The 144,179-nt window shown below is 44.0% G+C and overlaps 3 protein-coding genes across 16 annotated transcripts; all 3 read right to left on the reverse strand.

The window, feature by feature from the left end:
* Positions 1–7,550: 7,550 nt before the first annotated feature.
* TVP23C (trans-golgi network vesicle protein 23 homolog C) lies at positions 7,551–33,389 on the reverse strand. Of its 2 annotated transcripts, XM_005582948.4 has the most exons (7): positions 33,352–33,389; positions 25,549–25,625; positions 23,966–24,110; positions 17,148–17,237; positions 15,864–15,995; positions 11,306–11,434; positions 7,551–8,732 (listed from the first exon to the last, which is right to left on the reverse strand). In XM_005582948.4, exons 1-7 carry the CDS (start codon positions 33,361–33,363, stop codon positions 8,706–8,708), a joined length of 612 nt encoding a protein of 203 aa, XP_005583005.2. In that variant the 5' UTR covers positions 33,364–33,389; the 3' UTR covers positions 7,551–8,705. The 2 variants fall into 2 exon arrangements, with proteins under 2 accessions (XP_005583005.2, XP_065388880.1); XM_065532808.2 differs by lacking the exons at positions 25,549–25,625; positions 33,352–33,389 and adding an exon at positions 20,145–20,220 and having other exon boundaries at positions 23,966–24,043.
* A 1,965-nt stretch (positions 33,390–35,354) lies between these two features.
* Positions 35,355–78,557, reverse strand: FBXW10B (F-box and WD repeat domain containing 10B). 8 transcript variants are annotated; one of them, XM_065532796.2, is made up of 13 exons: positions 77,862–78,557; positions 74,192–74,356; positions 73,005–73,205; positions 72,785–72,912; positions 71,867–71,989; positions 66,773–66,882; positions 64,085–64,285; positions 58,053–58,174; positions 56,045–56,193; positions 54,276–54,418; positions 44,298–44,456; positions 41,701–41,972; positions 35,355–36,228 (listed from the first exon to the last, which is right to left on the reverse strand). In XM_065532796.2, exons 1-13 carry the CDS (start codon positions 78,364–78,366, stop codon positions 35,408–35,410), a joined length of 3,099 nt encoding a protein of 1,032 aa, XP_065388868.1. In that variant the 5' UTR covers positions 78,367–78,557; the 3' UTR covers positions 35,355–35,407. The 8 variants fall into 8 exon arrangements, with proteins under 8 accessions (XP_065388868.1, XP_065388870.1, XP_073874728.1 ...); XM_065532798.2 differs by lacking the exon at positions 73,005–73,205; XM_074018627.1 differs by lacking the exon at positions 73,005–73,205 and having other exon boundaries at positions 71,756–71,989.
* Positions 78,558–86,500: 7,943 nt separating this feature from the next.
* TRIM16 (tripartite motif containing 16) lies at positions 86,501–142,576 on the reverse strand. 6 transcript variants are annotated; one of them, XM_045375314.3, is made up of 8 exons: positions 142,476–142,576; positions 141,331–141,609; positions 138,878–138,966; positions 100,214–100,309; positions 94,888–95,121; positions 91,668–91,833; positions 90,754–90,849; positions 86,501–88,368 (listed from the first exon to the last, which is right to left on the reverse strand). In XM_045375314.3, the coding sequence occupies exons 2-8, from the start codon at positions 141,416–141,418 to the stop codon at positions 87,785–87,787; spliced, it is 1,353 nt and encodes a 450-aa protein (XP_045231249.2). In that variant the 5' UTR covers positions 141,419–141,609; positions 142,476–142,576; the 3' UTR covers positions 86,501–87,784. The 6 variants fall into 6 exon arrangements, with proteins under 6 accessions (XP_045231249.2, XP_045231250.2, XP_065388874.1 ...); XM_045375315.3 differs by having other exon boundaries at positions 141,331–141,454; positions 142,220–142,576; XM_065532802.2 differs by adding an exon at positions 141,149–141,246 and having other exon boundaries at positions 141,331–142,576.
* Positions 142,577–144,179: the final 1,603 nt, after the last annotated feature.

Genomic DNA, 144,179 nt, shown 5'->3' on the forward strand with positions numbered 1-144,179 from the left:
TTCCTGTGTGGGATTTTTTAAGTGCATATTTGTTTTTAAGTGTTATGTCTTTCTGATGGATTGGTCCTTTTATCAGTATGTGATGCCCTTCTTTGTCCCTTGAAACAATTTTTGCCTTAAAATCTACTTTGTTTGATATTAGCATAGTCACTCCAGCTATCTTTTCATTACTGTTTGCATGGTATATCTGTTTCTATACTTTTACTTTCTACCTGTTTGTGTCTTTGAATCTAAAGTGTGCCTCTTGTAGACAGCATATAGTTGGATCATGTTTTTTGCCAATCTGTTTTTTTGTGGGTTTTTTTTTTGGTTTTTTGGGTTTTTTTGTTTTTTTGTGTTTTTTTTTGGTTTTGTTTTGTTTTGTTTTGTTTTTTTGAGATGGAGTCTCACTGTCACCCACGCTGGAGTGTTGTGGCATGATATCAGCTCACTGCAACCTCCACCTCCCGGGTTCAAGCGATTCTCATCCCTCAGCCTCCAGAGTAGTTGGGATTACAGGCACCCGCCACCATATCCAGATAAATTGTAATTTTAGTAGAGATGGGGTTTCACCATGTTGGCCAGGCTGGTCTTGAACTCGGGACCTCAAGTGATCCACCCACCTCGGCCCACCTGGGCCTCCCAAAGTTCTGGGATTACAGGCATGAGCCACTGTGCCCAGCCACCTATCTGTCTTTTGATTGAAATATTTAACTGGTTTTCTTCTAATATAATTACTGATAAGGTGGGAGTTATTTGTGGGATATCTGCTCTTTTCCTTTCATGCATCTTATGTCTTTTGATTTCATTTCTCCACTACTTCCTTTTGTATTAAATAGGTATTTTCTAGTATATCATTTTAATTTCCTTCTTGTTCCTCTTATTGTATTTTTTGAGTTTTTTTCTTAGTGGTTGTCCTAGGGACTATGATTAATATCTTAACATAATCTAAGTTCAGATTAATGCCAAGCTAATTTCAGTAATACTCGAAAACTTTAGTATAGCTCTATTCCCTCCCTCCTCCTTTGTGCTATTATCATCGTACAAATTGCATCTTTATAAGTTATAACCCTATCAACATTATTTCATAAGAATTGCTCTATGTAGTTTTTTGGGTCAGACAGGAAAAGAATTACAAACAAAAATACATTTATACTGTATTTCATATTTACCTATGTAGTTACCTTTAATGATGCTTTTTATTTCCTCATGTGGATTGGAGTTATTGTCTAGTGTTCTTTCATTTCAGCCTGAAGGACTTCTTTTAGCATTTCTTGTAAGGCAGGTCTGCTAGCAGTGAATTCTCTTAGTTTTTATCTGGGTGTATTTTAATTTCTACTTTTTTTTTTTTTTTTTTTTTTTTTTTTTTGAGAGGGGGTCTCACTCTGTCACCCAAGTAGGAGTGCAGTGACACAATCAGGCCTCAACCTGCCAGACTCAAGTGATCCTCCCACCTCAGCCTCCTGAGTAGCTGGGACCACAAGCACACGCCACCACACCCAGTTGTTTGTTATATTTTTTGTAAAGATGGCTTTTTGCCATGTTGCCCAGGCTGGTCTCAAATTCCTGGGCTGAAGCAATCCTCCTGCCTCAGCCTCCTAAAGTACTGGGATTACAAGTGTGAGCCACCATGCTCATCCTTTCTTATAGTTTTGAAGGATAGTTTTGCTAGATCTAAAATTCTCTGTTTTCTTTTAGCACTTTGAATATGTCATTCTACAGCCTTCTGACCTCTGTAGTTTCTGATGAGTGGCAGGCATTTAATCTTATTGAGGATCCCTTATATGTAATAAGTTGTTTTCCTCCTGCTACTTTAACAATTCCTTTTGTCTCTGGCTTTTGACAGCTTGATTGTAATGTGCTTAGTAATAGATCTCTGAGTTTATCCTACTTATAATTTGTTGAGCTTCTTGAATGTGTAGCTCATGTATTTCATTGAATTTGGGAAGTCTCAGTCATTATTTCTTCAAATATTATTTCTGCTTTTTTCTCTCCGTTTTCTGGAACCCCTATAATGCATATGTTAGTAACTTGATAGCATGCCACAGATCCCTCAGGCTCTGTTCATTCTTCACTCTTTTTTCTTCCTGTTCCTCAGACTGGATAATTCCTATTTGTCTTATTCTCAAGTTTGCTGATTCTTCTGCCTGTTTATATCTGTAAACCCCTCTAGGAAATTTTTCAATTATAATTTTTTAGCTCCAGAATTTCTTTCATGATTTCTGTTTACTGATATTTTCACTTTGTTTACACATTATTTTCCTTTCTCATGTTCTTTGTCCATGGTTTCCTTTAGTTTTTTAAGCATATTTAAAGGTTGACAAACTTTTTGTTTAGTAGATCTAATGTCTGGGTTTTCTCAGGGATGGTTTGTTTTCTGGGTTTTTTTCCCCCATATATAGGCAGACATAATTGCTGTTTCTTCACATCTTTTGTTGTTGTTGAAAACTGGAAAATTTAAATAATATGAGGTGGCAACTTTGCAAATCAGATTTGTCCCACACCCCCCACCCTTGTAGGGTTTGTTACTATTTGTTGTTATTTTTATTGCAATGGTGGTATGTCTAGTACCTTTCCAGGACTAATTCTGTTTACTCTGTATTCTTTGTCATGTTGGAGTCACCAAAATCTCTGCCTGGTTACTTTAGTCTTGAGCATGTGATTAGACAGGGATTTCCTTAAGTGATTGAAGCAGTAAGTCTCTCACCTTTACCTGACTTTCTAGCTCCCGAGAATATTTTGGCACTTTTCAAAGCCTCTATAGACATCACACTCCCCTTATTTTTAAGTTTTCTGGCCAGTCTCTCATTTGTCCCAGCTAGTATAGCCATGTCAGGCAACTGTGCTGTTTAAATAATTGCCACCAATTGTTTCTGACAAACAACCTGAGGATACTTTCCTCACTGAGTGACCTGAGTTGGGTTAAATGAAGACAAGCCCTGTGATTGGGACTATTCCAGGGAGCTGCCAGGCAGGTCAAGGAGTGACAAATCTCCGGGGATGGGGCTTCTTGGATAACTCCAAATCTATCTTAGAGGGACTCTAAATTCATTCAGTGGCTTCTAGGCTACTGGTTTTCACTGCTACTGTGGTCTCAAGGTTGCTGATTTTCAAGGCTACTGTGGAGGTGAAGAGAAGAAGATGGGGACAGGACAAGTTAAAACACCACAAAGCTTACTGATCATACAGAGATTCAGCCTTTTTCTCAAACATATTTTCTTTGGGTTGTTGCAATCCTTTGGTTAATTTCCAGAGTTTCAAAAAGTTTATTTTGATCACTTCTGCCAGTGTACTCGTTGATTTTATGCAGAATCAGATATTCAAAGATCCATACTCCACCATTCTGGAAATGTTTCTCTAGGAATTTTTTTTTTTTAATGAGATGTATAGGATTTCTCTTAAATTAATATAAGCAGCATCTACTACATTCACTTAGAACACTAGACATTACCACCCATGATAGACCATCTAAATGAGAAAATTGCTTCTCTTATTTCACAGAATGTCCATGCTGATTTCCAAAGCACATGGCATCTACCTTCAGTAAACAACACAGAATATTAGAACACCAGAGTTCAAGTTCATGTCTATCCACTCTCCAGCTCCAACTAAAAGGGCCTAAGGGACAGACTGTTCATCAATGACTGTAGACTAATGGTTTTCACCCCTTCAGGCTCACAGCCACTTTTTATCAGAAATATTTTAAAACATGTTTTATTATTCTAAAACACAAACAATATAACTTAACCTCAGGCATATTTTTAATCATCTATCATGATTAAAGGTATCTTTAATATCTAACTGTAATGTAACAGAGAAATAAAAGAAAGCAACTTGTGATAGTATGTAATTCAATCTGGAAATGGCCAAAACTCCTGATGACACAATAATTAGGTGCTTGCATATGTACATATAATTACCATTAATGTGCCCACTACAAATGCAGACTACTGCAGTACTTTTGACCTGGAACTCAAATGCCACAAGCAATGTTGCCACTAGTGAGTTTTTAAAATGATAGAAAACTCTTGGTTACGTACTGAACAAAGACTACAACCTTCCCTCACGTAACTGGTAATTGCATTTTTGGGCAAATCAAGTATTGCAGATCTGCAACAACAAAAATATGAAATGGAATTATAATATACGCTCAAAAAATTATTGTCAATGTCCACCAGTCAGAGATTGTGAGTAACAGATCTGATTGAATCGAGTTGGGTTTATCAGCATGCTTTTGCACAAGAGAGATCACATACCATGGGGAACCATGGGGTGCCTCAGTATGGGAGTGCTGGGAAGGGCCTTTTATAGGATTTGGGGTTGTGTTGGGTGATTTCAAGAAGGGCTCCATGAATCCTAGTTTTACTCTGGATTGAGTACTTTCAGAAAGCAAGGGCAATTCTAAATGAGTGTAAATATTAAAATTTTTAATCTAGGAGGAAGAAGGAACAGAGTGATCCAATGGGTAATGAACCAACTATCACACATGTAAGCCAAGAGACAGGAATGTTTGGTCGCTCTATGATTTGCACAGAATCTTGTTTCTAAGTTTAACATGACTATGGAGTGTCTTAATTTTTGTCTTCCTCCACCACATTCAGAGTGGCCTTGTCAGATGTTGGTGTTCTATAAAATTGTTTATATTCAACAGAATAGCCTAGCCATTAGAGCCAGGTCAGCTTCCAACTGACAGCTGTAAGGGTTGCTTTTCTTTTCTCATTATAAACAGGATTTCCATGTACATAATTATTCAGCGAGGTACAAAGAAGTCATGAGATACAGGATAATTCTTTGCTGTCTAAAACTGTCCTATGCTATTCAGGCACCCAGCATCTCTATTCACTTTCATTCACATTTCATTGGCCATTGTTCACTCACATTTCATGGCCTCAAACGAATTAAGGAAGCTGGGAAATGTAGAACAAATGAAACATTTAGTGAGCATTACTATCTCTACTATATGCAACCTTCAATAAATTATTTTACTTCTCTCAGTATTAGTTACCTACCTGTAACATGAGGTTACATGGTACATAATTGTCATTTTTCCCTCTTGGGGAGAATCATACGAGATAATACATAAAATAACTTTAATAAGCTCTAAGAGTTACACAGATTTAAAAAGGCCCATAGTACCTATATGTTGGAATTAATGTGCCATCACCTCTGCGTGCACACACACACATCTTTGCCTATCTATTTAGAGGTCTGGGTCAAAGAATACTCTGGGAGATGTGGAATTAGAATGTGATTTTACTAGGGCTAGGCGTGGTGGCTCACACCTGTAATCCCAGCACTCTGGGAGGCTGAGACAGGCGGATCACCTGAGGTCGGGAGTTCAAGACTAGCCTGACCAACATAGAGAAACTCCATCTCTACTAAAAATACAAAATTAGCCGTGGTGGCGGACACCTGTAGTCTCAGCTACTTGGGATGCTGAGGCAGGAGAATCGCTTGAACCCGACAGGTGGAGGTTGCAGTGAGCCACGATCGTGCCACTGCACTCCAGTCTGGGCAACGAGAGCAAAACTCTATGTCAAAAAAAAAAAAAAGTGATTCTACTTTCATTTTACTAGCACCATTCAGTCAATTCACCTGTATCCAAGGCTGACCAGGGACAATAGAGAGGAAAACCACTTATCCTCAGTCTCTCCTAATTTCTTCAGTCTTGATGAAATGATTAAAGTGTCAGATTTTATTTTCCAAAGAGTATCTCCCATCCCACATACTCTTATTATAATGTAATCTTAACACTCCTCTCATCAAGTACTGGGCTCTATGTACCCTTCTATTGAAGCTGGATGGACCTTGGTTATTGCTTCATCCAATGAAGTATGACAGAAGAGACATAATGTGAATTCCAAGACTAGTCATTAAAATGCCATGCACTTCTCTTGCTCTCTTGGAAGACTCATTGTTAGAACCCAGTGCCAGGTTGTGAAGAAGTCAAATGTGCCCTCAGGGAGAAACTACACAGTGTAGGTGTTCCAACCAACAGCCTAGCTGACGCCACAGCTGACAGCCAATGTCAACCTCCAGGTCAGTGGCTGAAAAGCTGCATGCCACTTCCTGGCTCCTTCCCCAGCCATCACCGTGCTCCATCCAAATTCCTGTCCTACATAATTTGTGAGCTTAATAAAATGACTTGTTTTTCACCAGTACCAGTAATTCTGGGGGTGGAGTTTTATGTAGCAACAGCATCTGGGACAGTGCAACTCAGTGGCAACTATAATATTCACTTAAGTACTACATAAAGATCAACTATGTATTTACTAAATTATTACATCTCTAATACTGTACTAACAACTGGAGTGTACTGTACTAACAACTCCAGTTAGTACAATATGGAAAGTTAGTACAAATGGAAATAATCATGGATAATGCTCAAAAGTGCACTGTATTGACAAGAATCCAGTTAGGCTATGAGCAACAGAGAAGTCAGAACAATAATACTTGAAGAAGATAGTTCCCTTCACTTTTATTAAAAGTTCAGACAGCTGGCCAGGCATGGTGGCTCACGCCTGTAATCCCAGTACTTCGCGAGGCCGAGGCAGGTGGATCACGAGGTCAGGAGACAGAAACCATCCTGGCTAACACGGTGAAACCCCATCTCTACTAAAAATACAAAAATTAGCCAGGCGTGGTGGCAGGGTGGTAATCCCAGCTAGTAGGGAGGCTGAGGCAAGAGAATCGCTTGAACCCAGGAGGCAGAGGTTGCAATGAGCCGAGATCACACCACTGCACTCCAGCCAGGGCGACAAGAGCAAAAGCTCTGTCTCAAAAAAAAATTCAGACAAGCAGTTCAGGGATGCTATACACAAGATGGGATTCAGACAGTATCTACCTCATTTATCTGCCATTCACAAAACGAAGCCTTTACCACATAGTCCAAGATGGCTGCTCTAGTTCCTGCACTGTGTCTACCTTTCAGGAAAAAGGGGGAAGGGATGGGCATGCCTCCTCCTTTTAAGGATACTTCCTGGAAATGTATCCATTGGCCCAAACTCGGTCATGTGGCCACACCAAGATACAGCGATAAAATTTGGGAAAGGTTATCTTTATTCCAGGATGCCATGCCCTAGCTAATTAGGTGGTAAATCTATAAAAGGGGAAAAATGAATATTAGGGAATACATGGTAGCTCCTGCCACATGCATATTCTAAAATTCAGTTGTTACTTGGTTTAGGATTACAGTTCAAATAACACAGTTATCTAAAAGAACTATATCAATGTATCCTCTGTTAGACTCTCAACCCTAAAGATTTAGGTTAGATCTTTCAGATTAAATTTTAAAATGTCTTCAGTGCAGTATCAATTCTTCTCACCAGACAGAACAGCTGAGTATAAGTAAAATAAACAAGCTCTTAACAAATTATTAATTTTTAAGAAAGGAAAAGGCATTTAGAGCAAATATTTTCTCTAAAAATACTAATATATCGTGTTTTATATCCTACAGATATTCCTGTAATCTGTTTTCCTTAGGAAAGTCACTCAATAACCGGAAGTTCTGTTACATCATCTAAAGTATTACATATTTGTCATGAAGATTAAATGAGATTACACATGTCAAATGCCTTGTAAACAGTAGAATTTTATACAAATATAAAGTTTTGCACCTTCAAAGCTATCACTCCAATAAGACACTTATTCAATTAAACAAATAATCTTAAAAACTATTTTAACAATGTACAAATATATTCACAACATAATCTGCTGATTAAGACTTCAACAAAGTTTATAATACCTACAACAGAATTTACAAATGCCTACAATAGTTTGTAGATTGGTTTACAGTTACACAGAATGCTTTAAGAAATACCATTAATACAAATGCATAATTTACAATATCCCCATTATAGCAAGAAAAAAAATAGATTCAGAAAATAAAATGTCTTTTAGGCATTTATTATGCCAAGTATGTAAATGATTATTCTCATTATGACATGAGAATAATGCTCTTTTAGTGGTAAAAGATCTATTAGCTCAAGGTCCACTGAAGAGCTTTCTTCAATCTAGCTATCCTTTCTGTAAAATAAATAGAACAGCAGCAATCTCTGGGTATTCCTTAAACAAACGATGATGATTCCACTTATATTAATTGGGCCTTAAGTAAATGACTTCTTACAAATAAAAATAAGATTTTAGAAAGTAGTTAATACCACTGGCCCTAATTGTTTTCACTTGCTTGTATATGTCTAAGAAATTTCCCCATGAAGTACATATTAAAAACTAACAATAATTTCTAACTTATACATAAGCCAAAGTGCTCACTCTTACCATGGAAGCAAAATTTACTCCTGAAAATCATCTACAGAAATAATATGTAAACACATAGAGCTTTGAGACAGACTAAGAACATCCTCCCATGTTTTATGGATCAAAATGCAAAGGTCTCCATTACCTATGTAAATGAACACTTTCATTAACTTGGGATATACTGATACTACATGGCTGTGTGCATACCTATGGAACATGTGCATACCTACACCACAGAATAAATCTTGACAATGTTTCTAGTGCCAACATATACTTTCTAGCCCCAAATGCTGGAAAGGAAATAAAAACTTAACATGAAAACTACTTTTCCTTTTTATAAATAAAGTTTTTAAGTGGAAAAACAAAGCCAACACTCCTCGTTGCAACATGGACTAAGCTCTAAAAGGTTCAGAGTCAAGAATCTCTTCAGTTGTTCCCCAATGTAACAAAGCACATTAAGTTTTCTCTATTCAGGAAGTCTGATCATCTCCAGTGTTCTGCAAAAGACAAAAAAAAAAAAACTCCGTAATATCAAAGTTATTTCACTTCACACACCATGGACTTCAAGGCCTATGCCTAGGAAAACATTCTATATTTCTAAGCAGAGCATTACCTTACATACAATGGCCCAATCACATTAAAAAGTAGACATGCCAGGACAGGAGCGGTGGCTCACGCACTGTAATACCACCACTTTGGGAGGCTGAGGTGGGTGGATCACAAGGTCAGGAGATAGAGACTATCCTGGCTCTAACACGGTGAAACCCCGTCTCTACTAAAAATACAAAAAATTAGCTGGGCATGGTGGCGGGCGCCTGCAGTCCCAGCTACTCGGGAGGCTGAGGCAGGAGGATGGCGTGAGCCCAGGAGGCAGAGCTTGCAGTAGGCCAAGATCACGTCACTGCATTCCAGCCTGGGTAGAAAGAGTGAGATTCCGTCTCCAAAAAAAAAAGTAGACACGTGCTACTGAAGTAAACCCATGGATACCATCATCCACCCAGCTGTCCGGTTTGTCCCATTTGAGCAGATGCCAGTACCATGTAAGACACTAACCCTATCCATGTTATGCCAGGTTTAAGGTTTAATTTCACCTGTATTCCATGTCCCACCCCAGACCTTCAGAAACACTGAAAATTCTAAGGATAAAAACCTAATAAGTACATACATGAAAGTTACCCTAAGGTGGACCACAGTAAAGGTATACTGGGACCATGCAAATATCCTTCAGAATGAGATGATCATGTCCCTACGTGAATATTCACTTTCTCTACTTTTCATCTTCCGGAAGAGAAACTGTACAGTAGCATAAAAAGAACAATAAATTTTGAGTACGAAGGGCTGGGTTTAAGATCTAGCTTTGTACCACTTATTAGCTGTATAATCTTAAGTAAATAATTTAATTTCTCAGGGCTTTAGTTATCTAAAATGTAATCCCTGGACCAGCACCCTCAGTACCACCCAGAAACTTGGGAGAAATGCAAATTATGAGACCCTACCCCTAGATCTACTGAATAAGGAGTCTGGAGGTGGAACTCAGCAATCTTGTGCCCTCTAGGTGATTCTCATGTATGTTTGAGTTTGAGAATCCCTGTCCTATATAACATCACTTGCCCAACCTACTGTACTAACCAAATGCAAGGTATTACCCATATAAAGACCTTGTCACTTTTCTTTTCTTTTTTTTTTTTTTTTTTGAGACGGAGTTTCGCTCTTGTTGGAATAAGAGCAAACTCCCAGGCTGGAGTGCAATGGCGCAACCGCAGCTCACCACAACCTCCGCCTCCCGTGTTCAAGAGATTCTCCTGCCTCAGCCTCCCTAGTAGTTGGGATTACAGGCATGTGCCACCACACCTGGCTAATTTTATATTTTTAGTAGAGATGGGGTTTCTCCATATTGATCAGGCTGGTCTCAAACTCCCAACCTCAGGTGATCTGCCCACCCCGGCCTCCCAAAGTGCTGGGATTATAGGCATGAGCCACCGCACCCGGCTGACCTTGTCACTTTTCCCAAGAGATTTAACCAATAATTATTTACCTACGACGACTACTCATCCTCCTGAAAACCCTGATGTTGGGGTATTATAGTAAAATCCTTATGTTCTAGGGGGAAAAAAACATCTGAGTACAAATGTTATGGTCCTATTGTGATTCAACTGTTCTCCCTAAAACCATACAACATACAGGCTGGGCGCGGTGGCTCACACCTGTAATCCCAGCACTTTGGGAGGCCGAGGCGGGCAGATCACGAGGTCAGGAGATCGAGACCATCCTGGCAACACAGTGAAACCCCATCTCTACTAAAAATACAAAAAAATTAGCCAGGTATGGTGGCTGGTGCCTGTAGTCCTAGCTACTGGGGAAGCTGAGGCAGGAGAATGAGGCGGGGCTTGCAGTGAGCCAAGATCATGCCACTACATTCCAGGCTGGGTGACAGAGCAAGACTCCGTCTCAAAAAAACCATACAACATACATTCTTCAAGGATATTCACTTAAAGCTCCCATAATTAATGAAAAACAACTGAACTTAAAAGTAATTTTTAAAAAATAAGTTATTATCAATGGTAGTTTATCCTTCCTGGCTTTAAAATAATTTTAGGATACTGATAATACACTTCCAGAATGTCTTGAACACCCCCAAAGAGCAATTAAAACATCTTTATCTTTATATTTAAATAACTAAATGCCTTTTAAAAACTTCTGTTCAGGAGCATTTCATAAAAATTAAACTATGGGCCGGGTGCGGTGGTTCACGCCTGTAATCCCAGCACTTTGGGAGGCCACGGCGGGAGGATCATGAAGTCAGGAGATCAAGACCATCCTGGCTAACAAGGCGAAACCCCGTCTCCAGTAAAAATACAAAAAAATTAGCCGGGCGTGGTGGCGTGCGCCTGTGGTCCCAGCTACTCGGGGGACTGAGGCAGGAGAATGGTGTGAATCCGGGAGGCAGAGCTTACAGTGAGCCGAGATTGCGCCACTGCACTCCAGCCTGGGCAACAGAGCAAGACTCCGTCTAAAAAAAAAGATTAGAAATAATTGCATCAGTTACTGATCACATCCAGAAAACACTTACTTGTCGTAAGAACTGCTTTCCAAAATATGAAGTAGCCATGCTGGTTAAATTCTTTCTGCTGCCCACCTTACACCTGATGTAACCATACAGGTTGGCACCTTGTAGCACCACACCCATGATAACCACCGCCTGGGACAAGGGAAAAAATAATCAGTGGTTACTGGCCTGAAATCGACCTTTCTCTGTGCCATAAATGAGACAAGGCAGATTGTCATGAGAAAGAGAGGGAAGAGGAAGCTCTGCAAAGCCATGATTGTGCCAGTGAGACTTTTCCAGAGACAGCTGCCAGAATAGACCCAACTGATAGACGCTCTGCACAAGGCACGAGTCATTCACCCAGCAGGTATTTACTGAACACAACCGCTCTATGTGCCAGGCACATACTAGCTGCTGGGCATGCAGTGAAGGGGGAGCCTTCTTACTCTCTGTTTCCCACTGGTCTGTGAGTAAAGTTAGGAAAAGTAAATGAGACTCAGGAAAGGCTCAAATGTTAATTATTCCTGTAAGAATTACAAAAGAACAGTCAAGAGGTAGATCAAGTCCAATAAACTGAGAGCAGGCAGGGGTGAATCTCTGCTCTATGTGACAACTGGCTTCTAGTAGAGGGGATGCAATGCCCTAAGGGAGCAATCAACAGAAGCCTGCCTTAACTGAGAAGGGAGACAGCTCCAAGGGGAACTGTAGTTTTGCAGAGCTGTTTGTTCCTTTGAGTTTCTTTTTCTCACCTATGGTGATCCCACTAGGATCAATGAGAAGTGAGAAAAAGAAACTCAAAACCCATTCTTTAAAAATTTCTAATTAATCTCAATTAGAAAAATTAAGACAATGTGAGGAATTCCCAGGGTTAAAGATTCTAATACAGTGATCAGCAAAGTTCTTCTGTAAAGGGCCAAATCATAAATATTTTAGATCATACGGTCTCTGTTACAATTACTCAACTCTAATGTTCTAATCCAAAGGCAGCCATAGATGATATATAAATGCGCAAGGCTGTTTTTCAATAAAAACTTACAAAAACAGGTGTCAGGCTGAATGTGGTCTGCAGGCCATAGTTTGCCAACCCTTGTTCTGGAATAAACAGCTCATCGACCATTCTACTCTTTTATATCTGTGACAAGCAAAGGAGCTCAATGAAATGTCTTTTTCCAATCTAGATTTATTCTCCTTACCCTTAACAAGATGTATGGCTGATTTTAATGTTTAATTAATAGATTTAAATGTTTGATTAATGAACAGGTTCACATTCCTAGTAAAAGACGAGGAGGTGGTACTTTCTGTTCTAAACTTATGTTTCATGGAATTAAACGTGTTAGTGTAATAAGAGGTTGCTAGTTACCTACATAAACATAAAACTGTGTCTTTATTTGAATAAATGTCCTTTTAACTTCCCATGCTTCTCAAATAGTGGCGCTGCTGGGTATGTATATCATGCCAGGGTACACCTGAATTCACAGACCAATCACAGGTCCTGCTAAGGCATCAATTTACTCAATGGCAACAAATGTTAAAATCTGTAAGTTAAACTTCTGGTTTAAGATGGTGCAGTAAAGTCAGGCATGAAGATCTTCCTCCCCTTAAGGTATAAACAGCAAACAGCGTTTTTAAAAACGCAAATAAACTAATACCAACAAACATAAAAAAGGGCTGGTGGCCGAAGAGCCAGCCTGGAGCAGCTCTACACAGCTCCACACTCTCCAAAGAAGCTCTAAGGAAGATTTCACTAATAATTGCCATCCCCAGCAACTTACAGAAAAGCAAAAGACCCGAGAAAAAAAATGCAGAAATAGCCATGACAACAGAAACTCCTCCCAACTAACAACGGCCCAAAAAGGCAGGAAAATCCCTGCAGCTGGCCATAGTGGTGCCACCAAGTGGGAAGAAGGCAGGAGAGGAAGCACAGAAGCATCAATAATCATGAGAGCTGATCATCTTAAGAGAAGTGAGAAGGTGGGAGACTCATGGAGAGCCTGGGTGAAGCCCCTTCCTGTCCTGTGGTCTTAACCCATTTATTTTTATTATTTTTAATTAATTATTTCTTTTGAGATGGAGTCTCGCTCTATCGCCCAGAATGGAGTGCAGTGGCACGATCTCTCCCTGCAAACTCCGCCTCCTGGGTTCACACCATTCTCCTGCCTCAGCCTCCCGAGTAGCCGGGACTACACGTGCCTGCCACCATGCTAATTTTTTGTATTTTTAGTAGAGACAGGGTTTCACTATGTCAGCCAGGATGGTCTCGATCTCCTGACCTAGTGATCTGCCCGCCTCGGCCCTCCCAAAGTGCTGGGATTACAGGCATGAGCCACTATACCCAGCAGTCTTAACCCATTTATGCTGTAGGTTGCAATTTTGTAAATTTTTGCATGAGTGAAAAATCAGACCTTGCTGATGACCTTGAGCAGTAGGATATAAATAACTCCTATATGCTTAGCGTTCCAATAATGGAACACTAGGCATAAGTAGGTTAACACAGGATCAAACTGGCTTTCACATAACGTCTCCCTGTTTTGTTTTAAGAAGTAGAAACACTGCTAGAAAAAGACTGGGCTGACTCTCCTGGATGGATGCTAAAACTCCAAGGTCTCATAAACAATCCAAAGCAGAAGGGAAAAACCAGAGAGTGCACAGCCAACCAGGAGACAAGAGCTCCACTAAGGAAGAGAACGCAAAACCAGGCAGCCCAGCCAAGACAGCCAGAGCCTGGCGAGGTCTCCACCTCGCACCTCACACCTGTGTCTTAATGCCACCAAACCCAGCACCGCAATTCCAGCTCAGAGCAGCAGCCACATGCCTCAGACATCAGGGGAAGGTGGTCAAGGAAGATTCACCCTCACTAAACCAGCAGAAAGAGAAGGGCTGGACAGGGCTGTCACTGTAAGGATAAGCAAAATGGATAAGGACAAAGGGAAGTGCATTTATGCAAAACTATAGCAAAAAAAGAAAAAAGAAGCACAGTATACAGAAGATAGGTGAAGAATCTACTCAGAAAGAAAAAAAAAACCATCAAAATAAAAGCATTCCTGGGAATATTTCACCCTATAGAAAAATCTAAAGATAAGAACTCAAAAAGCATGAGGATGAGATAACAGGAGATGAAAACGGAGCTGACAAAGCTAAGGAAATACAGAGAGAAGCCTTAGCTGAGCACCTAAAATAGTTACTGTTCTCTCCTCTGCCCTCTCTACCCCATTACTTTGTATCATTAAGTAACATACCCTACTGTATTTTTTACTGTCTGTCTACCTTCCACTAGAACACAAGCTCTACTGGAACAGTCATCTTGTTTACCTGTCCCCTAACTTATGCCCCTGTGTCCCCAGGCCGCTCTGACATAACAGTGAACTCTTAAAATTGCTGAATAAATAAGGAAATGAATAATTACAGCAACAAGAAAATAGTAGACGAGAACAAATAAAAATGATCCAACATAGACATAACTAATACTTCAAAATTAAAGGTCAAAACATAGAACATAAATAAATGCAAAGATTTAACAAAAAAAAAATTTTCCTGATTCCAAGTAAAACTTTAGTCTGCTTGTCTCAGAAAGGCACACAGGCTCCAGAAAATTGATATGGAAAGATAAATACAGATACATCCGGGTTACACGAACTAAAAAAAACAAAACAAAACCTTATGGGGAGAGATTACAAAGGTTAAGTAAGCCTGGCCTCAGACCTCTCCAAAATATTCAATATAAGAAAATGATGGAATAGCATCTTCCAAACGGAAACAAACTGTGACCCAAGAATATTAATCCAGCCAGGTCATCATTCAAGAATGGTCAATAGGCTCATATGTTTAAACATGAGTCAAAAGAAAATTTAACCAACCAATAAGTAAAAGGAAAAGCTGCAGTAAGACTGGTGAATCGATTTTTTTAAAAAACAGATCAAAGACTGAACACCCACTAAGAAATATGTTTTCAAAAGATAACTATTATAATACTTGGTAACACAAAAATAACACTGGAACAAACAAGAAAGAAAGGAGGAGACTCATAGGAAGGAATATGAGTGTTTATTTTCTTCCCTTTCTAAACAGAGTCTATTAAGTCAATAAACAGGTTTAAAGTACATTAATTAATGTTACAAAGAAAACCACTACAAGGACTAAAATAAGACCACAATAAGCAAAACTCTAGAGGTAGGAGCAGGGAGAAGTTAAAGAAATCATATGAGTGTAAACTTTCCCATTTTCCAGAGCAGGAAATCTACAAATATTGAATAAATTTCCTAATTCATGAAAGAGGGTAATGACATAAAGTAATTAAAGGTAACTACTAGAAGAACTGAAAAAGATAGTAAGTTTCCAAATCCAAAGAAGTATGAATGTATGAGCACACACAAAGAAAAAAAGAACCTGTATCACAAAACAGAACTAAAAAAAATACTACAAATTAGGAGGAAAAACATAATTAAGGTCAAAATATACCTGATATCAGTAAATATTGTGTGAAAAAATTTCACACATCCCTAATGATAAGGACTCGGTTGTTGCTTCCTATGATTACCATCAGACATCTTAATGGATTATTTGAAAGTTCTACATTGATACTCACCAACCATTTTACTCTGAAGGAGAAGAGTGCACTAAAGGCAAATATCACCCACAGCACTGGACAGGCAATAAGTCCCAACCAAAAGATTCTTGATTCAGCCTCTGACACAGTTTTATTCTCTTGAGAGGACTCCTATAAAAGAACATAAATTCAATTATCATGTTGTGAGATTTATCAATAAAAAGTTCAACATGTTTAATAAAAAACATATTACTCACAAGTTCAAATATTAATACAGACAGCCCAAGTCCTAAGTCAGAAGCCAAAAAAACATGACTTCCACTCTTGTAATTTTAGGAACTGATCTATATTAACTCAAGAATTTTGCATTTTGCATTTTCAGGACAGGATGGATGGTTTACCACAACACATGACAGTAAAGAGTGGTCTCTGATAGGCTTCTATTCAATTCTTCTTGCACTTGTACTACTTATTCATAAGGAAGCTCTAAATGATACCTTTCTGACTAAGAATCAAGGAAATCACAGTTATAATCATTCTGGAGACTAAAAGGTCAAATTAGCATCCAGAGGGGGGAAAAAAATGGAATTAAGGGATTCAAGACAATTATCAAAATGTCTTAGCAATACCCAGGAATTTACAAGGGTAGTAAGTTGTGTCCAAGGTAGATTCCATAATATAAAAGAATACAGGCTCATTGAACACAGTGCCACTTTCTTAAAATAACTTGTCAATACCCTTGATGTACTGTCGCCAAGAATTTGGTCCTCTGCTTCCAAAACTTATTTCCATGAGGAAAGTGAATATTCACTATACTGTAGCAGGCTAACCCAAAACAGACCGGGACCCCCAGGGCTCCTGAAGGCAGAAGTTTGAAGAATAGAGTGCTCTGATCAGCTTTTCTATCCAGTTGCACTCCTCCTCCTCCTTTTTCCTGCCCAGAAAGGAAAGACGACCACAGGAGCAAAGACAGAACAAGATGTTGAAAGCAGTTATCTGCTGGGCATAGAGGGATTCATGGAGATACTAACGAAGGCAACACAGAGGTATTTTATCAGCAGTCCCTGGCAGGCAGCTTAGCACACTGTATAAACGCTGACCCAGCGTCTTTCCTCAAAGGATTCTGTTCTGTGTATTGCTTGTTTCTGGTCTGAACTAGACAGAAAAATGCATTAAATTCTAGAAGGCCATCTCCTTTAGTACTGACATGCCAAGTGATTTGCTAAGTGTTTTCAATTCTGAATACTTCATCTTCTAATATTTAAATATAATCTACAAATAATTTAGCTGATAACACTATTTAAAACAAAAAAGGCACTTTACCTTTCTAGATTCAAATACCCAGTGGCTCTTTCCATCTTCATCAATGTGATTCCACCAACGTAGGCCAACCATTAGTCTACCTGTGACATTCTGGTGAAGGTTAATGTAAACAGGCACATTTTAAAAGCATTATTTAAAGATCTATCATCAGCTCATATCTTAGTGTAACATTTCACACACAAAAACCTTCAGCTTTACCTTCATAATATCCAGTTAGCAAAGACTACTATATATCAGGCCTGGCTAAATGATTAAGTAAAATGATAATGGCAGTACTAGTAAAGGTAGAGGTAACAGAGCAAGCCACAAGTCTACCCATAAACATTACCCCTTCTCTTTTCCCTCATGAACAATTTGCCCTTTCTCCCGTTCCCTAATTTTCCCTAAACTCCTTGCTATTTGGTTACTGTGACCTACCTTACATCCTGACTATAGCTACATATATTTTACAACTACATATCCCCAAAAATGGTTATATACACTAGCCTTCAGTCAGTCTCTCAAGTGTACCAAGCTCTTTTCCTACTTACTAAGGTAACAAATTCCTTTGATAGCTTTCCTAATGTTTATTTACTCAACAAATATTTACTGAGCATCTACTATGTGCTGGTAATACAACAGTGACTAACAGATCCATCTCTTTTCTCAGAGAAAGAGGTGAAGAGGAAGCAGACAACCAATGTACAAATGTACCATTATCAACTGAGGTAAAGTCCTGCAAGGGAAAAGTGTGGGATGATTGAAGAGTATAACAGCGAAATTTGATCTAGTCTGGGTATCAGAAAATGACTCTCTGAGGAATCAACATTTGGAATGAAATTTAAAGAATAAATAAGAATCAATAGTACCGGGGATGTTTAATTAATGATGTCCACTAATAGATTCAGTGGTTCTGTGAACTTCGATGGGTAAAAAAAATGTTATCTTCATTTCCATTAACCTCTGGCTGAAATTTAACGTATCTTTAAATTATGAATGTAGACAACAAACTACGAATGTAGGTAAAATTAAAAACACCCTGACAAAACAGAAATCACAGACATTTTTTTATTTTGTACTATACCTGCTACAGTTATCTCAAAATATTGTAGGTTTTTTTTGTTTTGTTTTGTTTTTTGTTTTTGAGATGGAGTTTTGCTCTTGTTGCCCAGGCTGGAGTACAATAGGGCGATCTCAGCTCACTGCAACCTCTGCCTCCCAGGTTCAAGTGATTCTCCTGCCTCAGCCTCCCAAGTAGCAGGGATTACAGGCATGCGCCCCACGCCCAGCTAATTTTGTATTTTTAGTAGAGACGGGGTTTATCCATGTTGGTCAGGCTGGTCTTGAACTCCTAATCTCAGGTGATTCACCGGCCTCAGCCTCCCAAAGTGCTGGGAATACAGGAGTGAGCCACCGCGCCCAGCCTCAAAATACTGTTTAGGCTCACCACTGCTTTGAAAGTAGTTAGCATATCTTTAAATTATTAATGGAGACAACAAACTACGAATATAGATAAAATTAAAAACAGCCTGACACAATAGAAACCACAGACATTTTTCATTTCATACTATACTTGCTGCAGTTATCTCAAAATATTGTTTATGCTCACTACTGCTGTGAAAGTAGTTATTAGACCTGCCACTAGATCTTACCATTAATAAATGTATAAAGTATCGTAGTCCTCCCTTATCTGCAGGGTATACAATCCAAAACCCCCAGAAGATGCCTGAAATTGTGGATAATACCAAACCCTATATATGCTATATTTTTTCCTATATATACATACCTATGATAATGTTTAATTTATAAGGCACAGTAAGAGATTAATAAGAAATAAAAATAGAACAATTATAACAACATAATCTAATAAAATTTATGTGAATGTGGTTCTCCTCATGCAATATCTTACTGTTTAGTATAGCGTACTACAGTAACTGAAACCACAGAAAGTGAAACCTCAGATAATGGGGGGACTACTACACATATCACTCAATCAAAAATTTACTTTTTTAATATTTTTAAATTATATTTCAATATAAGTGACTTCCTTTGTAATCTTATGTACCTTATATACGTGAAAACATTATCATGGTCTATGAAAGGGGCCCATGGCATAAAAAGATTAGGAATCCCTGTCTTAAGGTGATGTGGGAGCAAGAAGAGCATTCCAGATAGAGTAGTAGGCACTGACGCCCTAATGAATAAAGTATAATCTATGGATTTATGGGACTTGGTCATTAATAAGATATGGAGTAGGAAGGAGGCAACTGATACATTTCTGGTTTGCTCAAGTAAAAAAAGTAGTGATTCCAGACCCCGTGAAAGGGAACACTTAAAGAAGAAGAGTTTTTGGGGAGTGGAAGATGACAAGTAGTATTTTACACATGTTAAGATATGAGATGCCTGGCCAGTCATGGTGGCTCACTTGGGTTCAAGACCAGCTAACATAGCGAAACCCTGTCTCTACTAAAAATACAAAAATTAGCCAGGCATGGTGGCACATGCCTGTAGTCTCAGCTACCAAGGAGGCTGAGTCAGGAGAATCGCCTGAACCCGGGAGGCGGAGGTTGCAGTGAGCCGAGATCGCACCACTGCATTCCAGCTTGGGCAACAAAGCGAGATTTCACCTCAAAAAAAAAGATCTGAGCCGGGCGCGGTGGCTCACGCCTGTAATCCCAGCACTTTGGGAGGCTGAGGCGGGCGGATCACAAGGTCAGGAGATCGAGACCACGGTGAAACCCCGTCTCTACTAAAAATACAAAAAATTAGCCGGGCGCGGTTGTGGGCGCCTGTAGTCCCAGCTACTCGGGAGGCTGAGGCAGGAGAATGGCGTGAACCCGGGAGGCGGAGCTTGCAGTGAGCCGAGATCGCGCCACTGCACTCCAGCCTGGGTGACAGAGCGAGACTCCGTCTCAAAAAAAAAAAAAAAAAAAAAAAAAAGATCTGAGATGCCTTCAAGACAGCCACATAAAAACGTGAAGAAGACACATGGAGAGGCCTTGAGTTGTGAAGACAAACCTGAATGGAGATACAGATCTGGGAGGCAACACAGCTTACAGATCAGCAATCAAAACCAGAAGCACAGATGGCACTCCTTAGGAAAGGAATACAGAAGAAAAGGGAGAGTCTTATGAAACCAAAATTTCTACGGGAGAGATGTTAAGTGGAAAAAAAAAAAAAAAAAAAGGGCTGGCAAGGGAGATCTAAACCAGAGGTATTTTCAAAGAATGCTCTCAGAATACTTTCAAACTCTTCCACGTTCCCATTTTCCAACCCTTTCCTGCTTTTATCTTTATTAGCTTATTTTCCTAATTTCTCAGGCCTATTGCTTATTTTTGAAACTGGATTCAAGCAGTCCATTATTTTCCCTCTTTCTATTATTTTCCCTCTGAATTCAGTTTTTGACATATTCAGAAAGCTTGACTGTAAATGATCACCATTAAGGTATAAATAACCTATATTTACAGTTTTTTGATTCCTTTTAAACCCAATTACATAACAGTTGGTTTTTTACAAAGAATTCCAATTTTGACAACCACTTTCTATTAATTTCTAGTTCTGTTTCATTGGACTAGAAAATGTAGGTGCTCTGGGCAATTTTATTTCGATTTTCTTCACAGTGATATTTAGTCAATCTTTGTAAATGCTCCACAGGCACTTTACAAGAAAGTATTCTGTCATACAAAGTCCCAAAAACTGCTATTAAATTGATGTTGCTAATTATTTCATTCAGATCCTTCAGACCTTAGTTATTTTTGGCACTTTGGTTTGTTAAAGATTGTAGTTTGTTAGACTTATCGTAATGCTTTCTATCTTCTAATATTTCTAATTTTTTTAATACATAGTGTGATATAATTTTACTCTGAATGATCTTCACTGTGATTCATAAAATGACATTTTTTTGTTCCTCTTTGTGCTTATTCTGATTCATATCTCATCTGATAATCATACAATGCCAAGTTTCTTTTGGTTTGAGTTGATCTGATGTTATCTTTGCCTTCTTTTATTTTTTCTAATGTCATTAATTTGGTTAGATCTTTTGTTTGGACTTTGATTTCTGACCCGATCTTAATATTCTTGTCTTTAAATGGGTATATTAATCAAATTACATTCACTATAATAATGAATTTGCATTACTTACATCACCTTATACATGTGCTTTCTGATTTAAGCTTCCTTGACACTTGCTTTGTTTTCCTTCTTTTGCTCTATGAACTGTTTTACTTGTTCCATCTTCTCTTATGTTTCAGAAGATACATGACTTGTTTTAAATTTTACTAATAGTTGTCATTAAATTTTTAAAACCATTATTTAACCTTTTTTACTCAATTTGTCAGAGTGAAGAATAAAATAAAAACCAATATAAGCTTTAGCATTTAAACATGCGTTTAAATTATTTTCCGTTCTCTACCTCTTCTTTATCTTCATTAACATCACCTAGGGCAAGCCTATCCAACCCTCTGCCCACAGGCCTCATGCTGCCCAGGACAGCTTTGAATGTGGCCCAAGAGAAATTCATAAACTTTCTTTTTTTTTTGAGACAGAGTCTCACTCTGTTGCCCAGGCTGGAGTGCAGTGGCGCAATCTCAGCTCACTGCAAGATCTGCCTACCGCGTTCACGCCATTCTCCTGCCTCAGCCTCCAGGTTAGCTGGAACTACAGGCGCCCGCCACCATGCCCGGCTAATTTTTTTTGTATTTTTAGTAGAGACGGGGTTTCACCATGTTAGAATGGTCTCGATCTCCTGACCTCGTGATCCGCCCGCCTTGGCCTCCCAAAGTGCTGAGATTACAGACATGAGCCACCGCCTGGCCGAGAAAATCGTAAACTTTCTTAAAACATTATGAGATTTTTTTGTGTGTGATTTTTTTTTTTTTAAGCTCATCAGCTAATGTTAGTGTATTTTATGTGTGGCCCAAGACAATTCTTTCTTCCACTGTGGCCCAGGGAAACCAAAAGATTGGACACCTGGGGGTTTAGATAAAGATTGCTTTTTTGTTTTTTTAGTAAGTACATTGAGATTTATAACAATTATGACACATCTCTATTTTAACTGTTTCAGAACCCTGCTTATCCGAAGTCCACTTAATAACCTACCTATTCTTGACTTCTTAATTTTGCTTCATATCTCCATTGTTTGGCTATCTACAATTTTGCCAAGGATAAAAGGGTGCCATTTTTTAAGCCCTTGTTTAAAAACAAAAAAACAAAAACAAACAAAACAAAACCTTATCAGAAAATAAACTATTTTGATCACATTTTTTAAAACTCTAAACCCAGAAAAATTTTAAGAGTTTGGAAATTACCAGGAAGATCTGACTGGAAAGCATATTCTATTTGGCTGAATAGAAATTTTATGAACAACAAAAAGAAACGCATATCAAAACTGTGAGTAGGTATGTACTAAATACTTTAGAGCATAAAGTAACAGAAGATATTCAAATAAATGCAAGCCAAAGAAGAGTGAACAAAAGAAAAACCTAAAGAAAACAGACCTTTGAAATCTTCCTTCTCGGCATTATGTGGCCTATGGAAACTGGCCATCACCAAGCCAACCACTTCTGATATCTGTAAGAATTAAAAGATGGCCAGGCGCGGTGTTTCACGCCTGTAATCCCAGCACTTTGGGAGGCCGAGGCGGGCAGATCCACTGAGGTCAGAAGTTCGAGACCAGCCTGACCAACATGGAGAAACCCACTCTCTATTAAAAATACAAAAAAATTAGCCAGGCATGGTGGTGCATGCCTGTAATCCCAGCTACTCGGGAGTCTGAGGCAAGAGAATCACTTGAACCCAGGAGGCAGAGGTTGCTGTGAGTGAGCCAAGATCATGCCATTGCAGCCTGGGCAACAAGAGTGAAACTCCATCTCAAAAAAAAAAAAAACAAGAATTAAAAGATCTAAAAATGGATACATTGGTGGGTATGAATAGGGTTGTAACATCTTACTGGTCTTTGAATCAGTATATGTCTCTGAAACTCCAAAATTAGCCTTTGATTTTTTTTCTCCACTATTTTACTATGAATATTTTCAAACATACAGAGTTAAATTTTACAGCGAATACCCAAATATCATCTAGAGTCCATATTTAATATTTTATTATGCTTACTTGATTATCTATTTATCCATGTACCTATCTATCCATCCATCCATCTCTCTAATCATTGTTCTTGAGTTTAAAACCATTTCTTACACTCCTTTCTATCCCCTACAGCAGAGTGTCTCGACCTTGGCACAACTGACATTTTGGGTAATTCTTTGTTGCAGGGGGCTGTCCTGTGTGTTAGGATATTTAGCAGCATATCTGCCCTCTATCCACTAGATGTCAATAGCACACTCCTCCCACCTCCAATATTTGGACACCGACAAATATTCAGTGGGTGGCAAGCTTGAGAAACACTGCCCTAAAGCATCCATAGGAGCTTCTGCAAAAGGTAGGTATTTTTTAAGTATTTGTGGACAACCTACACTGGGGCCTTATCTAGAAATTATATACAGCACACCTACAGGTAAGCCTGAAGCAAAACCCATGGTATGGATTAGAAGCAACATTGTAGGGTCTATGATTGCTAGTCACATTTGTTTATTTGACTTTGAAGCTGATGTAGGTTAGAATATGGCACAGAAAAATCAGCAGCACAGTAACCTACATGTCTCATCTTGTATTGTCAAAGGGAAAAAATGAAAAAAAAAATCTACATGCAATTTGATATATCTAGCACTTTAACACAGACAAGGTTTGAAGTAACAAAAGATTAATACTAATGCAAAATGCTCTCATTATTTTATATATCATTTTCATATTAAATATAATTTTCAAATAAAAACAATCAAAATTACCTTCACTGCCCAAAAGTCACACGACAACAACAAGATAATTGTCACCATACAGGTAATAAAGCTGCTGCTGAGCAACTCACAGAGAAGATAGACGACGATTGCACTGACTCGAAAGAATAAGTGGAAAAATGATGCTACTGGATGTCTGAAAACCAAAACACAATATGCAATTACATTTTACTACAGGTACTAGCAAATGTAGAGAAAAAATGTTTTAGCCGTGGTGTAAATGTGAAGAGTTTTGTCAAAATAAGAGATGACTTTAGGAGAAAGCAAACGTCCTACCTCGCTTTTTCTTAAGTCCCACTATTTGACTAGGCCCTGTTGTCACAGAAAATACACTATGCACAGATGACTTTAACACTTCATTGAATATAAACTTTCACAAAATATATAATAAAGAACTTTACCTCGCTTGGAGAAATAAGGAAACTATATCTTAGAATCTGAATCATATTTTCAAATCATGCCAAAAGAATTCCTTAGCCCTCAGAAATCACTTCAGAAATTACGACAAAGTTATCAGGTAGTTTCTTGTTTTGCTTCTTTCTTTTCTTTTTTTTTTTTTTTTTGAGATGGAGTCTCGCTCTGTCGCCCAGGATGGAGTGTGGTGGCATGATCTCGGCTCACTGCACTCTGCCTCCCAGGTTCACACCATTCTCCTGCCTCAGCCTCCTGAGTAGCTGGGACTACAGGCGCCCACCACCACGCCCAGCTAATTTTTTGTATTTTTTTTTAGTGTAGGGGGGTTTCACCGTGTTAGTCAGGATAGTCTCAAAGTTCTGACCTCGTGATTCACCCACGTCGGCCTCCCAAAGCGCTGGGATTATAGGCGTGAGCCACTGCACCCAGCCTGTTTCTTGTTTTTTAACACCTTTTTTGAGACATAATTCACATATCATACAATTTACTTACTTAAGGTAAACAATCTCATGGTTTGTAGTACATTCACAGAGTTGTACAACCATCACTCCAATCAATTTTACAACTTTTCATTACCCCAGACAGAATCTTTGTACCCACTGGCAGTCATTCCCCATTTACCTTCAAACCCCTCAGTATCTAGCAACAGCTAATCTATCTTGTCTCTACAGATTTGCCTATTCTGGACTTTTCATACAAATGAAATCACACAATATGTGGTCTTTTGTGACTGGCATGAAAGATGAAAGAAAAGTGAAAAACAGCATTTTAGCAGGGTTCAGGTAGAATCTGCTTTCAGTAAGTGAATTTAGAGAGAATTAAATTTAGAATAGAAATGTCACGTGATTTTGAAATGTGCACAATAAATCAAAATGTATCTATAGAAACTATATGAAGAAATGGTACATTCTTGGAAAACAGCACAGAATTAAAACACAGGTGTTCAAATAATTGGATTTGCTAATTTTAAAACTCAGTATTAAGTAAAATTCCATATGCCAATTATTCGCAAGAAAATCTGAAATGTCATCTTGGTCTTACACTAAATACTGCATGTTGTCAAACTAGCAACAGGCAGTATTCACAAGCACAGCGAAACGACGACATACATACAGAACAGCACTGGACACTAACACAGTTCATGCAACTTCTCCTCCTACCTGATTTTTCTTGGTCTATTAGTCGTCTCCTCTTCTGCATCAAACAGGGAAACATCTTCAGTGTCATCATTACTATCCTAGTAGGAAAAATAAATGGTCAAGAAGCAAAAGGATATTCAGTGTTTACACAGTCACTGCATGCAAAACTGCATACTCATCAAAATAGAAGATAAAATAATGTGGTTACAGCATCAGGAATTCAAAACCTAGGAAAAGGACACATGCAGATCCTCCATCCCATCCTCCTCAAATCATCTGGCAAAAACCCCAGGTAATAATCCAAGTCTCAGCTGCTCCATTCCTGCCCCTAGGCTGCACTTTCTGAGAAAACTCTGGGGTGCAGATGATGCTACTACAAACTTAACACCTATCCTCACCTGTTCTCTCCCAAGTCACAGAGCAAGCCGAGGCTACTAGGGATAATCTCAAGGTTTCTGGCTCCTTCACAAAATCATCCGACTGCATCCTTAGTTCCATGATCCCTTCTCACAACTCCTTCTCTTCTTATCCAAGGCTAAACCAATTATTTGTGCTCAGAATAACTTCTTTTCATGCCTCCTCTGGGACTTGTTTCATCATTTTCCCCTTTATTTACATTTTCTTCTACCTTCAAGTCTATCTATTGGATCTTTCTTTTTTGTTGTTGTTGTTGAAATGGAGTTTTGCTCATCACCCAGGCTGGAGTGCAATGGCATGATCTTGGCTCACTGCAACCTCCATCTCCTGGGTTCAAACGATTCTCCAGACTCAGCCTCCCAAATTGCTAGGATTACAGGTGAGTGCCATCACGCCCAGCTAATTTTTGTATTTTTAGTTAAGACGGGATTTAGCGATGTTGGCCAGGCTGGTCTTGAACTCCTGAACTCAGGTGATCTGCCTGCCTCGGCCTCCCAAAGTGCTGGGATTACAGGCATGAGCCACCAAGCCCCCTCTACTGAATCTTTCTAATCAGCATATGCATATAAACTTCTTCAAGGCCACTTATTAGGCAAAAAAGATTTTAAGAACCCTGATCTTGAATCTCCCCTTCAATCCTCTACCTTCCCAAAGCATTGCTTCCTTTTACAACCTTAGCCTGTTTTTTTGTTGTTGTTGTTGTTGTTGTTTTTGAGATGGAGTCTTGCTCTGTCGCTCAGGCTGGAGTGCAATGGCACAGCCTCAGCTCACTGCAACCTCTGCCTCCTCAGTTCAAGCGAGTCTCCTGCCTCACCCTCCCAAGTAGCTGGGACTACAGGCGTGTGCCACCAAGCCCGGCTAATTTTTTGCATGTTTTTAGTGGAGACAGGGTTTCACTGTGTTAACCAGGATGGTCTCGATTTCATGACCTTGTGATCCACCCGCCTTGACCTCCCAAAGTCCTGGGATTACAGGCGTGAGCCACCATGTCCGGCCCCATAACCTTAGGCTTCTAAGAGTGGTTCACACCTCAATTCACTGCAATGCCCCTCAACGACAACGAACCTGCTCCTGTTCCTCTCCTAGTGCCACTCAACAGCCTCCCTGCCTTTATCCCTCTCTATTCCAGCCTCTCCTCTACATTACCCAGAGCAATCCTCCCAATATGGAAATCATACCATGTCACTCTACTGCTCAAATTTTTCAATGGCATCCCTACAAGTATAGGATAAAATTTAACTCCTTCACATAAAGCATAGAAGATCACAGAATCTAATGCCCCATACTTGCTTCTGACACTGTCTTCATTGAGCACTGTTGAGCACTGAAGCAATACTGTTAACTACATGGTCTCTAAGAAACACTGCAATCTCTCTCCCATCCCCTGCCTTTCACATGTTGTCTCAGAAAACTCTTCCCTTCCCCATGCCCTGCTCACCACCAGGCAAATACCAAATCATCCTTCAAGTTTTTTAGCTCAAATACTGAAATAGCTGAAAACCTGCCTCTGAAAACCCCATGTTCCTACAGCACTTGGACAAATCTCCATTTGAACAATTATCTCGGAGTATTCTTATTGCAAGTCTACCCACTCCTACCTCCATATATAAACTGCTGGAAGACCTGGAGGACAAGGTCTTTTGTGTGTGTGTGTGTGTGAAACAGTCTTGCTCTGTCGCCCAGGCTGGAGTACAGTGGTATGGTCTCGGCTCACTGCAACCTCCACCTCCTGGGTTCAAGTGATTCTAGTGCCTCAGCCTCCTCAGTAGTTGGGATTACAGGAGTGCATCTCAGCTAATTAGCCTGGCTAATTTTTGTATTTTTAGTAAACAGAGTCTCACCACGTTAGCCAGGCTGGTTTCCAACTCCTGACCTCAAGCGATCCGCCCACCTCACCCTCCCAAAGTGCTGGGATTACAGGTGTGAGCCACCACGCCCAACCAGGACTGTCTTTGCATTGTAATAAATCCTGGTGTCTAGCAGAGCATTTAGCCAAGTGATACAATATTTGTTGAAGGCATGAGTAAATAAGCAAAGGAGGCTATAATATACAGCTGACTGTGATCAGGGCTGAGAAATCTAAGTACAAATGGGAGCTGGGGAAGGAAGCAAATCATTCCTACTACAGGGCACTGGAGAAGTTTTCTGGAGGTGAGTTTAGCAGCTGGGCCCTGATAGTCCGCATAGGCCTCCCTAGACTAGGTATATTTTGAAAGGCACAGGTGGGAATACAGGAAGTTTGTCTAAGAAATGGCCAAGTAGCCCATGCAGTAAGTGACGGATGGGAGAAGCTCCTATTGAGCTAAGGCTGAAAAAGTAAAATGGATTCAGATCTATGAGACTAGTGGTTCTTAACCTTCGCTACAATTAGAATGCTCTATTTAAAAAAAAAAAAAAAAAAAAAAAAAAAAAAAGCTGATAATTGGGTCCAGCCCTGTGTTTCAGATATAACTGCTTTGAGGTGTGATCACAATGTAGAGCCAAGATTGAGATCCACCATATGATGTTATGAATAAAAAGCTGAGGCCTTCTGCTCTTGATCCCAACAGTCTAATAATCGCCATCCAGCAGCCGGGGAGACTTTTTCACATCAAATCATATCATTCCCCTACTGACACCCTTCAGCACTATGACTGAAAAACAGACTCCCTATCATGATCTATCATGATCTGGTACCTGCCAATATCTAAGACCTTATCTCCGGCCACTCATCCTTCATGAACTGTGGCAGGCTGAATACCTCCTCACCCCTGCCAAAGATGTTTAGGTTCTAATCCCTGGAACCTGTGAATATGTGAATTTACTTGGCAAAAAGAGTTTCACAGATGGGATTAAGTTAAGGATCTTGAGGTCAAGAGATTACCCTGGATTACCCAGGCTGGCCAGATGATGTGATCACAAAGGTCCTTACAAGAGAAACAAAGGAAGGTCGTTCAGAGAAGGTGATGAAACAAGCAAAGTAGGGATCAGAGACAGAGATTCGAATACGCTGCGCTGATGGCATTAAGATGGGGAAGGGATCCCAGGTGTTTAGAAGCTGAAACAGGTAAGGAAACTCATTCTCCAGAACCCCTACCCACACCTTGATGTTTAACCCCTGGAGCCTGATTCTGGACTTCTGACCACCAGAACTTTACAACAGTACATAGGAATTTGCTGCTGTAGTAGCAACAGGAAATTTATACAGTACCTAAGCTCCTGCCAGACTGGCTTTTTTTTTTTTTTTTTTTTTGAGACAGGGTCTGGCTCTCGCCCAGGCTGGAGTGCAGTGGAGCAATCAGGGGTCACCACTGCAGGCTCTACATCTCAGCCTCCTGAGTACTGCAAGCCACCATACCTAATATTTTAATTTCTTGCAGAAATGGGGTCTCGCTGTGTTGCCCAGGCTAGTCTCAAACTCCCAGGCTCAAGCAATTCTCCTGCCTTGGCCTCTCAAAGTTCTAGGATTAGAGGCATGAGCCACCATGTCCAGGCTGGCCCTCTTTTCAGTTCCTTAAACATGCCAAATTTAGGCCCCATCAGGTTCTTTTGCACTTATGGTTCATACTACTTAGAACACTTCTCTTACCCTGCTCTTTGAAAGACTGATTTCTTCTCATTTATTCAGTAAATACTGAGTGCCTACCAAGTGCCAGGTACCGCTGTAAGTGGTACAGATTAAAAAAAAAAAAAAAAGACAAATAGCTTTGCACTCCTGGAGTTACATTTACTAATGTACATTTACTAAGATGGGGAAGACACAAAAGATTTCGGGGCAAAATCAGCAGTTTGATTTTGGACATTTTAAGATGCTAGTATTTTTAAAACCAAAAAGCATTGAGAGGGAGATCCACTGGAGTGTTCTAACTGTAAGACTGCATGTTCTGACTCATCTGTTAAATACAGAATTCTGGCTACTGTAGTAAAAATCTGGAGGGGTAGGGAAGAGGAAGGAGGGACAAAGGCACGAAGCTAGGAGACTGGTTAGAAAACTACTTCAATCACGAGGCCAAGAAGTAATGGCTTGGTCTAGGATGGATGCAGTGGAGGTGATGAAAAATAGATCCCAAATACATTTTAAGGTAGAGCTGACAGGATTTGCTGATGGGTTGACTGGGGAGGTGGAGGAAGGGTAAATAAAAGGAATCAAGGAAGATTCCAAAGTTTTTGTCCTGAACAACTAAAAAGATAAAGATGGCTAAGACAGATTCTTGGCATTCCAATAATTAGAGATCACAAAGATAAGAAGGAATACACAGTGGGGACTGAAAAAGAAGTACCAAGGAACATGAGGTGAGCCAGGAGGGGGTAGTGTCCTGGAAACCAAATGAAGTGCCTCCAGGAGGAGGATCCATCATCTGTGTCAAATGCTGCTCACAAGTAAGATGAAAACCAAAAAGTGACCACTGTATTTTTTCTTCTTCTTCTCTTTTTGAGACGGAGTCTCGCTCTGTCGCCAGGCTGGAGTGCAGTGGCGTGATCTTGGCTCACTGCAACCTCCGCCTCCCAGGTTCAAGCAATTCTCCTGCCTCAGCCTCCCGAGTAGCTGAGACTACAGGCAAGGGCCACCACACCCAGCTAATTTTTGTATTTTTAGTAGAGACAGGGTTTCACCATGTTGGCCAGGATGGTCTCAATCTCTTGACCTCATGATCCGCCCACCCCGGCCTCCCAAAGTGCTGGGATTACAGGCATGAGCCACCGCGGCCAGCCACTGTATTTTTAACAGGTCATCGGGGACCTCAGTTCCAGTATGGTTGGGAGAGGAGAAGAAAGGCTGACTAGAATGAATACAAGAGAGAATGGAAGAATTAAAAGACAAGTATATATGATACAAGTCTTTAAAGGAAAAAGAATGGGGTGACAAGTCAAAGAGCATATGGTGTCAAGTTTTCATTTTTTAAGGTAAGAGAAATTAAAACATGTTTATATGTCGATGTGAACAAATGTTTAAAAGGATCAAAAAATTGACGACGGAAGAAAGAGAATTACTGGAACAATGCCTTCCAGTAGGCAAGAGGAGATGGGAACCAGGACACAGCAGACAGGAAGACCTAAGAATGGAGCACGGACACTCCAATTATCATACAAGAATATGAGACAATGAGTAAACATGCAAATAAATAGGCAGCTAGTGTGAAAATTGTCTTCCGATGGCTTCCATTTTCAGTGAAACAAGAAGCAACATTACCAGCTGAGAGAGGATAAGAGAAGAAATGTTGAAGATTTGAATTTTAATAGTTGCCTAAAGTGAGAGGGTGAAGGGGCTATAGAAATGGAGAATGACCCCCTGGCAGCACTAAGGGCTCAACTGAGGTTCGCATCACAAACTTACCAAGTGGGAACAGTCGGCTGGGCCTTGCTCTCGCCTGTAATCTCAGCACTTTGGAAGGCCAAGGTGGGTGGATCACCTGAGGTCAGGAGTTCAAGACCAGCCTGGTTAACATGGTGAAACCCCATCTCCACTAAAAATACAAAAATTAGCCGGACATGGTGGTGGGCGCCTGTAATCCCAGCTACTCTGGAGGGTGGGACAGAAGAATCACTTGAAGGCGGGAGGCGGAGGTTGCAGTGAGCCGAGATCGCGCCATTGCACTCCAGCCTGGGCAACAAGAGTGAAACTCTGTCTCATAAATGAATAAATAAATAAATACATAAATAGTGGGAACAGTCGGCATGGTTGTGTTTCTCCAGCCTCATCCGGCCTGGGTGCCAGGTTCAGATGTCAGAAGCATGCGAACCTGAACAACTCCATCTTCAATAGCAGCTGGGTAAAATGAGGCTGAAACCTACTGGGCTGCATTCCCAGACAGGGCATTCTAAGTCAAAGGATGAGATATGAGGTTGGCACAACATACAGGCCATAAAGACCTTGCTGAAAAAACAGGTTGCAATAAAGAAGCCAGCCAAAACCCACCAAGACCAAGACGGCCACGAGAGTGACCACTGGTCGGCCTCACTACTATACTCCCACCAGCGCCATGCCAGTTTACAAATGCCACGGCAACATCAGGAAGTTACTATGTTCTAAAAAGGGGAGGAATGAATAATCCACCCCTTGTTAACCATATCACTAAGAAATAACCATAAAAATGGGCCACCAGCAGCCCTCCAGGCTGCTCTATGGAGTAGCCATTCCTTTACTTTCCTAATAAACTTGCTTTCACTTTGCCACTTTGCACTGCAGACTCACCCTGAATTCCTTCTCGCCTGATCCAAGAACGTTTTTGGGACAGAGGAAGTCTCCCTCTGTCGCCAAGCTGGAATGCAGTGGAGGTTGACTGCAACCTCCGTCTCCCCAGTTCAAGCGATTCTCCTGCCTCAGCCTCCGAGTAGCTGGGACTACAGGCATGCACCACCACGCCCAACTAATTTTTGTATTTTTAGTACAGACAGGGTTTCACCAAGTTGGCCAGGATGGTCTCAATCTCTTGACCTCATGATCCACCCACCTCGTCCTCCCAAAGTGCTGGGATTACAAGCGTGAGTCACCGCGCCCAGCCAAGGACCCTCTTTTGGGGTCTGAATCAGGACGCCTTTCCTGTAACATAGCTGAATTTAACCATTATTAGATTTTCTCCACTCAAGGAATCTCCTCATAAGCAGTCTTTTCTGACCACAAATCTTCGTTGTCCTATCCTCAGACACTTGCTATTTCATCACCCTGCCTTTGCAATTATCTGAAAATATCTTTGGTTATATAATTTATCGTGTCTCCCCACCCCACTCCCATCTCCTAGAACCCACTTCTCTAACCCGAAAATAAGGGGCAAAAAACTTGTCTGTACTGGTCACAGCCCTATCCCTGGGCCTACAACCATGTCTGAGTCATAGTAACCCCTCAATAAATTATGTGTGAGCCGAAACAAAAAACACGTAAGACAATCTAAGTGACTATAAATACTCGTTTTTTTCTAAGAAGAAGAGATTATTAAATTAATCTTACTAGTCTCCGGTTGCCAACATGTGCACTACAATTTAAGAGCACACAAGAGAGAATCATCAACAACATTAGTTTGGGAACAGCAACTTGAAAGCGAGGCTCTGGCGGTGTCGCCGATTCCTACAAGATCGCATCGCAGCTCTGGGGGTCAGGGATCTAAGAGGCCCGCAGGCCGCTACTCCACACCTCCACCCCCGCACTAAGGGCTGAGGAAAAAGAGACCCCCGCTCGGGCTGGTCAACAACGGGCGTCTCCACAGCCGCAAGCAGTACCTGCTCGGCGCCGCACCAGTCACGCCTCCTCCAGAGGCCTCAGAACCCCCAGCTACCCTCCTCAGACAACTACCCACAGCCTTCCACTCCCGGCCGCCCCGCTCCTCCTCGAGTTCGAGTAGTGGGCGCAGGGAAGGCGGACTCCAGTCCCCAGGAAGCTGCAGAGCCCATCCCACGAGCCGCCATCCTCCCTGCGCGCCCTCAGCCCCTCACCTGCTGCAACATGGCGGCCCTACGCCAGCCCTACTTCCGGGAGCCACGTCAGCGCAGCAGCGTACGGGTCCGGGTCGGAACTGACGCGACTCGTCACCAAAGGCCAGGAGGGACCACTGTAGGAGCCTCAGTCCGGCTTCACTTCCGCTTTGAGGGAGCAACGCCGGAGGAGTAACTCCGGGGGCGGAGCGAGCGGGGGCGGAGCTGCTGTGTGGGGCGGGGCGAGAAGCGCGGACACGGCGGAGGCGGAGCCTGGAGCAGGAGCGAAAACCGGCTGGGAAAAGCATTGGGATCACAGTGGGCTCTCAAGTGGAAAGCTTCATGGTCTGTTTTGAGGAAATGTTTGCTGTCCATCCAGTGCAAATTCTGAAGTCATTCCCGCCAGCGTCGCTGCCCGGAATGCAGGAGGTCGGGGTTTTATTCTATAATTTAATTTTCTTTGAATATTTTACAAAGACGTACTCCTGTACAGTATTACTTTTGTACTTTAAATTGTAGAAACAACTTTTTAAAATATGTGCTTGCGAAGAAGTAAAACGTTAAGAAAAACAAGGCAGGAGGACTCTAGAGTAAGTAATGGACGGCATTATTATGGGAGGTATAACCTTAGACGCCAGGAAACTAAGGAATAGGAGTTGAGACCTTGCACCCTGGAGCTTGGACGCCTGGGTCCTCTATTGCCAATCATATCACCAACCTTTATGTACTTCTTTCGTCAGTCGTAAAGTGGGGATGATAATGGTTTCCTTACTAGTAAATGGGAGTCGTTATTCTTATTACTGTTTTAAGTCCAGCAGCTCATGTGTGATCTTGCCTGAACAAAGGATGTGAAATTGAGGGGCGTTAAGTCATTTTTGAAACGGTAATGATGACAGTATCCTATCTGTCCTAGTCAGACTGCTGTTGTTGGCATAGTGATATTTGCACGTTTCCTTGATTGAAGGGATTTTCTCTATTAAAATAACAAATTTTACGTGGCTGTTTGCCAGTGCCATTTAAAACCTAATATTCTAATAATGAATGAAAGGGGAAAAAACACACACGCGTTTCTCAAAGGCGAGAAAGTTCGGCAGCACAATCGCATTCGTGCCCTTGGAGATGAAAACCTGACAAATTTGGGGCCTGTACATCCAGTCTGCCCATGGCAGGTTTTCAGTGGTCCACTCAGTGCTGTGGAGTTTTGTGGTGTTTTTGTTTTTTAAGGCATTCTGTTTTAATTCATTACCGTCTTTTAATTTTTAATAGCTAGTTGTTAAAGCTCATTTTGTATTTTTAGTAGAAACGAGGTTTCACCACGATGGTCAGGCTAGTCTCGAACTCCTGACCACAGGTGATCCACCCGCCTCAGACTCCCCAAGTGCTGGGATTCCAGGCATAAGCCACCGCGCCTGGCCAAGGCTTGAACTTTCTGATGAGCCATAGCTCTTGTAGTGGGCTGCAGTCTTCTAAATTACCTGGTCCCTGACACCATAGTCCAAAGGTTTAAGCAGAAACCTCAATGCACTTGATGATACTGGCCCTCTTTGTACAGAGGATATTATGCTAATTCTCTTCCTTAGGAGTTAGCCCTGAGAAGGAAAAGCTCAATGTCGTCAAATGCAACAGGTCAACCCCATTAAGGGCTTCCCCTTTTAAATTCTTAATGGGTTTCATCAGGCTTCTATGCAAAAATACCAGAAAACTCCAATGCATTACCCTGATATAATCCCATAACTTCATTTGCCGGAAGAACTAATAGCACTAAATTGATAGTGATGAATGGTATCTAATTTCCAGTGATCGTCTCCCCATCCCCCATCAACGAAACTGGGCTTTCCTAATGCTCACTAAATTTTTTTCAGTGGGAGTACAGATGCTAATCTCACCCAACCTCCTTCTGTTTTCTTATTTTGATGATATCAGATATTTGGCTCAGAGGAAGATAATTGGGAGTTCCCACATTAATTACCAGGAAAAAAAACAGTAAAAAAAAAAAAAAAGAAAAAAAAGAAAAAGGCCAAATAGCAACATCCACTTGGCTGTTTATTGTAAAACATTGTAATTTCCCAAGGCTGGTTCAGATAAATACATTTTGTCCAAGTTCAGGGGCCGCTGTTTTCCCTTGCTTCATGAAATTATCAATAGGCAGGCCTTTGATTTTCCTGATCCATGCAGCTTTGCTGGCTTTTCCTGGATCAACCACTCCAGTGGACTCCCTGGCCTGATATTCCTTCATCTTGGCTTCCTGATGCTCTTTCTCCTCCTTCACGGTCAACAGCACGAACTCAGTGTTCACTCTAAGGGGATCAAGGGCTGTGTAGATGCGAGGCCGTTCTTTGTTAAGAGACAGGGTGGCTGTGCCCACTTTTGGAGCTAGCATGCGGTTTGGTTTAATGACCTGCATACTGGTCAGGGGACTGCACACTGCCCTTTCAATTGAACTGGTCACTTGGTCTCCACCCTTTAAGCTGCCAGAGAACCTGGAGCGGATAATCATGGGCTGCGGCAAAGTGGACTGGACTCTGGGACTGTGCAAAGAGATCTTCAAGTTGGGCTGCAGTTTCTGGATTTCAAGGGGAATACTGGTTTGTTTCACATCTATAGGAGGATTGCTCAATCTCAACTGATCAACTGCATGTTGGATGGATTTTCCTTTGAAATTCAAGACCTTCCTTGGGTATGAAATTGAAGGTCCCCAGACATCAATAATTTCTGTTCGGGGCCTACAGGGATAGGCGAATTTCCCGGAATTATGGGCTTGCTGCAGGGCGCTGACAGTCAGGAGGAATTGGTCAGGTGACATAGGAATTTTCCAAGACTTTTTCTTTGGGTGATTGAGCAGTTTTTCAGGAGTTTCCAATTGTCCTTGTTTTGGTGCTTTCTCCACATCATCTGCTTCTTCAAAAAAGAAAATGAAAAAAAATCGGCATTCTGTGAAAAATATTAAGTACGTATGCATTAAGTACTTGGGCATTCAGACTTCAAAGCACATTGAGGTCTTTGTTGTCCAACAGGTATGCCATCATACAGGCAGGCATCCTCAGTCGTATTAGAAATTGCTGATACTAGAAACGATTTAATAAAACTAGTTTTAAATAAAATGCTAGTATTCAGTAAAGTGTATATTAGCCTCTAAGTGTGCATATTTTGAAGGCAACATGTGATTTCGATACTCTACTTATTTTTGAAAATGTGAAGTTGGGGCCGGGAGCAGTGGCTCACGCCTGTAATCCCAGCACTTTGGGAGGCCAAGGCAGGCGGATCACGAGGTCAGGAGATCCAGACCATCCTGGCTAACACGGTGAAACCCCCTCTCTACTAAAAATACAAAAAATTAGCCAGGCGTGGCGGCGTGCGCCTGTAGTCCCAACTACTCAGGAGGCTGAGGCAGGAGAATGGCGTGAACCTGGGAGGTGGAGCTTGCAGTAAGCTGAGATCGTGCCACTGCACTCCAGCCTGGGCGACAGAGCAAGACTCCGTCTCAAAAAAAAAAAAGAAAATGTGAAGTTGGGAATGACCTTCACATCTCATTTATGATTCACACAAAGCAGATCTTAATAAATTTATAGTAGCATAACTGTATTTTTCAACAATAATTATATTGCAAAATTTGATCTTTACCTTATTAATCAAATTTGACTCCAAATAATCTTGAATGTTGCCCAAAATAAAACCTGTCTTCAGGCCAGGTGCGATGGCTCACGCCTGTAATCCCAGCACTTTGGGAGGCCTAGGTGGGTAGATCACCTGAGGTCAGGAGTTCGAGACTAGCCTGACCAACATGGAAAAACCCTGTCTGTACTAAAAATACAAAAACATTAGCCGGGTGTGGTGGCACACACCTGTAATCCCAGCTACTCAGGAGGCTGAGGCAGGAGAATTGCTTGAACTCAGGAGGCAGAGGTTGCAGTAAGCCAAGATGATGCCACTCCACTGCAGCCTGAGCAACAGAGTAAGACTCCATCTCAAAAAAAAAAAAAGTGAAATCAAGATGTCAAAATCTTCCCTATTCTCCTTGCAAACTCAAAAATTTTTCTCCTTTTATAAAAAAAGGAATTATGGTGAGCTCATTGTTTATTAATTTGTCTTTTTTCAAATGATAATGTATTGTGGATCTCTTTCCAAGTTAGTATATACAAATCCTCATCATATAACTTTTAGCCATATATAATATTCCATACAATAGATTTTTTTATGACTTAGCCATTGCCTGTTGGTGGACATTTAGTTTGTTAATGATCAACCTAGAAGAAAATGCAGGCACCATTTTTATTTATACAAGGAAGTACAAAATGCCAGCTAACTCCCAGAGTTGGCACAGATGCAGTGGCGTCTCCCATGCATTGCTTGTGGGAGTGTAAATTAATATAATATTTTTCAGGACAACCTTGGCAATATCTTTCTAGTTTTTGAATGCACTTATCCTTTGGCTTAGCAATTTCACTCATAGGACTTTACCCTTCAGGTATACCTGTGCCTGTACACTGACATAGGTTTATACAAGGATGCCCATTGTTAGCACAGCCCTCATAAAACAATTGTTTTCCCCTCACCTTGAAACCAATCTCTGCACAGAGTTTGTTCCAAAGAAACACTATTATACTAGTCAAAAATGTTTGAAAGACATTTTAAATTTTTATCTATGTCCTTAAAAAATAACAAAGGGACATCCCAGTCATGAGTCATGATGTCCAGAAACTTTTTTTTTTTTTTAGATGGAGTCTTGGTCTGTCACCCAGACCGGAGTTGCAGTGGCACGATCTCGGCTCACTGCAACCCCCAGCCGTCTCTGGTTCAAGCAATTCCCCTGCCCCAGCCTCCCAGGTAGCTGGGATTACAGGCACATGCTACCACGCCAGGCTACTTTTTTTATACTTTTAGTAGAGATGGGGTTTCACCATGTTGGCCAGACTGGTCTCGACCTCCTCACCTCAGGCAATCCACCCACCTCAGCCTCCTAAAGTGCTGGGATTACAGGCATGAGCCACCACGCCTGGCCACTTTTTTTTTTTTGTAAGAGACTAGGTGTCACTATCACCCAGTGGTGCAATCATAGCTCACTGTAACGTCAAACTCCTGGGCTCAAAGGATCCTCCTGCCTTAGCTTCCTGAGTAGCTAGGAGGTGTGTGCTACCATATCTGGCCAATTTTTAAAATTGTTTGTAGAGATAAGGATCTCACTAAGTGGCCCAGGCTGGTCTCCAACTCCTGGCCTCAAGGAATCCTCCCACTTTGGCCTCCCAAAGCACTGGAATTACACGCATGAGCCACTATGCCCATCCCAGCAACACTTCTTAAAAGGCACATCCCCATCTCTCTCTCTCTCTCTCCCTTATCTCCTTATCTCACATATATAGCACCTGCCCCCAATCTCTCTCGTTCCTAATAAAGTCTCTTAAAATGCTCCCTGAAACCAGCCTCAACTGCCTGTTCTCTCTTTTATTGTGCCCATTTCTCAGCTTGATGACATAACAGTCCAAGAAGTGAGGAAGCTAGCAGGGAACACAGGCGGGCTGTCAGCCAAAAACCGGAAAATAGTTCTCCCTCTGTGGCCTCAAGTCAGAAAAGGGACAATTAAGGAAAACCAGTCACTCTTGGGAGAAGCCAGGCATTGTATTCATTCCAGATTCTCAAAGATAAGCAAAGGTAGTGGCCTGCTGGAAAACAATAGGAAACTAGAGAGAGAGAGAGAGTCTGGATCTTGCCACTAATTCAGAATTAAGTATCACTGTTTGTCTTATCTCCTGCTATGGATTTTGCTTCCAAATTCTCCTGCCCACCATCCATGCCACTTGTTCCCTTATGAACAGAATAAACTCTCTTTTTACCATCTCTTCGGGGTGATTTTGACTTCCCTTGACTTTGAAGTTCCTCTATTAACACTGCTAAATTGAGATTGAGGAAGAAGCTGTAGTCATTATATACTTCAATTAGGGCATAAAATAATATAATCAATCATAATTGGGGCTGATAATTGGACTGATTTTTATACAAAATATCACCATCTTGTTTTTTATGGGTACATTATTATACATAATTATGGAGTACATGTGATATTTTGAGACATGCATAAAATGTGTAATGATCAGATCAAGATAATTAGGGTATCTGTCATCTTAAACATTTATCATCTCTTTGTGTTGGGAACATTCCAAATCTTCTCCTCTAGCTATTTTGAAATATACAATACATGATTGGTTTTTTGTTTGTTTGTTTTTAAGATGCAGTTTTGCTCCTGTTGCCCAGGTTGGAGGGCAGTGGCGCGATCTCGGTCACTGCAACCTCCACTTCCCGGTTCACGCGATTCTCCTGCCTCCACTTCCCGAGTAAGGCTGGAATTACAGGCATGCGCCACCACGCCCGGCTAATTTTTTTGTATTTTTAGTAGAGACGGGGTTTCTCCATGTTTATCAGGCTGGTCTCAAACTCCCGACCTCAGGTGATCCACCTGCCTCAGCCTCCCAAAGTGCTGGGATTACAGGCGTGAGTCACTGCACCCGGCTATACATTATTGTTAATTGTAGTCATCCTACTGTGCAACCAAACACTGGAACTTATATCTCTTCCGTCTAACTGTATTTTTCTACCAAACACCATATTGTTTATTGTCGTATGAAACCAAGTAGTTACCTGGAGTCCGTGAAAAGTAAAGAGAGTGTAACAACCTTCTAAATTGACTATGTGACAGGGAAAAGTGAAGCCCTGGAAACTGAGTCACATAGCACAGCTGTTTTCCTGCTCCAGACCTCTGTGCTGAGGTCTTTTCCATTAACCAGACTCCCTATTCTTCATTGAAACCGAGACTAAATGATGTGGAGATAGACACTCTTGTGATTGTCACCTCTTTACAGCAGAATGTTAAGCAACTCCCCTTGTGATTGTCACCTCTTTACAGCAGAATGCTAAGCAACCATTAGAGGTCATCAATAGTAGCCAATCTAGTCTTACATCTGTATGTTAGCCTTTGTATGGAAAATTGAATTCTGTTCAGCAGCTCTGTTTTTGTCTGTTTAAAGGATGTTCACTTTTCCCCACTCCAGGAGCACTGGTCACTAGTCTTTGGTGTCCCTGGATGCTGCCCTCAAACTTTGCACTTGGATAAACTCTTTTAGCTAGATCCTGAATCTTTTGATTATTTTAGGGTGGCAAGTCTAAGGCCTAGATCGCATCCTGACTCCCCCTCCGACCCACTTTTCCTACTGTTAAGCATTAGCTAACACTCTCAGTTCCCTCCTCTCAAGAGATAGCTGACTATTTGTAGTGTGATATGCTTGGGGGTGATTTATAGTTTTCTCTATAGATCTGTGGATCCAATTTCACCTGCCAAATATAGGGCTGGTATAAGGAAGGAGTCTTGCTACTCTAACCCACACATAATTTATTCTTTGGATGTCTTACAAATGGCATTGGCCATGCCTGCACCCCCACCTACATACACACACACAAACGCACACACACCTGCTTTATACGTAAGATTTTTCCAGCTACAAACATTATCTCTCAGATCTAAAAACAATACATTCTGCATAGATCATTTTTCTGCTTATAACAAATTCTGTCTCTGTCTTGAAGAAATAGTTATGTAATATATGTTTTAAATTTGGGGGGTTGGGGGTATTAGTTGCTTGCTTTTTGTTTCAGTGGTAAGTATTAAAGCTAGTCTTATCTACTGTGCAAAGATTCTTATAAGTTTGAAAATCTTGCTCTTGCAGGCTGGGCGCAGTGGCCCACACCTGTAATCCCAGCACTTTGGGAGGCTGAGGCGGGAGGATCACCTGAGGTCGGGAGTTTGAGACCAGCCTGATCAACATGGAGAAACCCCGTCTCTACTAAAAAAAAATACAAAATTAGCCAGTCGTGGTGGCTCATGCCTGTAATCCCAGCTACCCGGGAGGCTGATGCAGGAGAATCGCTTGAACCTCGGAGGCGGAGGTTGCAATGAGCCGAGATTACACCGTTGCACTCCAGCCTGGGCAACAGGAGCAAAACTCTGTCAAAAAAAAAAAAAAAAAGAAAAGAAGGAAAGGAAGGAAAGGAAGGGAGGAAGGGAGGAAGGGAGGGAGGGAGGGAGGGAGGAAGGAAGGAAGGAAGGAAGGAAGGAAGGAAGGAAGGAAGGAAGGAAGGAAGGAAGGAAGATAGATAGATCTAGATCTTGCAAACCAGAAGGTTCCCATTAACTGGGTGATAAATTGTTTGGAGGGTCAGAGAGAATGGCTCCTACCTTCCTGGAGGGTTAGCATATATATCCTCAGGAAACCACTGGCCAAAATATTCCATAAAGGAACCAGTCCTCCCCGCTCCCACCACCCTGATCAAACCCAGTCTGCTCTGTGGGTTATCACTGAACTTGCTGGTATTTCCGTCCTTTACCTGAAGAGAACTTGGCTGGCTTCAGGAGTACTCGGGACTTGGGAGGTTTGCTCGGTAGAAGCTCTTGGATCACAGTTTGTTTACTGGATACAGATTCTCTCGGGCTGTGAACCTGCATATTAGACTTAGAGAGAATTTCCATGAGGCTGTTTTCTTCTTTTTCCTCCTCTTTCTCCTTCTTATTCTTTTGTTTCGTTTTTTCCATGGCATACTGCCACTTTATGTGTTCGAACTGGAACACGAGAACATTGCTCTCTGTGTTGACCACCATCCTGGAACCGAAACAACAAGGTTGTCCACAAAAGGAGTGTGGAGGCCACCGAAAGATGCACTGCAGTTACCATCCCACCTGGTCTTTAGACCAAGGGAACAGTGCCCAGGTAGTGACCAAACAGACTAGTAGTGTAGGCGGCTGGAGGGTGGAGAGTGGTGAAAGTTACCAGGCCATGCAGCAGGAGTCGTTAGCTTTGTCACTCTTTTCTTTAAAAAATAAACATGATTGGGGCACATATGTTCCGATTGTTTCACTTCTCAAGTTAAAATGCTTTTTTATTTTTTTCTATTTTTTTTTTTTATTGTGAGAGGGAGTCTCGCTTTGTCGCCCAGGCTGGAGTGCAGTGGCATGATCTCGGCTCACTGCAACCTCCGCCTCCTGGGTTCAAGTGATTCTCGTGCCTCAACTCCCGAGTAGCTGGGACTACAGGCGCCCGCCACCATGCCCAGCTCATTTTGTGTTCTCAGTAGAGACAGGGTTTCACCATGTTGCCCAGGCTGGTCTCAAACTCCAGGACTCAATGATCCACCCGCCTCGGCCTCCCAAAGTGCTGGAATTACAGGCATGAGCCACTGCGCCTGGCCTCAAGTTAAAATGCTTTTAAATGAATTTCCATTCCTGGAGTGAGTGCCAAGTACCTAGGGTGCCAAGAAGGTACTCTGCACACAGATGTCTTGAAATTCACTGTTTTTGTTTGTTTGTTTGTTTCAAGCACAGCTTCCAAACCCAATATTACTATTGCTGCTGGGAATGAGGAAAGCTCTCTCATGGGGAGGACTCCTCTGCTTCACAGACCCTCCACACAGACACCACACACTCCATGCCGTCACTCCAGGATCTCTGCACACACTCTAGATGTAGACAGAACATCTGTACTTTATAAAGTGAGATGATTTCTAACTTCTCTACTCCCCACTTGTATGCTCCGTAGACAAAGAGCTCCAGAGCTTGCCCTCCCTGTCCCCTGCCTGTGCCCCCGCAGCACTGCCTTCCCAACCCACCAGTTTTACAAGCGAGCAGCTCTCGCCTCTCTGTGCTCTTCCCTTAACTGTAAACAAGAAATGAAAACACTCTGGCAGATTTCTTTCTGCTCCAAAGGCTGCAATGTTAAGACCTTAACCAACAGCATAAACTCTCTCGAAAAGTAACTTGTTTTGGCTGGCACTGCTGGAACGGAATGCGGGGTGTCATGCCAATAAGAAATCCCTTTTAGACTCAAGCCGAAAGGAAAACACCTTTCTTTGGATGCTGTGAGTGCAAACCGGTCAGAGCTTTTTTTTTTTTTTTTTTTTTTTTTTTTTTTTTTTAAACAGCGTGACTGAAAAGTGTTCATTAATTGAGGCTTATCACCAGGCTGCCCTCTTTAAGATGGTAAATAATACTAATGAAGTTTCACTAAAAGGAAGGCAATATGGTTCAGGGACATTAAGTGATGTCTCAAGTGAGCTTGAAGTAGAATTTACAGGTTAGTTCTATTTGGTTTTTTTCATATAATAGCACCCTGAATCTACGCATATATAAAGCACAGTACTGTATACAATGCAGTCAGTCATGGTACTGGTTTTGTAAGCTCACCAGCTCAGCTCCCCCGCACTGTACCCCCTGCTGCTGCCACCCCCCACCCTCCTATATGTCTCTTTGCATTAGAAGTGAGGCATCAAAGATAGCTAGCTGATAGAGCTCTCAGGCAGCCAAAGGCATGATCAAAGAGCAAGCAGGGGCTGCACGTTGGTAGAACTATGGTCCTTACAGAAGCGTTATGTTGCACCCACTGCAATTCCCACAAATACCCAGGATGAATTAAGAGTCAAAACAGGCTGGGCATGGTGGCTCACACCTGTAATCCCAGAGCTTTGGGAGGCTGTGGCGGGTGGATCACGAGGTCGGGAGTTCAAGATCAGCCTGGCCAAGATGGTGAAACCCTGTCTCTACTAACAATACTAAAAATTAGCTGGGCATGTTGGTGGGCGCCTGTAATCCCAGCTACTTGGCCGACGGAGGCAGAGAATTGCTTGAACCTGGAAGGCGGAGGTTGCAGTGAGCCGAGATCGAGATCGCACCACTGCGCTCCAGCCTGTGCAACAGAGTGAAACTATGTCTCAAAAAAAAAAAGTCAAAATGAACCATGATTGCTTCCCAATTACTAAGTTTTGTGCAAAGCCCTGTTAGTCCCCACAACAAGACTGTTGCCCCACCCAGCCAAAATTGTAGAGAGTCACTGCACACTGTCTTCTCCTGACAGCAGATCCAGGGCTGGTATCCCAAGGGAGGAAAAAATCAAACAGAATCGCTCACAGTTCTGACCTCCGCACCTACCACCCACCTGTTGCCCTGAATAAAGAAGGACAGCACAGGATCGCCTCTGCCATTGGCTTTTATCACCTTCATACAGTTCCCGTTGAGGAAATTGTAAATTCTGATCTTGCCATCTGCGCAGGCGCTGATGACCCGGAGGAAGAGAAGGGACACGTGGAGCACCTCCCTGGAAGGGAACAGAGCAGCAGGCAATACCCATCCTCTCGTAAAATGCCTGGGTTTGTTAGTAGGTTGGGGGTATTTTGTGTGTGATTGAGAGGCAGTGGTCATAACTGGCCTTGAAAAGGTGTTTGTTGTGATTTTTATGTTTTTTGTTTTTTGTTTTTTGAGATGGAGTTTCGCTCTTGTTGCCCAGGCTGGAGTGCAATGGTGCAATCTTGGCTCACTGCAACCTCCGCCTACCAGGTACAAGCGATTCTCCTGTCTCAGCCTCCCAAGTAGCTCAGATTACAGGCATGCACCACCACACCTGGCTAATTTTTTTGTATTTAGTAGAGACAGGGTTTCTCCATGTTAGGCTGGTCACGAAATGCTGACCTCAGGTGATCTACCCACCTTGGCCTCCCAAAGTGCTGGGATTACAGGTGTGCACCACCACGCCCAGCCTGCTGTCATTTTATAATTGTGGAACTAAACCATGAGCTACTCTCAAGACATACCTCTTTCCATTCTGCAGCTACTGTCCCTGCAATTAGGTCACAGGGTCACAGATGACAAAAGAAAAGAGCTGACGTCACTATCTTTTTTTTTTAATCTAACATATAGATGATCATGTTTGTCTCTTGCAATTTGATTCCTAGCTTTTACTTATACAATAGTCATGCTGAGAATTATTTAATGTTTTGATTCCTTTTAAAATAGTATTATCGGCTGGGTGCGGTGGCTCACGCCTGTAATCCCAGCAATTTGGGAGGCCAAGGCAGGTGAATCACGAGGTCAGGAGATCAAGACCATCCTGGCTAACACGGTGAAACCCCGTCTCTACTAAAAATACAAAAAATTAGCCAGACGTGGTGGTGGGCGCCTGTAGCCCCAGCTACTCAGGAGGCTGAGGCAGGAGAATGGCGTGAACCCAGGAGGCGGAGCTTGCAGTGAGCTGAGATCAAGCCACTGCACTCCAGCCTGGATGACAGAACAAGACTCTGTCTCAAAAAAAAAATAATAATAATATAATATTAAAAAAGAAAAAACAGGAAGGAAAATGATTATCATTATATTAAGCAAATACTTTACATTTGAGCAGTTTCTTTTTTATCTTAAATTGGTGACTTTTATTCTTTCAGTGAAATATCCTTAAGGAAAATTGTATCCAGGGATGAAATCTAGGAATGTCCTTTTTTGATGGCCAATAGGAAAAGGGAGGGGGGACCAGGAGAAGATCTAGACAGATTCCTCCAACAAAATCCTTTCTAGAACCTTTCTGGGTTCCAATTAGACTCCAGATATGTGGAGTATTCAATTCTAAGAAGTATAATTTCCCTATTCCTGTTAATGACACCGAAAAGTTGAATTTGATACCACCAATTTGTTAGATTCTATATGCAAAGCAAGTCTATCAATTCCTGCCAGCTCTACCCATCCAAGGCCATTCATGGCCTAGTTCATGTGCTACCTTCTCCAAAAAGCCATCTCTTATCTTAATTCCGTCCTACATCTCCCCCATCACACATGTACACAAATTTTAAGTATACTTTCAGATTCTCTTGGGCACAACTCATATCATTGCATACTTATCACCTAGCACAGCACTCAGCCCATAGTAGGTCCTTAATATATATTTGTTGAAAAAGTGACTGTCTGCTCATGTTTTCGGAGTATGGTCATTGCTACAATGTGTTAAAAGAATGACGTCCGCCCTGTGCCATTTGGCCTCAGACTTGGTCAGATCCCAGGATCAGATGAAGACTTTCCAAGGCCCCAACCATTAACCAAACAGAAATAACAAAGACCTCAAAAGGCAGGAGCATGATCAGCATACTCAAAGGACAGCAAGGAGGCAAATATGATGTGAACCCCTGATTATGTGATATAGATAGATAGATAGATAGATAGATAGATAGATAGATAGATAGATACATAGATAGATAGATAGACAGACAGATAGATAGACAGATAGAACTCAGCTGTAAAATAAGTATTAAAAACTCTAACAAGGCCAAGCATAGAAGCTTATGTCTATAATCACAGCACTTTGGGAGACTGAGGTGGAAGGACTGCTTGAGACCAAGAGTTTGAGACCTTGGCTCTAAAAAACATTTAAAAATTAGCCAGGAGCATGGTGGTGTGTGCCTGTAGTCCCAGCTACTTGGGAAGCTAAGGTGATAGGCTAACTTGAGCACAAAAGTTTTACATTATGAGGTCATAGTGAGCCATGATTGCACCAGTGCACTACAGCCTGGGCAAAAGAGTAAGACCCTAGGGGAAAAAAAAAAGAACTAAAGAATGAAAGAGAAAGAACAAAAGAAAGAAAAAAGAGAGAGAGAAAGAAAGGAAAGAAAGAGAAAGGAAGGAAGGAAACAAAGGAAACGAAGGGAAGGAAGGAAGAAAGGAAGGAAGAAAGGAAGGAAGGAAGGAAGGGTGAGTGGGAAAGGGAAAGAAAGAAAGACCTAACAAATTTCTAAATTTTTTCAAGGTGGAAATATAATAACTTTGATGGTATCCTAAGCACAGCACAGTCTGCCAGTCATGTACTCCAGCACTGGGAGAGATGCCATGTGATAGAAAAGTTTGCCTCTTCATGTATCTCATTTGATTTTGCTGAGCTGAATCCATACTTCTTTTCCCATAGATCCCTGGGATATTTGGTAGTTCAGTCTATATCATCGTAGCCTAGTAATTAAAACCATAAGCTTTGGGATCAGAAAATCTGGGATCAAAACCTGACTCTACCACTTAATGGGCTGCATAACCTTCAGAAAGTAATTTAATCTCTCAGTCTTCAGTTTTCTTTTTTCTTTTTTTTTTTTTTTTATTTTGAGACGTAGTCTCGCTCTGTCACCCAGGCTGGAATGCAGTGACGCGATCTCACCAAAATTAACTTATCCAGAACTCTGGAAAATAATCAAAGGTTTACAGCAACCCAGGGAGGACTTACACAAGTAAAATGGCATAGTGTCAATAAGAATAATGAGACTTAGAGGTCAGGAGTTCGAAACCAGCCTGACCAACATGGTGAAACCCCATATCTACTAAAAATACAAAAAAATTAGCCAGGCCTGGTGGTGCGCACCTGTAATCCCAGCTACTCAGGAGGCTGAGGCAGGAGAATCACTTGAACCCTGGAAGCGGAGGTTGCAGTGAGCCGAAATTGTGCCACTGCACTCCAACCTAGGTGACAGAGCAAGACTATGTCTTAAAAAAAAAACAAAAAGGATAAAGAATAGTGAGACTTGTGACATGTTAACTTAGTCCCACTTCCCACCTCCCCCTGCCCAGTGGTAGCCATGAAAGTAACAGCCTCCAGTCCTGGTGGCAGAGGGAACAGAATGGACCTCGTTCTGACAACTACAACTACAGGGGGAAAAAAAAAAAACTCACTAGAGGGGCTCAACAGCATATTTAAGCAAGTAGAAGAAGCGAAGTACTTGAAACAAGGTCAATTGAAGTTATGCAGTGTGTGGAACCGAAAGAAAAAAAGAATAAAGAAAAATTAATAGAGCCCCAGAAATCCGTAAAACATCATCAAACAAATCATAATAGGAGATCCAGGAAGAAAGTAGAGAAAGGGGCCAAAAGAATATTTGAAGAGATGATTGCTGAAAACCTCCCAAATATGATGAAAAACATTAATTTACAGGTCTAAGAAGCTCAACAAACTCTAACTGGGATAAACTACAAGAGGTCCACACTTAGATGCATCATAATCAAATTTTCTTTTTTTTTTTTTTTTTTTTTTTTTTTTTTGAGACGGAGTCTCGCTGTGTCTCCCAGGCTGGAGTGCAGTGGCATGATCTTGGCTCACTGCAAGCTCCGCCTCCCGGGTTCACACCATTCTCCGGCCTCAGCCTCCCAAGTAGCTGAGACTACAGGCGCCCGCCACCACGCCCGGCTAGTTTTTTGTATTTTTAGTAGAGACGGGGTTTCACCATGTTAGCCAGGATAGTCTCGATCTCCTGACCTCGTGATCCACCTGCCTCGGCCTCCCAAAGTGCTGGGATTACAGGTTTGAGCCACCGCGCCCGGCCCATAATCAAATTTTCAAACACCAAGGGTGAAGAGTATAATGAAAGCAACAAGAGAGAAGTAGGTCCTCACGTAAAAAGGATCCTCAGTAAGATTAATAGACGATTTATCATTAGAAAAGTGTCTTAGTTGGCTTGGCATGGTGGCTCACGCCTGTAATCCCACCACTTCGGGAGGCCGAGGTGGGCGGATCACAAGGTCAGGAGATCAAGACCATCCTGGCTAACACGGTGAAACCCCGTCTCCATTAAAAATACAAAAAATTAGCCAGGCATGGTGGCGGGCGCCTGTAGTCCCAGCTACTCAGGAAGCTGAGGCAGGAGAATGGCGTGAACCCGGGAGGCGGAGCTTGCAGGGAGTCGAGATCGCGCCACTGCACTCTAGCCTGGGTGACAGAGCGAGACTCCATCTCAAAAAAAAAAAAAAAAGAAAAGTGTCTTAGTCCATTTTGTGGTGTTATAACAAGATACCATACACTGGGTAATTTCTAATCAACAGAAGCTTATTAGTTATGGATCTAGAGGCTGGGAAGTCCAAGGCCAAAGGACTGGCATCTTGTGAGAACCTTGCTGTGCCAAAGGCAAAGAGGGGGCAAAAGAGAGGAAGAGAAGGCTGAAATCATCCTTTGATAAGGAACCCACTCCCACAATAATGAACCCATTCCCACTGTAGCATTAGTCCAGTCCTGAAAGGAGAGCCCTAGTGACCTAATACCTCCCATTAGGCTCCACCTCCTAACACTGTTGCATTAAGGATTAAGTTTCTAACTCATACTTCTTGGGGACACATTCAAATTATAGAAAAGAGAAATGACAAGGATATTAAAATGACACACTAAAAATATCCATTTAACGCAAAGAAAGGCAACAATGAAATAATTCAGGAACAAAAATACATAAGACTATGGAAAACAGCATAATAACAGAAGTCTTCTTTTTTTTTTTTTCTTTGGGGTCAGGGTCTCACTCCATACCTAGGCTGGAGTGCAGTGGTGAGATCATAGCTTACTGGAGCCTCAAATTCCTGGGCTCAAGCGATCTTCCCACCTTAGCCTCCTCCTGAATAGCTGGGACTGGATAGGACAACTAGTTAGAAGATCCACAAGGAAACAGAAGACACGAACAACATCATAAACTATCTAGAGCTGACATACATATACAGAACACTCCACCAAACAACAGCAGAGCACACATTTATCTCAGATGCACATGGAACATTCTCCAGGATAGACCATATGTTAGGCTACGAAACAAATCTCAATATATTTTGAAAGACTGAAATCATACAAAGTATGCTCTCCAACTACAATGAAATTAAATTAGAAATGAAGGACATTTAGAAAATTCTTAATTATGTGGAAATTAAACAACCTTGTCTTAACCACTGAGTCAAAGAATAAATCAGAAAGGCAATGAGAAAGTAGTTTTGAGATAAATGAAAATGAAAACACAACCTATCAAAACTTATGGAATGAAGCTAAGCAGTGCTCAGAGGGAAATTTACAGCAGTAGATGCCTACCTTTCTCCAATCAATAATCTTTCACCTTAAAAAACTTGAAAAAGATCAAATGAAACTCAAACCAGGAAGCAGAAGGAAAATAATAAAGATTTTAGCAGAAATTAGAAATAGACAATTTAAAAATACAGAAAATCAAATGAAACCAAAAGTTGGTTCTCTGTTTATTAATTTTTTATTTGCTTATTTATTTACTTATTTTTGAGACGGAGTTCTGCTCTTGTTGCCCAGGCTGGAGTACAATGGCGTGATCTCAGCTCACTGCAACCTCAGCCTCCTGGGTTCAAACGATTCTCCAGCCTCAGACTCCCTAGTAGCTGGGATTACAGGTGCCCGGCTAATTTTTGTATTTTTAGTAGAGACGGGGTTTTGCCATGTTGGCCAGGCTGCTCTCAAACTCCTGACCTCCGGTGATCCACCCGCCTCGGCCTCCCAAAGTGCTGGGATTACAGGCATGAGCCACCGCACCCAGCGGTTCTCTTTTTAAAAAGTCAACAAACGGCTAGGTGTGGTGGCTCACGCCTGTAATCCCAGCACTTTGGGAGGCTGAGGTGGTTGGATCACCTGAGGTCAGGAGTTCGAGACCAGCCTGGCCAAGATGGCAAAACCCCGTCTCTCCTAAAAAATACAAAAATTAGCCGGGTGCAGTGGTGGGCACCTGTGATCCCAGTTACTCAGGAGTCTGAGGCAGGCTAATCACTTGAACCGGGGAGGCAGAGGTTGCAGTGAGCTGAGATTGCACCACTGCACTCCAGCCTGGGAGAAAAAGCAAGATTCTGTCTCAAAAAAAAAAAAAAAAAAAAAAGTCAACAAACTATTAACTAGACAATTGACAAATCTTTGACCAAGAAAATAAGAGAGAAGACTCAGATTACTAATATAAAGAATAAAGCAGGGGACATTTCTACTGACTGATGGAAATGTTTGTAATTAGATAGTGGTAATGGTTGCACATTATGACTATACTTTTAAAAAATACTTTAAAAATTGAATTGCACACAAAAGTGGTACATTTTATGTTATGTGAATCATATCCTAATTAAAAATTGCAGCGAAAAGCAAATTACAATGTGAGCTATGGAAAATACATTAAGGAATAAAGTTTTTTGTTTTGTTTTTTGAAACAAGGTCTCACTTCGTTGCCCAGGCTGGAGTGCGGTGGCACAATCACAGCTCTTTGCAGCCTCAACCTCCCCAGGCTCAGGTGATCTTCCCACCTCAGGCTCCCAAGTAGCTGGGACTGCAGGTGTGTGCCACCATGCCAGGCTAATTTTTGTATTTTTTGTAGAGACAGGGTTTTGTCATGTTGGCCAGGCTTATATTTAAAAAAAAAAAAAAAGCACTACAGGCAGGGCACTGTGGCTCACGTCTGTATTCCCAGCACTTTGGGAGTCTGGGATACTATATACTAATATAAAGGTGGGTGGATCACTTGAGGTCAGGAGTTTGAGACCAGCCTGCACAACTTGGTGAAACCCTGTCTTTACTAAAAATACAAAAATTAGCCAGGCATGGTGGCGCATGCTTGTAGTCCCAGCTACTCAGAAGACTGAGGCAGGAGGATTGCTGGAACCTGGAAGACAGAGGTTGCAGTGAGCCGAGATCACGTCACTGCACTCCAGTCTGGGCAACAGAGCAACACACCATTAAAAATAATAATAATAAAAATATAAATAAAAATAAAGTTATAAAAAGACACTACAAGTACAGAAGCTTTTCCAAAGATCATCATTCCTGTCAGTCCTATTTTGCATCCTCAAATTTCCTCCCTCATTTCCATTCTGTCCCACGCTATGTGCAAAATCTTAATTTTGGTTGAAAAAATATTACATCAGGAATGGAAAGACCACTTTCTCCAGCCCTTCTTCCATCAAAGGACAGATAGCAACTATATCTGCTTTCTCACCTATGTCACATTCAAAAGATAAGTTATCAGTCCAATTGTTAGAACTTTCCAGAAAGGCAAGCTGTCAAATTATTCCTTGTTACCCATCAGTTAGATAAATTTATTGAGCACAGAGCTCCTACAGACAAGTTGGGAGAAAGAGACCTACAAATGAGAGTATTGACCCTGTCTTCCAAATGTCTATGGTTTTTCTGTTACTATGCAGGGTAGCAGGAGCTAATATGAATGGTATGTTAGGGACTGTCATTCGGTAGGAGTGGGAATTGTCTGAGAAGGTCTCATAGCAGAGGTGGAGGGAGAGGCTAATGGTATGATGGAACCGTGACGAAATTGCTGGGCTTGCTGGGAACAAATTATTTTCCGCTCACTAACTAATCCTACTGAATCCTGCTTAGAAGCTTTTAAAACATATAGTTGACATTTTCAGGTGATTTCATAAAGCTTGACTTCCTCTCGGAGATCAAGGCTTGATAATCCAGAAGGTTTACTAAGCTGGCTGGATGGAGTTATAGTCTTGTGGTGGGGACTAAGAGGGCTTCGCACAAAACTCAGCAATCAGGAAGCAATCATGGTTCATTTTGACTCTTAATATCTAAGGGTAAGATAAGTCACTGTAGGCCAGAAAAAAAGATCAATTTACTAAAAATAAGTTTCCCCTGATGGATCCCCTAGAAAGCCCACTTATTATTTTTATTTTTTTTTCTTTTTGAGATGGAGTCTCGCTCTGTCACCCAGGCTGGAGTGCAGTGGCGCCATCTCGGTTCACTGCAAGCTCCGCCTCCAGGGTTCATGCCATTCTCCTACCTCAGCCTCCCGAGTAGCTGGGACTACAGGCGCCCGCCACCACTCCCGGCTAATGTTTTGTATTTTTAATAGAGACAGGGTTTCACGGTGTTAGCCAGGATGGTCTCCATCTCCTGACCTCATGATCTGGCCGCCTTGGCTTCCTGAAGTGCTGGGATTACAGGCACTTCCCGAAGTGCTGGGATTACACGCCCGGCCAAAAGCCCACTTATTCTTTTAATCAATTAAGGTAGCATTTAGTTTCCTGGAAATTTTTATAATGCATTCAGGGAAAGAAGCTATATTCATGTAGTATAAGAGTAGCATAGAGTAGCATATAAAACTGATGACCATGGCAGAATTGACCACAATACTCTTTCCAAACAAGCACAGATGTGACCTCAGAATGCTTATTACTTGATTCCAAGCAGCCACCACCACTAAATTTGAATTGGCATGTAAAATGAAATCCATTTGCTACCCTGGAATAGGATCCAGCCTGTAGACTTGTAGTTGTAAGTGCCTCTTTTTAAGCTCTCAGCTCTTTTATTTTTTTTTTATTTTTTTTTTTTTTTTGAGACGGAGTCTCACGCTGTTGCCCAGGCTGGAGTGCAGTGGCGCGATCTCGGCTCACTGCAAGCTCCGCCTCCCGGGTTCCCGCCATTCTCCTGCCTCAGCCTCCTGAGTAGCTGGGACTACAGGCGCCCGCCACCGCGCCCGGCTAATTTTTTGTATTTTTTTTTAGTAGAGACGGGGTTTCACTGTGGTCTCGATCTCCTGACCTTGTGATCCGCCCGCCTCGGCCTCCCAAAGTGCTGGGATTACAGGCTTGAGCCACCGCGCCCGGCCCTCTCAGCTCTTTTAAAGTCTTTGGATCATTTTTAAGCTTTTGTGAGCACAAGCATCCTGGGATAAAGATCAATTCCTAGAATTTTAAGTTTACTAGAATTGGCATTATTTGGGATGGTTCTGCCAGTATTCATATGTCTGATAGCTATCAGGTATGAATTTATCATGAGGGTCATAAATATAAAATTTCAGGCTGGGCGTGGTGCCTCACGTCTGTAATCCTAGCACTTTGGGAGGCCGAAGCGGGCGGATCACGAGGTCAGGAGATCGAGACCATCCTGGCTAACACGGTGAAACCCTGTCTCTACTAAAAATACAAAACATTAACCGGGCACGGTGGTGGGTGTCTGTAGTCCCAGCTGCTCGGGAGGCTGAGACAGGAGAATAGCGTGAACCGGGGAGGTGGAGCTTGCAGTGAGCCGAGATTGTGCCAGTGCACTCCAGCCTGGTGACAGAGTGAGACTCCATCTCAAAAAAAAAAAAAAAGAATTCAATAACTTCTCAAAACCCCCAGTTCCTATGGTTACTTCGCAAGAGAAACAAAGAAGAGTGGAAGAGGTTAATAGCCAAACAGAGAAGATGGTGGGGAAAAATGGGTCCCAGGTGGAAGAGGAAGGAAGCAGAGAGGGTGAAGTGCAGAGAACACGATGTCCACAGGGAGCAGAAGGTCTGCCAATGATTGCAGTCTAGGCTATGACGGGGAAGGGAAGGATACCAGGTTCACGGCTCCAGGCTTCACAGGCACCTACTTGGGATGCTTGAAGGCCATCAGGCAGCGCTCATACTTCCCCACCATGCTCCAGGCCATGACCAGGCCATCAGTGCTTCCCGAGAGGAGATGCCACTGGTCGAAGAACAGGCACTTCACGGCTCCCTCGTGGCCATTGAGAGTCTGCAAGAAAAGATTCCACTGTCTTCAACTCAGACTGTGACTCCTCTAAGAACCAAAGCTGAGGCTTCTTCAGATGAATGCCAAAGCCACCCCCCATCAATCTGTGATTGCCATTCACTTGGTAGGTACCTGAGCTAACCTTGCTTTTGCTGTAAGAAGGCCAATGGAGGCCGGGCATGGTGACTTATGCCTGTAATCCCAGCACTTTGGGAGGCCGAGGTGGGCGGATCACGAGGTCAGGAGTTCGAGACCATCCTGGCCAACATGGTGAAACCCCGTCTCTACTAAAAATATAAAAATTAGCTGGGCGTGGTGGCGCACACCTGTAATCCCAGCTACTTCGGAGGCTGAGGCAGGAGAATCGCTTGAACCAGGGAGGTGGAGGTTGCAGTGAGCCAAGATTTCGCCACTGTGCTCCAGCCTGGTGACAGAGCAAGACTCTGTCTCCAAAAAAAAAAGAAAAAGAAAAAGAAAAGAAAAAGAAAAGAAAAAAAGAAGGCCAATGGAGTCCATTCCACATAGAGCTCGCTCTCTGGTTACAGAGGAATGGGATCAGGCAGGGGCCACGTTCCTGGTGGGTCTGTGTCTGGGGCAGACACTACCTTCTTGGAGCACCAGAAAGGGCCAGAAATCACTGTCCTTTGCTGTCAGAAGGACGAAGGCAACGTGTGCCATCCCAGCTCCTTGCCAGAACCCAGAGTGCACATGGGCCATCCTTGTGCCTGAAACTGCTGGATTGGCCATAGTGACAGGATTGGTGGGAAAATTCCACAGGCCAAGCCAGCCACTTTTCACTGTGATCCTGTGTTCCTGCTGCAAATCATATATATCCACCACCTGCTAAGGCCAGGGGTTCAGATCCAGCAAGAATAGGTTTCATGACCATCCAATCACTTTCAAGACCATCCATGTTCTCTCTTCATTAGAGAGCAATGAGGAAAAAAATTCTCTGTTCATCCCCCAGTATTTTCTTCTTAGGAAAAAAATGCTTTGTTCATCCCCTCACCCCATGCCAGAATGCAACACATTTTTTTTTTCTTTTTTTTTGGAGACGTGTGATCTCAGCTCACTGCAACCTCCGCCTCCTGGGTTCAAGTGATTTTCCTGCTTCAACCTCCCAAGTAGCTGAGGTTACAGGCGCCCGCCACCATGCCTGGCTAATTTTTTGTATTTTTTTTTTTAGTAGAGATGGGGTTTCACTCTATTGGTCAGGCTGGTCTCGAACTCCTGACCTCATGAGCCACCCGCCTTGGCCTCCCAAAATGCTGGGATTACAGGTGTGAGCCACTGCGTCTGGCCCTACAGAGTGCAATACTCTTGAGGAGAAAAAGGTACTTCACCTCCACTGCTGTTAGAAGGCCCTGAGCCCATAACTCATGCTGAGTCAGAATGCAGCCTTCCTCCACCAACCCCATGATACCATGGGTCATGATGTGGGCAGTGGAGCCCCTACCCTCCATGGACTCTGAATGCCCCATTTTGGGGCCCTCCCCTTTGGAGCTTCAGGACTGTCCTTCTTGACGGCCATACTCAGTTGCTCTAGGATGACCTGAGGAGCTAGGTAGGGGGAGCCCACCCATCTCCTCCCCATGCCCTTTCCCCCAAGGCAGCCCACTGCCCACTCACCTTTACCAACTGGGCCATGACAATGTGCCACACTTTCACCACCCCTCGCTCACAGCTGCTCACAATGTAGGTATCATTGATCCTGGTGGCCAAGATGGGGTCTTTGTGTCTAAACGTCTTCAGGCACTTCCCTGTGTCTACATCCCATACTGAACAGGAGGGAGAGAGAGGAAGAGATGGGAGTGGGGAAAAAGGGGGAAGAGGAAAGTTGACAGTGGAGTTCTGCTCCCCATCACAGAAGCAAAAGACTCATCGAGCCCATCAAGTCAGACTCTAGAAGGACTTCCCCTGGCCTAGCACCTCCACAGGACAGGCTCACCAACAGCTCATGTACCCACAGCACAGATGTGCCCTGAATACAGGTGGTTGGGGGAGCCACCTGTTGGCTATGGCCCTAGAACTTAGCCTTGAGGCCCAAGTGCTAGACAGCTCGTCTCTAATCAGCTGATTCATCAAGCCTGAAACATGCTTGCTATCAAGCAGATTTCATAAAAATCATGGTATTCAGCTTGAGTAGGGGCAGGTAAAATTAAAAAAAAAAAAAAATCACGGCATACATGTAGTGTTGTCATTTTTCCCATACGCTGTCTTCCTGACCCACACCTTCTATCCCCAAGATAAAAGAAGGTCGTCTACCCTCACTTACATTTTTAAATACTTCTGAATCTGACTTTTGGATTTTATGGAGAAATGGTCGCAGCTAGGGGTGGGTTTACTGCTGCTTCAACACAGACTGTGTTACAGCAACTGCCTGGCATCTTGTAGTGGGGATGAGAGTGGGTGGGTGGGTGGCAGAACAGGGTTTCCTAAAAGGAAGAAGTTGATGCCGGGCCCAGTGACTCACGCCTGTAATCCCAGCACTTTGGGAGGCCGAGATGGGTGGATCACAAGGTCAGGAAATCGAGACCAGCCTAGCCAACATGGTGAAACCCTGTCTCTACTAAAAAAAACAAAAATTAGCTGGGTGTGGTGGCACGTGCCTGTAGTCCCAGCTACTCAGGAGGCTGAGGCAGGAGAATCGCTTGAACCTGGGAGGTGGAGGTTGCAGTAAGCCAAGATCGTGCCACTGCACTCCAGCCTGGCCACAGAGCAAGACTCCGTCTCAAAAAAAAAAAAAAAAGAAGTTAAAAGTGAACTCTATGAATTCAGGAATGAAAACATTAAAGTCTCCTTCAAAGGTGCTTCCCAAAAGCACCTTCTTCCTCAGGCAACAGGACAAGTGGCCTGAGATAAAATATAACAACAACCAGAGTTGATACTTACGTGGCGCTAACAGTAAGCCGGCGACCACTCAAGGTGTGTGACATGCATGAGCTCATCTTCACAAGAAAAGTACTATTATTATTCCCCACTACACAGATGAGGAAACTGAGGCATAGAGAAGTTAGGTTGCCTGCTCAAGTCATGTAGGTGGTGAGTGGCAGAGCCGGGATTTGAACCTAGGGAGTCTGGATCCAGAAGCCATGTGCTTAACCATTTATGCTAGGTTAGCCCTAACTATGTAAGTGTGCTTTCCTTCGCTTATATTTTATGTATATATCTTGGCCCATTTATAAAATTACCAATGGGACTCTCGTGAGGATTAAATAATGTATGTTAAGCATCTGTCACAAAATTGGTACTCAGTAAATGGCAGCTGTTGTTGTTCATGGATTTATTATATTCCCCACTATATATTTATGTATCTGCTTCCATTAGGAGACTATGAGCCCTTTGAAGAAATAAAAAGTTGTATCTAAAGGGCCGTATCCTATTCCTTTTTTTTTCTCCTCAGCACCTAGCTCAGTGTGTAGCTTGTTGTAGGTATTCTACAGATAGTTGTTGAATGGATGGATTGATGGATGGATGGAAGGAAGGAAGGAAGGAAGGAAGGAAGGAAGGAAGGAAGGAAGGAAGGAAGGAAGGAAATAAATGACTGCCGGCCTATAGAAATGAACAAAACAAAGCATTTTGGTAACCCATAAGTTGCAGGAAACTTCTTAGAAAATTTAAGGCACTTCTTTCTCACCTTTTACCTGGCAATCTTTTCCTCCCGACACGAGCCTGTTCTTACACAAATCTATGCAAGTGATAGTCCCCTGGTGACCACCGAAGATTCGTGTGCAAGCCCCACTTTTCAGATCCCAGTATCTGCAGGAATCAGGCCAAAAGAATGTTTGTGAGAGCTCCTGAGGGCTCAGAGGATCATACTGCGTAGAATCCCTGTAGATAAGTAGGTAGTTGGGAGGCAGCAGAGCCTCATGGTTCAGCTTAAGAGTCAGGGGCCTGGATTTGAATCCCAGCTACAGCACCTATTTGGTGTAACTTTGAGGAAGTTAATTTCTGTGTAAGTTTCCTTTCCTCACTGATAAAATGGAAATAATAATGAGTAGTTACATCATAGGGTTTTTGTGAAGAATTAAATGGACTAATACAGTGATTGTCAACCCTGGGTAACTTATACCCCCAGGGGCCATTTGGAAATAGCTGGAGATATTTTTGGTGGTCACAAGCAGGGAAGGAAGAGACACTGGTATCTAGTGCATCGAATCCAGAGATGCTGCTAAACATTCTACATTGCACAGGGCAGGCCCCACAGTAAAGAATTTCCCAGCCCCAGATGGCAATAGCGCCAAGGTTGAGAAACCCTGCACCAGTGGAGGTAACACTGGAATAGTGACTAACTTGTACAAAATGCTTGATCAATGTCAGGTGGTTTTCAGGTAGAAGCATCCTGAATGACCACCAGCCTTATAATCCATGGCACTGATTCAGTGGTACAGCAGATCTTCAAACAAGAGCAACAGAATCCTTTACCAGTCACTTAGATCCAAAATATGTATGTACATATAGAGCATATCTAAGAGATAGATGGGAGCAAAGATGAATTATCCTGTTTTTTGTTAAGAACACGTGCCCAAGGTCTCTCAACTGCACTTCCGCTTCAGCTGGGCTGCTTTTGAGACAGGACAAAGCAGAATGCTGAGATAATGGTTCTGGAGCAGGCTTCCTGAAGTCCATTCCCAGGGCCATCGCTTACCAGCTGTGTGATCCTGGGCAAGTTACTGAACCACCACGTACCTCAGTTTCTTCATCTGTAAACTGAGGATAATAACTGTACTAATGGCCACGCGGGGGGGGCTCACGCCTGTAATCCCAGCACTTTGAGAGGCCAAGGCGAGCAGATCACGAGGTCAGGAGATTGAGACCATCCTGGCTAACATGGAGAAACCCCGTCTCTACTAAAAATACAAAACATTAGCCTGGCGTGGTGGCGGCACCTGTAGTCCCACCCAGGAGAATGGCGTACACCCGGGAGGTGGAGCTTGCAGTGAGCCGAGATAGGGCCACTGCACTCCAGCCTGGGCGACAGAGCGAGCCTCCGTCTAAAAAGATATTAATAATAAAAATAAAATTTAAAATAAAGCCAGGCATAGTGGCTCACGCCTGTAATCTCAGCACTTTGGGAGGCCGAGGCAGGTGGATCACGAGGTCAGGAGATCGAGACCATCCTGGCTAACACGGTGAAACCCCGTCTCTACTGAAAATACAAAAGTTAGCCAGGCGTGGTGGTGGGTGCCTGTAGTCCCAGCTACTCGGGAGGCTGAGGCAGGAGAATGGCATGAACCCGGGAGGTGGAGCTTGCAATAAGTCGAGATCACGCCACTGCACTCCAGCCTGGGTGACAGAGCGACACTCCGTCTCAAAAAAAAAAAAAATTTGCACTTACTTCATAGAGTTATTATGAGGTTTTGCATATAAAAACGATTAATATGTCTTTGGGGTTTTTTGACTATGTTCAGCTTTTTCTTCTAATATTCCCAAGGGTCTTGCAGCCTTACCAATGCCTTACCAGTTTCTCAGAGCCTCCAATGCAGCCACAGTGCATTGAATGATGGCACAGTGCTCTGAAAGAAAGCATGTTTTGAATTTCTGTTTCTAGCAGTATGGTGGTTTATGTCTTCAGGTTGGTTTTCTAAATTTATGCAAGAAAAGGTATTTGATAAATACTTTTAGAAAAATAGGAATAGAAAGAACTTTCTGGATTTAGTAAAAGATATAAGCCAAAGTCATAACAGTAAATATTATGCTCAGTGGAGAAATTGTAGATGTATTCCCTTCCAGAAGGGGAACAAGATGAAGATGCGCACTCTCACTGCTACTGCCTGCCACAGCACTGGAAGGCCTAGGCAAAGTTAGAAGGAAAGAAAAACAAAAGGTGGTATAGGCGTTAGAAAAGAAGATAACATATTGTTGACTGGGCGCGGTGGCTCATGCCTGTAATTCCAGCACTTTGGTAGGCTGAGGTGGGCAGATCATGAGGTCAGGAGATCGAGACCATCCTGGCCAACATAGTGAAACCCCCGTCTCTACTAAAATACAAAAAAAAAATTAGCCAAGCATGGTGGCATGTGCCTGTAGTCCCAGATACTCGGGAGGCTGAGGCAGGAGAATTGTTTGAATCAGGGAGTTGGAGGTTGCAGTGAGCCGAGATCTCGCGCCACAGCACTCCAGTCTGGTAACAGAGTGAGACTTTATCTCAAAAAACAACAACAACAACAACAAAATATATACATATAGTCATTTGCAGTTGATAAGATTGTCTACATAGAAAAACCAATTATTAAACATACATGCTTTTAGAACTAATAAGACAGTTTGGCAAGGATGCCACACACAAGATCAATTTACAAAAATCAATTGCATTTCTCTATGCCAGCAATAACTAATTTGAAAATATAAGCAAAATTAAGATACCGTTCACAACAGTAACAAAATTATAACGTTTACAGGCATTAAGTAAAAATACACAGGACTTTTATGAAAAAAACTTTAAGGCTCTAAGAACACAGATTATTTAATTGAGTGTGTTTACCAAACTAATCTATAAATTCAATGCAATCCCAATAAAAAGTCGTTAGGTTTTATTGAAGGTTGATCAACTTACTCCAAAAACTCAAAACTTACATACTATAGCTGTTACATAAAAAAGAAAAGTGAGACCGGGTGCAGTGGCTCACGCCTGTAATCCCAGCACTCTGGGAGGCCAAGGCAGGCAAATCACGAGGTCAGGAGATTGAGCCATCCTGGCTAGCACGGTGAAACCCTGTCTCTACTAAAAATACAAGAAATCAGCCGGGCGTGGTGGTGGGTGCCTGTAGTCGCAGCTACTCAGGAGGCTGAGGCAGGAGAATGGCGTGAACCCGGGAGGCGGAGCTTGCAGTGAGCCGAGATGGCGCCACTGCACTCCAGCCTGGGCGACACAGCTAGACTCCATCTCAAAAAAAAAAAAAAAAAAAAAAGAAAGAAAAGTGAAAAGTAGAATTTCCCTCCCCATCACATTTTAAAACATTCTCTAAATGCATACCTAAAAATAAAACAAACAATTTTCAAGAAGGGGGATTTTGATTAAAAACAGAAAAACAGACAATGGACTAGATCAGAGAGCTCCGGGACATTCTCATGCACATACGGGAAATTTCCATGTGATAAAGCGCGGTGGCTCAAGCCTGTAATCCCAGCACTCTGGGAGGCCGAGAAGGGCGGATCACGAGGTCAGGAGATCGAGACCATCCTGGGTAACACAGTGAAACCCCGTCTCTACTAAAAATACAAAAATTTAGCCGGGCGAGGTGGCAGGCGCCTGTAGTCCCAGCTACTCGGGAGGCTGAGGCAGGAGAATGGCGTGAACCCGGGAGGCGGAGCTTGCAGTGAGCTGAGATCCGGCCACTGCACTCCAGCCTGGGTGACAGAGCGAGACTCCGTCTCAAAAAAAAAAAAAAAAAAAAAAAAAAAAAAAAAAAATCAGTGGAGGAAGTGGCAGGTTATATAGTAGTTGCTGTCGGGGAGAGACTGCTGACTTTATTTAAATACAAATAAATGAAATGGAAACCCTACCTAACGCCACATATAAGGTTGAATTGCAAATAGATTAAAAAACTGAATGCAAAAGATAAAACCGTAATGTTGGTAAAAGAAAATATTAGAAAATATCTCTGTGACCCGGAAGAGGGAAGAATCACAAAAATGAAGGGGAAAAAACCTGATAAACTGATGTTTTATTACATTCATATTGTTTTTTGTTTTTTGTTTTTTTTTTGAGACCGAGTTTCGCTCTTGTTGCCCAGGTTGGAGTGCAGTGGCACCTCCCAGGTTCAAGCAATTCTCCTGCCTCAGACTTCCTGAGTAGCTGGGATTACAGACATGTGCCACCATGCCCGGCTAATTTTGTATTTTTAGAAGAGATGGGGTTTCTCCATGTTGGTCAAGCTGGTCTCAAACTCCCGACCTCAGATGATCCGCCCGCCTGGGCCTCCCAAAGTGCTGGGATTACAGGCGTGAGCTATCGCGCCCGGCCCATATTGAGAATTTTTGTTCAACAAAATTCATGTAGATACTGTGAACAAAGTTAATAGATAGTCCTGGTGAGAGGGAATTCTCTGGCAGACAGCCTTTGGGCTTCATCTGCACTGTTGGCTCTGCTGGGTCTCCAGCCCCCAGATTTTGGACTTGCCAGCCGCCTTTATCACACAAGTCAATACTTTATAATAAATCTCGTATGTATATATACATTCTATTGGTTCTGTTTCTCTGGAGACCCTAATACACATATGAAAAGGTGCTCAACTTCATTAATAATCAGAAAAGTTAAAATTTAAACCCCAATAAAACACAGTGGGTTTTATTTAATATCCATCAGATTGACAAAACTGTTAGACTGACAATATTAAGTGTTTGTGAGAATACATAAGAGATATTCTCATATGCTGCCAATGGGAATGTAAATTAATACAACCACATTGGAAAGCAGTTTAGTACTCCTTCCTAGAAATTCCCATGCTAAGAATATACCTTTAAAACACTCGTGCACATGGGCATCAGGGGACACATCCAAGACCCGTCTCTGGCAGCATTCTGTGAAATAATGAAAAACTAGAAACAAGAGCCGGGCATGGTGGCTCACGCCTGTAATCCCAGCACTTTGAGAGGCCGAGGCAGGTGGATCACGAGGTCAGGAGATCGAGACCATCCTGGTTAACATGGTGAAACCCCGTCTCTACTAAAAAATACAAAAAAAATTAGCCGTGCGTGGTGGCAGGTGCCTGTAGTCCCAGCTACTTGGGAGGCTGAGGCAGGAGAATGGCATGAACCCGGGAGGCGGAGCTTGCAGTGAGCCTAGATCGTGCCACTGCACTCCAGCCTGGGCGACCAGGGCGAGATTCCGTCTCAAAAAACAAACAAACAAAAAACTAGAAAGAATGCAAATGTCCACCAACAGAAAAACAAACACATGAGTTATGATACAATCATAAAATGTAATACTGTATCTCAGTGAAATAAGTTAATTACTGCCACCTACATCATATAGGTGAATCTCAAAAATATAGTTCCATGTAAGAATGAAGTACCAACAAATTTTAAAAATATGATTCCTTTTATGTTGAGTTCAAAAACAGGCAAAAGTAATTAATACTTTTGGAGATATACAAGAAGGAAGCAAAAATGACAAAGAAATGCAAGGGAATAATTAGTATAAAATTAGGATAACATTACCTCTGGTTGGCAGGAAGAAGCAAGAAGAGAAAGGCACAGTGAGAGGGTTAGGAAATGGTGATATCTGATTTCTTGGCCTGAGTAATGGATGCATGAGTGTTTGTTATACTATTTAAAAATATACATACATATGCATTTTTAAAACACTATTTTGCCTCTATAGTCTGTCTCATACCCATAAAAAGCCATGGTCCCTGAAAGAATCTGTAAGAACAAAGGTAAATTATTTCTTCATCTAAGAATGCTAATAAAGAAAATTTTTCTGACTTGCACTCATCAATTAGAAAATATATCTGATAACTGTTATAAATCTATCATTCAAATTTTAAGCATTATATACATTCCTGACTTTTTCCTTGCCAAAATAATAAGCTGAAGCTATTCTAGAAGTCAGTATCTTCTAGGATAACTGTTAAATATAAAAAGAAAAAAGCATGCCCACTTCTTCCATGAGCTGCCTCTAGGCCTTAGGTGGGATGGGGATCATGATGCCTTTGGACTCCTCACCTGATACTTAGGTCATAGCTCCCGCTTAGGAGAAAATTTTCCTCCTCACATAGGAAGAGGGCCCGGACACTCCCAGCATGGCCTCGGAATTCAACGGGTATCACTTTTCCTTGTATGATGTCCAGAAGATGGATCTTTCGATTAGATGACACAGCTATCAGATCTCCCCCGGAATAGTGGATGACTCTTTTTTGATCCCACCTGAGTGCCAGGGGAAAAGGATTATCCATGAAAGAAGAGTCTGTGTCCTTCCTGGGACTGACTTAGCCCCCTGACTTTCGCCTACAGCAGTGGTGTAAAGAAAAAATCAGGGCCTTTCAACAAGGGAGGCAGCAGAAGGCAAGGTCGAGAATTAACAGGCCCTGAGGGATCCCCACTCTCATACATGACAAAAATCCATTTCTGTCAAATTTAAAAACTAAAGACAAAAGGCAATTTTTAAAAAAATTCTGTAAATGTATGCTAAATCCCCGAGAGAGAGAATGGAGTATGTGGCATTGCCCAAATTTAACTGATCATGGAAACCTTTTTTCTTGGAAAACATCAGAGGAACACAGTTGGGAAGTCCTCTGCACACTATATTTCTTTTCTTTTATTTTTTCCCTTAGTCAATATCCAGTGAGCATACGTTAGGTTCAAAGTCCTGTGCTAGCAGATATCACAGGAAATATAAAGAATTATCAGATAAGGACCTTACTTATAATGAGCTTATTGTCCCATAAAACTAGGTGAGTTGAAATAATGTTTCAATCACAGGATTATTAGCAAATAGGTAAAGTATGAACAGGATGACCAAATAATGTATTGTCCAAACTGAGAGATTTTTATTGTGAAAGGGGACACTATTTATTTATTTTTAGAGACAAGGTCTTGCTCTGTCACCCAGGCTGGAGTACAGGGGCGCAATAATAACTCCCTGTAAACTCCAACTCTTGGCCTCAAGCAATTCTCCTACTTCAGCCTCCCAAAGTTCTGGGATTACAGGCATGATCCACCACACCCAAACTGGGGACACTATTATTAATGACACTAGGACTGCAGAGTAGAGAAGGATCATTCCAACAAACAGGGATGTATACGAGGAGCTTTGAGGCCAACCTAACCAGAGAATGAAACCCCATCTCTACAAAAAAATTCAGAAATTAGCCAGGCGTGGTGGCATGTGCCTATAGTCCTAGCTACTTGGGAGACTAAGGCAGGAGAATCGCTTGAGCCCAGGAGGTGGAGGTTAAAATGAACCAAGATTGCACCACTGCACGCCAGCCTGGACGACAGAATGAGGTTCACTCTGAAAAAAGAAATACAGATAGTATGGTGATAACTGTTCTTTAAAATATATATGTGTGTGTGTGTGTATATATACTTTTTTTATATATATACATGTACATATGTGTATGTGTGTGTATATATACTTTTTAATATACATACATGTACATATGTGTATATGTGTGTATATATATGTATATGTACACACATATATTATAAGGAGCAATTCTTGATATTTTTGCCCTTATTCATAACTAGAGTTCAACGAGTCACCATCTCTTCTTTTTTTTTTTTTTTTTTTTTTTTTTTTTTGAGACGGAGTCTCGCTCTGCCGCCCAGGCTGGAGTGCAGTGGCCGGATCTCAGCTCACTGCAAGCTCCGCCTCCCGGGTTCACACCATTCTCCTGCCTCAGCCTCCCGAGTAGTTGGGACTGCAGGCGCCCGCCACCGCGCCCGGCTAGTTTTTTGTATTTTTTAGTAGAGACGGGGTTTCACCGTGTTAGCCAGGATGGTCTCGATCTCCTGAGCTCGTGATCCGCCCGTCTCGGCCTCCCAAAGTGCTGGGATTACAGGCTTGAGCCACCGCGCCCGGCCTCCATCTCTTCTAAAGAACAGTTATCACCATACTATCCATAAAAACTTGACTTTGCCTTTCCCCTATCTTATCTTCTCTGTCTTCCTCATACTGACTGTTCTGTTGTCAAGATGCAATTTGTTAATAAGATTCATGGCCAAAAATAAAGTAGAGGTGGACTCTGCAAAACCTTGTGAATATAAAGTGAAGTCCTAGGCCCAAATATGGCAGAAAGTTGATTATTAAAGAACCTTCTTCTCTCGGCATATTGAAATGATGTCAGAGTATGCAATTATAAATACGACTGTCATATTTACCATGGGAAGATATCTATAGTACTTTGCTAGGCTGGGTTACAGAAATATGTGTAATATAACACCACCGCTATTTAAATTTGTGCTAAGTATGCAAAGAAAAGAATTCTAGAAGGCTAGACATCAATATTAATGGTGGTTATTGCTAGGTGATAGACTACAGGAAAACTTTGCCTTTCTCTATACATTTTCTGGCATTTAGAAGACTTTTTCCAATAACTGTATATTGTTTCTAAAATTAATATAACAAAATAAAGAGATTTCAAAAAATAAAGATTTTATGTGTGACTTGTGCAAAAGGTTGTTGGTCAGCATACCCAAAATTTATAAAGGGAAAATATCCTTTACCCACTGCCAAGAATGGTGCAAAATGAAGCAGCTATTGTCTTCATGAGATCACGTGCAAGTTTAGGGCTGGAGCTTGAGGTGAGGAGAGCTTGCCTTTCCATGTACACAAAGGTCAGGGAAATCCCAAGTGTCAGTATGGATAACTCAAGCGTCCCTAGAGACCCAGATTCTGAACCCAGTACCTACGTGTCAGAGAGAATGCGAACATTGTAGGTTCCACAGAAAATATTTCTCTCCTCCATTAGGACCTGCTGCGTTTCCTGGTTCTGGTATGCAGTCCACAGGTTGTACTCATTCTAACAAGGGAATATTTGAAGTTAAATCTCAGTGGTAACTTCAAATACCCACAGTCCCAGAGCCCCTAGGGTCTCCCTGGCAAGGGCACAGGGCTCACAGATTCTTCCTCTGAAGGCTGAGGCTGCTTCTCTGCAGAGAAGGGAGCAGCCGGTGAGCAAGCACCAAAGGAAACCGTGAGTTAAAAAGTGTTGGGTCAAGGTTCTTAATTTTTGTTTCACCTCTTTGATTTTCCATGTGCCCTGATTCCATGAACTTTCAAGGCTAAATTCCAAATGTCACCAATAACACAACTTTTTCAAAAATGAGCTCACAAAGGGTATCCTCACAACGTAAAGTCACAGGTGCCCTTTGACTGACCATTTCACAGAAGTCGGAATGTCATGTGTATATTACATCTACCTGATAGTACAAAGCACACTCAGGGATTTTAAGCCACATGTGAAATTACTGCTATACATGCTATGCATGTGCTTTTTTTTTTTTTTTTTTTTTAGACGGAGTCTCGCTGTGTCGCCAGGCTGGAATGCAGTGGTGCGATCTCAGCTCACTGCAACCTCCACCTCCTGGATTCAAGCGATTCTCCTGCCTGAGCCTCCAGAGTAGCTGGGACTACAAGCATGCGCCACCATGCCCAGCTAATTTTTGTATTTTCAGTAGAGACAGGGTTTCACCATGTTGGCCAGGATGGTCTCGATCTCTTGACCTTGTGATCTGCCCGCCTCGGCCTCCCAAAGTGCTGGGATTACAGGCGTGAGCCACCACGCCTGGCCGCATTTTTTTTTTTAAGACAGTTTTGCTTTTCTCACCCAGGCTGGAGTGCAATGGCGCGATCTTGGCTCACTGCAACGTCTGCCTCCCGGGTTCAAGCAATTCTCCTGCCTCAACCTGCTAAGGAGGGGGGATTACAGGCATGCGCCATCACGCCTGGCTAGTTTTTGTATTTTTAGTAGAGACGGGGTTTCACCATGTTGGCCAGGCTGGTCTCGAACTCCTGACCTCAGGTGGTCTGCCTGCCTCGGCCTCCCAAAGTGCGAGGATTACAGGCTTGAGCCACCACGCCCCACCTGCATTTGCATTTCAAAGTTTTCATACATCTGCAACCTTAATTTGTCCTTGCAGCTGCCTTACAAGGTAGATCACTTGCCCCACAAAATGTTCTCATTATTTTACAGATAAGGTATCTGGGACTCAGGGAAAGGAAATCAATTTTATCAAGTCTTGACAGGGGTGCTTTTGTTTGCTTCCCAGTCTTTCTTTTATTTCCTTCCTGCCTGCCTTCATTCTTGCTCCCTCCTTTCTTCCTCTATCACATACCTTCTGAGCAGGTATGGCATTCCAGACATGCTAAATTCTGGCATAGATGACTGAACTAGATTCTCAGTTCCATTTATATTCCCTGCCATATTCTATCCTCAAATATCCAGAAATTACAGTCCCATTAGACTAGCAGGAAAGAAAAAGCAGAATATATTTATCTTGAAGGCAAAGAAGAACACAGCATCATGTTTCCACCTGAGAGTCCTCTTGGGGACATCTCTGAAGTCTCCTTCCAAACCTTAGCCTTCTGCTCCATGCCTTTAGACTCTTTTTCAGATGCCCTCTTTCCTCTGCTCCCTCTCCTTAATCTTTAACCATGTAGCAATGTCCACCAAGAAGTTTCTGCCCGGAAGAATCTGCCAACCTGCCTCCCCTCCAGGGTCCAGGGAGCTTTCCATATCCCAGCCTGAATTAAATGATGCTGCCCTGGATTCTCCCAACCCAGGGGGAATTCATTGGCCTTTGCTCATCTCCTAAGTTTTGTGAGCCCAAGAAGCCACATGGTGGAGTCATTGGGAGGGAAAAGACCTGAGTTTAAATTCCAGCTCTGCTACTGCCCAGCTATGAGACCTTGGGCACTTTCTCACAGCATATCCTTCATTTCCACATCCATAAGCTGGGAACAACGACATCTCCTCGATCTATGGTAAAGTCAAGTAAATGCTGCATGCAGAGCTACAAGCATTGTGCCTGGCACACAGTTTACACTCATGCTATTACTCACCACCCTGAGAAGCACTCACCTCCACTTTTCCTAGAAGACTCTATAACTGCTTAGTCTTGCTATTAATGTGTTCTCCATGCTGCTTCACCTGCTTCTCTCCCTTTTCTCTCTCTCTCTGTTTTTGTTTTTTTTGTTTTTTTTTTTTTTTTTGAGATGGAGTCTCGCTGTCTTGCCCAGGCTGGGGTACAGTGGCGCAATCTCAGTTCACTGCAACCTCCGTCTCCTGAGTACAAGCGATTCTCCTGTCTCAGCCTCCCAAGTGGCTGGGATTACAGGCATGTACCACCATGCCTGGCTAATTTTTTATATTTTTAGTAGAGACAGGGTTTCATCATGTTGGCCAGGCTGGTCTTGAACTCCTGACCTCAGGTGATCGGCCTGTCTCAGCCTCCCAAAGTGCTGGGATTACAGGCATGAGTCACTGCACCTGGCCCCTTTTCTTAAACTATACATGTAAGAATTAAAGAAAGAGGAGAGAAACACGAAGGGTGGCTTGACAGTCAGCAGGTTTATTTCAAATCTGGGAGGGAATTCTGAGCGAGTTAGGTCAGAAGCCACACTCTCTTAGAGACTAAGAGTTTCTAAGGATTCAGGGTGGGAGAGTTTATCAGATGTTCGGACTGCTTTTGTGTCTCTTTGTTGTGCTTATCTGGGAGGGAGAGTTGTGTGTCTGTCCCCATACATCTTTCTGCAGCTGCGGACATACCCCCCGAGTCTGATTTAGCTTCCCTATCTTAGTGCACTTGAAGGGAAAGGAATGTGCTTATTATGGCCCACTGTTTTACTGGGGCCCATTGTATGAGGGTGAAGTCCGGCAGTTACCCAAGAGACTTTCCCCCCACCTCCCTCTGTGCCCGAGATGTCTTATCTGTGTTTTACTGTCTGCTCTTTCTGGCTGCTTGTAGTTAGAAGAGAAGTGATTTCCTTGAAACGCATGAGACTAGAAAGGGACCTGGAACTTAAAGTGACGGTGTTCATCTGAGATGACGGTGCTCCAATTCTGTCAATACATTCCTAGAATGTCAAACACTGGCTGGGTAGTCTTTCTGTTGGGCCATTACTGACTGCATCACCCAAGGAAGAAGGGTGTTGTTTGTGTTATACATAAAAGAGCAACAGACTTGAAAACAAAAGCAGGTCCATGTTCAAATTAATGCCTCTTTGACTCAGCTGGCTGGGAGAGCTTGACTTCTCTGCGCCTCAGTTTCTTTATCTACAAAATGGGTGAAGAGACCAGCTCAGAAATGAATAACTGCAGGTCAAATGAAATCCAGAAATGTGTTTTCCTTTTTTTTTGAGACAGAATCTCACTCTGTCATCCAGGCTGGAGTGCAGTGGCGCGATCTCAGCTCACTGCAAGCTCCACCTCCCTCGTTCATGCCATTCTCCTGCCTCAGTCTCCCAAGTAGCTGGGACTACAGGCGCCTGCCACCAAGCCCGGCTAATGTTTTGTAATTTTTAGTAGAGACGGGGTTTCACTATGTTGGCCAGGCTGGTCTCAAACTCTTGACCTTGTGATCCGCCCACCTCGGCCTCCCAAAGTGCTGGGATTACAAGCGTGAGCCACAGCACCCGGCCCAGAAATGTGTTTTCTTTGGCACATGTAGTTTTTAAAACTGCTTTTAACTGGTTGCCAGCATTTAATAAAAGCAAGAGATTTCACATAATATGTCAGATTTCTATCTTCTAAGGCTTAGATGGTCTAACAGGTCAGGGGCCTCAAGACAATAATTAGCCAGAACTGAGCAGCAGCTGGCCCTTCAGATGCAGGTGAACTGTCCAGCCCATGACAGCCACACCGTCTGCTACTGCCCACACCACCCGCCTCCTCCTTTGTGTCACCTGCCTGGTCCCTCCAGGTCATATGAACTAGATGCTCTCTCTGGATGCTTCTGTTTCTCAAATTCTAATTTAACATAGCTTCCTTCTGGGAAGCGGCAGTCAAACCATCCCTTATTAACTATCCTTTTGGGGCCAATCGAATAGACTTCAAAATGGACTTTAAGCAGGGAAGAGGGGGCAGAAATCTAATGGTTTTAGGAATATCAACCATGCCTTGATAGGCAAAGCAAAGAGCTCGAAGAGTCTTCCGTTCACTCTTCATTGTTGCCCACGAACTAGTGGAGAGGGCTACATTTAATTAACTCTCTCCTTCCATCCTAGAGCCAGAATGAACCTGGAAGTGAGAGATGAGGGAGCCGAATTCATCTAGGCCCCAGGCATTCTGGAACCAGCCCTGGCCCTCCCCTCGGGTCCTCCTCGAATTCCTGAGCAGCAGATGCTGGAGCCTCCAGAGGCATGGGCTCATGGAGTTGCTCCTGGCCTCTGAACCGGCCACCAAATGACCTGGTGCCATGGACACAGAACACGGCCATGGGCTTTGAAGTAAGGAAGAACCCTGAGAGGACAACCAGATCAATCCACCCATCCAACAGATGAGTAAAACAAGGCTTAAGAAGAGGAAGTGTCAGCTGCGCGTGGTGGCTCACACCTGTAATCCCAGCACTTTGGGAGGCTGAGGCGGGTTGATCACGAGGTCAGGATATCGAGACCATCCTGGTTAACACGGTGAAACCCCGTCTCTACTAAGAATACAAAAAAATTAGCCACGGGTGGTGATGGGCACCTGTAGTCCCAGCTACATGGGAGGCTGAGGCAGGAGAATGGCGCAAACCCAGGAGGCGGAGCTTGCAGTGAGTCGAGATCACGCCACTGCACTCCAGCCTGGGCAACAGAGTGAAACTGTCTCAAGAAAAAAAAAAAAAAAGAAGAGGAAGTATCTTGTAAGTCAGTAGCAACACAGAACTCTGGTCTTCCTTAAGGAGTGTTACCTGCCATGATCCTCTGTCCTCACTCCAGGGCTGAGTCTGGACTTCAGCCTTCAATGGCCAATTAGAATGAGACGTTCACAGTTACTTGCCCCAGATGCCGTTGGAACCCACCTTCGTCCTCAGCTTCCACTTCGGATGTTTCACACGCATGCGCTTCCCGTCATCTACCATTTTAGGAACTGGGATAGAAACCTTATTGGCATAATTAGGATCAATTCCTCTTGTGTAGGACCCCTGGAAAAAGACAAAAAAATAAAAATAAAAATAAAATAAAAACAGAAAATGGCTACTCTTGGCTCCGACTCTGCAAGAAGAAGGGAAAAACTAGTTCTTGGCAAAATCTGAAGGATGCGTAAGCCCTGGCGGCGGCAGGCGGGCCCAGTTCTGGCTAGTTCCCCTGGCAGTGTGTGCAGATCGAATGGAGGAGAAAAATAAACACCAAATGCCACAGGGGGACCAGCAAAGATGGTCAGACTGTCGCCAGCCTCACCATAGCTGCTGCTTCTCATCCTCTGTCCTCTCTGCTGGGAAAAAAAATCAAGTTACCAAAATCCATGGTTTAGGGTGAGACTTCTGGCAAGAAACGGAGAAGTAAAAATGCTGGAGAAGATTACCATTGGGGAAAATTGCGTTTTAACTTAAAAAAAATACTTTGCGGCCTCATAAACATCTGTGTTCCATATGAGGCTGATGCAGAAACACATTTATGGCTTTCTTGCTGCGTAAGCTGCGATATTACTCCCTGGGGACTGGGGGTTCTCTGCTTTGTGAGGTGTTGGAAAGGCTCTGCCTCTCTGCTCCTGAGTGGTCTCTATCCTTATGGTCCTTGTGAGATGCACTGACCACGAGAGAGTACTCAGTCGTCAACAGGAGTTTGGACCAAAAAGAAAAGACCCATGAAGCCTAAAAGGCCACAAATGTAGAGCAGGAGGCCAGCTAAGGGTTTACAAAAGGTCCACAGTCAGATCAGCCTCAACACAAAAATGAAGCTGGTCTCAGACATTCCCCTTTCAGACTTGCAGGAAGTACCTGCATGAAGACAATCTGGTTCTGAATGAAGCTGTGCGCTGACAAGTCCATCTTGACCTGTTGAGCCATGGCGGCCCAGTGCTGGCTCACAGAGGCACACTTGTTCAGGGTGTGTCTATCCAGCATTCCTGGAAAAAAAAAAAAAAGATGGACCCAGAAACCCCAGAACTGGGCCAAGATGGGAGGTGTCTGGGAAATCCCCTCAAACACCCCAGCATACTTAGAATGTACTTGGAGAGGTGGATGGGCAGGTAACGGATGAAGTCTCGGTATTTGCTGAACCCAGAAGACAGGTCTCTGAGGTCATCCAGGTCAACCAATAGATTGCAGGGATCGTACCCTGGCTTGGTTATGCCTCCTTTTTCAGAAAACAGCCTATTCATTTCAGAAATACACTGGAGTGAATTCCTCCATGGTTCCTCTAGAGTGAAGCCAGAGAAAGGTATATGGTTGAGTTGGCTCTGTAGAAACTCCAGGCCAAGAAGAAGTCCTCACCAAAAGCTCTCCCACAAAATAAACCTCCTCAGAGTCTACCCTTAGGCCACTAGATTTTTGTCATCTCTTCTGCCACATGAGAATAGAACCTTTTGACCCAAATATACATGTACTTTTCAAGTTTTTCAGCCCAAGGAGAAGTCTAGAGTATCAGAGTCTGAAATGACATTGTGCCTGGAATTTTCTTAAAAATACTCCAACAAGAAAAAATTTTAAACAATTTAAGAAAGGGGGGGAAATGAATGGATAAAATTGGTAAAATGTTGATAATTGTTGAAGCCAGTGCTATGTGGGTGGGTGGTTATCATACTGTTCTATATACTTTTGAAATTTGAAATTCTCCATATAAGTGTTTTAGAATCTATGCCTTGTATTTCCTACGATATTGTGTTTCCTATGATATTTCATGTATATGTCTTGCTTCAAAACCCAACTTAGGAGTGCCTTGAGGTGGGGAACCAAATTCCCCATTAATTTTATTCCCTCCTCAAGATCGAATCCAATACTGCAAAAATAGCCATTGGTGGGTTTAATTCTAGAGCCGGCCACCGTGCCAGAGCCCAGGGACTAGATGATGGAGTGTGGCCCGGAGCAGAGAAAGACTCCAAAGGAAACCATTGATAGTCTCCTTTCTGATTTCTATTTTCAGATGTGTCTTGTGGACACCGCAGTGGAGAGGTGAAAATATGGGTTTGGGGGCCATACTTATCAATTTCAATCCTTGCTCCTCCCCTTACCAGCTGTGAGAATTAGATGGGGAAGTAAATGTCAAAGAGCCCCGCACATTGTAGATGCTAAATGAATGTGAGTTCCTCAAATCTGCCATCCCCAGATGCCATCACCCTGCCAGCCCCTCCAGTTCCCAATCTCACATTGGTTTCATATTGGCTTTCTTGTTGAAAGTTGACTTACCAGGGTTAGAAGCTGCCCCAAGTAAGTGTTCATTTTCTGGGGCTTTGGACAAAGGAAGGGATGTGTGCTGAGTTTTGGCTGTCCAATAGACTTGTGAGGTCACAGACTTGGAGCTGTCATCTTTCTCGGGGGAAAAACACACATCTGTGATGTCTTGATTGAGCCCTGAAAAACAAAAGACCAAGACAAGGTTGCTCTTGAAGCAGGTGTGTTGAGGAAAATGAGGTGGAGAGAAACTTTTTCATTTTTTCTTGCTTCCTTTTTTTTTTTTTTTTTTGAGATGGAGTCTCACTCTGTCGCCCAGGCAGGAGTGCAGTGGCACGAATGCAGCTCACTTCAAGCTCCACCTCCTGGGTTACACCATTCTCCTGCCTCAGCCTCCCGAGTAGCTGGGACTACAGGCGCCCGCCACCACGCCTGGCTAATTTTTTGTATTTTTAGTAGAGACGGAGTTTCACTGTGTTAGCCAGGATGGTCTTAATCTCCTGACCTCGTGATCTGCCTGCCTTGGCCTCCCAAAGTGCTAGGATTACAGGCGTGATTCTCCCTTCTTTTAAAGATGTACAGAACGGACCAGAGCAGTTATGTCTGTTTTTATTTGGGGCCTGCAAACTTCTATGCAAAAATCTCAGAAAGCTTCCTGTTAGTGTTTCAGCGTACTTCCAATGTAAACTATCTTGAGCTGTTTACACAAGGAGAGAGAGAGTCGAGGTCCGGAATTGCAACAGGGAATGTTCTTTGGAAGCTCAAGATGAATTTTCTTCCATGATAGAAATAACCACCCTCGAGTCAAATTAGAACATTTAATCTTTTTTTTTGGTTTGTTTTTGTTTTTTGAGACGGAGTTTTGCTCTTATTGCCCAGGGTGGAGTGCAATGGCATGGTCTTGGATCACTGTAACCTCCACCTCCCGGGTTCAAGTGATTCTCCTGCCTCAGCCTCCCAAGTAGCTGGGATTACAAGCGCATGACAACTGGCTATTTTTTGCATTTTTAGTAGAGATGGGGTTTTGCCATGTTGGCCAGGCTGGTCTTGAACTCCTGATCTCAGGTGATCCGCCCACCTTGGCCTCCCAAAGTGCTGGGATTGCAAGGGTAAGCCACCATGCCCGGCCAGAACATTTAATTTTTTAAGAGAGAATCTGCTCTAAGAAAAGAGAAGGTTGTTGGCCAGGCGCGGTGGCTCACGCTTGTAATCCCAGCATGCTGGGAGGCTGAGGTGGGCGGATCACGAGGTCAGGCGATCGAGACCATCCTGGCTAACACGGTGAAACCCCGTCTCTACTAAAAATACAAAAAAAATTAGCCGGGCATGGTGGCGGGCGCCTGTAGTCCCAGCTACTTGGGAGGCTGAGGCAGGAGAATGGCGTGAACCCGGGCGGTGGAGCTTGCAGCAGTGAGCCAAGATCAGGCCAGCCTGGGCGACAGAGTGAGACTACATCTCAAAAAAACAAACAAACAAAAACAAAAAAGAAGGTTGCCACAACCTGTAATAGGACTTACACAACTCCAATGTAAATAGCCCATTTCTATGGTGCGTGATGAAACTTTTGGAAGAGCACCGCAGAGCATTGCATCTGTGCATACAAGCCAGGCCCTCTGCTGCTGGCAGCACTGCAGAGTGGAAAAGGCTCAGGAGGGGATCCTGGTTTTCAGTCCACATGGTGGGTGACCTAAGTGAAGTCATTCAGATGACCTGGACTTTGGTCTTCTTATGTAACTATTAAGGATCAACCAGTCGGTTGATCTCCAATCTAACTTACTGTTTTTGATACCCTGGGATTCACTGTGTCTTCATTCTATATTATCATTCTTTTATACCCCTGACAAGCCAAATAAATCAAGTGACATATTTTGTGATCTAACTGCGTCCTAGGCCATCCAGCTTTAAAATTCTTTTGGATTCCACTAGTCTACAAATATGACCACCTCTCAGGTCTCATTGGTGACAGGAATTACACACCTTCAAGAGCTAAAACTCCAAAATGCCTCCATGTGACCACCCCCTCCCAGCTTTCTCCCACCCTTGCTTAAATCTGAGCTTCCCCACGCTGGACCCTTCCACTCCCGGACCCCTCCAAAGCTCAATTCTCTTGCCTCCTGATACAGTTGGGATATTTGTCCCCTCCAAATCTCATGTTGAAATGTGACCCCCAATATTGGAAGTGAGACCTGATGGGAGGTTTTTGGGTTTGGGGCAGATCTCTCATGAATGGCTTGGTGCCCTTCCCACAGTAATGAGTGAGTTCTTGCTCTATTAATATAGTTCAAGAAAGAGCCGGCTGTTTAACATAAACTGACACCCCTCCCCCTCTCTTACTTCTTCTCTTGCCGCATTATACGTTGATTTCCCTTACATTCCACCATGAGTGGAAGCTTCCTGAAGCCCTCACCAGAAAGAGATGCTGGTGCCATGCTTCTGGTACAGTCTGCAGAACTGCAAGCCAAATAAAACTCATTTCCTTATAAATTGCTTATAAATTTCCTTATCAATTACTCAGCCTCAGTCATTCCTTTATAGCAAAGCAAAACAGACACCACCCTTATTGTTTCTTCTGCTTCCCTGAACTAGCTGGCCAAACACTTCCAGGATTCTCTAACACCCTAGGCCTGTGATTCTCAAAGAGAGATCCCCAGACCAGCAACATCAGCACTAGCTGGAAACTTGATAGAAATACAGAATCCCTGATTGGGTGCAGTGGCTCACGCCTGTAATCCCAGCACTTTGGGAGGCCGAGGAAGGTGGAGCACAAGGTCAGGAGTTCAAGACCAGCAGGGCCAGCATGGTGAAACCCCATCTCTACTAAAAAATACCAAAAAATCAGCCAGGCATGGTGGCACGCACCTGTAGTCCCAGCTGCTTGGGAGGCTGAGGGAGGAGAATTGCTTGAACCCAGCAGGTGGAAGTTGCAGTAAGCCAAGATTGCGCCACTGCACTCCAGTCTGGGTAACAGAGCGAGATTTCATCTCAAAAAAAAAAAAAAAGAAAAAAGAAAAGAAAAGAAATACAGAATCCTGGGCCCACCTCAGACCTGCTGAGTCCAAACTTCTGGGGGAGGAGCTTGTTTTAACAGGTCCTGCTGGAGATCCTGATACAAGCCACAGCTGGAGAACTACCACCCCAGACTTATTTGGCCCTTAAGCTATCTCCAGCCTTGGAGAAACTCTACTTTAAGGTTTGATTTCATGGATAAGCAAGGAGCATGGTAGAGTGAATGAAAAAAAAAAAAAAGCCATAAGTTTTGACTTCTTGGTCTGGTTTCTGTGCAGCGTAGCTGAAAAGCAAAACAATAGCTTCCCCTTTACAACCCTCTCAAGCCCAGTCCAATCCCTAAAGCAGGAATGGCACCAGCATTAAGGGGTCAGAGGCAGGGGCCAGTCATTTCTGGGCCTATGAGATGCAGAAATCCATGATAAATGCTTGTCAGTTAAAAGTTGTGTACTTCCTCCTGCATTGATCATTTTCAAGAAGGAAGTTACATTCAGTCATTTCTCCTTTGGTAAACAGGATCGGGTGTCAGGACAAGGTGTCAGTTCAAAAAAACCTATGCTGCATTCTGTGCAATCTCTGTCTACCTATGTTGTCTACAACTGCAGTTCCCTACAGATTTCTGAAGTCTTGCCTTCCGGTTTTTGGGGGCCCTCTGGTCTTTGCCTGTGGCCTTGTTTACCTGAGATATTGTTCTGCTCTCTCAGAAACAGGACTCTGATCACATTGGCAGCAGTGAGCAGTAATTTGGGGTTGCACATCTGCAGCAGTAAGAGAGTATAATTCGCCTTGGTCCAGTGGGTGCTGTTCCCAAACCAGTACAAGATCTCCTTCATCTTCTGTTCTACTGTTTTATCCAACATTTGGTTCAAGAAGGACTTCACAACTTTCCGCTCTTTCTTGCTCAGGTCGATCCGGGACCTGTTATAGATGAAATCCTTTCCCTGTGTGGTCTGAAGGATATTCTGGAAATAGTGTAACAAATACAAGCTATTTAACTGCTTCAGAATGCTAACTAGAAACCTCCTCTGTGATATGTCACTGATCCTGCAGAACCACTCTTTGGTAGAGAAGATCTTCCAGGCTAAGACACACGTCTCACACTTCTGGCATAGAGGGATGGAATCGGTTCCCTTCTCACAATGAAAATAGGGGGCATTCTTGAGCGTTGATTCCAGGTTTTCCATGATCCTGAGATAACCAGCTCATTTTAGCCCTGCCCACTTGCAGCGGCAACACCACCGAACACTAGAGGAACAGGAGAAATGAATAAATACCCCAGTTGTGCCTTTTCAATTACAGACGTCTCCCAGAGCAAAAGTAAATGGCTGCCATGGATGGAAAGCGTCTCTCTCTCAGAAACTGCCGGTAGAAGTCTGGCTTTTTGTACAGACCTCCTTGGAAACATGGCTTTACCGTAAATCTCCTAAACCTGGTACTGCTTTATGTGGAGGCAGTTGCTGTATATTCTGAAAGAGCTGGTCATCTCATTTCTAGGACAACAAGAATACTGTTAGCCAAATTTAAGTAATATGTGGACTATTACTGGTATTGTGCTTTAATTACTGTTATATATGGCTTCTGAATATTCATGAATATAAAATAAGATGCAAACTTCTTATGTTTATATCTGTTCAGTTACAAGGTGGCTATCCCAATGATACTAAATATGTTTATATTCATTTTCTTAAGTCATCATCAAAGTAAAACCAGAAATGTTTAATATAAATTTAAGTTATTTAACTGCTTCAGAATACTAACCAGAAATCTCACCATTGTCAAAGTGCCCAGGCAAAACATATTGGGCAACTGACAGAAAGAGTTTCAAAGTCATGCTGAGATAATTCTCCTATTTCAGGCAAGACTAGGTTCAAACATTGACTCTGGTACTTAGGAGCTATATGGTCTTAGCAAGCAACCTGTCCTCTCTGAGCCTCAGTGTCTCCATCATAGTTATGAGGATGGAGAAGATAAAGGCGGGTAATAAAAATGATAACTACCTTCTAGGATTGCATTAAATATCCGAGATCAGTTGTTGTTGTTATTGTTACTGTTACTAAAGCATTATTACCCTAGATAAAACCAAAAGGTTTGCAATATTGTTTGCTTTCTAATGCCCATGTTGGAAGACCAGGCATAACCAGAGAAAGGTAATGGAATCCATCGCTGGGATTTGGTTGGCGATGGTAGTCACATACTAGGGTCAGAATGGGAGGAATAGGAATCAGGTTAAGAATGAGATCAGTTCTCACAGCTCAACCTCTTCTGTCTGAAGAGGAATCTGGAGAAAAGATGTGAGTAGATTAATATTTAATTAATCGGGAAGGCCAGACAAAGGAGGGTGGCAAAGAGAAGGGACGCCCGAAGCAGACTCTTTGGATCTGTAAGGTGGGCACATTACCCTAAGAAGTGCTGCAAGCTAAAAGTAGCTCTTTTTTTTTTTCTTAATTAACTTGTTTATTTATAATTGACACATTATAAATAGCTTGTTTAAAAAAAATTTTTTTTTTTTTTTTGAGACAGAGTGTCTCACTCTCTCGCCCCAGGCTGGAGTGCAGTGGCCAGATCTCAGCTCACTGCAAGCTCCGCCTCCTGGGTTTATGCCATTCTCCTGCCTCAGCCTCCCGAGTAGCTGGGACTACAGGTGCCTGCCACCTCGCCCCGCTAGTTTTTTACATTTTTTAGTAGAGACCGGGTTTCACCAGGTTAGCCAGGATGGTCTCAATTTCCTGACCTCGTGATCCGCCCATCTCAGCCTCCCAAAGTGCTGGGATTACAGGCTTGAGCCACCGCGCCTGGCCGTTTTTAAAGATTTAAATAAATTTGGATTTTAATCTATGAGGCTGACATTCCTCAAGGAAGCCTTTTTTTTTTTTTTTTTTTTGGAGTCAGAGTCTAGGTCTACCCCCAGGCTGGAGGACAGTGGTGTGATCTCGGCTCACTGCAACCTCTGCTTCCCGGGTTAAAGTGTTTCTCTTGCCTCAGCCTCCCTAGTAGCTGAGATTACAGGCATATGCCACCATGCCCAGCTAATTTTTATATTTTTAGTAGAGACGACATTTTGCCATGTTGGCCAGGCTGGTCTTAAACTCCTGACCTCAAGTGATCTGCCCGCCTCGGCCTCCCAAAGTGCTGGGATTACAGGCGTGAGCCACCGCCCCGGCCAAGGAAGCAGTTTTAATCACCCAACTTAGTCTTTATTTCATATTTCAGGGCCACAAACTTGGGAGTGAGAGAGAGACTAGGTTTCAGACATTAGTCGAGGTTCATTTCCATCCCCTCTCCCTCAACACTGCACACACACAGTTCTCCTCAAACACCTGTGGACCATAGTCTGTTGTTGCCCCCTCGGCACCTCCTTTTCTAAACAGCTTCTTTGAGAAGATGACAAGGGGCCGCCTCCTGAGAATAGAGGGACAAGGAGGGCTCCAGAGTGAGTGAGTGCGAGAGGGCAGCACCTCACTCCCTTCCTCCCTGCCTCCTGCTGGTCTGCACCTTTTAGAGATTGGTCCATACACCCGACTTTGGGGGGAAGTTGAAGCCATTTGGGATCTGATGTTACAGTTAAAAATGTGGCCTTAGGCTGGGTGTGGTGGCTCACGCCTGTAATCCCAGCACTTTGGGAGGCCAAGGCGGGTGGATCACGAGGTCAGGAGATTGAGACCATCCTGGCTAACCTGGTGAAACCCCATCTGTACTAAAAAAACAAATACAAAAAATTAGCCGGGCGTGGTGGCAGGCGCCTGTAGTCCCAGCTAATCAGGAGGCTGAGGGAGGAGAATGGCATGAACCCGGGAGGCAGAGCTTGCAGTGAGCAGAGATGCGCCACTGTACTCCAGCCTGGACGACAGAGTGAGACTCTATCGCAAAAAAGAAAAAAAAAAAAAAAATGGGGCCTTGGCACAGGGCAGGACAGATGGGCCAGATGGGATAGGCCAATGCAGGGACATGGTGCCAGTGGTACTCAAAGAGGCAGGTGGGCAAATAGGCCTCATCAGACTGATTCACAGGAGTCCAGTGGGGGAGAGCACTTCTCTGAGGAAGGCTACAGGATGAGAAGGACATCTGAGACCTCTCGAGTATTCAGGCTACGAGCAGCCTGGAGGCTTCATGCCAGTCCCCTTCCTTTCCTTTCTGCCCTGTTTTATTTGTGATCCTGATGAAACCGCTTCAGCGCACAACCCTACATCTCCACTTGCTTTTCCTGCCTTCCCACATAGTACAGAGAAGCTTGGAAGGTGCAGCCGCTGCTGGGCTGGATAGAGGACAAATGTGTCACACCCATCCGGCTCTGATGTCACCCCTGACACTGCACTAGAGGACCTGAGCCTCTGCTGGCTCCAGCCCAGCCCCTCTGCCTTCCCCCACTGCCACCTGGCCTGGCCAGCAAGCAGGGACTCAGGAAAGCACACAGGTTTCACAGTAGGAGGGCGAGGAATGAACTGGGCTCTGCCACGGAGCAGCTTCATACCCCTGGATAATTCACTTGCTAGTCTCAGCCTGCTCCTCTTCCACAGAATAGAGACCACAGTCCCACGTAGCTCATAGGTGGCTCTCAAGGTCAAATGAGTAGACTTTTACCCCATGTGAGGAGCTAACAAGTATTATTAGTATCATTAGGGAGTGTGGTGTTTCATCTGTTCCCTTCCCATCATGTGGTTATTACACTTGTTGGAAGTTGAATTTTAAAAAGCTCGGCTGGGCGCGGTGGCTCACGCTTGTAATCCTAGCACTTTGGGAAGCCAAGGCGGGTGGATCACCAGGTCAGGAGATGGAGACTATGCTGGCTAACACAGTGAAACCCCATCTCTACGAAAAATACAAAAGATTGGCTGGGCATGGTGGTGGGTGCCTGTAGTCCCAGCTACTCGGGAGGCTGAGATAGGAGAATGGTATGAACTTGGGAGGAGGAGCTTGCAGTGAGCCAAGATAGTGCCACTGCACTCCAGCCTGGGTGACAGAGTGAGACTCTCTCAAAAAAATAAAAGCAAAAAAAAAAGAAAGAAAAAGAAAATTTGAAAAGCTTTTGTTCATAAGAAACCAGCGCATGCACATACAAACACACCTCCTTTCAGGTAATCATCAGGGTCACTACTGAAGTTATTAATGTGGGGGAAGGGATTTTCACCTAAAATGACTGACCACTGCTATATTGACCCTTGGTCCTTGTGAACTGATCTGTTCTCCCTCTTCTTTTCCAGTACTTGGACTCCCTCCTTATAGGAGACAGTGGGATTTTCCCAACAAGACTACAGAGCAGGCCGGGCACAGTGGCTCACGTCTGTAATCCCAGCACTTTGGGAAGCCGAGACAGGCGGATCACCTGAGGTCACGAGTTTGAGACCAGCCTGGCCAACATGGTGAAACCCTGTCTCTACTACAAATACAAAAATTAGCCGGGCATGATAGTGCATGCCTGTAATCCTAGCTACTCGGAAGGCTGAGGCAGGAGAATCGCTTGAACCCTGGGAGGCGGAGGTTGCAGTGAGCCGAGATTGCACCACTGCCCTCTAGCCTGGGACAGAAGGAGACTCTGTCTAAAAAAAAAAAAAAAAGACTACACAGCAAGCCAGAAATAGAAATTAAAAACTAGGCACATTCCAGCAAAGCAAGGATGGCGAACACTCTACCTGAGCCATGCACAGTCTGTGCCCTGCATGGACATATTGGGGGCATATGAACAGCAGGTTGCCCTGCAAAGGCCTCCTCCCCAGCCACCAAGATGTCTAATCACAGGTGGAAAGGGAAGGAGTCGGTGCTGAAATCTGAGGAAGCCAGGAGAAGCAAGAAATACATACACTACATTTCCTTCCATCTTTCATCTGGGGCTGGAGTGGTGGCTCCTGGAATGGAGGCAGCGCCTGCAGAGATGGGGAGCAACCAGGCAGTAGGTCACTCAAGGACACAAGACAGAAGCCAGTCCCTAAAGATGGCCTGTGAAAACGAAGCAGCACCCTAGGACATAGAGTGAGAAACCTGTTTCATACATCACCTTGTCCATTATTGCCTTGAAGAGCAGATTCCTATTTAGCTCTTCACATATGATCACTTTTACTTCAATTTAAATCCCCTTCTTGTGATCAAATGACGCAGCTGGTTAGTTTCTGGGTTAGTCTTCCTCAGCGTCTAGCACAGCAGTTTGCACATTATAAATGCCACGTATAGGCCGGGCACGGTGGATGCCTGTAATCATGCCTGTAATCCCAGCACTTTGGGAGGCCGAGACGGGTGGATCATAAGGTCAGGAGATCGAGGCCATCCTGGCTAACACGGTGAAAGCCCGTCTCTACTAAAAATGCAAAAATTAGCCGGGCGTGGTGGCGGGCGCCTGTAGTCCCAGCTACTTGGGAGGCTGAGGCAGGAAAATGGTGTGAACCTGGGAGGCGGAGCTTGCAGTGAGCCGAGATCACGCCACTGCACTCCAGCCTGGGTGACAGAGCGAGACTCTGTCTCAGAGAAAATAATAATAATAATAAATGCCATGTATATTGAATCTACTTAATTTAGGGGTTTCATTCCAAAAACATGCTGAGACAGATTGAGGGGATAAGAGCTCCGTGATTGGGCCAATACCATTATGTCATCATTTCATCATGCATCTTGGGAGAAAGTGAGAATTTACCCATAATTCATAAGATACTCAGAAATGAATGCTATATACACTCAGATTGTAAAATGTTGAGACAAGAATAAATTATGGACGTGGTGGTTAAAATTACATTCTGACTCTGCAATTACAAATGGTCTGGTAATGGAGCAGAACCATGTGGCACCAAAGTGAGCTGTTGGTGAATTCAGATGTTCAGTGTGGTTTCTTTTTTTGTTTGTTTTGTTTTGTTTTTAGTAAGTCTACATAATGGAAGAAGAGATACGGATGGGTAAATACAAAAGAGTGGCATACACACAGCTAAGGAAAATGCCAGAGAATATAAAATAAGCCCTTGTTCTATTTTTCCTTTTTTATTTGTTTTAGTCAATTTTCAGTTTTTAGACCAAGAAAAAGAAAAAAGATGTGCCCACTGCTTGAGGCGATGACAGAAGGCAAACATGCCCAACTTTTTTTTTTTTTTTTCTTGAGATGGAATCTCGCTCTGTCGCCCAGGCGACAGTGGCACAGTCTGGGCTCACTGCAACCTCTGCCTCCGGGTTCATGCGATTCTCCTGCCTCAGCCTCCTGAGCAGCTGGGATTACAGGTGCGCGCCACCACACCCAGCTAATTTTTTTGTATTTTTAGTAGAGACGGAGTTTCATCACCTGCCCTCCTCGGCCTCCCAAACTGCTGGGATTACACGCATGAGCCACCGTGCCTGGCCCAAATATGCCCAACTCTTTTTTTTTTTTTTTTTTTGACAAAGTCTCGCTCTGTCGCCGAGGCTGGAGTGCAGTGGCACAATCTTGGCTCACTGCAAGCTCTGCCTCCCGGGCTCACACCATTCTCCTGCCTTAGCCTTCAGAGCAGCTGGGACTACAGAAGCCCGCCACCACGCCCGGCTAGTTTTTTGTATTTTTAGTAGAGACGAGGTTTCACCATGGTCTTGATCTCCTGACCTCGTGATCTGCCTGCCTCAGCCTCCCAAAGTGCTGGGATTACAGGTGTGAGCCACTGCGCCTGGCCAAATATGCTCAACTCTTAATTTTGCTTTGCTCTTTTGTATCAAGAAGAAAGGTCTTGAACTTGAAAACTAATAGACAAAAAGTTAACAGGAAAATGAAGTTCAAGACAAGTAAGGAGACACCTAAACGGTTCCTTTTATATGAGCTCAAGTATTCTGGCCTAAATAAATTACATTTCAGGAATCTGACACAACTTAATGACGTGACTGCAAATCAGGTGGGAATCTTTGAGAAACTAGGGAGAATGATAGAGGATGGTGTCTTAGTCCCATTGTGTTGCTATAATGGAATACCTGAGGCTGGGTAATTTTTAAAGAAAATAAATTGATTTGTCTTATGGTTATGCAGGCTGTACAAGAAGCATGGTGTCGTCATGGCCATTCATGAGGGATCCAACCCATTATCTAAACACCTCCCACCCAGCTCCACCTCCAACATGGGAGATCAAATTTCTACATAAGATTTGGAGGGGACAAATATCCAAATTATATCAAATGCGGACAGGCATCTCAATTTTTTAAAAAAGAAAAACAAGATAGATTCTGAAAACAACAGGCTAGTAAGCGTGATATTAACCCACAGTAGAAATCTAAAGTGGTTTATCAAATATTCTGTGAATATTTAGAAAAGAAAATGACCATGACCAAGCACCAACAACCCGCAGGGATTCAATAAAATAAGGCAGTCCAAGCTGATCTCAATTTCTCTTGAGATCATTATTAGACAGATGGATCAAAGAAATTCAGACATAGCATATCTTTTTTTGTTTTGTTTTGTTTTTGAGATGGAGTCTTGCTCTGTCGTCCAGGCTGGAGTGCGGTGGCACAATCTCAGCTCACTTCAACCTCCACCTCCTGGGTTCAAGCAATTCTCCTGCCTCAGCCTTCTGAGTAGCTGGGATCACAGGTGCGTGCCACCATGGCCGGCTAATTTTTTTATTTTTAGTAGAGTCAGGGTTTCACCATGTTGGCCAGACTGGTGTCGAACTTCTGAGCTCAGGTGATCCTCCTGCCTCGGCCTCCCAAAGTGCTGGGATTACAGGCGTGAGCCCCCACACCTGGCCTAAACATAGCATATGCTGATTCCTCCCACTGAAAACGTCTTTCATCAAGTTCAGTGGATAAAGGTGAAAAAGGTGGGGCCACATTATTGCACAGTTCCGCCCGTGCATAATTTGTATGTAACTAAACCTAGAAGCTAGTGACTGAGTGCCACAAGATTCTAGATTTGGTCCTAATCTCATCAAGATATTTAGCAACAAGGATAAGACTTAAGAAGAAAGGGTTACCAATTGTGCAGGTGACACTAAGCTAGGAAGGAGAGCAAATATACTGGATGAGGAATCATGAATCTCAGCATAAAGCAATGATGTGATGAAATTAAAGTAAAATCATTTTAAATCCTACACTGTATACATCCCTAGATATAAATATAGGTAACAAGTCAAGTTATGCTAAAGTAATATACTCTTGAGACAGGCCAATCAGACTGACTGAAGAAAAAGAGTTCCTGTGGCCTTGACAAAGGTCACAGGAACAGACTCAAAATTTATATTTCTGGTGAATCCCACCAGAGACTTCAGGTTATAGCCTCACAAATTCATTTAAAGACAGTTTGCCATTTGCCTAAAGGCTTGATGAATGCTTGGGATTAATCTTAGGAAGCTCATCTGCCAAAAGAAGAATGAAATAATCGGGAGAAAGGAGTGAGAACCATAAAGGAAGGTGGAAAATTTAATATGCAAACAAGAACATCTGGGGCGTGGGGGTTACGTGACAGTTCTTGAAGCACCTCATTCTTTGAATGAGAAATCACACAAGTCCACATACGCCAGGTTACTTTAGAGGAGAGGAGTAGGACCCCTTTTCAGAGGTGACAGGGACTAAAACTCAAGACTCTGCTAAGACATTTCTTCTAAACCTTGCTGTCCCCAAATAGAAAGGGCTGCTGTGTGAGGCAGTGAGCCAGTGAGCCAGTGAGCCAGTGCATGGCGGGATGGCTGAGTCAGATGTGTGTGGATTTGCAAACTTCAAGAAGTTTCTCTGCTATGCACTTTATTCCATACAATGTGCATGATGTAATAAGGAAGACAATATGATGTGGTGGTTAAAAGTCCAGTGTCATTCTAGCCAGACTTGAATCCCAGCTCTGTCACTCAGTCACCATGTGACCAGAGTGACCTTGAACAAATTAGCTAACTGCCCCGGACAGTTTCTCCATCTGCAAAAAAAGGATGATATGAGCATCTACCCAACGGGTGTTCTGTGAGGACTGAGTTAACGTGCAGAAAGCACAAGGACAGTATCTAGCACATAGGAAATACACAAGTTAGCAATTTATCATGATAACTCTGCATTCTTTTCAGCCACTCTGAAGGTTCCTGGCCATCCATTCGAGGCACAGTGTGACGTTTATCTGAACAGACAGGAGAATGGCACTAGAAAATGAGGGAGATTTGGTGCCTAAAAATTACTACAAACAGGCCGGGCGCGGTGGCTCATGCCTGTAATCCCAGCACTTTGGGAGGCTGAGGCAGGTGAATCACGAGGTCAGGAGTTTGAGACCTGCCTGGCCAACATGGTCAAACTCCGTCTCTACTAAAAATACAAAAAATTAGCTGGGCGTGGTGGCGGGCGCCTATAATCCTAGCTGCTCGGGAGGCTGAGTCAGGAGAATTGCTTCAACCCGGGAGGCGGAGATTACAGTGAGCCAAGATCGCACCACTGCACTCCAGCCCGGGCGACAGTGCGAGACTCCATCTCAAAAAAAAAAAAAAAAAAAAAAAAAAAAAAAAAAAAAGAATTACTACAAACGTATAGAGAACAGCACCATACGGAGCAAAAGAGAGCAGCTGGAGAATGTTCTCATTCAGAGACCCATAGGATTTCAAAAGCCAGCTACCATCAGCAGTTATTTCTGCCCCCAAATCACCCTAAAATGCAAATTCCATCACTGTGGCTGGCAAAGGTCTGGGATATGGCTCCTGGAGTCTAGGGAATAGTCTCCACCAAGGATGGTGCTGGCTTCTTGGGTTCCTCTCCCAGATCTACAATTCGGATGGCGTTTTCCTTCTTGGAAAGCCAGAAGGCAGCATAGACTGGCTCTGAAAACTTGCAGGCAAACTTGTGAACCAGAGTCATGGCATCATGCTCTACGCCATAGAAGGAAAGGATCCCTCCTGGGAAGTCGACATAGACCCCAAGCCTCCGGAAAGGGCCGGCTTTAAGCGGGGTCTCCATGTCACTGTGCCAGGCTGTGAACTCCTTCCCATTCCATTGGAGGCTCCAGGAGAAGTTGTTTCCGGAAATGCAACTGTTGCGCTCCTCCCCTTTCCGGTCGATGCCTTTGCAGGTCAGACCAACGTAGGTGCCTGCCCCGAAGATCTCCACCTCAAAATAGTACCTATGCAGGTACAGACTCTGCTGGGACAGCACTTGCCGCCAGTGCAGGAACCTGCTGGGGAGGTCCGGGTAGGAGTGCTCCCAGGGCGTGGTGTTGGTGACCTTGCGGTTGTCCTCCTGCAGCCGGAGATACCTGTGTGCTGTGTCCGGGTCGAACGTGATGTCATGAGCATCTGAGGAGACACAGAAGGCAGGAGAGTGGTTCAGGAACTGACAGCTGATTCAGACGAACAGTTTAAACCCAGCTGGGCTCCAAAGCACATATGAGAAAACATCCATTTCTCTGTTCTCTATTTACCCAGGCTGCTGTTTCCCTAGGCAAAGAGGTGAGTGAAGAACAGAAAACAGAGAGCACAAATCATCTACTCCCTTCCCTTATGAAGCTCAAATTGCTTGACATTGATGATATTATTTGATGAACTGAGTGAAGAAATATATTAATTTACTCATTCATTCATTCATTCAACAAACATGTATTGAACGCCTGGCATTATCCTACCCAGTGTTGCCAAGTGTTTGGGGAAGCAGGTACTCCTATACCCACATTTGATCCATTCATTCATTTTTCAAAATATTTGAAAAACATCTTAAAAATGAATGAATGGATCAAATGGAGCAGAAGAACTCTCAAACATGCCCTCCTGTTCTCCTCCCACTCCCAAAGCATAACAGGGTCTCATGCACCCCATTGCTTAAGTCAAGCTCTATGTCATTTTTGACATTTGTTTTGCCCTCACCCTCATTCCCCATCCTCACCACACACACAGGCAGCAGCAACTCCTATGGATTCTACCACTTCTCTCCAGCCCCGTGCTTTACCCCCAACCTAAGCCAACACTCATCTCACTTGGACTCGTGCAATGGGTTCCTGACTGGTCATTCGCTGATCTCTCTTGCCCACTTCAAGAGCTTCTCCACAATAGAGCTGGTAGGCTGAGGCCAGTCATGTTGTTCCAGCTTAAAACCCTTTCATGGTGCCCCTTGCTCTTACAATAAAGCAGGAACCCCTCGCCCTGGCCTACCAGGCCCCGCATCCCTGGTCCTTTCCTGTGTCTCTGACTCTCTCCCTTGATTGCTACATTCCCACCATGCTGATCTCAGACCTACTCAGCACTCAATCCTCTTTGAGCCTTTGGTACAACCTGTTCCCTCCAAGATGTGATCACGCCCTACCTTGAGTCTGGTGATTCCTACTGCTCCATTCAGGCTACAACCGAAAGTTCATGTCCTTGAAGAGGCCCTTTGTGACTCTAAATCACTCTCTCTCAGAGCACCATGGCTTTTTAAACTTGGCACCCCTCCCCATTTGTAATAATATATTCATGTGAGTATTTGTTTCCCGCTTGTCCTCCCTCTAATCTATGAGCTTCGCATTTTGCATGGGATTCTTCTCTAGCTCAGAGAAGATGCTCAGTATACGCTTGCCAAATGAATTAGCATATTAAAGGCTATTTTTAAAATTCCATAACTTAAAAAGTTCTCACTGGGTGCAGAGGCTTATGCCAACACTTCGGGAAGCTGAGATGGGAGAATCACTTGAGGCCAACAGTTTGAGACCAGCCTGGGCAACACAGCAAGGCTCCATCTCTACAATTGTTAAAAAAATTTTTCTTTAAATTAGCCAGATGTGGTGGCATGTGCCTATGGCTACTCAGGAGACTGAGGGAGGAGGATTGCTTGAATGTGGGAGGTCAAGACTGCAGTGAGCCATGATCAAGCCACTGCACCTCAGCCTGAGCAACAGAGTGGGACCCTTTCTCAAAAAATACACATACATACATACATATATATGTCTACATATATATATGTAAACGTGCAAAATATGTCTTGACTGTTTATGTCAATTAACAGAAGGCTATTACTAGTTAAGTTCTTGAGGAATCAAAAGCTACAGGTGAATGTTCAACAATATGAGGGATTGGGATCCCAACTCCCACCTTGTTCGAGGGTCAACTGTGCAGTGTTTTAAAAATGCTAATGGACCAAGTCAATACCACTTAATGACAGGTCAATGAGTTATGCAATTCTGGCCAAGTCATACATGGAAATGAACCACCAGGTAACTAGCCAGGACTCTTCAAAGTGCTATGGTCATGAAACACAAGGATTGAAAGACTGATCCAGATTGAAGGGGACTAAGAAGACATGGAAACATCTGTGACCTTGGATTGGACTTTGGGCCAGAAAAAAGGGCATTGATGAAAGAGTTGGTGAGAGCTGAATAAATTCTGTAGATTAGTTGATAGCATTGTAGCAATGTTAATTCCCTGGTTTTGATCAATGTATTGTAGTTATGTAACATGTTACCATTAGGAGAAACTGAGTGAAAGATATATGGGAATTCTTTGTCCTATTTCTGTAATATTTTTGTAAGTTTCATATTATTTCAAAATGAAAAGTTAAAAAATTGTTTAAATTAAATTTTTAAGAAGTATATGATTTAGGGATACACATGAAGTTGTAAGAACCTGAAACCTAGATGAGAGATGACGGTTCTTACTTAGCAAAGCATCGCACTGATATCAACAATGGAGAAGGGGGTGCTGTTCACAACTTACATTGGAGGAACTGTTCCCTGGTGCTGGGCTCAGGTTTGGAAGTCCAATATTTACGCTGAACAACGGCAGACACTTGAGTTCTGATGTCATACTCCTCTAGAAAATCAGAGAGTTGTGAATGCACACCTGTCCAGGTGGTCAGGAGAATCTGCAAATCAGGACTTCCCAGCCACCCTTCCCTGGACTTCCTGGGGAAAGAAGGGACTGAAGCCTAGAAATGTTTCACAGAAATATGCTCAATAGACTACATTTCTTTCATAGGTAAGGCATAAACCACTGAAAAAGTGATCCAGACTGTCTTGGACTTAACTTAAAAGTATAGGCATCAGCAACCTGGGAAGCTAGTCATAGAAATGCCAGCTGATGGCATAATATAAGCATGACTAATTCTCCTTCTCTGGGTCTCAACTGTAAAAGAAAATCATCAAGATGAGAGTCCATTAGTAACACACACTGTCTGAAGGATGGCTTTGAAAATGAGACATTTGGCTGGGCGCAGTGGCTTACACCTGTAATCTCAGCACTTTGGGAGGCCGCGGCGGGCGGATCATTTGAGGTCAGGAGTTCGAGACCAGCCTGACTAACATGTTGGAACCCCGTCTCTACTAAAAATACAAAAATTAGCCAGGTGCCTGTAATCCCAGCTACTAGGGAGGCTGAGGCAGAAGAATCCCTTGAACCCAGGAGGTGGAGGTTGCGGTAAGCCAAGATCACGCCATTGTACTCCAGCCTGGGTGACAGAGCAACACACTGTCTCACACACCACACACACACACACACACACACACAAGAAAAGAAAACAAAATGAGACATTCCCCTGATTTCATCCTCCCTTCCCTGACTCTCTCTCACCTTCCCATCATCTACTGCTAGAGACACACCCACTATAGTCCATGGCCCAGAATGCATCTCACCTTCCTTGGCAAACTCCTGGAGCTTTTCCTTATAGTTCTCCAGCAACTGGATTAAGTGTACAGTGGAGTCCGTGATAACTTTGCGGATGCCGGAGAGTTTATCCTTCAGCCCTATGTAAACACTAGGGAAAGTGATGTCTTCAGTGTTCTTAAACTTGCAGTACTCCTGCGGAAAAGGAAACAGCAGAACTTGCTGTGGTTTCTGTATTTCTAAACTTAGGCTTCTCTCCTCATTAAGTCACTTTTTGCATCTGTCAAATGGGCTGACAGTAACGTGTCCTTGACAAAGAAAGTACATGTAAAGTGTCAAGCTCGGGGTCTAACAAAATAGAAAGCACTTTTCTAGCTGCTAGACCCTCAGAATAAGTGGGATTTTAAAAAACTAAGTGAGAAAGTGGGCTTTTAAAAATCAAGATGAGGCCGGGCGCGGTGGCTCAAGCCTGTAATCCCAGCACTTTGGGAGGCCGAGACGGGTGGATCACGAGGTCAGGAGATCGAGACCATCCTGGCTAACACAGTGAAACCCCATCTCTACTAAAAAATACAAAAAACTAGCCGGGCGAGGTGGCGGGCGCCTATAGTCCCAGCTACTCGGGAGGCTGAGGCAGGAGAATGGCGTGAACTCGGGAGGCGGAGCTTGCAGTGAGCTGAGATCCGGCCACTGCACTCCAGCCTGGGCGACAGAGCGAGACTCCGTCTCAAAAAAAAAAAAAAAAAAAAAAAAAATCAAGATGTACTAGATGGCCATGAAGAGCTCCAATACATAGTCCAGACTGGGGACCAAAAAATAAAGACATTCTTGCTTTGTTAATTCCGTCAATACTTGTTTTTTGACAATTCAAACACAAGCCATGGTAGAAAATGGAGGAGCTCTCAGGCAGGAGTGCTGCCTCTTCCTTGTCAATTTCATCCAATGCATAAATTCCTGTAATTCTTGTACCTTGCTTTAGTATTTGGAAAGTGTCTTCACACAGATAATCACATAGTTTCATGTAAGTTTCAAAACAACGTGTGATCAGGAAAGATGCTTTCAGATATAACATAGTATCAAACTTCAGCTACAACTGAAGCATTAAAGAGCAGACCAGGTATAGCAGAAAACATAGTAATGAAAACAGTTATATGAAAATGATTAGATAGAGCCATGGAAATCAAAACCAGAAAATTGAAAAGGGTAATTCAACATTTTAATGCTATATACTGTACATGACAAAGGAGCATTTTAAATCAGTGGGAGAAGGATAAGTTATTTAATAAATGTTGTTTTGAATGCCTAACCAACAATTTTGGGGGAAATGTTATCTTTTGCCAAAATAAATGTTATCTTTTTTTTTTTTTTGAGACATAGTCTTGCTTTGTCACCTAGGCTGGAGTGCAATGGCGCAATCTCAGCTCACTGCAACCTCTGCCTCTCGGGTTCAAGCGATTCTCCTGCCTCAGCCTCTCGAGTGGCTGGGACTACAGGTGCGTGCCACCGTGCCTGGCTAATTTTTTTTATTTTTAGTAGAGACAGAGTTTCACCATGTTGGTCAGGCTGGTCTCAAACTCCTGACCTCATGATCTGCCAGCCATGGCCTCCCAAAGTGCTGGGATTATAGGCGTGAGCCACCGTGCCTGGCCAATAAGTAAGTTATCTTATACTAAAATTTATGTTATATGTATTAAAGTCTTTTATGTTAAAAATAAAGTTACAGGCTGGGCACGGTGGCTCATGCCTGCAATCCCAGCACTTTGGGAGGCCGAGGCAGGTGGATCACAAGGTTAGGAGTTTGAGACCAGCCTGGCCAAGATGGTAAAATCCCGTCTCAACTAAAAATAAAGAAAAAAACTTAGCCAGGCGTGGTGGCAGGCGCCTGTAATCCCAGCTACTGGGGAGGCTGAGACAGAGAATTGCTTGTATCCGGGAGGAGGAGGTTGCAGTGAGCCAAGATCGCGTCACTGCACTCCAGCCTGAGTGACAGAGCAAGACTCCATCTCAAAAAACAAAACATAAATAAATAAATAAAGTTACAAAAGGAAAAAAGAGAAATACTTTGTATACTCTTTGGGTAGATCTTAAGGGAAACTTGTGAGGTGGGAAGCCAAATGGTTATTAAATGATTGTTCATATTTTCTTTGTGTTTTGATATTGAAAAGCAAAGAAACTGACAGAAAGAGAGAAACTCTGTTGGGGTTTTTGTCTGTCTTTCTCTGCTTCTCTTTTACTCATTCAAAAGTTAATTATGTTGTATTTGTGTATTGGGATTATGGATAATTTTTTTCTTCTTTTTTTGTATTTTCCAAGTTTTTCACAATAAACATTTGTTTTTGTAACTAGCAGAGAATTTTTTCACAAATGGAAGCAATAAAAAAATTGTATTTCAGAATATCAGAGCTTGGATGGAGGCTTCTGAATTATATACTCCAGTGGGCTTGTTGATAAATGAGAAATTTGAAACCCAGGGATGTTAAGAGCTGTTACAGACCTGTTTAGTGACCGATTCAGGATGTTGTAGTTTACCCCCAACCTAGTGTTCCTTCCCTGAAAGGTTACATGTTCTTCAGATCTGGTTCCAATGGCTTACATTTTAATTTCTAATGATACACTGTAATGAAAAGTATTTCCTGGTTCCAATGGCTTACAGTTTAATGTCTAATGATATACTGTAATGAAAAGCATTTCCTCTTCTGAGCCTTCCTCAATTACTCCAGCCACAGCCCTCTCTGAAAAGCAGCAGGGCTCCAGTCTCATCCCTACCCAGCAAACCTCCATGCAGTGGACTGCTGGAGCGGTTTATAAAACATACTCACTGAGTCTCATCCTCTCCCATCTGAAGCCCTTCCCAGCCAGACACCTGCCTGGCCGTGCCAGCCTCATCACTCTGCACCCAGCACCCCAGGCTCCACCCTTGTTAAAGTACCTTGGTTCCCCAAGTCAGCTGTGCTTCCTCAAACCTCGCTGCCTTTGCCTATGTTGTTCCCTCTACCTGGAACATACTGCACATTGAACCTGACTCATCTTCCAGGACCTGCTTCAAGCTTCCCTGCTCTGAGCAGTCCTCCCTCCCTACCCCTCCTATACTCTGCTGAATGAAGAATCTGCTTCTCCCTGTTCCCACAGCGCCCTGTGCACAGCATTGAACAAAAAAACAGTTCCATTCACAGATGGCCATGGGCCTAGCAAAGCGAGGGTGCTTCGTGAGGCATCTGTGGGATGCCGCCACTCCCTCACCCCCCATACCTCCAGGAACTGGACAGTGTTGCTGATGGCCGCCATCCTCTCCAGCTCCTGCTTGTTCTTCTCCATCTCGGCACTCCTGTACTCCAGGTGGGCCTTGATGCCGTTAGCCTGGCTCAGTGCGGCTTGCTCCTTCTCCTCTAAGAAGAGCATCACATTGGCCTGTGCCTTCCTCACGGCAGCAAGGAGTTCCCCAAACTGCATTTCAGCCACTGCTTTGACCTCTGACACCGACACCTGGTGGGGGGATGGGGTGGAAGGCAGCCAAGCACTTCTTAGTGAGGCGTCCAACTTGATAGAAGCTCAACATACAGAAATGTCAGCTTGAGAAACATATACTAGGGAGCAGTTCCCTATTGTAAAAGGAATCCTTTATTCTCATGTGAATTCCAGGTTCCTGGAAAAAGGATTTACTTGTTAACTTGGTCTCCTCATCCATTTGATGAGAGAGTGAATTCCTCTATGACCCCTGAGATCCCTCACAATCCTGACACTCTGGGATTGTTAATCAAGTTTCCGAAATTGATTTTCCTACCAGAGCAATGCGTGTACTCAGTCTACTTGATAGTTATATTTCAAGAGGTAAAGAATTTGGCTTTTTTTTTTTTGTATAATCAGCATGAGTTAGCATTTCATTATGCCTGGTTAAACTGAACACTGAGTCCATCAGAGCCAAATGCACGTCTAAGATGATACTGTCTCTATACAGAATCACCACAAAATGTTTACGGTGTAGATGACCATGGCACCCAAGCAATTCCAGGACAAGCATGTATATGCAGAACAGAATGTGACATTCAAATAAAACATAAAAGAAAACTCATGTGAGAAACATTAAGGGTTTGAACGATAGGGCATATGCATGTGGACTCTTGCATGGTTAGCATCCTCTGTGAATGCCTCCGACCAATATCATGTTTACAACATCCTTCCAAATTCTGAAGGTTTCCTCTTCTCTGGTATTCTTGAGAACTGATGCAGACGGCCGGGCGTGGTGGCTGCTCATGCCTGTAATCCCAGCACTTTAGGAGGCCGAGGCGGGCGGATCACCAGGTCAGGAGATTGAGACCATCCTGGCTAACACGGTGAAACCCCGTCTCTACTACAAATACAAAAAATTAGCTGGGCGTGGTGGTGGGCCCCTGTAGTCCCAGCTACTCGGGAGGCTGAGGCGGGAGAATGGCGTGAACCTGAGAGGCGGAGCTTGCAGTGAGCCGAGATTGAGGCACTGCACTCCAGTCCTATCCCATCTGAGACTTTCTAAGCTCCCCTCCAAGTGCTGTTTTCTCTTTCTCCTCCCAATGTTAAGGGCCAGCTCTGAACATCAGGGTTCCAAAGCGAGTCAAATAGCGTATATCCTTGGGCAGAGGCTCCAGGGGCACCTCCCATCCCTGGCAAGGAAGGAGAGAGGGAAGGAGAATGAGACCTGGATCAAAAAGGGGAGCACAGTAAGGAGAGGACTCAGAAAAGATGGGATTCTGAGCCCAGGCTGGGTGGGAGCCTAAAGGTTTGGAGGGAGATGGGAAGAAAAAATGATGACACCAGATAGGAGGTCTTCTGCCTGGCTCAGGAATTCAGTCCACGAGAATGACTGGTCTCTGATCAGTCTTCAGTCTGGTGGCAAAGGGAAGAATAAGCAGGGCAAACAAAGCAAGGGGTATCCCTACTGGAGGGGGATGGTGGGAAGACACAGACAATCTCCCTACATTCTCTGTCTCTCTCTCTTTTTTTTTTTTTTTTTTTTTTGAGACAAAGTCTCCTCTGTTGCCAGGTTGGTGTGGCACAATCTCGGCTCACTGCAGCTTTGACCTCCCAAGCTCAAATGATCCTCCCACCTCAGCCTCCCAAGTAGCTGAGACCATAAGTGCATACCTTCATGCCCAACTAATTTTTGTATTTTTTGTAGTGATAGGATCTTACTATGTTGCCCAGGCTGGTCTCAAACTCCTGGTCTCAAGCAATTTGCCTGCCTTGGCCTCCCAAAGTGCTGGGATTACAGGTGTGAGCCACCACGTCCGGCCTACATTCTCATTTTTATGCCAACTTTTCTATTACCTGTTGGCTTCCTTGAGGTTAGGTAGCTGGACAGAGCTGGGAGCAAATAAACTGTGGTAACAGGATTAAGGAAGAGTGGGGATGGTAGACTTTATCCAAATTCTTCCAGTCCACACCAAGAAAAGCTTTTAGACAGGTGATGGTGTTGAGAAGCCAGGGCAGCAGGAGAGGCGATTTGGGAAACCAGAGCCCTGTTGTTCAGGGCTGGCCCTCACCCTTGGTAGGAGAATAGCAGCACCTGAACCAGCTGCTCAGAGAGACTGTAGGTAGAGACAATAGTGGAGAAGGAGGCAGGCAGAGAATGGGCTCTGGACTGTGGATGGGAGGCTCAGAGCACTGTCTGAAGAGTGAAGACCTGAGATCCAGGAAAGCTACCTGGGCCCCACCAAGGCCCCCCAGGTGGCAAACCTGCTGCCTGGGGCTCTGCCAGGCGTAGGCTCTGCAGCCCTCTGACACTTTACCTCTCTCCCTCTTGCCACTCTCCTGGGAATGAGGACCCTCTGCTGCCAGCCTGGTCACTCTTCTAATTATATAACAATAATCATAAAAACAACCAACATGTAGTAAGTTCTTACTATGTGCCAGGCACTGTTCTCCTGGCAACCCTAAAAGGTAGGTACTATTAGGGTCTCTATTTCTTAAATAAGGAAACTGAGACAGTGATAAATGGACTGATTTGCCCAAGATCACACAGCCAAGGTTTGAACCCAGACTGTTGGTCTCTGGAGTCCATCCCTTTGACCACCATTCCACACTGCCTCGAAGTAGGGCCCAGGGTTGGGGATCCATGTGTCTGCAGTATAGCACCTAGCTGGCACAGCCTGACCTCTCCCTCTGGGCCCTGGCACATTCACTAGGACGAGCTGGGGAGGCACACGAGGAGTTCAGCTGAGCTTTCTTTCAGCCCATGAGCTGTGGCTGTGGGGGACGTTGCAGGGAAGGACCTTTAAGTTCGGCCCTCTCCCAAGACCCGACGAGAGACAGGGCCTAGCCCCTTGTCCACTGTGGGCACCAGTTAGGGGAACATCCTATGCCCATAATGGACTAAATACACAGGCTGCTGCTGAGCAGGCGACCAAGAGGGAAAGAGGCCAAGCCTCCCAGCAATTTCTGAACCAACTGTTTACAGGTGTTGCCTCCCTGACACTGTAAATACTATAAATCCTGAGATATTAATCACGACTGGATTCAAATCTAAAAGTCAAATTACATTTCCATACGGCAAAGAAGCAACGATGAGGAAATCTACCTCAGAAGACAGGAGAGTTGTGCTTATAACCATTGGGGAGAGCAGGGGCAGATAGCGGTGGTAGTGTTTGATCCAGACTCTGTGTTAGCTAATGTGTCCTAGTTCCCCGGCTTACTCACCCTTCATGTCCACTCAGGCTCCAGGTGTCCAGGCTCTACGACTCACAGAGGCCACAGAGTACTCCCTGCCCGCACTGCCCACTCCCGATCACCTCCAGAAAGCAGGAGCAGGACACAGCATGGGAACCAGCATGAGGATGTTGTGGGAAAGGAGCAGAATCCCGTCTACAATTACGACCCATAGGTTCCTCATAGAAGCAGATAGCACAAGACTAAGAGGCATGAGACTAAAGACAAACTCAGCATCCAAATCCTCACCCCCAGCCCCAACTGAGGCCATCCTGAGGCAGGATGGTGGAAGGGAGGCGTCAGATGATATTGGTGGATTGAGATTGACTTCTGCTATGGCCTGGCCTCTCATTCCTAAACCTTCCCATTGAGAAACACTTCTTTCTTGCATGTAAATGTAATGTGCAAAGGGCATTACTTACTGCATTACTAAAGCAGAAATAGCACAGACAGGAGAGGCCTCAACACATCCAAGGAGCCAGCAGGTAATGGTTTAAAGATTTGAGGGTGGTATACATGCCTGTCAATATACTGAGTCATTCCTAGGTCAAGGGAGCAACAACTCTAGGTTCTCCCGTTCCATCAATCTAGATAGCCCTAGATAAGTCTTGTCATCTTCATGCCCCTTGTGCATGGTAGCTATTGTAATAACTACCTCCCGTGGTCGTCATGTACTTATGAGAACTGAGGAGGGATCAAAGTGTCTGAAAATTAAAGAACTGGGAAACACAAGACCCTCCATGTGGTTCTACAGGTTATCTTGAGCCTGGAAATCCATTATCTCTGAAGATTTATATGGCTTTAAAGGGATAATTCTCTTTCTTCCTTTAATAAAATATTGTGAGTAAGAAAGAGGTGTTTCATCCTTCAGTAGCTAGTTGGTCGTAAACACCCAGGAGGTGAAAATTTAAATTGAAATGAATACATGCATTAGGGGTAGACGAATGGATGGATGGAGGATGGATGGAATCATTCATTCTCAGGATATAAAGATGACAATGCTGATTCACTTCCATAGGGTAGGTGTTTTGCATTCTCTCTCTCTTTTTTTTGAAACAGAGTCTCACTCTGTTACCCAGGCTGGAGTGCAGTGGTGCAAAATTGGCTCACGGCAGCCTCCGCCTCCTGGATTCAAGCAATTCTGCTACCTCAGTCTCCTGAGTAACTGGGACTACAGGCGCGCACCACCATGCCTGGCGAATTTTTGTATTTTTTTGTAGAGTCGGGGTTTCACCATGTTGGCCAGACTGGTCTCGAACTCCTGACCTCAAGTGATCCGCCCGCCTCAGCCTCTCAAAGTGTTGGAATTACAGGTGTGAGCCGCTGCGCCCAGCCTGTTTTGCATTTTCTTCTGAGTGGTGGTTACTGGCTTGCCACTGATTAGAGGCATTTGCAGAACTCCTCAGAGTCCACCTGAAGACCACTTACTGCCTACTTAGCCTGGCACACCACGGCCTTCTCAAATACCATCACTAATCCTGAGTTCTCAACTCCTTTTTTCCAGTTGCCAGGTCCTAGGACTGGTGAGACTCATATAATGGAAGAAGCCAAGATTACATATAATTTCTGGACCTCTGACTAAACACCCAGCCCCGCACACACATACACCCTGTCCAGACAGCATATGCAAATGTAGAAATAAGAATGTTGTTATTATAGGATTCATCTTGGTTCTAATTTATATTATTAAAAAGCAAATCACTTGCCAGGTTTAAAACTTAAACTAATTTCATAACAAATCTTGACATCAAGGTGAGGCTACCCCATGGTGTAGTCAACTGTATCTACAATTCTCTTGTGCGGAGAAACCCCGAGGAACCTACAGGAATGGAGGCTAGGCATGCAGTACCATGTCCCACACCCCCAGAAGGGCCTGGCTGACCCAGGCTGGTCTTACCAGAACAGACTTTTGGTTGGCCTGGAGCCTGGAGATGGCATTTTCATTCAACTTGAGTTTCCGCTCCAAGTCTAACTGGGTACACTGGAGTTCAGCCTAAAAAGTGGAAAGCAGAGAATTAAGGAGGAAGGAGCCCAATGCATAGAGAAGGACCCAGGCATTCTCCGGCTCTGACATCCCCGCCCTTCTTCCCTGGAATGAAGTTTAACCTCTGTGGTTGATCTCAGAAACCAGTCGGGAGGCATGAGGAGTCAGCGGTGAGCCCATGCCCTCCTGGGGCTGCAGTCAGCATGAGTCAGCAAAAATACAGTGAGCACATATGCCATGCTGCTCACCATTTCAAGCATTTTGTGGATTACCCCACACCATCCTTGCCATACCCATACTAGCTGTAAACCAGAAATAAAGTCCTAAGACCCCCAACAATCTGAATGAATTCTTCCTCTCAGCAAAGGGCATTCCAAAGTTAACCTGAAAAAGTAGTTCAGGCCATGATGGGAAGGGGGGTCAGACATGGCTCATTATAACCTCCTCCCTTTTGGAATTACTGATACAGCAGACTCCTTCAGTCTGATAAGAAACATTTACAATCTGTTCTCTCCAAAACCTCCTCCCTGGAGGCTTTACCCACACAATAAAACCTTGGTTTCCACCACCTCTTATCTTAACTCAGACATTCCTAAGTCTTTAGACAATAACTTGACTCTTTCAACCAACTGCCAATCAGAAAATCTTTGAATTTACTTATGACCTGGAAGCCCTGGCTTCCAGTTGTCCCACCATCCCAGGCCAAACCAAATTACATCTTACATATATTTGATTGATGTCTCATGTCTCCCTAAAACGTATACGAGGCTGTACCCCAACCACCTTGGGCACATGTTCTCAGGGTCTCCCATTGGTCTCCCATATTTGGCTCAGGATGAATATCTTCAAATATTTTACAGAGTTTGACTCCTTTTGTCAACACAGGTAAACATGATTATTATTTCAAATGTACAGGTGACACAATCAAGTCGTGTTTCCAAGTTCATCAATGGAGTTGAGCCCAGGCTGACCCCACAAGAGCCTCATAGGCAGTGCAGGGTTGGAGCCAGATGGCCAGGTGGGAAGTCCACATTTTTTTTACTTAGCAGTTGAGAATTTGGGCAAATTTACTTATGAACAGGAAAAACAAACTTTCTTTGTCTTATACTCACACAACACAGAACACTTGCACAAAGCCATTCTCCAACATCAGCTGGGTGTCCTAAAATGTAACTCAATTCTGACACTCCCTACTTGGAGATGGAAGAGATGCACAGGGCAAGGGATGTGGGAGGGAAGTGACACCTCCATGCCCTCTCCAGGTGCAGGGTGCACACCCTCCAGGGACTTCCACTCCTTCAGCAATCCAGAAGCTCCCAGAAGCCCAGCCTTTTGGGTTTGTTTGTTTGTTTATTTATTTTGAGATGGAGTCTCGCTCTGTCTCCCAGGCTGGAGTGCAGTGGTGCGATCTCGACTCATTGCAACCTCTGTCTCCTGGGTTCAAGCAATTCTCCTGCCTCAGCCTCCCAAGGAGCTGGGACTACAGGCATGTGCTACCACACCTGGCTAATTTTTTTTGTATTTTTAGTAGTGACAGGGTTTTACCATATTGGTCAGGCTGGTCTCGAACTCCTGAACTCATCTGCCTGTCACCCCAGCCTCCCAAAGTGCTGGGATTACAGGTGTGAACCACCGTGCCTGACGCCTTTTGGGTTTATATGGAGGCTTCATCATGCAGGCATGATTGATTACATCATTGGCCATTGGTGAGCCTCTCAACCTTTAGCCTCACTTCCCTCCCTGGAGGAGACTGGGGAGATGGGGCTGGAAGTCAAACCCTTTAATCATAGGGTTGGCTCCCTTGGCAACTAGCCCCCATCCTGAGGCTCTCGGGAGCCCCCTCAGTCACCCAGTCATCTCATCGGCATTCAGACGCTTATCACTTCAGAATCTGGGGGTTCTAAGAGCTGTTGGGTGCCAGGAAATGGGGGCAGAGACCAAACCTAAGTTTCTTTTTTTTTTTTTTTTTTTTTAAGACGGAGTCTCACACTGTCACCCAGGCTGGAGTGCAATGGCGCAATCTTGGCTCACTACAACCACCACCTCCCGAGTTCACGCGATTCTCCTGCCTCAGCCTCCTGAGTAGCTGGGATTACAGGTGCACACCGCCACATCCAGCTAACTTTTGTATTTTTAGTAGAGACAGGGTTTCACTATGTTGGCCACACTGGTCTCGAACTCCCGACCTCATGATCGGCCCACCTCAGCCTCCCAAAGTGTTGGGATTACAGGTGTGAGCCACCATGCCTGGCCTGTTTATTCCAGAACTTAATATCTCTAAACTTCCATTTCTTCACCTGTGAGATGGGGATCAGTAAAGCGTTTGCTTCATAGGATTAGGAAAGAATGGACTAATGAGATAACGTATGTCAATAAGGACTTTGTATAGTACCAGGGACATTATTAATGAGCTCCATAAATGTCAGTGGGTGCCAGCATCGTCATCATCATCATTATTACTCCTGCTACCATGGCTGCTTTGCATTCATGTTCTGTATTCGAAGGCAGAGCCAGACCTTCTAGCCCAGGCAAGTGCCTGCCCAAGAACCTCGGGTTTGCCTGCTTTGGCCTCAGCTTCAATCTTGCCTCCTGGGATGCACTAAACACCTTCCACCAAGACGTGTGCCAAGGTGCACTTAAGCCTTTGCGAACTTCAAAGACCCTGTCACTTTCCTACTTCCACAAGGGCAATACAGAAAAAGAAAAAAAAAAAAAAAAAGAATAGCTTTCACTGCTTTTAATAGCTTCCATATGCATTTAAAGCTGCGAGTCATTATGCCCTAATAGAACTCAGAGGGCATAAACTGTCTCTCCATTCTCCACTGAAGACGGCGGAGGCGGGGAATTCCAGGCGCCCCCGGGGAGGGAAGTTGCTGCAGGCAGAGGACTCGCCTCTCCAGGACACTGCAGAAGGCAGGAAATGTTTGCTTAGGCTCCAGGTCACTCAGAGTGGAGCTGAGGGGGCCCCAGTGACCTTTCACCCTTGACACCTGAGACCTGATGCCTGAGAGTGGGGAGTGGGGGTGGGTCTGGCCTATTTGGGGGCAATCCTGGATTCTTAACCTATGAAAAAGGCTTACACAGTGAGCCATTCCAGGGGAGAGAAAAGAACATGAGCTGCTTGTTTAAAGGTGGTGGAAGACACAACAGAACACACCCTAGCAACAGGCTCCTACAACACGGCATCTCAACAGAAGGGACAGAAGAATGTGTTAAAGCAGTCGGCAGCAGCAGGGCCATAGGGAGGCACCCAGGGAGCATCCAGAGAAAGGGGCTTCTCTCTGCTATTTGCAGACTACCATAAAAGGAGAGAAAAGGACTCCTTAAGCACACAATCGGGGACCCTCCTGAGTGAGTCACCCCAAGAAAAGGCACTCCCAGTTACCTCAAAAGGTGGAGCCACTTTGCAAGACTTGTTTCTCCAGTTATTCCCGTTCCTAGAAAATGATGGGGTGCCTCCGACTCTGGCTTCAGGGTTTCCCAAGAGGTCAGCCACACACACATCTCAGGTAAGGGTGGGCCCTGCCCAGAGGCAGGACTGTGGTGCCCATGAGCACAGAAAGCTCTGGAAGGCAGGGCACAGACAGCTCTGCCTGCTTCAGCAAGACAATGACAAACGTGTCAAAGGCACACTATTTAGAGTCCAGAATATTATGCGACCGGCCACTTCCTGGCCACATGGGCTTTATCAAGCCATTCAAGTCATTTAGCTTCTTATCTGGTGCAAGACTACATCAATATGCTAACAGAAGGGTTCCTTCTACTACAGGGCAAAGGTGGCACACAGAGAGTGACAGCCAGGTCATGTTAGAGATGAAAAATAGGAAGAACAGGGGGAGTGAGAAGAGAGAAGAACATCCCAGACTGTGCCATTTCCTTTGTATTCCAAGCACGCAGGGTTCGCCCTTCTAGAGAAGGCAGCGCTAGCGTTCACCTGGATGCTGACTGCATTCCTCGGTCAGCTGGTCAGAATTCACCATAGTACATACAGTACATGCCAGCTCAGTCACATAAGACACACACTCCCCCATCTCAAAATACTTACAGCCTGGGAGAATAAGAAAAACCAAGTTATGTGATACTGAGTCCTGGGCATTCCTCAAAATGGCTGAAAGAAATTCTTTTTTTTTTTTTTTTTCTTTGAGATGTAGTCTTGCTGTCACCCAGGCTGGAGCACAATGGCACAATCTCAGCTCACTGCAACCTCTGCTTCCCAGGTTCAAGCGATTCTCCTGCTTCAGCCTCCTGAGTAGCTGGGATTACAGGCACCCGCCACTGTGCCCAGCTAATATTTTTTTTTTGAGACGGAGTCTCACTCTGTCGCCCAGGTTAGAGCGCAGTGGCGCAATTTCAGCTCACTGCAAGCTCCACATCCCGGGTTCATGCCATTCTCCTGCCTCAGCCTCCCCAGTAGCTGGGACTACAGGCGCCCACCACCATGCCCGGCTAGTTTTTCATATTTTTAGTAGAGGTGGGGATTCACCATGTTAGCCGGGATGGTCTCGATCTCCTGGCCTCATGATCCAACCGCCTCGGCCTCCCAAAGTGCTGGGATTACAGGCGTGAGCCACCGTGCCTGGCCAATAGTTCGTTTTTCTATGTAGACAGTCTTATCAACTGCAAATGACAATATATTATCTTCTTCTTTTTTTTATTTTTTATTTTTTTAATTTTTGAGATGGAGTCTTACTCTGTTGCCAGGCTGGAGTGTTGTGGCACGATCTTGGCTCCCTGCACCTCCGACTCCCTGATTCAAACAATTCTCCTGCCTCAGCCTCCCAAGTAGCTGGGAATACAGGCATGCACCACCACGCTCGGCTAATTTTTTTTGTATTTATTAGAGACGGGGTTTCACTATGTTGGCCAGGATGGTCTCAATCTCCTGACCTCGTGTTCTGCCCACCTCGGCCTACCAAAGTGCTGGAATCGCAGGCATGAGCCACCATGCCCACTCAAAAATTTGTAATATTTGTCATATTTACCTTTTGGGAGAGAGGGGTCAACAATATAAAAGTAAGTTGCAGACATTATCATACCTTAGCTTTCACCATCTCAGAGGGCTGGATTCTAAATAAATGATGCCTTCATGGCTTTCTTTTCCAGTAGTTCTCTGAACTATGTGAATACTTATTATTATTATTATTATTATTATTATTATTATTTGAGACAGAGTCTCACTCTGTCTCTCAGGCTGGAGTGCAGTGGCGCGATCTCAGCTCACTGCAAGCTCTGCCTCCCGGGTTCATGCCATTCTCCTGCCTCAGCCTCCCGAGTAGCTGGGACTACAGGCACCTGCCACCATGCCCGGCTAATTTTTTGTATTTTTAGTAGAGACGGGGTTTCACCGTGTTAGCCAGGATGGTCTCGATCTCCTGGCCTCGTGATCCACCTGCCTCAGCCTCCCAGAGTGCTGGGATTATAAGTGTGAGCCACCGTGTCCGGCCTAATTTTTGTATTTTTTCAGTAGAGACAAGGTTTCACCATGTTAGTCAGGCTGGTCTCGAACTCCTGACCTCAGGCGATCCACCTGCCTCGGCCTCCAAAAGTGCTGGGATTACAGGTGTGAGCCTCTGCTCCCAGCCCAAGTAATTCCTTTCCCAAGTGGCCACATACACATATCATCCACCTTTCGGCTGCCAGCAAACAGGCTGTGAGTGATGCCAGTTAACTGCTCCCCAAATGAGCATGGATACTTTTGGCTCTAGATACTTGGCTCCTGCTCACCATGGAGACTGTGTCCGCAGTCAGCATCCAGCCCTGAACTTTCTGGGACTGATGCAGAGGTTCGGTGTCATGGCCTGGCATTAATGCTCTCCAAAGATCTAGGACAAGGCTCAGCTCAGGTCTTCCTGCTTTAGGAACCTGCCCTGACCTCACTCCCAGGGTTGGCTCCAAAGGTACAGTAACTGCACTGTGCCAGCCTCTTGGTACCCCGTGGAGTTAGGGTGTGTATCTTGGCTTCCTGATTAGAGTCCAAGCTCCTGGAGGCGAGACAGTGCAGCCCAGCACTTAGCAATAGGAAGCACTTAGTAACATTTGATATGGTTGAGGAACACGAAAGAACCATACCTGCTTCATGGATCAGAACAAACAGGAAAGGCAGTCATAGAAGGAGTCCAGATTTCCCATACACACACACACACACACACACACACACACACACACTCACACACACACGATCTCATTTCCACATAGCAAGCCTGAGATTCAGAGAAGGTGAGAAGACTTGGCAGCCAGCAGGCAAGACCAGCTGCTTTTAAAACCAAAGGGGCGGCTGGGCACGGTGGCTCACGCCTGTAATCCCAGCACTTTGGGAGGCAGAGGTGGGCGGAACACCAGGTCAGGAGATCGAGACCGTCCTGGCTAACACAGTGAAACCCCGTCTCTACTAAATATACAAAAAATTAGTCAGGCGTGGTGGCGGGCTCCTGTAGTCCCAGTTACTGGGGAGGCTGAGGCAGGAGAATAGCATGAACCCGGGAGGCAGAGCTTGCAGTGAGCAGAGATCATGCCACTGCACTCCAGCCTGGGCGACAGAGCAAGACTCCGTCTCAAAAAAAAAAAAAAAAAAAAAAAAAAAGCCAAAGGGGCCTGGAGATGCTGGGCTGGGTCAAAGGGAAGTGCTGAGGTCCCCGTGAAAAACAGCTGGGCTCTGGAAGCTCAACAGGAGAGAAAAGACAATCAAAGAACACCCACTTCTCAAAGCACACAGTGTCTGCCCACCAATGTGGCTAGAAACCATAGGAACTTCAGAAAGGGCTCACTTGGTTAACTGAGAAATGAGTCGTCCTGTGGACCCTAAGCAGGATCTCAGCCACTTTGTGTCTTCATGGCTGACCCTGCTGTTTGCAGTTTGCTATACACAGGATGACTGCCTGAGTAATTAGCCCTTCACACGACCCAAAGTGACCTTCAGCGAGTAACTCCAGCAGGCCTGGGCTAGCTGAAAGGACTATTGGGCTTCCGGAGCCTTAGTTATGTCTGATGACTTTCAAAATCACCCTGGTGGAGGCTTTAGCCTCATCAACGTACTGTGTCTTCTAGGCTGGTCTCCTGGGCTCCTTGCAAGAAAACTTTTGGCTTCTAAGATTTGGACAAGCCACCTAGAGTGTGGCTACACTTACAGAGTAAACTTGCTCTCCGAGCTGAAAACAAGGACACAGGATGGGAAGGACAAAAACTCTTTTAAGCAGACCAGAAAGCAGAGGGGTCTGGTGAATGGGGCTTTAGCACTGTACCTAAAGCCATGTTGCTTCTCAGCCCCAAACTGCCCTGAAGCCCATTCCTCAGTTGTCCTCATTTTACCTTATACGTTTATCTCCTAGGATGTCTGAATTCAGAGTTCTGTGTGTGCTCTACACAACTCCTCCTGCTGGGAATTGCAATTACCCCATGTCTCTGTAATACATTAGGTGCCCTATATTTAAAATTTACATTGTATCTCTGTTGGTACAGGCATAGAACATTTCTTCAAGGAAACAAGAAAGTGTAGACAGTATTAGTCTTTGAGGAGAAAAGGGAGGTTTGGTGATCTGGGATGGACTGGGGACCCTCCTTTCCTAGTAAATTCGATTGCACTGTTTGGTGGAGATTGCTATTATTATTATTATTTTTTGAGACAGAGTCTCCCTCTGTCACCAGGCTGCAGTGCAGTGGCCTGACACTGGCTCACTGCAACCTCTGCCTCCCGGGTTCAAGTGATTCTCCTACGTCAGCCTCCCTAGTAGCTGGGACTACAGACGTGTGCCACCATGCCCAGCTAATTTTTTGTATTTTTAGTAAAGACGGAGTTTCACTGTGTTAGCCAGGATGGTCTCGATCTCCTGACCTTGTGATCCGCCCTCCTCGGCCTCCCAAAGTGCTGGGATTACAGGCGTGAGCCACCACACCCAGCTGGTGGAGATTATTGTTTAACATCTTCATGCATCACTTTTCCAGTTAAAAATAATAAAATTCTTGTATATGTGTGGCAGGTTTTGGTGCAAAAAAAAGAGTATAATGTTGTGATTTTTGTGTCCTTTCTTCGTGTCTCTCCAGTAGGATGGCTTTCCAGAGGCTTCCATTCCTCACTCTGTGACCTAGTCGACTATGAGCTTGGACAAGTGTGGTGGAGATAATGAGGATATGAGATAACTTCACAGTTATTTGAAGATTGGGTGAGAAAATCCACAAAAAGCATTTAGCACATGGCAATACTCAGTGAAGGCTGTTTTCCTCAACTCTATGGAGCTTTGTCCTTTGATCTACCTGTCCTCCAGATGGGACACTCCCTACCCTGGAAACACTGGAAACAATTTGGCAAGTGGCTTCCCGGGCCGGAAACGGTGACTCATTGGCATCTGGAATACAGAGGTTTCCAGAACAATCCCACTAGCACCAGCTAAAATCGATGTCTAGGGATTGGCAGAGAGGAGGGGCCCTGGCAAGTAGACCCCCTTTCCCAGAAACCTCTTTCCTTTGATGCCAGGGAACATTTGCCAAGAAATGGCCATAGGTCTGCCATCTGCACGCAGTGTCAACAGGGAACTTCCTTGATGATGAACGTAAGAAATGTGGGACAAACGTCAACTACACTTCCCGACTGAAAACTAAAAGTGTTCGCTGAAAGTCAAAGTAGAAGAAAAAAAGCATATAAAGTGCCAAACCAATTTCCAGGAACTTCTCCAGGATCTAGCTTTAGGGCAAAGAAAAACGAGTTGTTCTAGAAACAGTTTCCTTATCTGATGGAAATAAAAACGACAGGCTATGAGCACGATGTTTCTTAGTCTCTCCTGATACCTCCATCTGGTGAGGAACTTTTATTTTCCCTCAGCCACCTGTGACATTATATCTGGACCTAAGTTTCAAATTCTCTGCTATCTTAGCGCTTTTCAAGCTCTTAGATTTCCTGTTATCTCCAGAGGGGTCCGTTCTACTGCTCTCTTGTTTGGGGTAAAGAGAAAAAGAGAAACTAGGAGAAAGAGTTGTTCTTTTCTCTTGAATTTCTGCCAAGGTTTTATTTCATTAATTGACAATGGATGTGCCATGCAGATCCAGCCAGAGGGACATATCACCGTCCTAAGCCCCACAACTTCCGCGCCCTCCACCCAAACACACATCACCAAAAGCTGTATAAGGCACAGCAGGAAACCAGCAAGCAGGAGGAGACAGCGACACAGACAGAGATCGCACAGAGACAGTGGGACAGAGATGGGGACAGAGCAACCTACTCCACAGTTTCCAAAACCAAGTGCAATGTATATTTACACTGACCCAGCAGGCAGACGCTGAGACTAACGTCTGTTTCAGGTATGCTCAGCGCATAGTAGTGGTGTCAGTGGACCCAGCAGCTGCAGCCAGCCAGGCATACCATCCCCCACCACCCTCTCCCAAATGGATGAATGGACCCCAAGCACTCACCCCCTTATCCCTGCGGGCTGCATCCAGGGAGACTATGGTGTGGCCACTGTGCTCCTGGCAACATTCCTGGCAGATGCACTGCTGATCAGGGCAGCAGAAGGCAGACAGTGGGCTGTGGTGGGCAGGGCAGTACCGCCAGTTGTGGTCCTTCACTGGCTCGGTCAGCAGGTGGCTTTGCAGTTTCATGTTCACCTGATGTGGCTGCAAGTGCTCTTCACAGTAATTCACCATGCAGGTTAGACAGGACTTCACCGCCTTCACTCTTCTGGTGTCATCAAGGCAGAAGTCACACAGGACCTCCTTCCCCTCACCAGCAGGATCCCCCTGTTCTGCAGAGTCGCTGTCCTGTTCCTCTGTCTCCCTGCCAAGCTTCTCTGAGGAGCCCATGTCCTCTTCTTCCACTGGGCTGGCCGACACAGAGTCTGGGCTGAGAAGGGCTGGGGGCTGAGCAGTGGCCCCGGGCAGTGGCCCTGGAGCCATCAGATCCAATTCAGCCATCTGGGAGGCTCTGCTCCTGGGCTGTCTTTCTTCTGTCCCTTGGCCCAGGATCTGTGCAGCCCAAGTCAGACAAGAGAACCACGCCTAGATGATTGCAGCTGCTGCAAGATTTTAACTGTTTCCTCCCTCCCAGAGGAAGCTCAGTCTCTCATTACTGTGTCCTGGCATTGGATGGCAGCCAGATGTGATGACGACAAGGCAGCTAGATTACTCAGGCTCAGGACAGCCGGCTCAGGCTCAGGCTTCCTCCCCAGGTCCAGCCCTGAAACTTCTTATGTGAATCATCTGTACCCTATAGGCTCTGCTGAAGACCACGTGTCTCTGTGCCTGCTCTGGAAAGGACTGGAGATTCCTGAGCTCTGTTATAAGCCTGTGTGACTTTGTGTGGTCTGACAAGCTATATACTTTTGTTTTCATTTTATTTATTTATTTTTGAGACAGAGTCTGGCTCTGTCGTCCAGTCTGGAGTGCAGGGGCGCGATCTCGGCTCACTGCAAGCTCCGCCTCCCAGGTTCACACCATTTTCCTGCCTGGGCCTCCCGAGTAGCTGGGACTACAGGCACCCGCCACCACACCCGGCTAACTTTTTGTATTTTTAGGAGAGATGGGGTTTCACCGTGTTCGCCAGATGGTCTCGATCTCCTGACCTTGTGATCCACCCGCCTCAGCCTCCCAAAGTGCTGAGATTATAGGCGTGAGTCACCGCGCCCGGCCTATTTATTTATGAGACGGAGTCTCACTCTGTCACCCAGGCTGGAGTGCAGTGGCGTGATCTTGGCTCACTGCAAGCTCTGCTTCCCAGGTTCACACCATTCTCCTGCCTCAGCCTCCCGAGTAGCTGGGACTATAGGCGCCCGCCACCACGCCTGGCTAATTTTTTTGTATTTTTAGTATTTTTAGTAGAGACAGGGTTTCACTGTGTTAGCCAGGATTGTCTGGATCTCCTGAGTAGCTGGGATTATAGCCGCCTGCCACCACACCTGGCTCTTTTTTGTATTATTAGTAGAGACAGTGTTTCTGTGTTGGCCAGGCTGGTCTCAAACCCTTATTCTCAGGTGATCTGCCTGCCTCCGCCTCCCAAAGTGCTTAGATTACAGGTATGAGCCACCGTGCCCAGCCAGGATGCATGCTTCTGATGCTGACCTTTCCACATTATCTTCCTGAACATTCCAGTAATGTCCGTCGAACTCCAGGAGATGAATGTCACGAGAGTACTCAGTGGAGATCAGGAGGGTCAGGGAAGACTTGTCTCCTTCCACAGAATGCTCCATTCAGCCCCTTCAGGTTAATAGCCCTTTTGCCCACTTAACAAAACATTCCTAGACATGTGTTATAGTTGGGACATTTGTTCCCATAAACCTCATGTTGAGATTTGATCCCCAATACTGGAGGTGGGGCCTGGTGGGAGGTGTTTGGGTCATGGGGGTAGATCCCTCATGAATGGCTCGGGGCCATCCCCACAGTGATGAGTGAGTTCTCGTTCTATTAATATTAGCTGCCACGAGATCTGATTGTTAAAAAGAGCCTGGCATCACCCCCTCTCTTGCTTCCTCTCTCTCCATGTGACCTGCCCACTCCAGCTCCCCTACCCTTTCCCCTGAGGATGGAAGCGGCCTGAGGCCCTCACCAGAAGCAGATGCCAGCACCATGCTTCTTGTACAGCCTGGCAAAAAGCCAAAAGATCTCTTTTCTTTATACATTACCCCCACCCCCTCACGTATTCCTTTACAGCAACACAAACACACTAAGACACATGGTGTATGAGTTTGCCAGGGCTTCCATAGCAAAGAACCATACACTGGCTGGCTTCAACAACAGAAATGCATTTCCTCACAGTTCTAGAAGCTGGATCAAGTCATTGGCAGGGCTGCTTTCTTCTGAGGCCTCTCTCCTTGGTTTGCAGGTGGCTTCTCCCGTGTCTTCCATGGTCTTCCCTTTGTACACATCTGTGTCCTCATCTCCTCTTAAGGACACCAGTGAGACTAGATTATGGCCCACCCTCAATTGCCTGTTTAAAGACTTTCTCTCCAAATACAGTCACATCTGAGGTACTAAGGGCAAGGATTTCAACATACACATTTGTAGGAGAAAGAGATGCAATTCAGCCTATAACACATGGTCAGGGCATGAGACTGGAAGCCTCTAGTTCCTTAGAAGAAAGGAGCTGTGAGGCATGACCCCTGGATGGGGATACACAGTGTACCTAGCGTTTGCAAATGGATACGAAGGAATCCAGGATTGTTCCAGGGTACCTGGACCCCAAATTCTGTATCCTAGAGCTTTCTACAGTTTTCCCCGGGATTATTTAATCAGATACATTTGAACTCAAATAGATTTGGAAGGAGAATGGAAGAGAGAGAGATCGGATGGAGGGGGAGGGGTCAGATCCAGCTAGCCCCAGGGATTAGGCATTAGGATGGTTCCAAGATATTATACTCCCTATGGCTCTGCACCTCTGGGGTGAGTTCTACAGGATTTGGATCAAACTAGATAAACACAGGGATGTTTCTTGTCACTGACTAGGACTTTTCAGAAATCCAAGAGACCTAGTGACTACTCAGAGTTGGAAGGCACAGAAGACTTTACAAATTCATTCCAGAGCAGCGCTGTTTATTTTCAACCATGCATAGAATACGCATAAGTAGCTGTTTTTAGCGATGTAATGTTTCCTCACTGTCCCTGTCCTGACTGCCCTCTTCCACTGCTGAAGACCCTCAGGAGAGGTTTCCTGCTTTCTGATCCTGGCCAGGGTCAGAAACATGCATCCTATTCCTAGCTGCCTCAGGTCCAGTTCTATTGGAACAGGAATTAAAATAAATCCAAGAACGTGTAACCAAAAACTCATTGTATGTAAGAAAACCCAATTCCCCTTGAGGAAGAGAAAGAGCTGAAGTCCTTTAAAAATTAACTGCCTGTTTGTCTGTGGCCAGTGAGCCTTATCTCTCCCTTTCCCAGGCATTGTGAAGACCCTGTTTCTCCAGCTGTGCAGCTACAAGGTCACTAGGCAGATAAACTCAAGTTGTAAAACATGTTTTTTCCTTGAAGAGTAAATTATGTACTGCATGTCTTAATTGAATAACTGTCTTTGTTTCTTGCATCTGTAATATGCTTCCCCCTGCACAGATCTCCCCACACCCCACAAAATGCTTAAAAGGTAACCGGACTCTGTTCAGGGCTCAGTCTTTTTGGATGTTAATCTGACTGGGCCAGTGCACCTAAATAATAAATAAGTATCCTCCTCAACCCCTCAGTCTCTCTGATTCCTTAATTATCCCACAGCACTATGAGATGCGGAAAGATGAATGGCTGTCCTGTCATTGAAGTCCTTATATTTTGGGTCCTTCTTAAAAATTGAAAAAAAAAAAAAAAAAAGTAGCTTTTCAGACCACACAAAGTCACACAGGCTTCTATCAGAGTTCTGGAATTTAATTCCATGGTTTTCATGTCTCCAGCCAGGACTGGCTACTCCCAGTCCAGACCATTGTCAGTGTTTTCTCCAGTATTAACGGACAAGTGTGCTTAACTTTTAATCCCCTTTTCAGAGTGACCTGGTACTGGAGGCCAAACTGGTCCACCTGCATGCCACAGGGCCTCCGATCTCTCCGAGAAGGGGGAAGAAAAGGTAGTTGCCCTGCCTGGCCCTTTCTACAGCTTCAGTAGAAATCAGAAGGCATAGAGTCTGCTTGGATTTCCACGTGGCTCACTTCTTCCTCATTCTCTCCCTCCCTATCTCATTCCCACCCTTTCTTCTCTCATGAATTGTTTCGTACCTGCTTCTCTATGGCTAACCCTTTCAGAGCAGTTCATGGGAGTGCTCAGCCCTTCATCAATGCCCCACTGAAGTGCTGAGTTAGCAGACATTCCATAGCTGTGTGGAAAACAGGAAATGGGAATGTGGGCCCTGGCCTGGCCTGCACCAATCATTTGTCCCCTCTTTTTTTTTTTTTGAGACGGAGTATCACTCTGTCGCCCAGGCTGGAGTGCAGTGGCGTGATCTCGGCTCACTGCAAGTTTTGCCTCCCGGGTTCACACTATTCTCCTGCCTCAGCCTCCCGAGTAGCTGAGACTACATGCACCCACCACCATGCCTGGTTAATTTTTTGTATTTTTAGTAGAGACGAGGTTTTACCGTGTTAGCCAGGATGGTCTCAATCTCCTGACCTCGTGATCTGCCGCCTCAGCCTCCCAAAGTGCTGGGATTACAGGTGTGAAACACCACGCCCAGCCTGTGTCCTCTCTTAACCTTAGTTTCCTTGTCCATGAAATGAGTATGTTGTCCTAAGTCAAGGCCGGTAAATCGATTTCTAGTTTGGTTCTCTGAGGAATTTTGTTGTGGCAGGGTCTAAGAGAATGTCCGAGCTCACTGGGAGATGGCATCATGCTCAGGTTGGGATGTCTGGCAGGGGCATGGGATTGGGAGTGGTGGCCCCTCTGGAGGCTGGTCTCCAGCCCTCTGGGACCACAGAATTCACCACAACTTCTAAGTCCCCTATAATGCCAACCCTCGAAGCAGAATACCACTAGGCCCAAGCTCTGATCCTGCTTCCAGGGACTGTGACACATCCCATCAAGCCTCAAATGCCCATGCTCAAACCTCCGGCACCCAAATATTGAGGCTAGAAAGTCACATGATTCTTCTGAACTCAAATTCCCTATTACTTCAAAGGCTCTACAGCCACCACCCCACTTTGCTCCCAAGCAGCCCTGGGGCATCTTGATATTCTGTCTCTCCTTAGATTCTGCTTTGCCTGTTGTCTTAACCAACATTTGAATGTCCCCCAAAGACAATTTCTCCTGCCACCTCTCAACCGTGTAGCTCCTTCTCTCATCTCCTATGCCTAGGTGGGATGGGAGTCCCCCTCAGCCCCCATCACAACATCTAGACCATTGCCCCTCCCCAGCCCCTTTGCAAAACCTGCTCCCCTTATGTGCCCCAAAAGACCACCCCTCCTCTCTTCCTGACTGTCTTCTACAGCCTCTCAGTCATTTCCCTTAGTGGCAGATTTACGCTTCTGGCTCCCAGCCTCTCCCTCTGCCCCAACTCTGTCATTCTCAGAATGTTCTACCTCTGAATGGTTTTTGTTTTTGTTTTTTGTTTGGTTGGTTTTGTTTTTGTTTTTTGAAGCAGGGTCTCAAAACTTTGTCTCCCAGGCTGTAATGTAGTGGTGCAATCACAGCTCACTGCAGCCTCAACCTCCCAGGCTCAAGCAATCCTCCCACCTCAGCCCTCAGCCTCCCAAGTAGCTGGGACTACAAGTCCTCCACCACACTCGGCTAATTTGTAAATTTTTTTTTTAAATTTCATTAATTTGTAAATTTTTAAAATTTTGTGGAGATGGGGTCTCACTATGTTGCCCAGGCGAGTTTCAAACTCCTGAGCTCGTGCAATCCTCCCTTCACAACCTCCCAAAGTGCTGGGATTACAAGTGTGAGCTACTGCATCTAGCTTCTAAATGCTTGCCACCTACCCTATGGTCACCACCCACACCTGGATTTATTTTTATTTTTAATTGTGATAAAATACACATAAATACACCTAACATAAAATACAAATAACATAAAATTTACCATCTTTTTTTTTTTTTTTTTTTGAGATGGAGTCTCGCTCTGTTGCCCAGGCTGGAGTGCAGTGGCCAGATCTCAGCTCAATGCAAGCTCCGCCTCCCGGGTTTACGCCATTCTCCTGCCTCAGCCTCCCAAGTAGCTGGGACCACAGGCGCCCGCCACCTAGCCCGGCTAGTTTTTTGTATTTTTTAGTAGAGACGGGGTTTCATCGGGTTAGCCAGGATGGTCTTGATCTCCTGACCCTGTGATCCGCCCGTCTCGGCCTCCCAAAGTGCTGGGATTACAGGCTTGAGCCACCGCACCCAGCCAAAATTTACCATCTTAACTGTTTTTATTAAAAGACAGGATCTTGTTATGTTGCTCAGACTGGGTTTTTTGTTTGTTTGCCTGTTTTTGAGATAGGGTCTCCCTCTGTCACCCAGGCTAGATCGCAGTGGTGCAATCACAGCTCATGGCAGCCTTGAACTCCTGGGCTCAAGTGATCTTCCCGTCTCAACCTCCCAAGTAGCTGGAATTACAGGTGCACACCACTGTGCCTGGCTCATTATAACCATTTTAAGTGTATGGTTCGGTGGCTTTAAGTACATTCACATTGTTGTGCAGTCATCAGCACTATCTATCTCCACAACTCTTTTCATCTTGCAAAACTGAAACTGTAGCCATTAACCAATAACTCCTCATTCCCTCTCTCCCTCCAGCCTTTGGAAGCTACCATTCTACTTCTGTCTATAATTTTGACTACTGGAGGCACTTCACAGAAGTGAAATCATACAGTGTTTGGCTTTTTGTGACTGGCTTATTTCACTGGGCGTAATGTCCTCCAGGTTCATTCATATCATAGCACATGTCTGAGTTTCCTTCCTCACACCTGGAGTTTGCATTCAACAGAAATCCCAACCTCCAAATTTATGAATTGAGAATCCTCTCTCTGACTTTACCTACAGCTTGCTTAAATGCCCGGTGGAAAAAATGTCTCAGGTTCATCAGGTGTTGACTGGACATCACTGGCTTCCTCTTAACCCCAAGCATTCAGGGGCTAAAATGAAGTCTCTCTTGCATAAAATGAAGTGTCTCTCTTGTCTTCACAAAACAAATGTAACTTCACCTAGATATTCTGTTTTCCTAAACCAAACCTACCACTAGGAATGTGAGGTCAAGGTGTGGTTCGGGATTCCTTTCCGGAATTGAGGGAGGAATCCCCACCCCGAATTCTGATGACTCAAACGCTACCAAGAGATGTGGTAGGCAATTGGTAGTAGGCAGGTAATTATTCAGCTTTCACCCCATTGGGTCTGTGACAAATAATCCCACCAATGGACAAACTCTGAAAGTTATGTCCTCTGAAAGGATATAAGCAATGCCTGCCAACAGGACCCCTCCTGGTTTAGGGGTTTAAGGCCATCACTCTGAGGACTCTAGGTTAACTCAAGGAAGAAGAGTTTTCTTAACCCAAAGACTCTCTCTAGCAGTTTCTGGCTAAAAAAGCCATCCAAGCTTTTTTTTTTTTTTTCTTTTTTTTTGCTAAGCAAAAGCAGCCTTTCATTTGTCTCTTCAGAAATCTCACTGGATTTTTTTCTTCATTTGTACCTCTGCTGAGTCACGCAGAGCTATGACTCACAAACACAGGTAATATTTGTCCACCCGACTTCAAGAAAAATCCGCCCATCAGACTGAGAGAAATAAAAATAATAAACCGATCGTAACCCTGAATTTGATTGATTTATGGGACTGTACTTTATTGAGCTTATGTCCTCCCCCTTTTCTGGAATTAAAGGTCTTATCTTTTCTGAAATAATAGCAATGAGTATAGGACTGGGAATGTCTGGAACAGCGACACCTAAGTCAGTCCTCCAAATTCACTCTGCAATTTTTCTCGTAAAATCTCAAAGTCTGAGAACCACTGAGCTGGAAGTCGCATCACTCCTCCAGAAACCAGCCCAGAATTTTCCTGGCTTACCTGGAGGTGCGGGCCCAGTGAACTTTCTGGTTTGGGGTCACTATCAGCAAACTGGTCTCCAGCCCTGTCTTTCTCCTAAAATAAGATGGCCTCTTGGATCACTTTGGTAATTAATTACCACTAACAAAGGAACAAAATAAAGGTGAGAAGAACAGCGGATTACAGACACTAAGGGCTGTTGCTCCTAGTCTCAGAACATGATTGCTGTGATGACGGCTCCTCCCCAAGAAGGAGGGGCTGTCCCAGGGCACTGCACGTGCCTTCCCTTCACAAAGACAGGAGGACACACCTGTTGGTACAGAAGACGAGACCGCCAGCTCAGTACCTGGCACACAGCCTGAAGGACCCCACTACTGGATGAAGAAAACACCGAAGTCAGCTTCAACTGTGCCCTCAGCGACAGACATCTGCCAGTTAAGGAGGTGCAGCACAGTCATTTCTCCCCTAAGCCTCTGAAGGTCTAGTCCTGGGCAGTTCTAGGGTTCTCTTTTGTCTTCCAGTGGGGTGTGGCTGTGGTGCACAGGCACCACTTTGATCACTTCTCAGACCACCCAAGCTTACGGGGCCAGAATTAGCAGCTGGACCACCTAGAAACCTACTTGGGGGAGTCTGCAATGCCCTGGAAATGGAGAGCTCAAGAATTTGACCACATCTCAAATGACCTTCAGTAAATTCCAGACACAAGGGCGTGACATTTTATGCGGCACATAGCACGTTTGAACGATGCTTTGTTGAACCTCCATATCAACCTCTGTAATAACTGTAACATTGGTATGTAACCCAAATAATCACACAAATCTAACTCTAGTTACCTTTATGGGTTTTGCCTAAAAATGTCAAAACAACCTACACATAATAAATGAAGTAAATCTTTAAAAAATCTGTAACAACAGTTCTCTTGTCCTGGGACAGGAGATGGTTTCCCAGGCCGGCTCCCCTGAGGCCCTGAGCCAATTGTTGTTTCAGCACTGTTGGTTTTCTAGAACTTGGGCAGCTGTCCAGCTCCCAGTCAAAATGGGCACCTCTAATCTTGCTATTTGCTGGGATACCACACATTCCAGGGAGCCGTACTCACCTTCGAAAAGGGCAGACTTATCTCAGGCCAGGTGTGAACGCCTCCAGGGCACTGAGAGAAGCAGCTCAGCAGCTCAGCAGGGCCAATGGCCAGGGCGGGGCAGGCTGGGCTTGCTCGATAGGAGCACACAGGTAGGCAAGCGGACAGACACCTTCAGGTAGCAACAAGTTACAGGGTGGGGGTGAGGGTCCTCTTGCTTTTACTAGTGAGGTGTAGCCCTTCAGTGTTGGAAGGAATCTCAGGAAACCATCCCCTCCACCCTTCACCTTCCCAATATTTACTGAGAGGTTTGTTTTTTCTTTTTTTTAAACAATAAGTAAGGACGGCTGACCTAGATCTCTCAACAAAGGAAGGAAAAAACATTGTTCATTCAAGGGCCAAAAATGTGCCCCTCCCTCGATTGCTGTGGCCAGGGCCAGAGGACGAGCCGGTTTCTTTATAAATAACATAGTCGGCCTCAGCCAAATCCCCTATGGATGGCTTATGTCTCAGCAGCCACTGAAGCTCAATTCTTCATTCCACTTCCCCTGGGACACTCATTTGCTCAAATGGTTTTGATTTCCACCTCCCTGCTGAAAACCAGATGGTTAAACACTCCATATTTCTATACCCTGATTGTCTGTGTGGAGGAAGCCTAATATCTGTATGTGGGTTTCCTGGGATGAGAGGCAGCCCTCCTCCAAGCATGTGCATAAACTCAGGAAGCAAAGAAAGCAGCAAGAATGCTCCAAAGAACACAGAGGGGCCAGGCGCAGTGGCTCACACCTGTAATCCCAGCACTTTGGGAGGCCGAGGTGGGCAGATCACAAGGTCAGGAGATCGAGACCATCCTGGCTAACATGGTGAAACCCCATGTCTACTGAAAATACAAAAAATTAGCCAGGCATGGTGGCGGGCACCTGTAGTCCCAGCTACTCAGGAGGCTGAGGCAGGAGAATGGCGTGAACCCGGGAGGCGGAGCTTGCAGTGAGCCGAGATCGCGCCATTGCACTCCAGCCTGGGTGACAGAGCAAGACTCTGTCTCAAAAAAAAAAAAAAAAAAAAAAAAAAAAGGGAACACAGAGGGGATATTGCCTCCGTGACAGCGAAATAACCACTGCCTTGCCAAGAGTGTTTTAGTAGGAAGGAAACAGCCATATTAATCAGAAGACTTGGTAAATGGTATATGTTATAGAGGGCTCCTGTTATGGTCAGAAAGAAAATCTGGAGTTAGAAGTGTTAAGTGGTCGGAGTCCTGATCCCAGCACCTTTTAGCTGTGTGACCTTGGCAGGTAGCTTACCTCTCTGAATCTGTTTCCTTCTCTAAAATGGGGATGTAATATCTGCTCCAATAACCTTACAAAAACCTTACAGTTTGTGAGAAAATGAAAGTGAACACATCATGCAAATGCAAAGAAACTTGCATGCTAATCATATTATGGGCACAAACACAGCAGGATTTGAGAAGCTGAAGGCTCCTTCCAGTGAGTTCTCTTAAGCTGTGAGACAAGACACTGGCCAAGGATCACCCTCCTCTCTCTAAAATGTAAGAAAACCCCAACTTCCCCAGAAGCGTGTCACATTTATAGGCAACATTCTTATTTCGCAGCTCCTGTCCCTATGTACTAAGCAAGGGTCTTGGACCTGCCCGACCCCTCCTCTCAGCGTTTCTTGGAGTCCCTGGAGCACTGTCTTCCACTGGGCACCTTCTTCTCCTACCATGGCTGCCTCTGATGCCCTGCAGTCCAAACGGTGCCCAGGTTGCCTGGTAATGAAGTATAATATATTCTGTTTGTGAGACGAAGCCCAGAGCAAGGATGCCTGGTACAATGTGTCCCTCCAATGTTACGGAAACTGCTCATTCTCTCTTTACTCAGAGCGCCTTTTCTCCCTTAAGCTCCATGATGCCACGGAAGCTGGCTTGAGAGCAGATCCTAGTGATAGATTCTGGCCTACTTAGAACCACTTTCCCACTCTGACCCTGAAATTCTGAGGTGTAGCTAAGCCTATACTTAACTCCTTCTCTCAGGATGCGTTTTCTATTAGGAGGCCCCTGCTGGGGTGTCCCGCAAGTGCACTACACAGGCGCAGGCATCTGAATCCCAAACTCAACCTCTGTTCTAAATACCTCCTGGAAGAATATAGCTTTCTGTTTTTTCTTCCACAGTTTAGAAAACATGACCCTCCAACATCCATGCACTCCAGCTCCCAGGATGGGCTCTGTTTATCTGCACCAGACTTGGTTACTGCAGCCTGCCAGCCAGTGGTAACTGTTTCAGGGATGAAGAAGTTTTCGCAAATTTAAGCTGATGATGTATGAAAAGAACATTGATGGAGTGTCCTCAGCTCTTAAAAGAGATATTTGGAAAACCAGCCTCTTTCTCCATGAGGAGTCAGAAATGGGGACTCCCATTTGACTCCCAACGATGGAGTCAGAATTTAAATGCACACTTGTGATTCCAAAGCTAAAAAAGGTACTGAGGGGGACCTTCTTGTGGATCCTGGGATAGGAAGTGGCTGCTCCTGAGTCCCTCCAGTTTTCATGAGTCCCAGATTCCTTACCACTACTTCACTGGGCTTTCTTTAAACTTCATGATACTCACCCGTTTCTTCTACTATTTACACACATCGCACACATTCTATTTTGAATCTCTTGGTTTTCAGTTCTTAAATTTCATCTTTCCCGTAGTTAGACCCTTAGAACATGCCAGCCTCAACTCCCAATCAAAGAGCATTTCTAGCACAAAGCTGTGATTTTCATTCATGTGTTGTCTCGAGCTTGAGAGCAGATCTGCCTTTGAAACTTGCCACTGCTCCCGCCACCACCAGCACCATCATAGCTAACTACCCATTCTATGCGGGACTGTGTTAAGCCGGGAATACATTATCTCCATGAGACAGGGTTTTACAGATGAAAAAACAGTAACTTAATGAGATTGGGTAACTGGCCCAAAGCCATGATATATAGTGGAGTCAGACTTCAAATGCACACTGGTGATTTCAGGGCCAGAAATGGTCTTGGTAGGCTATGTGGGGACATTCTGGCTAATTCTGGGATAGGGCAGGGCTACTCCTAAGTATCTTACAGTTGCTCAGTAGAGAGGGAGGTGGTGACTCACTAGCAGATTTGTGAGTTTCCTTAGACTTGGGCTGGTGGTGAAGAAGCTGGGCTGTGAACCCTCAGTTCCTAACCGACCTTCAGCTCTGTCCTCTTGGGAGCCTTCTCCTCCTCAAGAGAGGAGGACCAGGGCACAATACCCCCTCGGGAACTGGCATTTATTCTTTCTCCTGAAACATCTTCCCTCATTTTAACTCTTTCCCAACCACCCAAGTGCCCTCTGGATATGTCCATTTGTCCCAGAGTCTGGCCTGGCCTGGCAAATAACTTGGAAAACATTTGCACATGGCACTCTCCTCTCCACTCAGGATCGCTTCATTTATTCATTATTTATTCCGCATCCATTAGATGCTGAACACTAGATACTTATTTGTGGAGGTCACAAAATAAATATAGAATATGACACAAGCCCTGCCCACGAAGAGCACAGCTGCCAGTCCTATATTTACAATATCTCTGGAATTCCACCTTCCCTTCTAATTTGACTGATATTTTTGCTTCTCAGGCTGCAGAGGCCTTCTGTGAATCATGAGAACCAACGTGAGGACTAGGTCAGTAAGCTGAGGTTAAAGACACAGAAAAACGGAAAGAGCCCTAGGGACACTGTTGAGCTGTTAAACTATCTAAACTGCTTGTTTTCAGGCTTTAAGTCATATAAGATAATGTGTCCTTATTGCTCCAGCCGGAAGCATCCTAAATGATATACTCTCTCCAGGTGCCAAGAAAGATGCCAAATAGTGGCCCAAACTGTCTCCTTACAGCTTGGGGTCCAAAACGGGAAAGGACCTTGTCCCTACTGGTCTCCATACAATGAATGCCATGAAAGAACTCTGGCCGATCCCGTTCCCTCCGCTTACCCACCCCTGGGTCAATCCCGTGTCTGGTCAGATGCAGTGCTGTCATCAGCCCAGGATGCTATATCGGGTTATGGGTCTCCCATGTGGCCACAAATGAGGGCACTGTGTTTGATTAAAACCACACGTGGTGTGTACAGGCCCCGTGGTAAATACAAGCAGACCACAGCAACACATCCGCTAAGATGGGGTTTAAAAATGAAGTTAACATTTGCTTCCGAGATCATCTATGAAAGCAGAACAGGTTCCAGGAGCCAGACACAGTAGCGGCTGTACAGCAGAAAGGGTGGTACAGGTGGATTTCATACACTGATACTTAAAAAGGGAGAAAAGGGCAAGAAATCCATTTTAAGGCTGAAGAAGCAGCACAGGTGATCCCATCTTCTCTTCTAGGGCAGAGAAGCGGGCATAGGTGAAACTCAAAACAGAGCATGTAGTAGGACTGGATGTAGCCTTAGGGAACCTAGGCTTGGGTTAAGCTGAAAAAGTATGAATCTATTCAGCATCAGGTTTGGCCACAACTGGTTACAGAATTTGTAAAGCACAGAAGTAAATATGAGAGCTGGAGGAGAGTGAGAGTAGTCAAAGCCAGCCAGGCATGGTGGCTCACATCTGTAATCCTAGCATTCTGGGAGGCCGAGGTGGGCGGATCACTTAAGGTCAGGAGTTTGAATGACAACAAAGGTGGGCAAAACACTGATGTGATCCAGACAGAGATGACCTGTGGCCACACACGCCCTGTTCTGTTTAGATCTGCGCTCTCTAGCCGAGCGAGGTGGCGGGCGCCTGTAGTCCCAGCTACTCGGGAGGCTGAGGCAGGAGAATAGCGGGAACCCGGGAGGCCCGGAGCTTGCAGTGAGCGGAGATTGCGCCACTGCACTCCAGCCTGGGCGACTGAGCAAGACTCTGTCTCAAAAAAAAAAAAAAAAAAAAAAAAAAGATCTGCGCTCTCTCCCCAGCAGGACCCATCGGCTCTAGCGTCTCAGAGCTAGACAGACTACATCCTGGAAAATGCGCCTCGGGGAGGCTTCCTGAGTGACGTGGCTCCTGTCACGGTATCAATGTCATGATGTGTCTTATATCTGCTGCCCCGACCAAGAACCAGGAAACACTATTTCCAATGACTTCTAGAGCAAGTGTGCTCCCCCTGCCACGCCGGACTTGACTATGTGGCTTCTCAATCTGTGTTGGTTTGGAAGGCTTCTGCTTGGTGCCTCTCTTGACATCTATATTGACCTATTGGTTTTGTTTCCCTCAGTTGAGAGTAGAGATACTGGTAGCTACATCTTTCAAATACGGTGTGGCTTCATCTTGGGAACCTAGGGAAGAGTGTGTTCATTCTGTCCTCATAGACTAGAAACATATGCCTGTGAGGTGGATCCAAGGGCAGTGGTCACTCACTAGCAGGTTTGTGAATGTTTCTTCAGACTTGGGCCAGTGGTAGAGCAGCTGGGCCGTGCATCCCTCAGTGCCTATCTGTGGGAGGGTAACATCACACTGGGCGGAGACACACAACCCACACCCTCCAAGGTTATGTCAGAGTGGTAGGGATGACAAATCTGTGTTCTGGAGACTTTACTTCCTGTGCCACTCTCCATTCCAAAAAGTGAAGGTAGGTGTTTTGGCTTTATTAAAGAGTACATTAAAAGGCACAGGCAGGGCCGGGTGTGGGGGCTCACACCTGTCATCCCAGCACTCTGGAAGGCCAAGGTGGGCGGATCACTTGAGAGCAGGAATTCGAGGCCAGCCTGGCCAACATGGTGAAACGCTGACTCTACTAAAAATATAAAAATCAGCCAGGTGTGATAGCATGCGCCTATAATCCCAACTACTTGGGAGGCTGAGGTGGGAGGATTGCTTGAACCTGGGAGGTGGAGGTTGCAGTGAGCAGAGATGGCACCATTGCACTCCACCCTGGGCAACAGAGTGAGACTCCACTTCAAAAAATAAAAATAAAAAATGGCATAGGCAGTTGGGTGGTACTGTAAACCACCTGCTCAACAGGGTGTGTTTGCTCCTGGAAAGTTTTATTATTTGCTTTTCTAAGCTGCTGCTATACAACTCACTGAAAACCAACTTTTCATTATTTAATGGCATGAGAAAAGGATCACATTAAGTAGTTTTAAAAAGGCTGTAGAGTGGATTGTACACTACGGGCCCAACTATGTCAAAAGAAGAGCTTTAAGTGTATGTACGTGTAAATGTACACACCAGGAAGAGATAAAAATGGTAATGTTGGGTGTCTGCATGAAATCATTGTAGGTAGTCATCTTTCTGTGCTTTCCTATATTTTCTAATTTGTAAAATAACAATGCATAATTTAAATAATTAGAAAACAGTAACGTAAAAGCAAATCTGTTTGTTGACACAGCTCCTATGGTGGCTCAGTGAGTGTCTTCACCAACAGAGCCACTCAGGATCTAGGAGTCAGAAGACTTGGGCTGATTCTCAGCTCAGCCATTTGCCTGACACTCACTAGAAGCCATCTGCCTGCAGAGACTCAAGTTTCTTCCCCTGTAAAATTAGAGTACTATCTGTTTTGTCTGATTGTTGGGGTTACTGTAAGATTCTAAGTTAGAAAACAACGCCGGGTGCGGTAGCTCACGCCTGTAATCCTAGAACTTTGGAAGGCCGAGGTGGCTGGATCGCAAGGTCAGGAGACCGAGACCATCTTGGCTAACACAGTGAAACCCTGTCTCTAATAAAAATACAAAAAATTAGCCGGGGGTGGCGGTGGGCACCTGTAGTCCCAGCTATTCTGGAGGCTGAGGCAGGAGAATGGTGCGAACCTGGAAGGTGGAGCTTGCAGTGAGCCGAGATGGCACCTCTGCACCCCAGCCTGGGTGAGAGTGGGAGATTCTGTCAGGAAAGGAAAGGGGAAGGAAGGGAAGGGGAAGGAAGGGAAGGGGAAGGAAGGGAAGGGGAAGGAAGGGAAGAGGAAGGAAGGGAAGGTGAAGAAAGGGAAAGGGAAGGAAGGGAAGGGGAAGGAAAGGTAGGGGAAGGAAGGGAAAGGGAAGGAAAGGGAAAGGGAAAGGGAAAGGGAAAGGAAACGAAAGGAAAGGAAACAACATAATGTATCAGGAAACCAGATAATGAATGGGTAACATTCAAGTGATAACACATTCTCCTGGCTGCCCACATCTCGGTGGCCATTAGTTTTCAGTCCAATTTTCTTATTCCTCTTCCTCTGCCTGAAAAGGTGAGAGGCTCTTTGAAGTTCAACCCAAGATCACTTCTTCTTCCCAACCTAGTCTCTCTTCCTAGATGAGCTCATCCATTCCTACGACTTCAGTTACCACCTGTTTATGGCTCATAAACTGATGTCTCAGCTCAATTTTCAGACCTGTATATCCAACTACTTTCTAAGTATAAAGACTTGACTTTCTCACAGGCACCTTGAATCTAATGCATCCAAAATTAAACGTAAGGCCTTCCCAGATCCCACCACAACAAATTTGACCCTCCTCATGGTTCTTTTCTCAGAGATTGCCACCAGCACCCAACTAGACTACAAATCAGAAACCCAGGGAGCATCCCTACCTCCACTCTTTCCCTCACAACCCATGTCCATCCCATCACCATTTTACATCTCACACATCTCCAAACCCTTTACCCTTTATATTTCCACTGCCATTATTAGAGTCCAAGCCATCATTGTCTCTCACCTGGATTATGGCAATAGGCTCCACACTAGAATTCCTACATCTACTCATTGCTTCTGCCAATCCATTCTCCATTCTGCATCCAGAGAAAGCTTTTCATTTATGTATTTATTTATTTTTATTTTTTAGAGATAGGGTCTCACTATATTGCCCAAGTTAGACTTGAACTCCTGGTCTCAAGTGATCCTTTTGCCTTGGCCTCCCAAAATGTTAGGATTACAGGCGTGAGCCACTGTACCCACCCTCAGAGAAAGCTTTTTTACCTCAACTTTATTGAGGTATAATTTACACGCAATAAAATTCACCTATTTTAAGTGTCCAGGTGAATGAGTTTTGACAAATAACTCCATGCTGGTAACCACCACCCAATCAAGATAGAGAATATTTGCAGCACCCAGGAAGCTCCCTCATGCCCTCTTATTCAATCTTTCTACCATGCCTGGTTCCAGGCAACTAAGAATCTGATTTTCATCATTATAAATTAGTTTTGCTTGTTCTGGAACGTCATATAAATGGAAACATACAGTAGGCACTATTGTGTCTGGCTTATTTCACTCAATAAAACATGTATGAGATTCACCCATGTCATGGTGTGTATTAGTAGCCTGTTGTTTTCATTGCTGAGTAGCATTCCATGCTATTTCTATAGCCAAGCCTGTTTACCCATTACCCCACTGATGAGCATTTGGTTTTGTTCTACATTTGGGCTATTTGATATTATCTTTTCCCCATCCTTTAACCAGCCTACCTGGCTCTTGATATTCAAAATGCATCTCTTATAGACATCATGTAAGCAAGTCTTGCTTTTTATTCTGTCTAATAATCTCTGCCTTGGTGGGGGTGGGTGGGATGGAGCAGAACTAATAGGCTTATGAATGGGATAAGTCTAACAGCATAAAGTATTTGTAGAGGCTTGCTTTCCTTCGTCTTACATAAACTCCAGGTACCTGTTGCTAACCCAGTGGTTCTAAAAGCATGATCTGTGGACCCTTGATGCTTCGCTGAGACCCTTTCAGAGATGTGCGAGGTCAAAACTATTTTCATGATAATACTTGAGTATTCTTTGCCTTTTTCACCATATTGTCATTTGTGCAATGATGCAGGAGCAATAGTGAGTTAAACTGCTGGGGCCTCAGCACACATATCAAAGCAGTGGCACCAAACTGTGCTAGCAGTCATTGTACTTTTCCACACACTCAAAAATTGAAAATAAATTTTAAAAAGAAGCCAGTTTCACTTAAGAATGTACTTGACAACAACAGTAAAAATTATTAATTTCATTATATCTCAAATCTGGAGTACCTGACTTTATAACATTCTAAGTGACAAAATGGGACTTCTGATGGTTTTCCAGCAAAAAATGTACATGTGCAGTTGTGTAAGATGCAAGAAGTAGCTTTTTTTTTTCCCCAGAGAGAATATTTAATCAATTAACTTCCTGATATATATCTATGACTTTCTTCTTCCTATATGTTTTGGCTGACTTCTCTTTGAATGCTTCTTCATCTAAGAATCCTTTCATTTCTATGGAAAGAATAAATTCTCTACCATGGTAGATCAAACTCTTTTTTTAAGAGTTCCTATATACCCCACACCCAATGGGGGTACATAAGACCCTTCAATCTTTCTACCATAGGGGTATACAATACCCCTACTGTTAACATCTTATGTTACTCTATGATAGCTGGTCACAATTAATGAACTAATATTGATACATTATTAACTGAAGTCCATTCTTACTCAGATTTCCTTGGTTTTTCCCAGTGTCCTTTGTATGTCCCAGGATCCCACCATGACACTGTTCTACTCTCAATCCCACAGTAGCCGCTATCTCGTAACTCTTGAGTGATCCCACCTAGCTCACATTCAGCTTGCTTCTCAACCTTTGACTTACGAGGGACTTATCCATGTACTTGTGGATGCTCTTATACAACTCCCTCCTCTCTGTATCTCACCCCACACTATCTGTCTGCTTCCGCTGCTCTGAACCCCGATCTCCATATCCTCCACTCAGTGGGACCACTGTGCTCTACATGGACTCCAGCTATCTGTGCCATGGTTGGGAGTAGTTCTAAGACAGAAAGTTGGGTGATCATGGGGTTCACCTCATGAGGTTCCCTCTGTCTGGGATCAGTAGTTTTGTGCGACCTATTGTCCACTGCCTGAAAATATTGTCTCATCTATTTTGTCATGTTGTATAGCAGTTTATGGTGGGAGGGCTAGCCTAGTACCAGTTACTCCATCATAGCCAGAAGCAGAAGTCCAAAGAAAGCTTCAAAAAATATAAGTCTGATCATGTCACTTCTCTGGTTAAAATCTTACCATGGCTCTAAGAATAAAGATCCAAATTTGAAAATGGCCCATGGGGTCTTGTATGATCTGAGCCCCATCTGTGCTCCAGCATCATTCCCCCTCATTCCCCCTCCTCCTCATGTCCTCGTTCCTTCCTTAGCCTCTGGCCTTCCTTCACTCCCTTGCTGTTTTCTCCTATCTCTAGGCTTTTGCACATGAAAACACACCGCCTAACATTTTTCCCATTCTTCTTCACCAACCAGCTACAAACCACAATAAATAAAACACTGTGAAACTAGCACAGCATTAGATGGAACAGAGTCCAAAAACAGACTCATATATGTATATATTTCAACTCAGTGAGAAAGGGAGGAATTATTCAATAAGGACAGTTAGTTCCATTGGCTAGCTATGTTATCCTTAACTTACCCCATATTCAAAAAGAAACTTCAAAGCATTAATAAGCAAAATGTATAAGGAGCTACTCCAAATTGATAGAAAGAAAGCAATCCAATAAAAATGGAAAAAGGAAATGAATAGGCAATTCATGGAAGAACTACAAATAACTGATAAACACAGAAAAAATAAACATAGGAAAAGACATTCAACATTATTAAGAATGAAATATAATAAAATATATATTAAAAATAAAATCTTGACAGTATCCAACGTTAGGGAGAGAAAAAGGCACTCTGCTACACTGTTAGAGTATAAACTAGTACAGCCAATTCATCAATATTTTAAATGTACTCTGACCCAGCTCTCACATTTCCAGGAATCTATCCTACGGAAATAGCGGCATGACCACTGAATTGCCTGTATCAGGAAAAAAACTGGAAAGAACCCAAATGCCCATTAATAAGAATATATAGAAATTATAGGACATCCATACATCAGAACACAATGCATCCATTTAAAAAATGAGATACTTCTAAATTATTTTTAAAGATGTCTACAGTATAATGTTGAAAGTTATAAGTGAGTTGAAAAACAAAACAGTACACTACTAGTTATGCATGCGTACATACACACGCACAAGAAAAGAATCTAAAAAGATACACATCAATTCTAAAGGGTAGGATTTGTGAAGGGGGAACTCAGGAACCCCTTTCTTTTACTTATACACTTCTACAGTATACTATTTGAATCTGTCACAAAGAATGTTTCACTTTTGTAATGTAAAAAACATTCAAGTGTACTTTTTGAAAAAGAGAATAGATTTGCTATTACAATCAACTGCTCAGGGTGAATTACTATAGTTTGAGTTTAACCTGGCAGCAGGAGGCTGTACCGCCACCTCGTGGGGATATACCGCCACAGTAAATTGCTTATCTAAAAATTTCTGAATCTCAGTGCTACTGCCGTTTTAGGTGGGACAATCCTTTTTTGTGGGGGCTGTCCTGTGCGTTGTAGGACGATTCGCAGTATTCCTCGCCTCTATCCTCTAGGTGCCAGTAACACTCCCTCCCCCAATTGTGACAACCAAAACTGTCTCCAGACACTGGCAGTTGTCTCCTGGAGGGGGAAAAATCACCCCTGGTTGACAACCACTAATGTGAAAGAATGAGTCTTGTGAGTGCAAAGTAGAGAAACAAAAGGTGTTCATTCATTCACTCATAAGAATATCACACCAGGTAAAGTCTTCATGAGATAATTTCCTCGTGTCGGTTAGAATGAGTGTTCTAACCCACAGGTGCACGCACACAGAATTATTTTCATAGCTTGGAGATATTCTGCAGTTTAAATTTAGTAACAAGAAAACCCATTTTCATCCAGTAAATCCCCAATTGCCACAGGGCAGAAGCAACAAGGATGAAAAGCCTATCACATGTGTCCAGACTCCATTCCCAGGCCCAGGGCAGGACTTCAAAGCACTCTGTACCATGGCCTCATCATAGCGCTCCAGTCAGTAACTACTACTTAATGTAAACCAGCTCCCTCCTGTCCCTCATTCAGCCACTAATTTCCTCCACTTCCAAGCGTCCCTATGCCCATTGCTCTCCCAGGTGCTCTCTATGGTCTACATGTCACAGAAAGGTCATTTTTTGATGCAGGGCGGGGAGGTCTGTGGAAGCTCAGCTCCGCTATCCACTGCCCTCACCCCAAATAGCATAGGCATATCATTTAACCTTTCCAGATCTCCATCTCCTCACTCGCAAAATAAAAGGCCCATATTAGATATTCAAAGTTCCCTTTTGGTTCTAAAATCTATGAACAGGGATGATAACAAACAATCCACTGTAGGCTTTCTATACAATTGTAAGTATTTTCTCCATTAAGGATTATTCTACATGCAATTAAGTTGGTGTTACTGGGAATCTTTAATTTCTAGTGTTGGGGTCCTATAAAAACCGTGATACTGAATAAGCAAAGAATCCTAAGCCATGGCTTCACTATACTGTTACTGTATTTCCAGGGTTTTGTTTATGTCAGTGTGCCTCATCTGATAACAATAATATACAAATGAATATTGTCTAATGTCTTCTCGTTTGCACTATAGTCATATTTATTCCAGGCCTAATATATGAAGCTGATTAAGGTTAAGTGGATTTTTTTTTGGACTTGGATTAATCTGGTGTGCTTCTTAATTCACCGTGTTGCTGTATCCTAACAATCTTCCTACTAGGATAAATTGGCATATCGTCTGATACAGTCAACTTTGGCAAACGAAGCAAAAACATTCAGGGAGAGGAATAAACTAGCACACGAATGAACTGGCTGGGCCTCTAGACTCACTGGAGTCACGCTCTTACACAAGGTTACTTTCACAGTCAGCGTACAAGATGGAAATAGGGCAATACCAATATTGTCTTTATAAATCCTTGAATTTGCCCATAAAATACAGCTAGTTTTGTGTATAGCTCTGATAATAACTCATGTATAAATAGATAAATAATTTTATGCAGGTGTGCAAAACATAATTTTATAGTATTCTTTTTTTTTTTTGAGACGGAGTTTTACTCTGTCACCCAGGCTGAAGTGCAGTGGCGCGATCTTGGCTCACTGCAAGCTCCGCCTCCTGGTTTCACGCCATTCTCCTGCCTCAGCCTCCCGAGTAGCTAGGACTACAGGCGCCCGCCACCATGCCCGGCTAATTGTTTGTATTTTTAGTAGAGATGGGGTTTCACCGTGTTAGCCAGGATGGTCTCCATCTCCTGACCTTGTGATCCACCCGCCTCAGCCTCCCAAAGTGCTGGGATTACAGGTGTGAGCCACCGCACCCGGCCAACTTTATAGTATTCTTAATTACACTAATTTATCTTTTGGTTTGGGGGGTATATCTTGGTGCATATGGGTGAATTCTTGTTAAGTAAAATGTAAGTAGGAGATGATTTTTCCTGAGATGTTTATCTCAAGCCACTGTATTCTGCATAGATGACTCTTGGCAAAACATACCCAGCAGTCATCAAATATATGATATATATCTAATAGGTCAAAGGTCCAGAAGAATGACTTTTCATTGAAAAACTCTATTTCATGTGATTTTTTTTAACCGTATGTATTATTTTGTGTAAAATCAGCAACAAAAGACCTAAACAAAGATAGGTTTCCCTCATGATGACAATGATGTTAAAATCATGATCCCTGATGATGTTAAAATTGAGAATAAGGCCGGATATTAGTATCAAACCAGAATTGTCATGTTTCATAGGCATATGTGAATGATATAAATAGTGAGCAGTACTGGTATTCAGAGGAGGAGATTATTTTCAGTGACAGTGGACAAGGAAGAAGTGAGGGTGGAGGTGATACCTTAAGCTGGGTCCTAAAGGAGACTAACTTGCAAACTGAAAAGAGTGATAAAGTGACAACTGGCTCTTAACTTAAAGAAAACCTAACAAGTATTAATGCCTCCTCCAAAAAGACAGAAAGTCCTGCTTTAATCACTAAATATCTCTTCCTGCAATCCTCAAATCCAGCCTGGGGTCACCCTAGTTAGCTTATCACAACAGTGCAAATTATTCAGGATAATTTGCTTGGAGGAATTAATTTAACATGTAAATTAATTTTCCCTTCACTGGACACGTATCAGCCAAGCATACAGGCAATTTTAACATATAAATTATAAAATTAGACACTCACGATTTAAAAACTAAAGAATCCAGATTACCTACCAAAAAGAGATAAAAATATCAGAACATGTACTATCTAAAGCTCTAAATCAAAAACCTGCCCCAGACTTTACCATAACCAAACAAACACACAGAGCTTTAGCTTGATTATAAAAGGAGAGGAATTATATTCTCCATCATGAAGGGTAAGTGTGGTCTACACTACAGCACACGAGAGAGAATCCTGTTATAGAAATATCCAAATGCTGGGCATGGCGGCTCATGCCAGTAATGCCAGCACTTCAGGAGGCCAAGGTGGGCAGACTGCTTGAGCTCAAGAGTTCAAGACAGTCTGGGCAATATGGCAAATGCCATCTACAAAAAATACAAACAAACCAGTCAGGCGTGGTGACGTTTGCCTGTGGTCCCAGCTACTTAGGAGGCTGAGGTGGGAGGATCAAGGATCCTGGGAGTTCAAGGTTGCAGTGAGCTGTGATGGTGCCACTGCACTCCAGCCCAGGCAATAGAGCAAAACCCTGTTTCAAACAAACAAACAAACAAATCCGAGAGGAGAGTAGAAGCATAGACCACACTACTAACAGTACAGTCAGAGTAAACTGAAACAAAACCAAAAAGGCTCTGTAAGTCCCAGTCTCAGTCGTAACATTTCTAGAACTGTTCTGATTTCAAATATTTTGTCACTATGATGTCCTCGAAATTTTAATATTTCTGGATCCAAATTATATTTAGGCTACAAGGAATTATACAAATTCACTATAGTACAATCCATGAATTCATGCAATCCACCCATTCTAGGACAGACCTTTAGCTCAAGGACATCTGTCTTGAGTTTTTAGTTCTAAAACAAATTACCACAGATGAGGCCTCTGAAGGAACAACAATGATTTCCACCAATCCAAAGCTAACTGGCACCAGGAACAATGTTTGGAAATGACCTTGTTACCGAAATTGTTAACAAACATTACTTTAAGAAGTCCTATTCTAATGCAGACACTCTTATAGATGATCCTCTCCACCCCCTTTCAATTTCTTAAAATTACTAAGGATTTTGGGCATTTCAAAAATTATTTCCAGATATTACCATTTATTCAGAGTGGTCTGTCTCACCGTTAATTTTCAGAACAAAAATCTTTTCTTCTCTAAATTCAGTTGTGCCTTCTGTAATTCAAGCCCTGTTGAATTTCAAGCTGTACTAACACGGACTTCTTTAAATAGAAGAGAAGGATAGGAAAGCAGGTGAGGAGAGAGAGTTCAGAATAGCCCTTTTAGTGAGAAAAATAGAAAGCACGGAAATCTCAGGTTCTGGCTAGTACATTGGGAATGATACGAGAAAATCAAGGGATTCCAATCCTATACAATTGGATTACTCTCAGGTAACTGAAACGCACCTAAAATAGGAAAAAGAAAAAAAAAAAGGCAGGGAAAATAATTCATGGAAACCTAAAAAGTGACTCTAACATCAGTTTACGCTTAGGAAGATTTGAAAGAAAAAAAAAAGTTTGCATGTATGTGTTGAGCCACAGTGTAACCAAAAAATAATGCCTGGCTTTATTTATTTTACCTAATAGGTACACATAACATTTCTTAGAGCCATATACAGGAATGTTCATCAGGCAGCCTCAAGTAACTTAATCTGGTGACAGTCTGATACAAATTCATATGACTATTTTTTTCTAAAATGTTTTCTAGAAGTGTTGACTAAATCTTCCCTAACTCTTGTGTTGGGATTGCATAATAGTTACTATGTAAGGCTGTCAGTTTCCAAGGTAAATGGTTCTTACTTTCTGAGAAGTGATAGTTATAATTCCGTCTTAAGGAAGGGGAAAAAAAAGAAACAAAATTCTAAGAAAGGGGAGATGGGAAAAGCAAAATAGATTCCTCATCAACAGAAGACACAATAGGCTGGGCGCAGTGGCTCACGCCTGTGATCCCAGCACTTTGGGAGGCCAAGGCGGACGGATCAGGAGGTCAGGAGATTGAGACCATCCTGGCTAACACGGTGAAACCCCGTCTCTACTAAAAATACAAAAAACTAGCCGGGCATGGTGGCGGGCGCCTGCAGTCCCAGCTACTCGGGAGGCTGAGGCAGGAGAATGGCGTGAACCCGGGAGGCGGAGCTTCCAGTGAGCCGAGATCGGGCCCCTGCGCTCCAGCCTGGGTGGCAGAGCGAGACTCCGCCTCAAAAAAAAAAAAAAAAAAAAAAAAAAAAAAAAAAAAAAATTGAGCTTTAGAGTCTATTAGGATATTCCAGATTTCAGTTCAGTATTTCTTCACTTGGATTTGTGATATTCTGATAGCTTTGCAGGAGAAAATAACTAAGGTAGGAGAGGGGGGAATTTTCATCCCTTAAAATATAATAGAAAAGCATCGCCACTGTAACAACCTATGAAAGTATAATTCTTTGGTATTTAACAAAATGAAGAGTCTGAGTGGATTTGCCCAGACATTCAGGTAGATTCTCCACTGTGAAGTCTCTGATGTCTACTGAGGGGGCTGAACTACACCTGAAAGCTCTGCCACATTTATGTGACAGAACTCATACTGGAGAAAAACCCTACAAGTGTAAAGAATGTGGTCAAGCCTTCGGTCAGAGCTCAACTCTTACAAAACATACAAAAGTCCACACTGGAGAGAAACCCTACACCTGTAAAGACTGGGGGAAAGCCTTCAGCCAGAGCTCATCTCTTACCCAGCATCAGAGGGTTCATACTGGAGAGAAACCGTTTGATCGTCAGGAGTGTGGGAAAGCCTTCAGTAGAACTGCCCGTCTTACCCAACATCAGAGGATCCACACTGGATAGAAGCCCTGTGTATATATATACACATATGTACATACACATACGTATATACATACATACATACATATTATGTTTATAATAGAATATAAATTATAAAATTATATAATTGTATCTTCTGTTGATGAGGAATCTATTTTGCTTTTTCCATCTCCCCTTTCTTAGAATTTTCTTTTTTCCCCCCTTCCTTAAGGCTGAAATTATAACTATAGTTTTAGTATATATACACATATATATTTGCATATATACTATAAAATATATGTACTATATACTATATACATATATTTGTTTGTTTATTTATTTTTTTGCAGATACTTGAATGTTTGTGTTCATTAGGGTTCCAGGCTCTCTTGTAACTCTTTTTGTGCTCTTTGGGTGATATTATCCACTCCCATGGCTTCAATTACCATCCATTCTCAGGCAACTCCCAACTCTGTATCACCAGTTAAGATCTCTTTCCTTTACTAAGATACATTTGGCATGTCCTCCTCATATTCATCTAGCCTCCAGACATCACCACTTAGAGCAGGTTTTCTCAACTGCAGCACTATTGACATTTTAGACGGACATGTCTTTGTGTGGGGCCCTGTCCTGTGCATTGTAGGGTGTTTAGCAGCATCCCTGGACTCTACCCATGAGATGCCCATAGCACACTTCAGACATGGCCAAATGTCCCCTGGGGGGCAAACTTGTCCCTGGTTAAGAACCACTGGTTTAGACTTATTACAGACACTTCAAACAACTTAAGATACACTGAACTCATCTTCCACCTGCTAAACTTGCTACTTCTCCTGTGTTCTCCATCTCAGGGAAGAGAACTTCCATTCACTTACACATCCAAACCAGAAACCTGAGAATTTTCTTTTTCTGTTACTCCCTCACCTCTCAAATCTATACAACAAATTATGTCAATTTTATAACCTTAAAATTATTCAAATTATTTCCTTCTCTTAGTATTTCTTAGACAGCAGAAAACTAGGTAGGATGAAGACATAGTAAATGAAGAAGTGATTCCAGTTACTAAAGAGGAAAGGGGAATAGCCTCATAAAATGCCTCAGGATGAGGCACAAAGGTGATCTCCGGATTATGTGTTGGTGTTATAACTTTAAGGAGGAAGTATCTCTTCCTTGAGTCTGGGAAGAAATAGAGGGGTAAGCTATTACGATTCTGATGTGGTCAAGTGAAGATGAGACTGCAGGGGGATTCAACATCTTCTACAGGCCTGGAGGATTTGGGAAGAACCCCTAACTCTTATTTCTAAAGATGCAATCTGCCTTGTTCTCACTTGCCTGTACAGCTGCTTCTTGGCACCTCTCCCTCCTGCATGTGCGTTTGTGGGTTTACCACTTCTTCCAACTGGGAGATGATAGCAGGTTTGGAAAATGGACATCCTACTAAGAGACACAAACAGAATGTAATTTTAAGTTCAAAAGAGAAAGGACCACCCTATTCTCAGTCCCACTCTGTTGCATTTTAGAGAGGAGAAAATGAAATAACTAATTGTCAAAAGCAATTAAATAATTTCTACCCAAGTAGGGTGAGAAACAGTTTAAGGATCTGATCTGGATTCTGTGGGGGAAAATAACCAAAGCCTCATTTGTTATCATCCCCTAATAGAAGCAAGGGAATCTTTAGAAGGCAAAGGTATCCTGAAAGGTCAATCTGGGGTGGAAGGACCCAAGCTTACTCAAGGAGACCAGGTTCCTATAGGTCTCCAGCATTACATCTCTGTACAAGACTCTCTCAGCAGGGTCCAGTTCTCTCCATTCTTCCTCAGTGAAGTTCACAGCCACATCCTTGAATGACACAAAGCCCTGAAACACCTGCATGGGGTTCTGAAGAAAAAGTTAAATGAGGCATAATTAGGGGAGACTAATGGGATGAAGAGGAAATAGATTAAACTATGTTCACAGTGTCAAAGACAAGATTTTATTGACTCGTATATTAAAGAATCTTAAAATCTTAAAATGCGTATACCCCTTTGACCTAATTTGATAGTTTTATTTTACAGTAATTTTATATATAGAACTCAATTACAAGAAAACTATTGGCAGGGTGCGGTGGCTCATGCCTGTAATCCCAGCACTTTGGGAAGCCAAGGCGGGCAAATCACAAGGTCAGGAGATCAAGACCATCCTGGCTAACACAGTGAAACCCCATCTTTACTAAAAATAACAAAAAAATTAGCCAGGCGTGGTGGTGGGCACCTATAGTCCCAGCTACTCGGGAGGCTGAGGCAGGAGAAGGGTGTGAACCCGGAAGGTGGAGCTTGCAGTGAGCTGAGGTCGCGCCACTGCACTCCAGCCTGGGCGACAGAGCGAGACTCTGTCTCAAAAAAAAAAAAAATAGAAATAGGCCAAACTTGAGAATCATATCTAGGAAAGAACTTTGAGTATAAGAAGCCTTTAATTTTTTGTGGAACAACATCTCCGTGATTTCAATGTACTGACTTTTTTCCTGTGCCAGAGGAATCAGTATCTTGCTTTGATTCTAAGTCATTTATGTCACTAACTTTCTACAAACCCTTCAAGATTCTACTCAGCCTTCAGGGCCCACATCAAATCTTACTACATTCATTAGCCTAGGAGCTGCTTAAAAGAACTTTAAAATGCTAGTTGAATGAATAAAACCTTCCTAAATCTCTCTCAGCCAGACACATTTGCTCCTGCTCCTCCAAGTCCAAAAAGCATTTTCCCTAAGACACTTTATTACTGAATAGGCCCTTAACAATAAGGGCCCTTAATAAGAAGGTCCTTAAGAACAATAAATCTGCTGGTTTGTGCCACATAGATTTGTGTACATCTTTTCTCCCCAAAATATTCTAAACAGATGGAAGAAAGAAATGCCTCACGTGCCTTCGCATATCTACGCCAAATGTCTCAAGTGAACAAAAAGAAGCTTGATTCTTACCCAACCATGTTCTAGGAGTCATGCTCCTCAATTATCTGCTAAAGAGGCCTCATTCCCACCCCGCCGCCCCCATCCTTTCTCTACACTGCCAACTGATGGGCGAGGCTACCAAGCCGCCTGACCTTCACTGCTGCTGCCATACAACTGAGGAACACTCGAACGCCATCTCGTTGGCAGTCCATCCCCGCCACTGGATCCTTTCCTTTCAAACTGCTGTGGCTAATGCGGTTGACAAGCTTCATGCTAAGAGAAAGAAATTTGCTTCAGGAATTAAAATAAGATTTCCAAGAAGAGAGGAAAATCCCCAACTCAATTAAAATAAGATTTCCGAGAAGAGAGGAAAATCCCCAACTCAATTAAAATAAGATTTCCGAGAAGAGAGGAAAATCCCCAACTCACCTGGGACTCTGCTGTCCGGCAAAGAGCAGCCATATTTTCCTTCTCAAGACACCTCTTTTGGGAAACAGCAGGGTCCTCAGAAGGCAGAACTGGGAGGAAATCGACATAAAGGAATCTGGTTTATCTTCACATATCTCAAACCTGTGAGTTTAGAAACAGCCACTCATGACAAAATGTGCCTCTGACCTTGGCTGTCCATAGCTTGAAGGATTTTACAGACATCTATATAATGAGACTTCAAAGATAATCTCAGAGGATAGAAGGAACGTAAACTTAGGGAAAGGTACGACCATTAACTGGGTTCAGGATCTGCGTGAGCCACTGCTCTGAAAATGAGGTTCTTTGGGACCAAAAAACCCTAAAACAAGAAGTGTAATGTTACAGTTGGAGAGGTGCTTAAAGACCTCCAGGCTCAACTCCTTTATTCTCAAATGGAGAAAGTGACCAATTTTATAGAACAAGAAAAAGGGAATCACAGAAGCAAAAGGCAGCAGTGCCCACCCCAGCAGTCATGGTCACAGACACCTTCAGCCACCCCATCGTGAGTATTCCAGGCCCACGGTGAGTCTGTGGCCATCTTAGGTCTGTTCCACCACACACGCTCCACTAAATTGCATGTGTCATATCATTCACCCCTGCGTCCTAAGCACCAAGCACAGTGTACTTGGCAGACAGTAGTCCCTAAGTATTGTGAACGAATTAATGAATGAGCCCCAAATTCCCTCGGTCTGATTCTATGCCCAACAAGCAACCTTCCGCTCATAATTTACTTCTCCATTTTGATTTTGCCTGTAGGGAGAAAACTGCTGATCATATTACCTTTGAGCACTTCTTTGAGCTTCTCTCTAGGTAGTAGGGTTACATGCTATTTATCTTATTCTACATATCAATCTATATTTTCCTAATATTTTACAGTTTATTATTTCTTTGATCCTCTCTCCACCCACCTCCAAAAAGCAGTACTTAAAGCTCCTTGTGGATGTGTTTGGGGGAAGAAGTAGTTCTTTCTAGGCCTCAGTTATTATCAAGTACAGGGTTTCACAATTTTGTAGAATTCATGCCTCCTGTAATCCTTTGTCATTGGAACTCTGGCTCCGGAGTCTGCCTGCCTGCTGCCTTTACATCTTGGCTCTGTATAACCATAGCCAAGTTTCTTCTGGGCTTCCGTTTCCTAATTTTAAAAAAGAGAATAATGGCCAGGCACAGGGGCTCATGCCTGTAATCCCAGCACTTTGGGAGGCCAAGACGGGCAGATCACAAGGTCAGGAGATCAACACCATCCTGGCTAACACGGTGAAACCCCGTCTCTACTAAAAATAAAAAAAAAAATTAGCCAGGCGTGTTGGTGGGCGCCTGTAGTCCCAGCTACTCGGGAGGCTGAGGTAGGAGAATGGCGTGAACCTTGGAGGCGGAGGTTGCAGTGAGCCAAGATTGCACCACCCTGGGCAACGGAGTGAGACACAGTCTCAAAAAATATAATAATAATGGTACCTACCCTGCTACAATGTGCGTTAATGCACATAAATGGCCCAAACCAGTACCTGGTACAGAATAAGCACTCAGGAAAGGTCATTTAATCATCAGTTAATTATTACTCTCAATATTTTCTGCATATCAACATTAACCAAGACTTTATGGCACTTTCTTTCTATACTTTGTTTTACAAGGAAAAAAGGTACAATCGATATGTTTGGTCCTACTCCCAAATCCAACTTCCCCACAAGATGCCTGTGCCCTCCCTGTACTGGGCACTGGCAATCAGTGGGAGCTAAGGTAGAGTTAGGAACTCCTAAGTTCCAGGACTTCCAGAAATCAGAGGGCCTGAGGGCAGGATATTGTAGGAGAGCCAAACAGACTAGAGATAGACTATGGAAGTCCCTTCTATTCTGGGACATCCCTTTGTATCTCCTTAAGAGAAAGCACTTTTTGAGAGCAAACTGAAAGAGAGCCAAGGAGCAGTCCCTAATTCTGCCAGAAATGAGCAGCAGGGCCATGGACCCTGGGGACGCAGGCCCCAGCTCTACCCCTGAGCTCATAGAAGTTTCAAGGGACTAGGGCTCTCCCATGTGCTGTAATGCCAAATCAAGTCATCAGCCTCTCCATACCTATTTCTTTCTCCTCTTCCAAGGAGTCTGACTTATCCCCCCTCATCCTTCAGAGAGGCAGGTGGCATAATGGAAAGAGTATGGAAGTAAGGTATCTTGTCTTTCAGAGTTTCAAATTAAAAGGGAATGATATTAGTAAAATCACTACCATTCTTCGCACACTCACCATGCACCAGGTGCTTTCCATAAATCACTATTTACAGATGAAGAAACTGTTAACTTGCCCAAGGTCTCTATGCTGCCCACATACATTTTATAAGGTTTCTGTAAAGAAAAACTAAAATGAGGTTGTGTGTGCACACTGTAGATTCTCGGCTAATGGCAAGACCCTTTATTTCTATTTCTTACCTCTGTTCTGGAGTTTGCAGGTCCAGTCCTCCATAATCATAGCCTTTGCTACACTATTTGGGTGTAGCAACCTTTCCGTTCTCCACATATCTTCCTGGGAATTGCCAGCATTCTCCCAGAAACTCTGGCAAGAGATTCTGGATTGAAGTTTTTTCCTTTTTCATTGTATTTCTTTTTTCATTCTCTGAGACTCTATTCAGAACACAGAGTCTGAAGCAGTATCTTTTGAGCCAAAGCTAAACTCAAGAACTTCAGCAGCCATTTAATCTTCAGGAAGCCCTAAACACAGGCAAGTCTCAGTACCTTTATACCACCAGGGCCCTGCAGAGTCAGACGCTGGGAACATAGACAGCTAGTTACAGACAGCAGTAAAGATACTGTGCCTGCTGAATACAAAAGTGCAGGGTGGTGGAAAGTGCCCTGCTGGGAGTGCCGGGATTCTAATTTCCACTATGTGCTAGTTGGCTGGGTGCCCTACAAGTTACTTTTCCTTCTTGGGTGTTTCCTTCTTATGAACAAATGGGGAGATGGATGCCTACTATTAATAAAAGCGACAACTGATTGATCCCTTACTTGGTGTCTGGCCCTGTGTCAACTGTTGCATGTCAAAATTCCATTTAATCCTCACAACCACCACTTAAAAGTAGGTAAAACAAACCTCAAATTACAGGTAAAGAACACGAGATACAGAGAGTAACCTGCTTACACTCACATCAGAGCATTTTCTCTGAAAATCTAGATAAACGAACCTCTGATATCCATCCCCTCCCACGTTCACACTGTCAGTCTATAAAACGGTTCCACCACACTGCAGGCTGCAGAGACATAAGAGACGCGTTGGTGCCTAACCTGGCCCGGGCACGGGAGCCTTGGACACGACCTGCCTCACCTTCCAGCCAAGTGCTCCAAGTTATGCGGGCCCTCATCCTGTTTCCGAGCAAACGACCCGGAGGTGTCTCAGATAGGAAACACACATACACCCCCACTCCCCCACACACAAAACCCAAGGGGCAGAGGGGGCGCGTCAAGGTGGCCGAGTCCTAGCTCCAAGTAGAAGGAATCAGTCAGATCAGCGGGCCCAGGGAGAGGTCCAAAGGGGAGCAGCTGGGACCCAAGGCTGACAATCCACTGCTGAACACACACACCCTGTCCAGCGTCTGCTCCTCCTCGGTCCACACACGGGGAGGGACTCTGCTAGGGAGGACAGGGAGGACAGACACTCGCCACGCGAACAACCCCTCCAGACGCAGGGGCCGGAAGCGGAAGTGCGCCTCGAGGCTCCTGGGAAATGTAGTCCGGAGCGGCCCGGGCGCCAGAGCGAGATTCCCTCTCAAAAAAAAAATTTAAAAAAAACCTAAACAATGTTAAAAGTGAAGTTATAGAGCAGAATTTTTTTTTCTTTGAGACGGAGTCTAGCACTGTCGCCAGACTGGAGTGCAGTGGCGCGATCTCGGCTCACTGCAACCTCCGCCTTCCGGGTTCAAGCGATTCTCCTCCTCAGACTCCCGAGTAGCTGGGATTACAGGCGCCCGCCACCATGCCCAGCTAATTTTTTTTTTTGTATTTTTAGTAGAGACGGGGTTTCACCATATTGGCCAGGCTGGTCTCGAACTCCTGACCTCAGGTGATCCACTCATCTTGGCCTCCCAAAGTGCTGGGATTACAGGTGCCAGCCACCACGCCCGGCCCAGAAATTGTTTCTTATGCTTGGTCTAGTCTGTTTTTAAGAGTCTTGATTGCATTTTTCATTTAATTCATTGAATTCTCCAGTTCTAGATTTTCTGTATGGTTCTTTTTTATATCTCTGTTAAATTTCTCAAATTATGAGTTTTCTTGATTTAATTGAATTGTGTAACTGTATGCTCTTGAATTCCACTGTTTCCTTAAGATTATTATTTTAAATTCTTTTTCTGGAACTTTGTATATTTTCTTTTTTTTTTTTTTTTTTTTTTTTTTGAGACAGAGTCTGGCTCTGTCGCCCAGGCTGGAGTGCAGTGGCATGATCTCAGCTCACTGCAAGCTCCGCCTACCATTCTGCTGCCTCAGCCCCCTGAGTAGCTGGGACTACAGGCGCCTGCCACCACGCCCGGCTAATTTTTTTGTATTTTTAGTAGAGACGGGATTTCACGTGTTAGCCAGGATGGTCTCAGTCTCCTGACCTCGTGATCCGCCCGCCTCAGCCTTCTAAAGCGCTGGGATTATAGGCGTGAGCTGCCGCGCCCGGCAGGAACTTTGTATATTTTCTTATGGTTGAACTTTGTATATTTTCTTATGATTGGTGTCTGTTACTGGAAATTATTGTGTTCTTTTGGAGGTGTCCTGCTCCTTGCTTTTTCATGTTTCATGTGTTTCTACATTTTTCTTTCTTTCCTTCCTTCCTTCCTTCCTTCCTTCCTTCCTTCCTTCCTTCCTTCCTTCCTCCTTTCCTTTCCTTTCCTTTCCTTTCCTTTCCTTTCCTTCCTTTTTCTTTCTTTCTTTCTTTCTTTTTTTTTTTTTTTTGACAGAGTCTTGCTCTGTCGGCTAGAGTGCAGTGGTGAGATCTTGGCTCATGGCAACCTCTGCCTCCCACGTTCAAGGGATTCTCCTGCCACAGCCTCCCGAATGGCTGAGATTACAGGCATGTGCTGCCATGCCAGGCTAATTTTGGTATTTTTAGTAGAGACGGGGTTTCACCATTTTGGCCAGGCTGGTCTGGAACTCCTGAATGAACTCAAGCGATGTGCCCACCTCAGCCTCCCAAAGTGCTGGGATTACAGGCATGAGCCACCACACCCAGCTCTACATTGATTTATACACATATGATGAAACAATCACCGTTCCAATTTCATGGAGCAGCTTCTGCAGGGAAA

This window comes from Macaca fascicularis, chromosome 16, assembly GCF_037993035.2.
Source record: "Macaca fascicularis isolate 582-1 chromosome 16, T2T-MFA8v1.1".
NCBI lineage: Eukaryota > Metazoa > Chordata > Mammalia > Primates > Cercopithecidae > Macaca > Macaca fascicularis.

What these genes read in the sequence shown, in the direction of transcription:
- TVP23C (XM_005582948.4), bottom strand. An exon ending in GTGACTTTTGGGCAGTGAAG is followed by an intron (nt 17,238 to 23,965) that starts GTAATTTTGATT and finishes AACCTTCACCAG; the next exon opens with AATGTCACAGGTAGACTAAT. An exon ending in GGGTATTTGAATCTAGAAAG is followed by an intron (nt 15,996 to 17,147) that starts GTAAAGTGCCTT and finishes GTTCTTTTATAG; the next exon opens with GAGTCCTCTCAAGAGAATAA.
- FBXW10B (XM_065532796.2), bottom strand. Translation starts at nt 78,366, where the DNA reads ATGGAAAACCTGGAATCAACGCTCAAGAATGCCCCCTATTTTCATTGT. An exon ending in GTTCGCATTCTCTCTGACAC is followed by an intron (nt 64,286 to 66,772) that starts GTAGGTACTGGG and finishes CCTGGCACTCAG; the next exon opens with GTGGGATCAAAAAAGAGTCA. An exon ending in AAAAGATTGCCAGGTAAAAG is followed by an intron (nt 56,194 to 58,052) that starts GTGAGAAAGAAG and finishes CCTCCTGTTCAG; the next exon opens with TATGGGATGTAGACACAGGG.
- TRIM16 (XM_065532799.2), bottom strand. Translation starts at nt 110,197, where the DNA reads ATGGCTGAATTGGATCTGATGGCTCCAGGGCCACTGCCCGGGGCCACT. An exon ending in ACACTGTCCAGTTCCTGGAG is followed by an intron (nt 91,834 to 94,887) that starts GTATGGGGGGTG and finishes CCTTTTCCGCAG; the next exon opens with GAGTACTGCAAGTTTAAGAA. An exon ending in CAGGGAACAGTTCCTCCAAT is followed by an intron (nt 88,369 to 90,753) that starts GTAAGTTGTGAA and finishes GTGTCTCCTCAG; the next exon opens with ATGCTCATGACATCACGTTC.